The 144,179-nt window shown below is 42.4% G+C and overlaps 1 protein-coding gene across 6 annotated transcripts; it reads right to left on the bottom strand.

Annotated features, from left to right (window-relative positions):
* Positions 1-58,942: 58,942 nt before the first annotated feature.
* On the bottom strand, positions 58,943-137,130 carry lpin1 (lipin 1). 6 transcript variants are annotated; one of them, XM_031901801.1, is made up of 21 exons: positions 136,945-137,129; positions 92,925-93,125; positions 92,349-92,444; positions 90,528-90,844; positions 89,141-89,248; positions 87,330-87,437; positions 85,677-85,806; positions 84,521-84,830; positions 82,377-82,470; positions 82,018-82,208; positions 78,313-78,406; positions 77,234-77,303; positions 74,841-74,933; positions 73,832-73,911; positions 72,570-72,711; positions 69,886-70,034; positions 69,008-69,094; positions 68,036-68,188; positions 65,927-66,041; positions 64,113-64,216; positions 58,943-59,539 (listed from the first exon to the last, which is right to left on the bottom strand). In XM_031901801.1, exons 1-21 carry the CDS (start codon positions 137,086-137,088, stop codon positions 59,536-59,538), a joined length of 2,790 nt encoding a protein of 929 aa, XP_031757661.1. In that variant the 5' UTR covers positions 137,089-137,129; the 3' UTR covers positions 58,943-59,535. The 6 variants fall into 6 exon arrangements, with proteins under 6 accessions (XP_031757661.1, XP_012818603.2, XP_031757659.1 ...); XM_012963149.3 differs by having other exon boundaries at positions 58,945-62,545; XM_031901799.1 differs by lacking the exon at positions 136,945-137,129 and adding an exon at positions 109,839-109,935 and having other exon boundaries at positions 58,945-62,545.
* Positions 137,131-144,179: the final 7,049 nt, after the last annotated feature.

Here is a 144,179-nt window from a genome sequence, read left to right as displayed (position 1 = left end):
ATCATGTTTACTAGAGAGATACTTAGTAATGCTCTATTTATGCGGCCCCTAAGGGGAGAGGCAGGCGCGAGGCACCGCCGGTGAGTCATGCAAACTATCAAACGGCAAAAAGAACAATAACATGAAGCCTAAACATCCCATTGCTTATGCAGAGTGGCTGCACGTATGGCTTGCCTCACGTCTGCATGGAGCAGGATAAAACTAGCACAGAATATTCATTGGAATATAATGGGTTTTGTGCACAAGTGAGATACGTTCTGTGCCGGCAGGAAAGGATAAAGTAGAACAAGCTAGGAGCCTTTAGTGAGATGGGGGTAAATGCTAACGGCTGTAACTGCGCATTGGAAAATCTGTAAAAAATCTGTGCCCCATGGAAAAATAAACTCTCCTTCCAGTAAGTGCAACTGCAGCTCTCTGAATCCCGTCTCGGGTAAATTTGTCATTCCTAATGTTCTGCCTCCGGCCCACCCCAATTCTGCCCTAATTCTGCCCCCCATTCCCTCTCTATCCCAGCCATTACTTCTTCCACCCTGCAGCTTTCTCTGGTTTTTCCAATAGTTTAGAAGCTCTGCCCCCCTCCATGTAGTAGTCCTGCCCTCTCCGTGTCATGGCCCCCCCGCCTCACGTCACCGGCCTGTATAGGGGTCATGAAAAAGCTGGCGAACAGAAAGCAAAACACAAAGGGGGTTTTAATAATAGTAGCAAACTCCAGGTCTGGTATCTCAGAGCAACCAATTTGATGTTTGCTTTCCAGCAGGTGACCAATAAATGCTGTACAGTGATTGATAGAGGTTACAGACCTGGTTCAGACTTTTAATAAATTAGCTCCAAAGAGCAAGTCTGGATTTTGAGTAAGGCAGAAAGGGCATTTGTCCTGGGTTGCCAGTATCAGAGGGGTCTATGGTTGCCACCTTTCTAAATTATTTTACCACCTTGTGGGAAGGCGAGCACACAAGGGATGGGCAGTGATGTAAAAGGGGTGGGGCAGTGATGTAAATGGGGTGGGGCAGTGATGTAAAGGGGGTGGGGCAGTGATGTAAAGGGGGTGGGGCAGTGATGTAAAGGGGGTGGGGCAGTGATGTAAAGGGGGTGGGGCAGTGATGTAAAGGGGCAGTTCAGTGACTTAGAAGAAGGGTCGGAGCTATGACACATGGACCAATGGAGGATAAGTTATGCAGAAGATCAGGGAAAAGGTAAAATGGGGGGATTTTGGGTGTGCCAGGGGCTCATATTATGGGTATTATAAATTTACTGGCAAGTATATTGCTAGTAAATTTGTAATACCAGCCCTGGCCTTGGCAGCTGTTTTACTAGATAGGGCGGTAAAATACCGGCCAGGCGGCAACCCTAGAGGGGTCCCTTGGAGAAAATGCGTTGAATAGAATACAATGGATAGAATATTGTGCAACAGTGCATCAGGGTATTTCAGCCTGCAGTCCTTCTACCAAAGGCAAAGGAAAGCTTGGAGTGCAACAGAAGTTGGGGGGCTACTGGTAGCATATGCCTGATTTTTGTAATTGTTCCACCCCTTCAAAGGGTGCTCCAGTATTCCTTCATTAAGGGGTTGTTTACCTTTGAGTTAACGTTTAGTATGATGTAGAGAGGAACATTCTGAGAAAATTTGCAATTGGTCTTCATTTTTCATTATTTGTGTTTGCTTTAATTATTTTACTTTTAGTTTAGCAACTCCCCAATTTGGAATTTCTGTTTGCTGGGGTGCTAATTACCTTAGCAACCAAAGACTGGTTAACTGAGAGACTAAAATATACAGTAAATAGCAGAGGATGTGAATAGATAATTAAGAAAAAGTAACAATAACAATACATATGTAGTCTCAAAGAGCAATAGATTTTCGGTGCTGGGGTCAGCGACCCCCATTTGAAAGCTGGAAAAAGTCAGAAGAAGAAGGCAAATAATGTAAAAACTATAAAAAAATAAATAATAAAGATTAATTGAAAAGTTGCTTAGAATTATCCCTTCTATAACTTTGGGGAACAATAGAAAAGCTTATTCTAGCCCAAGAGATTCAACACGTTGCATGAACCTTTCTGCACAGACTGGAAAGGGGTTTTCTCTACACTGTAAATATAAAAAGAAAGAATTCCAATCACAGTGGGCTGTGCTGCTAGCATGAACACATGGGTTGTGCACTGCTGACCCTGAAACTGGGGAAAAAAAGAGAAAGAGCTTTGAGGATAAATACCGCGGCCTGAGCAGATGTTGAAGAATTAGATTGCAGTGTAACTGTTAGATGAATGAAACACTGACACTGTGAATGTAAATATTTATGTGCAAGTGATAGGAATGCTGTGGGCCTCCCAGGTAAGGCTCGTGGCGCACATCAGAAAGATCAGTTGCAACCCCAAGTGCGGTGAGCAAAGTGCAAATCTGAGTGCAATCGGCGTGGTTTTTTTCTCCCTCAATAAAGCGGACAATTTTCTTGACAAAATTGTGCTGCGCCTACTGCAACTTTGTCTAATTCGCCAAAATGGCTACTAACTGTACATACACTGTGGTGCAAATAAGGTGCAATTCTGGTGTCATTTCGGTGTTGAATGAGTGATGAGTGCATCCTATTTTTTTGGTGCAGGCCATAAAATAGCCAATCACAGCCCTTATTTGGCATTCCCAGAGGAACTTTTTCATGTTTGTATGTCTCCGCAACACTTTTTACATCTGAGTGTGGCTCGCAGATATAAAAAGGTTGGGGGTCATTGCCATAGGCCATAGGCCCACTCTCCACATGTTTTTCCCTTTTTTTTTTTTACAGAAAAGATGAATGACAAAGATATAGGCATACAAGGCAAAATAGTTGGGTGAAAAGGGAGCCCACTGACACCTGGGGCCACCAGGAGTTTTCCTGATACCAAGTGAATTACATACTAATGCTGTTGTTAAAGCCCCGTTGCTGAAGTGACTCCATCCGGAAAGTGATTCCATGGCCACAAATGCGCCACACACTACTTGGTGAGCAGCCGCAATGACTTGGATTCTAGGGAAAAAAGATGCTTCATTGTGGGAAAAAGAACAGCAAAACTTTCATGCATTATGGAGTGGAACAATGGCACGAACTGCTTCAGACCACACTAATACGTGGCACAGTGAAGGGGCCAAACATTGGAAAATAAAGGGAGACCTGAACCCAAAACTTCTAATTGTCAGTGGCCTGACGACCCTCACCACAAATCTTTTAAAAGATTCACAAATTTTTCCATGAAGCGAAACGGGACAGATTCACTCATCACTAGTATTTAGGAGATAGGTTGAGGCAGGCAGCAAACCTAGGAACTCATAGAGTAAGACCTATGTTCAGGCAATGACTCTGGGTCTTAGATTTTTGCTCCAAGTGTGACACAATGACATCATTGCATTCTGATGTCACCACACCAGCACAATGCCAAAAAAACAATTTAGACATGCCCAGGAACTCACAAGAGTAAGATCTATGTTTGGGCATTGACTCTGGGTCTTTGGCATCTATTTATTTTGATTTTCGCACCAGGTATGACACAATGACATCATGAACCTGCACTCTGATGTCACCATACAAGCACAACAACCCACGTGGCAGCCATGGGCACTGCCATTTTGGATGCAGAGCCAGAGGAGAAAGGAGTGCAATTGGGCTCTTTAATAATGTCTCTTTAAACCAGTTATGTATTTTAGGATGAAAGGTAAATTAATTCCAATTAAATTCATTTTTAATTTATAACGTTGCCCAGTTAGTATACTCCCCACCCTTTGTGCATCACCAAACATCTGTGTCCTTAACCTCACTTTGTCTTTTTGGGTAACAAACAATGGATTTACATAGTTACATAGTTACATAGTTACGTAGGGTTGAAAAAAGACCATTGTCCATCAAGTTCAACCCATCCGAGTAAACCCAGCACACAACCTATACTAACCAATCTATACACTCACATACATAAACTATATATATACAACCACTAGTACAAACTGTAGATATTAGTATCACAATAGCCTTGGATATTCTGCTTGTTCAAAAACTCATCCAGGCCCCTCTTAAAGGCATTAACAGAGTCTGCCATTACCACATCACTAGGAAGGGCATTCCACAACCTCACTGCCCTCACCGTGAGGAACCCCCTACGCTGCTTCAAATGGAAGCTCCGTTCCTCTAATCTATAGGGGGGACCTCTGGTGCGCTGATTGTTTTTATGGGAAAAAAGAACATCCCCCAACTGCCTATAATCCCCTCTAATGTACTTGTACAGAGTAATCATGTCCCCTCGCAAGCGCCTCTTTTCCAGAGAAAACAACCCCAACCTCAACAGTCTAACCTCATAGTTTAAATCTTCCATCCCCTTTACCAGTTTAGTTGCAGTCTCTGCACTCTCTCCAGCTCATTAATATCCTTCTTAAGGACTGGAGCCCAAAACTGCACTGCATACTCAAGGTGAGGCCTTACCAGGGACCTATAAAGGGGCAAAATTATGTTCTCATCCCTTGAGTCAATGCCCTTTTTTATACAAGACAGCACTTTATTTGCTGTAGTAGCCACAGAATGACACTGCCTGGAATTAGACAACTTGTGATCTACAAAAACCCCTAGATCCTTCTCCATTAAGGATACCCCCAACACACTGCCATTCAGTAGATAGTTTGCGTTTATATTATTTCTACCAAAGTGCATAACTTTGCACTTGTCAACATTGAACCTCATTTTCCAGTTTGCTGCCCAGTTTTCCAATTTTGTCAAATCGCTCTGCAAAGCGGCAGCATCCTGCATGGAACTTATAGTTTTGCACAATTTTGTGTCATCAGCAAAAATAGAAACAGTACTGTCTATGCCCACCTCCAGGTCATTAATAAACAAGTTAAAAAGCAAAGGACCAAGGACTGACCCCTGCGGTACTCCACTAACCACACTGGTCCAATTAGAAAATGTTCCATTTACCACCACTCTTTGTACTCTATCCTTCAGCCAGTTCTCTATCCAATTACAAATATTATGTTCTAGCCCAATATTCCTCAATTTGATCATTAACCTTCTGTGAGGTACTGTATCAAACGCTTTAGCAAAATCTAAGTAGATGACATCAACTGCCATTCCAGCATCAAGGTTCCTGCTCACCTCCTCATAAAAGGCGACTAAATTAGTCTGGCAAGATCTGTTACGCATAAAAACCATGCTGGCACAAACTAATAGTATTGTGAACTGCAATGTATTCAACTATCCTATCCCTTATTACCCCTTCCAGAAGCTTTCCTACTACTGATGTCAGACTAACAGGCCTATAGTTTTCAGGCTGAGAACGGGATCCCTTTTTAAATAACGGCACCACATTAGCAATCCGCCAGTCTCTCGGCACCATGCCAGACCTCAACGAATCCTGAAAAATTATGTGAAGAGGCTTGGCAATCACAGCGCTCAGCTCATTTAATACCCTGGGATGAATCCCATCCGGTCCTGGACCTTTGTTTACCTTTACATGTTCAAGTCTCTTTTGAATTTCCTCCCGAGTGACCCATGCGTCAGTAGCTAAATTACTAGCACTGGGCATATTACAAGGGAAGCCTTCATTATCTGGCTCCTCAGATGTATAGACAGATGAAAAATAAGAGTTAAAAATTTCTGCTTTTTCCCCGTTCTCATCAACCAACGTACCTCCCCGTGATAATAAAGTTCCCACCCCTTCTTGCTTCATTTTTTTACTATTCACATAATTAAAAAATAATTTTGGATTCTTTTTACTCCTAGGATTTATTTTTTTTTATTTTTTTTCAAAAAAAAAGGGAGGTTCCGTTTAAATATTTTTACTGTGAGAGCTGTGAAGTTGTGGAATTCCCTCCCCGAATCAGTAGTACTGGCTGATACATTATATAGCTTTAAAAAGGGGCGGATGGCTGGATGGGAGATAGCTCTTTGTACAGGTTGATCCAGGGACTGGTCCGATTGCCATCTTGGAGTCAGGAAGGAATTTTTTCCCCTCTGAGGCAAATTAGAGAGGCTTCAGATGGGGTTTTTGCCTTCCTCTGGATCAACTAGCAGTTAGGCAGGTTATATATAGGCATTATGGTTGAACGTGATGGACTTATGTCTTTTTTCAACCTAATTTACTATGTTACTATGTAAACGAGGATATCAGAAAAACATGTTTACACTATAAATTTATTGGCTCTGCTGCTATAAGTTCATAAAACTTTATGAAAGCGTTTCTTCTTGGCATCTCTCTCCATTAATCTCAATGCGGCTGTATTTTATAGCAGGAACAATACTGCATCTTGAGCTGACACACAGTGCAGGATTTGCTATTTATATTCTAGGATATATTAAAAAGAAAAGAAAACCTTCATCAACTTGAACATGTCAGCTATAAAAGAAGAAATATTTAGCAGAACTCATGGTTCATCATCATCATTTATTCCGATAGGGTTGGCTAGCTATGCAACACTTTACAATCATTTATAACAAACAGGGGCTTAGGTTGATGGCACGGGTGGCAATCTTTAGCTCTGAAATGGCTAGTGCCATATTTTATATATATAAAGACACTTGGTGATCAAGTCCAAGCCTTCATTGACCCTAAGGAGCTCCTACAGTCCTTGCTACCATGGTTCAAGAACTATTGAGGTTCTCCATGATCCTGGCACTAACTGAAGGTTCACTGAAGGACCCAAGCTTTGACTTTGACTTTCTGTCAAATATGATTGTATTTCTATAATATATAAGGAGTGTATATATTTTGTAGATATACTCTTAGCAAGACAAATCTTATAGAACCTGGAAGCAAAACAGTACCCATTTTCTTTTGCACTCAAAATGCTGTCCCATGTGTTGGTATCCATAGAAACAAAGAAAAAAATTATAGAGGGAATTGCAGGAGTAAGATCAATGATTCAACATCGTTGTGGAAGCCAATAAATGTAGTAATACATTTATACTTTAGGTTAGATGTGTTACCGCTGCAAACCACACGTAATCAACGGGATTGTTTCATAGGATCAATATTAAATGGAAAATATATAAATTAGCCAACAAAGGAATCCACAGATCAGTCTATGCAGGTATAGAGTCTATTGTATAGAATGTTTTGGACCTTTTGTAAGAGTTTTGCTAAGATACTAAGAATCTCGTTAAATCTCGTTGTTTACTATGTGACAATGACAATAAAGATATATTCTATTCTAAGAAGTTGTTGTAATTTGGATATACAGTATATGTATCTATGGAACCACATGGATATAGAGTTAGACAAAGACAAAAAGTCTTCTGCATTCACCCATTATTAATATACTGTATATTGGGCATTAACCATTGAAACCAAACATTTGTTTGTCCATATACTGCTATATATTTATATAGCCAACTAAGTCAAAGTCATCCCCAGTCTGGCCAGTCCTACTACACTCACTTACATATGATTCATTAAGAATTCTACTGCTTTTTCAGTGCGACTAAGTTTTACCTGCAACTTGGTGCATTTAAGCTTAAAACTCCCAAAACGGTTGCTTTTTGTATTGGCCACCACTGGGATTACCTGACTGAAGCTGGGCATGATGGGAGCTGCAACATGGTAGGGGCACCCCTGACAAGAGTAGTGCTGTGTAATTAACTAAAGTAAGGTTCTATTCTCTTATGGGTGTACATATTATATGAGATAACATACTGCTTTATCTAACTGGCAGGATGCCTGTTATAATATGATTAGTCCCAGGTTGTTTTCAGGGGTTCCACTTAATGCCAGCTGTAGGCATATGCTTCACTCAATGTGAGACAGTTTATATTTACCAACAACAACTTCATACTGGAACACTAACTCCATGGGTTTTCTGGGCACAATGAAGCCCTGCAATGCATGGTGTCAGTTTAGTTATGGGATGCCAACCAAGTGGATGTTTGTGTGTACATTTGCTTGTTGGATATGAACTATCCACCCTCAAACTAAGACATTCTCAAACATATTCCTGAAAGGGACCAAGATGTATTTTACTTTATGCATGTCCAGCTTACACTTCTATAATCCAAACCGGTGCCAATGCCGGGGTGGCACAAATATAAACACTGTGCTTTGTGGGTAAGTGTGTCTCATTGTCCTCTACCCTAAAAGAATGAGTATTATGTACAACCTTTCTACATGGTAATTCTTCTTAATGGCTGATGATGATATGATGATGATGATGATGATGATGATGATGGATACCACATGGCATGGGACAGTTATGCCTCCTCATCAAGTACCCAGTACCCAGCATAAAGATTTTTCTTCATGTGAATGAAAACCAACAGGTGTAAAATCTACAGTAGCCAGATGCTTAAACTCTACTGATCTCTAAACTCTCCTGATCTTCAGTTCTACCTGATATTCCACAGGGATCTTCCACCTTTTTACTCATGAGCCACACTCAGATGTAAAAATGGTTTGGGAGTCACACAAGCATAAAAAATTTCCCAAATAAGGGCTGTGATTGGCTATTTGGTAGCCCCATGTGTCTCCTGGCCTATAGGAGGCTCTGCTTGGGGTAAAACTGTGTCTCTGTTATTACAAAACTTGTCTCCAAGCCAGAAATATAAAAATGGCACCTACCTTGAGGCCACTGGGAGCAACACCCAAGGGGTTGGGGAGCAACATGTTGCCCCTGAGTCACTGGTTGGGGATCACTGTTCTAGAGAAATGCAAGTTTTCAATGCAAATGTTTTTTGTGGTACCTTAGTGACCCCTGGTTATACACACTGCAGAACATCCTCATCTTTGCTGTTTAAAATGGGCTTTTATATTCATACAGCTGAACAACCTCAATATTATTCAATTGAAAATTTACTTTAAGAAGAGGATTTCTAGCAAGAACCTCAACTGACTGCTGCTTCTTCGCTATCCTGTAGCTTCAGAACATTACACAAGGGTAAGTCTGACTCACAAACTGCAAATAACTTCCATACACAAACAGCATTGTTAATAATTCCAACATGAAGAATGCAGCACCAATCACACCTATTGTGGCAAGTTATGTCTTTTTAAGGAATGTTCTACACAAACCAGTTGTTTTTACAGTTATAAATATTTGATATTAATAGCAACATTTTTTTCACTTGATTCTTAAATATGCCCTCAGTAACAATGGGCCCTGTGCAAAACAGTCCTTGTACGTCCTTACTATATAAAGTAGGATTTAGTTGTACTGCAAGTCCCAGAACCACCCAGTAGGGCTGCAGCTCTAACTGATATGAAATGTGTAGGCGACCTAAAGGATTAACTCTCCCCCCTGCTCAGTCCCTGAGCCGCCTAAACGGGGCTGGGTGCCAGGGATATACTATCATGGTTTTCTTTTAAGATACCTGCTATCCCACAGCCACAGCCCCGTCCCAGAGGCTATTATCCCCCCACTGCTACTATAGGCACCATCTCTCCCTACTATACCTGCTATCCCACAGCCACAGTCCCTTCCCAGAAGCTATTATCCCCCACTGCTACTATAGGCACCATCTCTCCCTACTATACCTGCTATCCCACAGCCCCAGTCCCTTCCCAGAGGCTATTATCCCCCCACTGCTACTATAGGCACCATCTCTCCCTACTATACCTGCTATCCCACAACCCCAGTCCCTTCCCAGAGGCTATTATCCCCCCACTGCTACTATAGGCACCATCTCTCCCTACTATACCTGCTATCCCACAACCCCAGTCCCTTCCCAGAGGCTATTATCCCCCCACTGCTACTATAGGCACCATCTCTCCCTACTATACCTGCTATCCCACAGCCCCAGTCCCTTCCCAGAGGCTATTATCCCCCCACTGCTACTATAGGCACCATCTCTCCCTACTATACCTGCTATCCCACAGCCACAGTCCCTTCCCAGAGGCTATTATCCCACTGCTACTATAGGCACCATCTCTCCCTACTATACCTGCTATCCCACAGCCCCAGTCCCTTCCCAGAGGCTATTATCCCCCCACTGCTACTATAGGCACCATCTCTCCCTACTATACCTGCTATCCCACAGCCACAGTCCCTTCCCAGAGGCTATTATCCCACTGCTACTATAGGCACCATCTCTCCCTACTATACCTGCTATCCCACAGCCCCAGTCCCTTCCCAGAGGCTATTATCCCCCCACTGCTACTATAGGCACCATCTCTCCCTACTATACCTGCTATCCCACAGCCACAGTCCCTTCCCAGAGGCTATTATCCCACTGCTACTATAGGCACCATCTCTCCCTACTATACCTGCTATCCCACAGCCCCAGTCCCTTCCCAGAGGCTATTATCCCCCCACTGCTACTATAGGCACCATCTCTCCCTACTATACCTGCTATCCCACAGCCCAGTCCCTTCCCAGAGGCTATTATCCCCCCACTGCTACTATAGGCACCATCTCTCCCTACTATACCTGCTATCCCACAGCCCCAGTCCCTTCCCAGAGGCTATTATCCCCCCACTGCTACTATAGGCACCATCTCTCCCTACTATACCTGCTATCCCACAGCCACAGTCCCTTCCCAGAAGCTATTATCCCCCACTGCTACTATAGGCACCATCTCTCCCTACTATACCTGCTATCCCACAGCCCCAGTCCCTTCCCAGAGGCTATTATCCCACTGCTACTATAGGCACCATCTCTCCCTACTATACCTGCTATCCCACAGCCCCAGTCCCTTCCCAGAGGCTATTATCCCCCCACTGCTACTATAGGCACCATCTCTCCCTACTATACCTGCTATCCCACAGCCACAGTCCCTTCCCAGAGACTATTATCCCAACTGCTACTATAGGCACCATCTCTCCCTACTATACCTGCTATCCCACAGCCCCAGTCCCTTCCCAGAGACTATTATCCCCACTGCTACTATAGGCACCATCTCTCCCTACTATACCTGCTATCCCACAGCCACAATCCCTTCCCAGAGACTATTATCCCCACTGCTACTATAGGCACCATCTCTCCCTACTATACCTGCTATCGCACAGCCACAGTCCCTTCCCAGGGGCTATTATCCCCCCACTGCTACTATAGGCACCATCTCTCCCTACTATACCTGCTATCCCACAGCCACAATCCCTTCCCAGAGACTATTATCCCCACTGCTACTATAGGCACCATCTCTCCCTACTATACCTGCTATCCCACAGCCACAGTCCCTTCCCAGGGGCTATTATCCCCCCACTGCTACTATAGGCACCATCTCTCCCTACTATACCTGCTATCCCACAGCCACAGTCCCTTCCCAGGGGCTATTATCCCCCCACTGCTACTATAGGCACCATCTCTCCCTACTATACCTGCTATCCCACAGCCCCAGTCCCTTCCCAGGGGCTATTATCCCCCACTGCTACTATAGGCACCATCTCTCCCTACTATACCTGCTATCCCACAGCCACAGTCCCTTCCCAGAGGCTATTATCCCCCCACTGTTACTATAGGCACCATCTCTCCCTACTATACCTGCTATCCCACAGCCCCAGTCCCTTCCCAGAGACTATTATCCCCACTGCTAGTATAGGCACCATCTCTCCCTACTATACCTGCTATCCCACAGCCACAGTCCCTTCCCAGGGGCTATTATCCCCCCACTGCTACTATAGGCACCATCTCTCCCTACTATACCTGCTATCCCACAGCCCCAGTCCCTTCCCAGAGACTATTATCCCCACTGCTACTATAGGCACCATCTCTCCCTACTATACCTGCTATCCCACAGCCACAGTCCCTTCCCAGGGGCTATTATCCCCCCACTGCTACTATAGGCACCATCTCTCCCTACTATACCTGCTATGCCACAGTCCCTTCCCAGGGGCTATTATCCCCCCACTGCTACTATAGGCACCATCTCTCCCTACTATACCTGCTATCCCACAGCCCCAGTCCCTTCCCAGGGGCTATTATCCCCCACTGCTACTATAGGCACCATCTCTCCCTACTATACCTGCTATCCCACAGCCACAGTCCCTTCCCAGAGGCTATTATCCCCCCACTGTTACTATAGGCACCATCTCTCCCTACTATACCTGCTATCCCACAGCCCCAGTCCCTTCCCAGAGACTATTATCCCAACTGCTACTATAGGCACCATCTCTCCCTACTATACCTGCTATCCCACAGCCCCAGTCCCTTCCCAGAGACTATTATCCCCACTGCTACTATAGGCACCATCTTTCCCTACTATACCTGCTATCCCACAGCCACAATCCCTTCCCAGAGACTATTATCCCCACTGCTACTATAGGCACCATCTCTCCCTACTATACCTGCTATCCCACAGCCACAGTCCCTTCCCAGGGGCTATTATCCCCCCACTGCTACTATAGGCACCATCTCTCCCTACTATACCTGCTATCCCACAGCCCCAGTCCCTTCCCAGGGGCTATTATCCCCCCACTGCTACTATAGGCACCATCTCTCCCTACTATACCTGCTATCCCACAGCCACAGTCCCTTCCCAGAGGCTATTATCCCCCCACTGTTACTATAGGCACCATCTCTCCCTACTATACCTGCTATCCCACAGCCCCAGTCCCTTCCCAGAGGCTATTATCCCCCCACTGCTACTATAGGCACCATCTCTCCCTACTATACCTGCTATCCCACAGCCCCAGTCCCTTCCCAGAGACTATTATCCCCACTGCTACTATAGGCACCATCTCTCCCTACTACACCTGCTATCCCACAGCCACAATCCCTTCCCAGAGACTATTATCCCCACTGCTACTATAGGCACCATCTCTCCCTACTATACCTGCTATCCCACAGCCCCAGTCCCTTCCCAGAGGCTATTATCCCCCACTGCTACTATAGGCACCATCTCTCCCTACTATACCTGCTATCCCACAGCCCCAGTCCCTTCCCAGGGGCTATTATCCCCCCACTGCTACTATAGGCACCATCTCTCCCTACTATACCTGCTATCCCACAGCCCCAGTCCCTTCCCAGGGGCTATTATCCCCCCACTGCTACTATAGGCACCATCTCTCCCTACTATACCTGCTATCCCACAGCCACAGTCCCTTCCCAGAGGCTATTATCCCCCACTGCTACTATAGGAACCATCTCTCCCTACTATACCTGCTATCCCACAGCCCCAGTCCCTTCCCAGAGGCTATTATCCCCCCACTGCTACTATAGGCACCATCTCTCCCTACTATACCTGCTATCCCACAGCCCCAGTCCCTTCCCAGAGACTATTATCCCCACTGCTACTATAGGCACCATCTCTCCCTACTATACCTGCTATCCCACAGCCCCAGTCCCTTCCCAGAGACTATTATCCCCACTGCTACTATAGGCACCATCTTTCCCTACTATACCTGCTATCCCACAGCCACAATCCCTTCCCAGAGACTATTATCCCCACTGCTACTATAGGCACCATCTCTCCCTACTATATCTGCTATCCCACAGCCACAGTCCCTTCCCAGAGGCTATTATCCCCCCACTGCTACTATAGGCACCATCTCTCCCTACTATACCTGCTATCCCACAGCCACAGTCCCTTCCCAGAGGCTATTATCCCCCCACTGCTACTATAGGCACCATCTCTCCCTACTATACCTGCTATCCCACAGCCACAGTCCCTTCCCAGAGGCTATTATCCCCCCACTGCTACTATAGGCACCATCTCTCCCTACTATACCTGCTATCCCACAGCCCCAGTCCCTTCCCAGAGGCTATTATCCCCCCACTGTTACTATAGGCACCATCTCTCCCTACTATACCTGCTATCCCAAAGCCCCAGTCCCTTCCCAGAGGCTATTATCCCCCCACTGCTACTATAGGCACCATCTCTCCCTACTATACCTGCTATCCCACAGCCACAGTCCCTTCCCAGAGGCTATTATCCCACTGATACTAGGGACAAAAAAAGACGAAAATAAAACACCCTTTTACACCTTTTTTTCTGATACACAGCTACAGAATCACAGTACAGTATATTTTGCTTTTACATAGGAAGGACATAAAATAAGCAAAACATTGGATCCTTCAGCTGAAATCTACTCAGCGAAAGAAAATTTCACAGATGTGTTCTGATTTTCTCCGCTGTACCTATGGGATAGAATCAATGCAAGAAGTAATTGGTTGTCATTTAGAAAAGAACACAAACTATATAAGTAAGTAATATAATTTCCCTGGAAGGAAAGATATTGTTATGTAGTGGTGCAGCTGCTAGACACTGGTAAGCATCCCAGTTGGAAAGATAATGAGAGGAAAAAAACATGTTATAATGCAAAGTAGCGTTGGCTGCTCAGAAACCCAGATGTTGCTCTAAGGCCAGAGCTTGCAATGCATCTGGGTTCTGTTAGTGTTATCCAAAAAACTGACCTTTTTCTGATTGGCTGGAAAGAACGTCTTTCTCCCCATGGACAGAAGTAAGGTTTTAAAATCTTTTGGGATGTAACTGGAAACATTAAGCAAAAAAGGATGTCTTCTTCAAACAGAAATTGTTTAACTATTAGTTTAGAAGGGAAAAAAAATCATTTTTAGCCCCCAAAATGTTTTCCGGTCAATGTCAGGTCTTTCTGGAATCCAAAGGGTAAAGAGAGCCCGGCCCGTTATCCCATTTATTGCCTTTCATCTGACACATGTTTGTTATATTTGCAGCCGATATTGCACAGAACATAATGAAGAAATGGCATTAATCAGAGGCTTGTGCTCATTGCAAATGTAACGGATAATCAGTTTAATAGACCCATTTTTCATCTCAAATTAGTTCTGTCAGAATGACTCACACTTTGTACATAAATGAAGCCCTAATCGCATTTTAACGGAAATGTAGCTGTCAGCATTATTTAGCTGAAACAAGAGAGAGCAATCCCAGGTTGTTTCTCTATGCCAGGGTGCTGATCTAGAGACAGAAGCTTCATCAGATCTATACACTGCTATCAGCCACGTTACTAGGCAGGCTCTCCGTGGCACGGCTAACTCACTCCCCAAAAGGTTTACACTGACTCTGCAAAGCACATGAATAATCAGAGATTTGTTTTCTAAATTTTAACCCCCCTTTATTCATAACATGGTAACTGATATAGGAACACACTGATACATCATAGTTACAAGAATATCTAGGACAGCAAGTGGGTGCTATAAGGAACCTTCAAGGTGGACCGAGAATAGTAGATAGGCTTTCCACCCTAAAGGGATTCTGTCATAATATTTATGGTATAGTTTTTATTACTAAATCACACTGGGTACAGTGAAAATAAGTCTACTATTTAACATTTTTTTTCTTCAACTAATAGATGTATTTGTAGCTGTAATATTGGTGTGTAGGCGCCATCTCAGTGCATTGTGCCTGAGTCTGAGCTTTCAGAAGGAGCCAGCGCTACCCATTAGAACTGCTTTCAGCTAACCTATTGTTTCTCCTACTCCCATGTAACTGGAGGAGTCCCAAGCCAGACTTGGATTTCTTAAGGTGGCCATACACAGGCCGATTGTAGCTGCCGATAGAAGGCAGCTTATCAACCCGTGTAGGGGCAGGAACGAGGGGCATGCCCGACCGATATCTGGCCTGAAATTGGTTGATGCAGCCCCTGAACCGACTGCGCCCATTGCCGCTGTTATAATTCGATTGTTTGGCCCCATTTAGCCCCATTTGATCGTGTAGCCTACATTTGCCTGATATCACGAGAAGATTCCCTCGCTTGGCAACCTTGGCAGATCTCAACGTGTATGGCCGCCTTTACTATTGAGTGCTATTCTGATACCTACTGGGAGCTGCTATCTTGTTCCCTTCCCATTGTTCTGCTGATCGGCTGCTGGGGGGGGGGGGGGGGGGGATATCACTCCAACTTGTAGCGCAGCAGTAAAGTGTGACTGAAGTTTATCAGAGCACAGGTCACATGGCTGTGGCACCCTGGGAAATGAAGAATATGGCTAGCCCCATGTGAAATTTCAAAATTAAATATAAAACTATCTTTTTGCTCTTTTTAAAAACAGATTACAATGCAGGATTCTGCTAGAGAAACTCTATTATTTGATGGGTTTTGAAAAAAAACATGTTTTCCTTGACAGTATTCCTTTAATTATCAACCAAATTAGTGGCTGAGCCATACCCCTACCACTGTTCCAGCACAGTCATGCTCCCACTTTTCCCGGCAGTGACCAGACAGTAGCTCCAGGCTTCCCTTCATACCGGGCAGAAATATGTAAAGCTCACTTGCACCTAAAGGATTGTGCGCAGACGTCCCCTACATGTAGGGTTACTCATTTTTTGTAATGCCCTTCAGGCAGTGGCGTAGCGAGGGGGGTGCCGAGGGGGCCATGGCCCCGGGCGGCGTATCAGAAGGGGCGGCGGCAATCACCATGATATTTAAATTTAAAAAAATATAGGTATATTTTAGGGATGCACCGAATCCCGGATTCGGTTCGGGATTCGGGCCGAAACCAGCCTTTTTTCAAGGTATTCGTTTCGGCCGAATCCGTGCTCTGAGCCGAACCGAATCCGAACCCGGAAGTGCACCCAATTTACCCACAGCAAGTACCCCCCCCCCATAGAAAGAAACCCCAATAGACCCAACAATCCCATCCCCATCAACGTACCCCCAACAGACCATCGGCGGCGGTTCCTTCTCTCTTACAGGCAACAGGCGCTTTTATAAGGTTGCGCCCGTGCGTATGACGTCACACGTCAGCGACGAGGCGCAACCTTATAGAAGCGCCTGTTGCCTGTAAGAGAGAAGGAACCGCCGCCGATGGTCTGTTGGGGGTATGTACTATGGGGGAAATTGGGGGCACTGTGTGGGGGCTACTGTCTATGGGGAAATTGGGGCACTTTCCATTTTTAATCAATACAAAAATTTAATGCTGCTTTTTTTATTTTGTCTATTTTTTTTAAGAATAACTAAATAGAGGGGCGGCAAATTTCCGGTCGGCCCCAGGCGACGAAAGCCCACGCTACGCCACTGCCTTCAGGTTGGTGGGTAGCCCTACAAATTGTGGGGTGGGGAAATGGTGATTTACCAGCTGGGCCGGTCAGATGGCTGAATGTCAACTATTCGCACCGCAAATACCAGAAACGAGGCCGGGTGGATTTCTGAAAAACTGTGCAACAAAATGCGAATGCAGTTGTGTTCATTGTTGTGAATTATATGCAGTTGCATCAGGCACACCACAACTGCGACCTCCATGACGCTGGAAATTTGTGGGAAAAGCTGCATTATTGAGGCAAAGAACATGTCAATTACACTCAAAATTGCACTTTGCTTGATGCACTTGAGGAGCTACATGTGCCCTATGATCTACTAACATACACTGCACCAAGTCAGCTGCACATACCAACCAAAGAAACTGATGGAAAGAAAAGCAAGGCTCCTATTGGTTGCTAACGAGAACTGCATTGGTGCAATTTAGCTCCGATGTTAGCAAATTTGCCCCAATTTGACACATCTTTCCAAAGTTCCAACATATTACTATTTCATGTTTTTAACAATGTAATGTCGGACAGCGCTCACTAACTAACATATTTTCTCTTTCATTTAAAAAAACATATTGAGTGGTGTTGACCTGTTCAACCATAAACAGAGACCAAATGGAGGGTGTGACAGTAGCTGGGGATTTGATCTTCATTCGGTTCTTGTGTTTTCCATCAGTGGGAGGCAGATAAAAAAGATCATAAAAAATACAAAACACAAATTTGATCAGAAAATATGTGAAAAACATCTTTATATTGTAAATGGTGGGTGTGAAAGTGACTGGGGATTTGCTCATTTGAACATTAGTGGGAAGCACTTAAATAAAGGAAGCAAGTATATTATAAACAGATTTATCTAGAATTATGTCGGGTTTGCGCCAATGGTAACAAATTCAGGGATTTGTATGTTCTGTAGAATTTCTTTTTTTTTTTATTAAATTTTCATTTCTTAACCTTTAAAGCTACAGATGATTTTATAATTAATGGGGTTGTTCACTTTTGAATTAACTTTTAGTATGATGTAGAGAGTAATATTCTGAGACAATTTGCAACTGGTCTTCATTTTTTATTATTTGTAGTTTTTTAGTTGTTGAATTTTCCAGTTTGGAGTTTCAGCTGCTATTTGGTTGCTGGGTCCAAGTTGCCTTAGCAACCAGAGAGTGGTTCGGATGAGAGACTGGTATTTGAATAGGAGAGGTCATGAATAGTAAAGAGAGTTGCAAAAAGTAAAGATAACAGTAAATGGCACTGGTATTTCACATTCATTAAATTAGCAGTGTAAAAACTGCTTATATCTTGAAAAATATAAAGGGGTTGTTCACCTTTTAGTATGATGTAGAGAGTGCTATTCTGAGACAATTTGCAATTGGTCTCCATTTCATATTGTTTGTGATTTTTGAGTTATTTAGTTTTCTGTTCAGCAGCTATGCAATTTGGAATTTTAGTTGTTTTCTGGTTGTTAGGGTCCAATATAACCTAGCAACCAAGCAGTGGTTGAAAGAAAGACAGGGATATGAATAGAGGAGGGCCTAAATAGAAAGATCAGTAGTAAAAACGTAAAGATAAGACTGTAGCCTCACATTGCAGTAGTTTTTTGTTTGCTGGAATCAGTGATCCCAATTTGAAAGCTGGAAAGAGTCAGAAGAGGAAGGAAAATAATAATTCAAAAACTATAAAAAAAAAAAAAAAAGGGCTTATTTATGAATTTTCGAATTATTGAATTCGAGTTTTTCTAAATCGAATATAATTGCATGTCGAATGTTCACTTATTTATTAATGTGGTAAACTGGTTCGAATAAAAAACCTAGAAATTTAAGTTTTCTGCTTCTTCCACTTCATAAATACCAGACAATTCAAACTTGACCATTGATAAATCCCCTAAGGGTGAACCAGCCCTTTAATATGTCTCAAGTGTTTGCATTTCTTTTTAATGATATTGGTAAGTAAAGGCCCCCATACCCCATATCGACTATAGCTGCCGATATTGGTCCCTTGGACTGATTCGGCAGCTAATCGGCCCGTGTATGGGCAGAACAGAGCGGCCTGGCCGTACGATATCTGGCCTGAAATTGGCCAACTATCGATTGGCCAGGTTAGAAAATCCGGTTGGATCGGGGACCGCTTCGGCTCGTTGATGCGGTCCCTGAACCGACTGCCCCATTGCCGCGTGCAGAATTCGATTGTTTGGCCCCAGGGCCAAATGATCAGATTCTTTTTTTTTTAAGTCCCTTGCTACCTGATATCACCCACCCGTAGGTGGGGATATCGGGTGAAGATCCGCTCGCTTGGCAACATCGCCAAGCGAGCGGATCTTATAGTGTATATATAGTGTATAGTGTATATTTAGTGTATATATAGTGTATATCTGAATTTCACATATTCTACACATTTTAATAATTGATTGCATTTCTCACAGTGGGCGGCACATTTGCAAAGTGAAACTTGGGCTTTTTTTCTATTTTTTTCACATTTGTATTTATTCAGGTCCGCACTATAAGAATTCTGATGCAAAACTACTGGAGAAAATATTTCCAGTGATTGCAAATTTCCTTTAGGCAGCAATTGAGAGACTATGGTGTGGCCAAACTGGAATATATATATCAGTAAATATTGCCCTTTTACATCCTTTCCCTTGAGCCGCCATTTAGTGATGGGCTGTGTGTTCCCTCAGAGATCAGCTGACAGGAAATAATGCAGCTCTCACTGTAACAGGAAGTAGTGTGGGAGTAAAAGGCAGAACTCTGTCCATTCATTGGCTGATGGGGCCTAGCATGTATGTGTGCCTTGGCTTGTTTGTGTGCACTGTGAATCCTATGGGGGCGGCCCTTAATTCTTAAATTGGCAATTTTCTATTTAGGGTTACCCAATGGCACATACTACTAAAAAAGTATATTTTAATGAAAATGGTTTATTTAGATGAAGCAGGGTTTTACATATGAGCTGTTTATACAATATATTTTTGTAGAGACCTACATTGTTTGGGGGTATAGTTTTCTTTTTAAAAAATTGCTAAAAAACATGTTCAATGTGAAAAACATTTGACCTGTTGGAAAAACATTTGTGGTCAAAATCAAATAAAAAAAATTAAAAAAAACCATTGGTAAATATATCGCCGCGTGTGTCTATTAATCTTACACACGTGTACAGGGCCGGAATGATGGGAAAGGAAGCATTGCTCAATGTTGGCTGGGCTTCTGATCTGACTGTAGGCCCAGAGAAGTAAACAGGATGCGTGTCATGTGTTTTTACTTAACGCACAACATATTTGGCAGGAAAGGTCAATCAAATATTGTTTGATGTGTGTTTATTTTCCAAAAATACCATTGGACATTTCAAATAGCTGGGTTAGAGAGAGCCTGTAGGAAGCGCAGAGCCCAGCCAAACCCTTATGTTTTCCTCAGGATATTGTAGGGCTGTGCTAATATCATACTGAAGGGGAATGTGTTAGCCGACAGACAATGGCGTTTCATAACATTTCATGATCTGTATTTAGATTTAATCATATCTTACATCGACATTGTGCAGTGGCATAAACATTCCTGTGGCACTAACGCATCCTACATGGCAATTTCCTTCTACTGTACATTGCTTCTCAGAAACATAGACAGGGACATCTCAAATATTCTTACAAATTTCATCTCACATTTTGTACTGTTTGGGGGCATCCATTTTAATCATGGTGTCGCAGAAACATCGGCAGCTTTATTGGCACCTTTATTTCATGGCACGAGAAACATGTTTAAGACTAAATTATCTTAGTAAGTACTTTCCTCTGAATTCTTATGGCACAGCTGGAATCCCTGTCCTGTACAAATTGCAGGGCTTTGTTTATAAATGGGGCAAACTCATTGCAAAAATTGTCCACAATTTGCCATGTCCTGTATGCACTTTGAGAGTGTAATTACACAACCCAACAGTATGGGTGTTTAGCTGGGGGATATGGATGTAAAACAGGTGCACCTCGCACAATGAACAAAAGGAACCCTGTATGTATTGCCTTGGCCCACTTGTGCCTCTGCTTACACAAACACTATATGATAGTACTCTATGGGTGGTACACCCAGGACCCTAATTCTACTCAGTGGAGCTTCAGCTAACCTGCTAACCTGATCCCATCTCTCACTCCTGGGGGCTGATTTACTAACCCACGAATCCGACCCGAATTGGAAAAGTTCCGACTTGAAAACGAACATTTTGCGACTTTTTCGTATGTTTTGCGATTTTTTCGGATTCTTTACGAATTTTTCGTTACCAATACGATTTTTGCGTAAAAACGCGAGTTTTTCGTATCCATTACGAAAGTTGCGTAAAAAGTTGCGCATTTTTCGTAGCGTTAAAACTTACGCGAAAAGTTGCGCATTTTTCGCGTAAGTTTTAACGCTACGAAAAATGCGCAACTTTTTACGCAACTTTCGTAATGGATACGAAAACTCGCGTTTTTACGCAAAAATCGTATTGGTAACGAAAAATTCGTAAAGAATCCGAAAAAATCGCAAAACATACGAAAAAGTTGCAAAATACCGATCATTACGAAAAAAACGCAATCGGACTCCATTCGACCGGTTCGTGGGTAAGTAAATCAGCCCCCTGGAGTGAGCTATTACAGAACTATCCTTACAATGGCATCTCCTACTGGGCCTACCTTCACCCAGGCCCTAAGCTGCACCCATCTTTCAGGAAGGTGTTGGATTTCACACTGAATTGTCAGACAGGAGCCAACTTGCTGAGTAACTAAGAAAAGATTTAATATGAAATGTTGCAAAAGCAGCAACATACAGAGCGACACAAATCCAAAAACAGGTAAAAGGTCTGGGCAGGCAGCAATCAAATACAGTACAAGGAGGAAGAGAGTCAGGGGCGGGTGGCAGACAAACAACAATCCAGGTCCAGGCCAGTAGTCAGAACCAGAGGGTAAAGGATTGGGCAAGGAACAACTTATAGGACAGGAACAGGAACTTGAGATCAGGGCAGGAACCTTAGAACTCAATTTTTCACATAAGGCTTGGACAAGTCAGAATGACCAATAATCCAGGGTATGGGGGAGGCAAGCTAAAACAGCCCCTTAATTTGGGCTACTGCCTGCAGCTGAATCTTGGGTATGGTTAGGAGATACTGACAGGGGGAATATTCATCATGATACTTCGGCAGGCTACAGCCAGAGATTCTTGTTGCTCAACCAGGCAAAGCACTGGCCGCAATAGCTCAGGTCCCTGGTTCTAGCACAGGGGGTTCCTGACAGAAGGTGGAATCCAAAGAAAGAGGCAGGGCACATGTAGTCCTTCCCTTTTGCACAATAGAACAATAACATCTGCTGGCCTTTACTCAACTGCCAGTAGAACACTTTTAACCCAGGATAAGGAAACGGCTTCCCATCTATAACTTAGCACCACACTTAAGGGTACAAAACTGCCTGAATAAAGGGTAACTACCCTCAATCCCCTATACAATACAATGTTTGTACATAGATGCAAGCACTTAATGAATAACATTTTGGTGGGCACAGACATGCATGCTTACATCCTAGCACTGAGCCCACTAATAGTAAATGAAGTCACATAGAGTCCCTCTGTCTTTAAATGCCTTCCTTCAAAATGAAGGAATTCCTTTTCCCATTAAACCTCTGCTACTTTGCCAATAAATTTGTATTAGTGGCCCAAACCCTGGCTGGTATTTTACCCATTAGGCCGGTGAAATACCGGCTTGGTGGCAACCCTACTTGCCGGCCAGACTTTATAGATACACCACACCCAAGATTCAATTTGGCATTTAGCCCAATCCATTTATTTCCAAATTCATCTAAATGCTGAAAGTATGGCCGAACTGATTCCAAATCTTTCATGTCATGTGACTTCAAAGCACTAGAATTTTTTTTGTTACCATTTTTGAATATTAGGTTTAGAATTCCAATCTATATTTTTTGCGAAGCATTCAGTATTCAAGTTTTAAGTAAAGTTTGAATCCGAGCCACTCTTTCTCCTTTTGTTTGTTTATACAAGTAACATTTTTGTTTTAAGGTGGCCATACACGGGCTGATTGTAGCTGCTGATATTGGTCTCTTAGACCGATTCGGCAGCTTATTGGCCCGTGTAGGGGCACAAACAACGGGCCTGCCCGACCGACATCTGGGCTGAAATCAGGCAGAAATCAATGGGGCAGGTTAAAAAATTAAGTCAGATCGGGGACCACATGGGCTCGTTGATGCAGTCCCCGAACCAATTGCGCCTATTATCGGCGTTACAATTCGATCATTTGGCCCCAGGGCCAAATGAGCGAATTAGCCTGAATTCACCCAATATTGCCCACGCGTAGGTGGGGATATCGGGAGAAGATCTGCTCACTTGGCGACATCACCAGGCGAGCGAATCTTAACGTGTATGGCCACTTTTACTAAGGCCCCATCCAATAAAGAAACACACAAGCCATCAGCAGCTGGTACAAAATCTATATAAGCAGCTGTCAGTGGAGAGAGGATGATCTGAAAGCCGCCAGTCATTCCCTAATTTACAGTGGTGTGAAAAACTATTTGCCCCCTTCCTGATTTCTTATTCTTTTGCATGTTTGTCACACTTAAATGTTTCTGCTCATCAAAAACCGTTAACTATTAGTCAAAGATAACATAATTGAACACAAAATGCAGTTTTTAAATGAAGGTTTACGTTATTAAGGGAGAAAAAAAACTCCAAATCTACATGGCCCTGTGTGAAAAAGTAACTTAACTGTGGTTTATCAATTTCAATTTTCAATTTCAATATCAATTTCTGTAGTCACCCCCAGGCCTGATTACTGCCACACCTGTTTCAATCAAGAAATCACTTAAATAGGAGCTACCTGACACAGAGAAGTAGACCAAAAGCACCTCAAAAGCTAGACATCATGCCAAGATCCAAAGAAATTCAGGAACAAATGAGAACAAAAGTAATTGAGATCTATCAGTCTGGTAAAGGTTATAAAGCCATTTCTAAAGCTTTGGGACTCCAGCGAACCACAGTGAGAGCCATTATCCACAAATGGCAAAAACATGGAACAGTGGTGAACCTTCCCAGGAGTGGCCGGCCGACCAAAATTACTCCAAGAGCGCAGAGACAACTCATCGGAGAGGCCACAAAAGACCCCAGGACAACATCTAAAGAACTGCAGGCCTCACTTGCCTCAATTAAGGTCAGTGTTCACGACTCCACCATAAGAAAGAGACTGGGCAAAAACGGCCTGCATGGCAGATTTCCAAGGCGCAAACCACTTTTAAGCAAAAAGAACATTAAGGCTCGTCTCAATTTTGCTAAAAAACATCTCAATGATTGCCAAGACTTTTGGGAAAATACCTTGTGGACCGACGAGACAAAAGTTGAACTTTTTGGAAGGTGCGTGTCCCGTTACATCTGGTGTAAAAGTAACACAGCATTTCAGAAAAAGAACATCATACCAACAGTAAAATATGGTGGTGGTAGTGTGATGGTCTGGGGTTGTTTTGCTGCTTCAGGACCTGGAAGGCTTGCTGTGATAGATGGAACCATGAATTCTACTGTCTACCAAAAAATCCTGAAGGAGAATGTCCGGCCATCTGTTCGTCAACTCAAGCTGAAGCGATCTTGGGTGCTGCAGCAGGACAATGACCCAAAACAAACCAGCAAATCCACCTCTGAATGGCTGAAGAAAAACAAAATGAAGACTTTGGAGTGGCCTAGTCAAAGTCCTGACCTGAATCCTATTGAGATGTTGTGGCATGACCTTAAAAAGGCGGTTCATGCTAGAAAACCCTCAAATAAAGCTGAATTACAACAATTCTGCAAAGATGAGTGGGCCAAAATTCCTCCAGAGCGCTGTAAAAGACTCGTTGCAAGTTATCGCAAACGCTTGATTGCAGTTATTGCTGCTAAGGGTGGCCCAACCAGTTATTAGGTTCAGGGGGCAATTACTTTTTCACACAGGGCCATGTAGGTTTGGATTTTTTTTCTCCCTAAATAATAAAAACCCTCATTTAAAAACTGCATTTTGTGTTTACTTATGTTATCTTTGACTAATAGTTAAATGTGTTTGATGATCAGAAACATTTTGTGTGACAAACATGCAAAAGAATAAGAAACCAGGAAGGGGGCAAATAGTTTTTCACACCACTGTATGTCATTAAATAAACACCCTATAATAAAGGCAAGACAATATGACGACTTTAAAATGTTTCAGGTTCCATGTCCTTCCATGAATCCTTAGTCTTCCCACCATTTCCCATCCATTTTGCTAACACTGAGAATACTGGCATAAAGGGTCAGTAGCACCAAACACTGTATATCAACCACGTATTATATTTCTATTCCGTACAGGTAAGGGCTGTACTGTGTATCCTCAGTGGTAATTAATATGCTAAAGAGCTATTGGCAAAAATGATTGTGCTGTTATTTATCTCTGTAGGACATGTCCCTGCGCATAAGGGAATAGCTTCTCTGGAGCTCATCTTTATTGACTGCGTGTCCTTCCTCAGTGTCAGCGTCTGCATTAGCATCACTTTCCTTAACCCTTTCCACCCCCAGGTGCCTTTGGTATTGCCATGCGTTGTATGGACTGCAAGCTCTTAAACAGGTTTGTTGATCAAAGAACATTAAAAAGAATTGAAAATTTAATGAACTTAACTATTTAGACCTAAAAGGACCAGCTTATTGGACACTGGAAAGATAGAGCAGGTAGCTTAATGGAAAACTATTCCCCCAAACAATGTAGGTCCCTATAAAAATATATTGCATAAACAAGCTCATATGTAAAACTCTGCTTCATGTAAATAAACTATTTTCATAAAAATATAGTTTTTTAGTAGTATGTGCTATTGGGTAATCCTAAATAGAAAATTGCCATTTTAAGTACTAAGGGCCGCCCCCTGGGATCATAGGATTCACAGTGCACACAAACAAGCCAAGGCACACATACATGCTAGGCCCCATCAGCCAATGAATGGGCAGAGTTCTGCCTTTTGCTCCCACACTACTTCCTGTTACAGTTAGAGCTGCATTATTTCCTGTCAGCTGATCTCTGAGGGAACACCCAGCCCATCACTAAATGGCGGCTCAAGGGAAAGGATGTAAAAGGGCAATATTTACTGATATATATATTCCAGTTTGGCGAGATTCTTTAATAGGTCACTTATCATTATATAAACTGTTGGTTATAATCTGTTGGTTAGGTATTCATTCTGGGGGTATAGTTTTCCTTTAATAAGATATTCAGATGAAGAAAACTCTGATAGTGTTATACTGGAATGGGACCTGTTATGCACAATGCTCTGGACCTGAGGTTTCTGGATAAGGGGTCTTTCCATAATTTGGATCTTCATACCTTAAGTCTACTGAAAAATTATTTAAATAATAATTAAACCCAATAGGACTGTTTTACCTCCAATAAGAATGTATAATATCCCAGCCTCTGGGTGCTATAATTTGAAATCCGGCATTGTATGGGAGATAACCTTCCCGTAATTCTGAACTTTTTGGATAATGGGTTTCCGGATAACAGATCCCATATCTGACAAGGTGCTGTTAAGGCCAACTATTCACTATAATAATAAATGGTTTGAGGCTTCATGCCAGGAGTCCTACTTCCCGCAGGCCGGATACGGCCCCCCAAGGTCATTTACCCAGCCCCTGCCCCAGCTGTGTCCTCACCCCTGGCTACTACCTGTCTGCCTCAGCGTGGTCCTCGGGCCCAGCACATCCTGTCACCGCGTCCCACTGGCCAACACTAATGATGGGACAGGTAGTAGCTAGGGGTGAGGACATGGCAATGGCGAGGGCCTGTAGTTTGGGGACTAACTATCCAGACCCCCAACAGTCTGAGGGACAGTGAACTGGCCCCCTGTTTATAAAGTTTGAGGCCCCCTGCTTCATGGCCTATTAAACCCAGCCCTGTACAAGCAAATTTATATAGAGGTCACTTCCAATTTCTTCCAAGAGACCAGCATTAACTGAGTAATCATCTGGACAGATCATCTGAACCAAATCATAAAAATACAGTTACATTGCACTTGGACAAAAGTGGAGCATTTGATTGGATATGGAATAAGATCCATTCTATTAGTGTTCCCTTCAGAACAAAAATCTATGTTACACATAACAGAGCCACACCAAGTGAAGCATTACAGATACTTCATCAGAGCAATCAGTCACATCACTTATGCATCACAAGGTCCCACGCATATTTAATGTTAATCTTTTCTGTGATAAATCCTAACAGTGCCTTCTAGCTACAGACACTATTTTGTAGCAGTCAGACATATTAAAGCATTAAATATGATCATTAGTACAGAAGCAAAAATGTATTTGCTCCTCGGTTGTGTGAGCTTTAAGGCGGACCATGTTTCCGAGCCATCATTTGTTAAAGAGCCCCACACAACACAGAAACCCCTAATATACCTATCACTGTAATCTATTCCTTCAAAAAGTATAAATAAATACCATTTTATTTATATGCTGAAATCCAGCTGCAAAACAGTTCTTCTCTTTCTGCATCATTTGGAGTCCTGGCAGGGGAGGAGGGACTAAAACATTGATGTTACAGGAATAAACGAGACAGACTAAGACTTTTGCCTTGATAAATAGTGCAGATACTGTGGGACAGATTATATTGTGTTTTTTATGTAGTAACAGACAATGTTTTTACCCTTAGAAGGGCTACTTATACTGACGATAGCTTTTTCATCTCTTCCTAGCCTACACTTGACAGGAGATAGCATTCTCCACCTAGAGCTCCCCTCCCCTATAAAATGAACTCCAACTCCCTATACACTGACTCTTCACACATTCACTTCTGTAGGTTTAAGACTAAGGTTAAGTTTAGAGTAAAATTAATGTTATATCCTTATCATAATAAGGTGTTTCTCTACTGGTTTAATTCTGTATAATGTGCTCGTGAATGTGTAATTAATGCCAAAGAGAGAGTTGGAACCTTTGTTGAACACCAATAAAAATTTAAAAATCTTGTCAAGGGCGGGTGTAATAGAACAAGGCATTTGCTTACTGGAACATCATTGTTGCCAACCATTGACCAGAAGTGTTGGATCTAAGTAGGAGTAGTGATCCCTCGGCTACAGAAGCCCCAATTGGACACGTTTGACAAAGTGTTGACTGAAAGAGATTCAAATCCAGGGAATACTTTCCATCTTCTTCTTTATTTCCCACGTTTTTAGTCTTTATTTTCTATTTGAAGAACATTGTTTTGATCATATGCTGATGCGTGAGGTTTTGTGTTATTTTGCATTTAATTAGCACCTTCCCAGTCACACATACTATACTAACCCCCCTACTGCATGCTAACTGGAACTAAGCACAAAATATCCATCTAAAATTGACATTAATTGACCTTTCATGGTATCTACATTGTCTATTGTCTATTATAGTGATTTCTATTAAATAGAAAGTGATAAAGTGTGCACCACCTTAAGGTTGCATGATCCCACTGGATTCTATAATTTTACAATAATAATAGTAATAATAATAATTACAAAGAATAATATTATTACAAAGAGTAAAAAAGTTTTACAAATAAAGCTAGAAAAACGATATAGTAATTACTTTATATTAGCCAAATCTGTTGGCTCTTAGTGGGTGCTGACAGTTATATATCAACAATAGCTGAAGGCAGAGAAGTTGGACAATAGTGATATACAGTACAGTGTTACTATATCCACTATTGCCCTGCTGATGCCATCTCCTTCTGCTATCTCCATGCACTACTGATGCCATATTATCCTGCTGCTACAATCTTGTTCTACTAGCACCATATTCTCCTTCTATCAAGAGATTGATCTACTGGAACTATCTTTTCTGACTGTCACCATTTTGTTTAATTGAAACCATCTTGTCCTTGTTTCATCATCTTCCTCTAGTGGCACTATCTTCACCTACTATCACCATCTTGCTCCTCTAGCACCATCTTCTCCTTCTGTCAATATGCATGACACCATGTGCCAACATTTGCTCTTCATCTTGCCCCTACCTGCTGCTCTGTGCAGTCACTCCCAATTGCTCTACTGGTACCATCTTCTCCTATTTTCATGATCTTGCTCTACTGGTACCATTTTCTCCTACTTTCATGATCTTGCTCTACTGGTACCACCTTCTCCTATTTTCATGATCTTGCTCTACTGGTACCATCTTCTCCTACTTTCCAGATCTTGCTCTACTGGTACCACCTTCTCCTGCTTTCATGATCTTGCTGTACTGGAACCATCATCTCCATCTTTCACCATCTTGCTGTGCTATTATTCCCAAAATCTACCTTCCAACTGCCCTATGAAGCCCTATGATGCCATTATCCCCATCTGGACACCCTAAAAATTATTCTATATACACAATTAATATGTTTTGCGGTTTATTGCCTTTATACCATTGATGCTAACTTTCCGTACACATCGGGTCTTTCTGTTGTGGTTTTGTCTGCTTTCTGGTCCCTTCAGACACACAGAACAGCTGTATTAAAGTACAGGTACTGCATAGCTATTATAACTGTGGCAACCACCATATTAAAATCTAGTAAAGGCTTTGAGGACACAGCATGTGTCTTTCATTATGGAATTCAATGCTCAGTGGCTCAGTTCTTCAAAAGAAACTGTAATGTGTCATAAATAATATGCCCCATTATTTCATCTGTCAAGTTGTATCATATAATTCAGTAAATCTAATACTGGCAGTCTTGCTAAAATAAAATAAATTGTGTGTAATAATCGTTATTATTTTTAATATTTGGAAAAATGGCTGTAGGTAAAACAAGCCTATTTACATAAATAAAATAACCCCTGATCTTAACCTGTCATATCGCTGTGGGTTTTCTGAGTTCCTGAATCAAACAATGAATGCCTATGTGTGATCAAGCTGCAAGGTAGCAAAGTCATTGAAGTGACAGGGCGGCAAGATCTACTGTACCGTGAATGACAACATGAAGAGGGCAGAGAGAATAAAAGGGTTAGATAAAAGGAGCTATGGCCTTTACAAGCTGAATGGTGAAAGCCGAGGTCAGGGCAAATGATAGCGGTACAACCGGAGAAAAGCATTAAATAATTGATCGATGTGAAAGAAAGGAAATTGACTAAACAGAGGCAGCAAATACAAAGAGGGAATAGAAGCCAAAGAAACCGCAATCCAATGAATAGTGGGAAAGGGCAAGTAAAAAAATGATGGGCAACCTAGCATGGGAAATAGAAAGACAATAGACCACTAGGGTTTCAGTACTAGAAGTTCTATGGGGTATTTCAATCTTTTCAGCCTGAACATATTCGGGTTGGAAACCCTTGCAGTTTGTTTCCCAGAAACTTTTGGTTAGACCTTTATGAAAAGCTTCTTTGTTGTTCAAATTGTCTCTCATATGCAGAACAAGCCTTTATATATCATGCTTGGCTGAACATTACATAAGAATGCATTTTTCAGGGTGCAACCAACGTTAGGCCTCTCTCCCACTATATTAGCTTAAAGAGCATGTCCATTTAAAAAATACATTTTTGCTTAATAAAAGAAAACATAATTCTAAGCAATGTTCAGAGATGAATGAAGTGCTTTAAAAGTTATATGTAAATGTAATTACTATTGAAAGCAGCATTTGCTGAACTCCTGGTAATGACTTGTTCAACAATGTTGCAAAAGCCAGTCTCCTCCAGCAATACAGGTCTGTCAGTCTGCTCCTTGGGGTTACATCAACAGTCTGAGCCACCTGGGCAGAGAATAGAAAAGGTCTGGCAAACACTGCTTTTAATTACAATAATATATAAACGAACTTACATTACTTATATCTTCATTACAAAATTGTAATAAATGCATATTGCAAAGTTGCTTAGAGTTATTTTTTTTTTTTACTCTGCAAAAAATTATTTTTTGGGTTGACAGGTCCTTTAATGGTGCCCAGTAAAACATGAACTGGGATTCAAGACAGAGAGTGAGCTTTAAGACCTCAAACATTATAAAATGTCTTTATTATGTATAGTTTACTACACAGAATTTAATATTTCAAATTGTGTTTTTTGTTGTAGCCCAAGAGGCTACAAGAAAGAAAGAAAGAAAGGATCCTTATTTTCTAAGGACAGAAAATAAAAATGTACTTTTCCCTGGCATTCTAAGTGGTAGAGACCCTTAGGGAGCGCAGTGAATAGCAAAGAGCACACTTGGTGCCTGGCTGGTACTATGCTGGGTACAAAATCAATACTAGCATACAATATTAATACATTTCCTTGATGTTTATTTGGTGAATTTTGCCATTCTCAGCAGCAGTCTATGTGCTACTTCAAGGTATTTTGTACTCACATAGGAACCTATAATATTGCTCACAGACTGGTTGCCCCACCCCAGGGACCAATACTAATGCTCCTTAACAGAACTCAGGCTGCTCTTTCTCAATAAACAGTCCCTTTTGTTCCCTGCTCTAGTCAGATCCAATTAGTTCTCACTTCATCTCTATCGAATACAAACAAATATTGCATTTGGGGATCGTCCAATGCAACAAAGAGTGAAAAAAAGCTGTGATATGTACCAAGAACGAGACTCACTAATGAAAGCTAAATGTAGGGAGAAAAGATGTTTCTGATTCAGGGTCGGACTGGGGTGTGCAGGGTTCACCGGGGCTGCCATTCCAGGGACCTCCCCCAGCAGGGGCCCCAGCTGACCAACCCCCGTCAAAGTTTGAGTATATTATACTTATATTCGGGGAGACCAGTGGGGGAGCACAGGTGGGGATCGGATCTTGGTCGGTTATTTCCCGGTGCCCTGCCAGCCCAGTCCAACCCTGTTCTGAATCATACCATATAGTTTAAAGACTGCAACAGTTTAAAATAACACTTCCTCCACTATAATAAACATTAATTTTCAGGTAAACTGCTCCTTCTTCATTTTATAGTTTTTCCAAATGTGTCTTACTTTCAGTTAAGCGTTAGGCCTTGAGATATCTGCCTTTTCTATATGTTTTAGAAGCTCACTTGCCCCCCCTAGTGTTCTAGCACTTGCACCCCCTAGTGTTCTAGCACTTGCACCCCCTAGTGTTCTAGCACTTGTGCTCCCTAGTGTTCTAGCACTTGTGCCCCCTAGTGTTCTAGCACTTGTATTCCCTAGTGTTCTAGTACTTGTGCCCCCTAGTGTTCTAGCACTTGCACCCCCTAGTGTTCTAGCACTTGCACCCCCTAGTGTTCTAGCACTTGCACTCCCTAGTGTTCTAGCACTTGTGCCCCCTAGTGTTCTAGCACTTGTATTCCCTAGTGTTCTAGTACTTGTGCCCCCTAGTGTTCTAGCACTTTTACCCCCTAGTGTTCTAGCATTTGTACCCCCTAGTGTTTTAGCACTTGTACCCCAATGTGTTCTAGCACTTGTACCCCCTAGTGTTCTAGCACTTGTACCCCCTAGTGTTCTAGCACTTGTGCTCCCTAGTGTTCTAGCACTACTACCCCCTAGTTTTCTAGCACTTGTACCCCCTAGTGTACTAGCACTTGCGCCCCCCTAATGTTCTAGCACTTGTGCCCCCTAGTGTTCTAGCACTTGTGCCCCCTAGTGTTCTAGCACTTGCGCCCCTAATGTTCTAGCACTTGTGCCCCCTAATGTTCTAGCACTTGTGCCCCCTAGTGTTCTAGCACTTGCGCCCCTAATGTTCTAGCACTTGTGCCCCCTAATGTTCTAGCACTTGTGCCCCCTAATGTTCTAGCACATGTGCCCCCTAATGTTCTAGCACTTGTACCCCCTAGTGTTCTAGCACTTGTGCCCCCTAATGTTCTAGCACTTGTACCCCCTAGTGTTGTAGCACTTGTGCCCCCTAATGTTCTAGCACTTGTACCCCCTAATGTTCTAGCACTTGTGCCCCCTAATGTTCTAGCACTTGTGCCCCCTAATGTTCTAGCACTTGTACCCCCTAGTGTTCTAGCACTTGTACCCCCTAGTGTTCTAGCACTTGTGTCCCAGTGAATATTAATTGGAGCTGGGCAAGCTGATTATTCATCACTGGCTGGGAACAGGAAGAGCAATCATTGGATAATCACACATTAGAATTGGGCCATTTATGAGATATGAAAATGATATCTTTATATGTGCTCCTGTTGCTGCTTTCCAAACTTGGGGGGGGGGCATGGGAACATATTCTGAGAAACTTTAACCCCTCACAGGCAGGAGCATTATTATATTGCAACTTTCACTCTCAACTGAGCCCTCACCAGAAGTGTCTGGAAGAAAAGGTGTTGTTGCTGAACTATAAATGTATGTGCTGTGAAAGCAAAGAGAATGGCCATTGCAGAAAGGGCCCCAAAAGACAAAAGTACAATTTGAAGGCTGCAAAGGGGAAAGGGCTTGTGGCAAAGTGGGTGGGGTTTGGGTAGATTGTGGGGTTTTAGTATAACTGGTGTGACCGGGGTGGATCAGGGAGTAGCGATATGTTTGTAGGTCAGCTTCTATGCCTTTGGGGCCCATGGCCCAAATGACCAATGGGATAATAGTAGGGGCCCTTAGATGCTTATTTAAATGTATAGGGATTCCTGATGATGGCATGGGGGTGACAAAATCGGTACCTCATTAAGAGTATGTAAAATTAACCCTTTGGGACCCCTACAATGTACGTGCATGTTGGGTGGTACATGAGCGGCAGCTGGAATAATAGAAAACTGGGCCATTGGGCTGAGTGCTGATGAGTCCCAGACACTTTAATTCACAATCTCCTTGTTTTCCACCCAACTCCCAGAACTCCTGAGCAGCTTAAAGCTGTTGGGGAATGCTGGGAACCGTAGCGGTAGATCCATATTGTCCTCTCTAGAGAGAGCAAGACTTTCCCTATAGATGGGGGATATGTCATTGTGACAGTGCTTAAACATTCTGTTGTTCTGCTATATCTCCAGCATAACTAATAAAGGATCCGGCAGAATCCCAGTGGGGCCCAGCCTGTCAGTTGCCAGCGAAACCACTTTCCTAGGAGATCCCTAGAGATCTGCAGAACCTTTTCTTTCTGCAAGAAGTAAAATAAAAACAAACCCATTGCCTGTTAGCAATTCAGCAACACACGCAAAATCAGCTATTATTAATCCAAATATTGTTTCTGCCCTCTCATTTAGAGAATAGTTTCCCTTGGACTTTCAAAAGAAAAGAAAAAAAGGAGAAAAATCCAGAGAGAAAAGGTTGGGAATGGTAAATATGAGCCGTGGGTTCCCCCTCCCTGATCATCACGTGGCCATCAATACTCTCTGTGTGTTTCCTGAATGAAATGTAACCAAAAACCACAGGATATTTTAGTGGAACGTGTGCAGTTTCAGCATGGAAAGTAGTTTGGAAGGCTTCCAGCGTCTACAGGCCGGCCAGTCATAGATATCCTGCCTTGGCCACAAAGGGACTGGAGAGGAAGTAGGCGCACAACAATTGGGGAAGGTCTGGAACCACAGGAGTCAAATGATTGAAGCCAACAGCAGGCTGCCAAAGTGATGCAATCCATGAAAAAAAGGATCAGCTCCTACACAGGAGCATTCATCACTGGCTGTGACCTTCCAGGAATGTGCTGACAGGCCCAAAAGTGTTCTGTGTAACATTCTGCCAGTGGCCTGGAACAACTAGCACTTTGTATGGAGGCTGCTCGACGGAAGGGCGCCATCTGCTGGATATCCGGGCTCTGTTATGTAATAGATTGTGCCGCTGTGCCGGATAGGGAGCTGCACCTTCACTTCTATTCATCAACCTGCTCCATTCTAACACAGAGACACATCATGTAAAACATATTTTGCCACATCAATGTTTTTATTTAATTTAATGTATCTTACCAAAATAAATTTGCACCAGGGTTTATTTCTTTTCCAGTATGTTTAAAACATATGGGTGCTTCCATGAATCATTGGGGTAGCAAAAGTCTCTTCTATAGCCAACACTGCACATCCCACCTTGTCTTGCTATTTCTTTGCAGGTCTGTGAATCAACTGGTATCTGCTAGCCTTAGTCTGAGCCAACAGTGCAGACAATTAAAAATACAGGTATGGGACCCATTATCCAGAATGCTTGGGACCTGGGGTTTTTCTGATAAGGGGTCTTTTCGTAATTTGGATCTCCACGTCTTAAGTCTGCTAAAAGATTATTTAAACATTAAATAAACCCAATAGGATTGTTTTGCATCCAATAAAGATTAATTGAATCTTAGTTGGGATCAAGTACAGGTACTGTTTTATTATTACAGAGAAAAGGGAATCATTTAACCATTAAATAAACCCAATAGGGCTGTTCTGCCCCAATAAGGGGTAATTATATCTTAGTTGGGATCAAGTACAGGTACTGTTTTATTATTACAGAGAAAAGGGAATCATTTAACCATTAAATAAACCCAATAGGGCTGTTCTGCCCCAATAAGGGGTAATTATATCTTAGTTGGGATCAAGTACAGGTACTGTTTTATTATTACAGAGAAAAGGGAATCATTTAACCATTAAATAAACCCAATAGGGCTGTTCTGCCCCCAATAAGGGGTAATTATATCTTAGTTGGGATCAAGTACAGGTACTGTTTTATTATTACAGAGAAAAGGGAATCATTTAACCATGAAATAAACCCAATAGGGCTGTTCTGCCCCCAATAAGGGGTAATTATATCTTAGTTGGGATCAAGTACAGGTACTGTTTTATTATTACAGAGAAAAGGGAATCATTTAACCATTAAATAAACCCAATAGGGCTGTTCTGCCCCCAATAAGGGGTAATTATATCTTAGTTGGGATCAAGTACAGGTACTGTTTTATTATTACAGAGAAAAGGGAATCATTTAACCATGAAATAAACCCAATAGGGCTGTTCTGCCTCCAATAAGGGGTTATTATATTTCCAGTGCCAACAGCTTACATTTCCCACATTTTCTGGGAACTAATTCCATAAGACTCCTAAAAAAATCCCATTTACATGAGTTTATCCTATAGGCTAAAGCTCGCCCACTGGGTTTTTAAAGCAGAAGCCAGGATAATAACTGATCAGATTCCCAACTACAGACCAACCTTCTTTTAGAAACAAATAAGATTAAATTTGTTCTATAAGTGTATATGTATATTATATTATCAGTAGTAATAATAATAGTAAATGCTAGTGCACATATATATTTTAGGAAAGCTATGTCCATGTGCCACATTTACTATGTGTTGATCTGACTGTCTGGGCCAATGTAGGGTCTGACATTCTGCATGCATCTGTTGCTTTACTGTCTCCCCGCTCCTTTTGGACGATGACTTCATGTAGCCGAGATCTTTGCATCATATTCTGAGTTTGCAGGTTGCTTCTATTTAGATCCGGCTTCCCGTTACAGCAAGGCCCTTGTCTCCAGAGTGGCGAATAACTGCACGATTTGTATCAGTTGCGCGGAACAGAAACCCAGAACAGCCTCCAGAAGGGAATGTAATGCAGTAAAGAAAGAGTAGCCCCATGGTTATAGAGCTGCCCTATGAAACAAAGAACCGCAGGCTGCCGTCCAATGAAAGCTCAATATCACTAGCCAATTTAGCAAGTACTTGTTTGGAACTCTTTTATGTTTCCCTTGCAGGGCATGAAAGGCTCTCGGTGTCTCTATTATTACCATACTGACACCTTGATACAGCTATACCCCAGCTTCTATCAAAGCACAAATACATCAGAGGGTCACCGCCATTACAAGAAGAGGTTTCATTTGTGCGTGAAGACAAAGTTTAATGAGTTGGGAATTAGAGAAGCAATGGGGAAAAAAGGGGGTCACTTTAATTTGGTGAAAGATACAGGCACTTGTGATGATTGGCACAACAGAATCTCTGGCTGTAATTCCTTTGCACATCACAAAGAAGCAAGTAAATAAACTGTTTCATTCATTAGGGGCCTTAGCAATAAGAGAGCTTAACTGAGGCAGAAGAACCTAAACCCTGGCACTATAAATAGATATAAGGAGTCATTTTGAAGTGCAGGGTGCAAATGGTCCTGCATGTTTCTGAAGTGCTGCGGATCCATGTATTTACCGACTGGCCTACGGGTCTGGCACTTGCGCCCAGGGTCATAGGAAATGAACCCTATAATGTTACGAGAACTCCTTATCTTAAAAGAAAACTATACCCCCATAATGAATACTAAACCAATAGATCGTTTATTTCATATTAAGGGACCTATTAAAGAATCTTGCCAAACTGGAATATATATATTTATAAATATTGGCCTTTTACATCCTTTCCCTTGAGCCGCCATTTTGTGATGGGCTGTGTGCTCCCTCAGAGATCAGCTGACAGGAAATAATGCAGCTCTAACTGTAACAGGAAGTAGTGTGGGAGTAAAAGGCAGAACTCTGCCCATTCATTGGCTGATGGGGCCTAGCATGTATGTGTGCCTTGGCTTGTTAGTGTGCTCTGTGAATCCTATGATCCCAGGGGGTGGCCCTTAGTACTAAAATGGCAGTTTTCTATTTAGGATTACCCAATGGCACATACTACTAAAAATATATATTTTTATGAAAATGGTTTATTTAGATGAAGCAGGGCTTTACAAATGAGCTGTTTTATGTAATATATTCTCTATAGAGAAAACATTGTTTAGGGGAATAGTTTTTCTTTAAGGTTAATAATGATACCCAAATAGTTTTTATAGGAAAGCATCTACATCACCTTAAAAACTTGCTATTTACTTTATAACCCTTTATGTGCCACCAAACATAACAGTGGGCTGTGTAGTCAATTAACCCTACAGCTGCTAACGCAGCACATTACAAACACATCACAAATGAAATGGTGCATTTACTATACAAGGGGCTACGTGCAAAGTGCAAAAGGCAGAATGAAGGGCAAAGAGTAGGTGTGTGACGGACAGCGCAAGGTGATCCCCCGCCCCCGTAGCTTCACGCAGGCCAGGGAGCACTCTGAGTACGTTTATATTTTCTATACTCTTGAGGGTTACAGAAGGACTTGGCCAAGTTCATTTCAGTGTCTCGGAATCTCGGAATCTGACATTTCCAAACATGCCATTAAATATTACATTGCTGTGCTCACTGTGTTGTGATTTTCATTTTTCAAGGCAACTTAAAACCTGCAATCTGTTACCCAGTGAACATGTGCCCACGGAGAGAGATCTGTATCCCAGCCCTGGTTTTATGCTTTCATTCTTTTCCATCCGTCCCAGGGGATTAACACCTTAAGGGCTCTGGTACACGGGGAGATTAGTCGCCCGCGGCAAAACTCCCTGTTCGCGGGCGACTAATCTCCCCGAGTTGCCTTCCCCTGCCATCCCACCGGCAAACATGTAAGTCGCCGGCGGGATGGCAGACGCGCCGCCGCGTCTGCCATCCCACCGGCGACTTACATGTTTGCCGCGGGCGACTAATCTCCCCGTGTGCCAGAGCCCTAAAGCAACATTCACAATATCCAGTTCCTTAGCATACTTTGGTTTTTGGAGTAGAGCTGCTATAAGAGATATGTTTGATCAGTTTGGTTGGGACTGAATTGCATGTCATCTTCTTCTTCTTTCTAATTTTACCATTTCTTCATGTCCCCTCTTCCAGGTTTTACAATGCTAATTTAATGCTCATCATTTATAGAGCAGCAAGCTCTACTTTAGTGGTGGTGGTGTGGGACCTTATTATTTATGTAAAGCAGTACTGACCAACCAATGGCACTTTGGCTGTTGTTGAATAACATCTACCAAATCCCCAAGACCACCTTTAGTACAAGATTAAGAACACAATTATATAAAGTTTGGCATTCGCCATTTTGCCCTACAGTCCAGTCATTGTCATTGTATCCTGGTGGTTTAATTGTGCTCTACTATAGCCCCCACTCTTCCTACCTTCCCACCTAACTGCTGTGGCCCCCTATACACAGCTCTTGAAAAATATAATCCAACAAACTAATGAGCAGCATGGATGCTTTTCAGTCCATACTGCCTCAAGCGTATCCATCTGGGACAATTAGATGGATAAAGGAGTGAAACTGCAGAGTCATTCCTTAGCCCAAATTTTTGGGGCATGGTCAGTTGTGGTTCAATAATACAAGAAACTGATATGTCAAATTAGAAATGATTAATAGGTTTGGTCATTCGGCTACCAATGAGATATTTTTCATATAATTTCCTTATTATAGGCTGTTAGTGGTAATGTAAGTTCTATACTAAGTCCCAATCCTAAATTCTCACTACCTTGGACCATTGCAAATCTTGTTACATGTTGATATGACTAAAATTAGATACAGGCATCTAGAAATCAAAACAGAAGGAAAATTACCCCTGCCCTGTAGATCTAATTTGGCCCTGATGTGCCTCCTACACGTTCCCAAGCCCACAAGAGCCAGCAGAGAGTTCCCTTAGCTGGTGCCCAGTATTAACTTCTCCAGTATTAACTTCCAACTTCTCTCTACTTTGGAGACTTTCAAGCCTTGACATAGATTGATCGATATAGCTAAAATTAGGTACAGACATCTGGAAATCAAAACATAATTAAGCAGTCTCTCAGATGAAACGTTGCCAAGTTCTAAATCAAAGCCTGATGAACATGTTCTCCATTTTAAGACATATTGTAGATATTCACTTAACAGAACACAGCCTGCAATATTCGGAACTTTGGAACTTCACACATGCTAGGAGCTCTAGTGGAATTTTTGTCTATATATACAAAGTTTAAGTTACATGTAACATCTCAACTTTATGGTGGTCTTCTCATGAGTAATTCCCAGCACATACAAAGAATATGGATTCAGGAGCTCCCTTAGGAAAACATCTGCATTGTGGAAGAATCTTGGGGAGGGCTCAACCTGGGGTATTGTGTGGGGATTATATTGGGCCCATAGATGCACCAATAATAAGAAGAGTTGGACAAGAGTAGCCAAGACAACAAGGGGTATCTTCTTCTCCTTCCATTGAAAAGATGTATATGAGAGACTCCTGGGTAATCTGCAGCCTTAAGAACAAGCTGGCCTGGAAGGGATATATAAATGTATATGGGACCCATTATCCAGAATGCCTGGGACCTGGGGTTTTCAGGATAAGACATATTGCCATAATTTGGATCTCCATACTTTAAATCTCCTAAAAAATAGTATAAGTATTAAATAAGCCCAATAGGATTGTTTTGCCTCCAGTAAGGGGTAATTATATCTTAGTTGGGATCAAGTACAGGTACTGTTTTATTATTACAGAGAAAGGGGAATCATTTAACCATTAAATAAACCCAATAGGGCTGTTCTGCCCCCAATAAGGGGTAATTATATCTTAGTTGGGATCAAGTACAGGTACTGGTTTATTATTACAGAGAAAAGGGAATCATTTAACCATGAAATAAACCCAATAGGGCTGTTCTGCCCCCAATAAGGGGTAATTATATCTTAGTTGGGATCAAGTACAGGTACTGTTTTATTATTACAGAGAAAAGGGAATCATTTAACCATTAAATAAACCCAATAGGGCTGTTCTGCCCCAATAAGGGGTAATTATATCTTAGTTGGGATCAAGTACAGGTACTGTTTTATTATTACAGAGAAAAGGGAATCATTTAACCATTAAATAAACCCAATAGGACTGTTCTGCCCCCCAATAAGGGGTAATTATATCTTAGTTGGGATCAAGTACAGGTACTGTTTTATTATTACAGAGAAAAGGGAATCATTCTTATAAATTAGAATTATTTGCTTAAAATGGAGTCTATTAAGATGGGCTTTCCGTAATCCAGAGCTTTCTGGATAATGGGTTTTCAGATAACGGTTCCCATACCTGTGTATGTGTGTGTTTCGGCAACCTAAATACAAATCCATTGAGCCTCATCCTACTGTCAGGGAACGTTATGTGATTAAATGTTATAACATGTTTTTCACCCTTTGGAATAAGCACCATGGAACATATGGCAGCCCTGTGAGTCACTAGCCAGGCGGGAATGAGTCAGTCACTCGGTACATTGTTTACATTAAAACCAGTTGCCTTAACGGCTTTAGAATATGAACAAGTCGTTCTGGAGAGTTTGAAATTAATATTTCCTCTTTGCTTATATAATGTACATTATGGCTGAACAAATGTACATATAGTGACACCTAGATATATATATGATAATATATGTGAGTTTTTATAGATTCCAGATCCAGCTATTATTATTCTAACTGTAATCCTCACTGGTATAGCGCCATCTCCTATTAACCCATTGTCTCTCTGTCTCAATCTATCTACCTCCTCCAATGCTGTCTTTTGGCTCATTGTCTGAATCTCTAGGGGGGCTATTTATTAACCATGGTATTTTTTTTTCCAATTCGGATTTTTAGCACAATAAGTCAAGATTTACTATGTATCAAAATAGTTAAAAATTCCAAATCTGACAATTCAATAGCTAAAACTTGGTGAGTAGTGATGAGCGAATCTGTCCCGTTTTGCTTTGCCATAAAATTTGCGAAAAGGCGAAAAATTCACAAAGTGCATTTGTCGCCTGCGTCTATTTTTTTGTCGCCTGCGTCTATTTTGTCACCCGGGTCTATTTTTTTGCCGACCGCGCCTTTTTTTTTACAGGGCCGTGCCCGATTTGACGCGGCTGCATCCTTTTTTTGATGCGACCACCCCCAGTTTGACGCACTACAAAAAAAATTACATGCGACAAATTTTCCTGCTGTGAATTTTCACGGATGTTTCAAAAACACTTGTTTTGTGCGACAATTTGAAAGAGTCGCCGTTTTCATGCAACAAGTCAAAAAATTCAGTATTTTCCCGACTTTTCTGTGACTTTTTCAGTTCAGATGTTTTAGTAAAAGTAAGATATTCGTGGAAATGAGTTTATTTGGCTTTTTTTACATTTTTAAAAATGAGAAATGTTACTACATTTTTACTAAATCTGCCCCTAGAACACAAGTTAAGGTTTCTTAATGTTATTTAGTTTCTATATATAAATTAGCAATACCCTGTAGTGATAAATAAAATACACCATAAGCCAGAGCCATAAGGATGTGTGCAAGCTCAGCCTATAATGGATCAAACTGCTTTATATGCCAAAAGGTTTGTTGCACTACAGTTGTACCGGCCTGAAACTTTTACTCTGATTCAATCATAAAGGCGCGCAGGCCTGGCGCTGAGATCAATTCCCCGTAGCCACTTGTTTTGTTTGCTGGTGTTGGGCTTTGTGTGTCCCAAGTTCTGCTCAGTCTCTGGAACAGCAATGCTTGTAGTAATTATAGAACAGGGTCTGTATTGTTTGTATCAGTTTACATTACTTTATTGTTTCAAATTGATTTTATTCTTAGACCTGAAGGAAAACAAATGATATAGCGCATTGTTTGCATGTAGTTATTTACCCCACTGTGTGTATCTGCTTTCTGATTGTCTTCAGCTACTTCCTCACTACAGACAGCTGCTCTTCAAACCAGTCTCACTACGTTCCAATTCATCTACAACTGCGCCCCCCACTGTGTAGCATGTGCAGTGCAGCTATTCCTATTGGTTTATACATCTACTCCCTTACATGGCACCCCAAATGCCCATGCCACTGGCATCACTACAGGGGGAGGAGGAGACCAGGTGGCTGCAGACCTTCCAAGGGGGAAGATGGGGGTTTAGTAATGTGCCGCTCTTTACCCTTGTGAGCATCCAACACCTCACATGTTTCCAGCAATACCCCTGTGGGGAGACGACTGGTTAAGTAAGAGCAGGCACTATATGTGCATTGTGTTGATGTGGCCCAAAAAATACACATTGCTGGCAGCCTGTTGAGGTTGTGCTTCTACACAACATATATGCCAGTTTCTTGTTCCCACCCAGTCTATCTTCTCAACCTCTGCTCACAGGATTGTGCATTGGCCATTAGTGTCCCAGTGATTACGTGCCATGGCAGCCAACCAATCCATCTCCTAGGAGCAGCACTATCCGATATTATTCGTATCCAGTTCATCATCTTTCTCTGCCTCAATCTGCCCCAGATACCTTCACAGAACAAAAGACTAAACCATTGATTACCAAAACAACAGGTTCCAATGGTGGATCTAAGAACTTTTTTTTTTAATTTGTAAAGCTATTCACAAGCAGTGCCAGATTGGACCCAACCTTATATATATATTTATATATAGCCTTATATATTTACATATGTAATCATGGATTATTATGGTCCCATGCGAGACAAAGGTTACTCCCTCTACAATCTGTCATAAAACATGAGAAATGCTCTATCAGGCTCATTAGGTTGCCAAAGGTTTTTGGACAGATTCATTTTGTTCAGAAAAACATATTTCATGGTTTATCATGTGAAAACTTAATGGAAGCCTATGGGGAAAATTTAGAATGTAACTAGGCTATAGGTTCTTCTCGTCTAAATTAATATGTCCCTTTACTGGAACTGCTTCACTGCCCCATCACCTTCACTGCTTCACTGCCCCATCGCCTTCACTGCCCCATCGCCTTCACTGTCCCATCGCCTTCACTGCCCCATCGCCTTCACTGCCCCATCGCCTTCACTGCTCCATCGCCTTCACTGCCCCATCGCCTTCACTGCGCCTTCACTGCCCCATCGCCTTCACTGCCCCATCGCCTTCACTGCCCCATCGCCTTCACTGCTCCATCGCCTTCACTGCCCCATCGCCTTCACTGCTCCATCGCCGTCACTGCCCCATCGCCTTCACTGCCCCATCGCCTTCACTGCTCCATCGCCTTCACTGCTCCATCGCCTTCACTGCCCCATCGTCTTCACTGCCCCATCGCCTTCACTGCTCCATCGCCGTCACTGCTCCATCGCCGTCACTGCCCCATCGCCTTCACTGCCCCATCGCCGTCACTGCCCCATCGCCTTCACTGCCCCATCGCCTTCACTGCCCCATCGCCGTCACTGCCCCATCGCCTTCACTGCCCCATCGCCTTCACTGCCCCATCGCCTTCACTGCCCCATCGCCTTCACTGCTCCATCGCCTTCACTGCCCCATCGTCTTCACTGCCCCATCGCCTTCACTGCTCCATCGCCTTCACTGCTCCATTGCTGTCACTGCCCCATCGCCTTCACTGCTCCACCGCCGTCACTGCCCCATCGCCTTCACTGCTCCATCGCTGTCACTGCCCCATCGCCTTCACTGCTCCATCGCCGTCACTGCCCCATCGCCTTCACTGCCCCATCGCCTTCACTGCCCCATCGCCTTCACTGCTCCATCGCCGTCACTGCTCCATCGCCGTCACTGCCCCATCGCCTTCACTGCCCCATCGCCTTCACTGCCCCATCGCCTTCACTGCTCCATCGCCTTCACTGCCCCATCGCCTTCACTGCCCCATCGCCTTCACTGCTCTATCGCCTTCACTGCCCCATCGCCTTCACTGCCCCATCGCCTTCACTGCTCCACTGCCCCATCAAAAAATGCTGTCCAACAAAATAGAAACATTTCTACTGATAACTAGAGAGATAGCCAGCTGTATGGCAAAAGTTTCCATTAATGTTTAAGGAGAGAATATTACATGCACAAAATAAACTTTGTCCTCATATGATACCAACTATTTATGCTAAAGATGGAAGACATAGACTTCGTATAATTAGGGCATATTTTCTCTTAAACATCTGAGAGGGAATGCAGGGAACGTGGCTAATTATAGACACCACCAAGTAGCATTTCTTCCCTAGATGTGTACAATGCCTCTGCAGTGAGACAATCCTAAGCAGCATGAGATCTAAGGAACATTTGTTAAGATGTAATGTAATTCCCAGGCAGACTTCTAATCCTGCACGCTATGATCATATCGAGGCTCATTTCAACCTTTCTATTAGTGGTGGTAAACCTTTAGTATGTTAGTATGTCAATTCATCTGTATTATTTATTTTTTATAGTTTTTGAATAATTTCTTCTTCTGACTTTTTCCAGCTTTCACAGAGGGGTCACTCACCCCATCACCCCCATTTCTCTGTGAGGCTATAGTTTTACTGTTATTGTTACTTGTATTACTTATATTTCTATTCAGGCTCACTACTAGTCATATACTAGCCTTTAAGGTCCCTCTCCCTCATTTTGACCTGATTTAGATCACATACTCCATATGTAATAAAAGGCATTGTTTGCCCAGGAGCAGTATCATAGCAACCAATAAAATGTTTGTTTTGAAACAGGTGACCAGGAAATGCTTTAGGAGATTGCATTAAAGGAGAAGGAGATTTTGGCAGCAGATTAGCCACAATAGTGTCACCTAGAACGTTATATTCTCTAGAAAGCCATAGCCTTGAGTGAACAGCCATAGAAGCTCCCTCTGTTTGATTAAGATAGCAGCTGCCATTTCAGCTTGGTCTCAGTAGCTTCCCTGCTGCAGCTCTAGCTGCTGGTAGCTAAGATTATACAGCACAGTTGGGAGGGGGAGCAAATTGTTATGGGAGGGGGAGCAAATTCTGATGGGAGGTGGAGTGAATTCTGATGGGAGGGGGAGAAGGAAACTTGAGGGAGAGAGGAGCAAACTGAGCAGACTCGTGCCCATGCCCTGAAGGATTTTTCTGAGAGCAGGAAGTCTGATACAGAAGAGCATGTGTACAAATAGAAGACAAGAAATCCTGTGTTTCTTTTGATAGAGGACTCAGTGCAGCGTTTCTGTAAGTGCTTATGGCTGTATTTACATCTTTCTGATAAATCTTCCTTAGTTTTTACCTTTCCTTCTCCATTAATCAAAAGATTGAAGGAATATACAGAAATACATTTTACCAACCCTGGACTTGTCCTTAGTTACAGCTCCTTGTAGATCTCATCTCAGATTCTAATCACGGTCTGTATAAAGATAATTTTAATTGTTCAGCCTTACATCGGTGTGGCGTTAATTTGCTGCAGATCTAATCACTAAACAACAGCGAGCGAGCACGTGCAACCCGGGACTAAACCTATACGTTCTGATGCACATGAGATACCCCATACATACGAGCACTCAGTAAATTGCCAATATACAAATACAAGATAAGAATGCAAAACGGAATTTTTTTGGCAAGCGCTGCTCGGCGTGACTCATTCCTGCCTTAAATACTAAACATCTGTTCCCGATATGAAGGCAAATTGGTAGACACAGTCTCGCATTCCTCTGGCTGGAGTTTATAATTAGATTTATTTATCCTATAGACATATTAAATCAAACAAACGTAATTACATTTGAAGTCATTCTTTATCGAACTTTATTTAAAGGGGCAACGCGTTTTGCAAACTATAGGGATGATGTACGGTTCTCTCGCTCAGCAAATCTACAATATTCCCGGCAGGATGTAACATTCAGCCATTGTTGCCTGACAATTCACTGTGTTTATTACCTAAAATGTAACATTCTTTCCCAGTAATTTTGGTGTAATTGCTGCTGCTGCTGCTAGGGGAAGGCAAGTTTGCTGGATGCACCACAGTTGTGGTTTGACAGGAATTAGGTACAATTTCTCTCAGAATTGTTGGGATGTGATAGTATGCAATTCCCTGTGTCAAAGTAACATCTGTGTGTGATTCTTCAGGCAAAGATACAGGATCAGACTCCCACTCCTGTCTCTTTGCCCACTCCATCATGCTCCTGTCTCTTTGCCCACTCTACCCTGCTCCTGTCTCTATGCCCACTCTGTCCTGCTCCTGTCTCTTTGCCCACTCTACCCTGCTCCTGTCTCTATGCCCACTCTACCCTGCTCCTGTCTCTTTGCCCACTCCACCCTCCTCCTGTCTCTATGCCCACTCTACCCTGCTCCTGTCTCTATGCCCACTCTACCCTGCTCCTGTCTCTATGCCCACTCTACCCTGCTCCTGTCTCTATGCCCACTCTACCCTGCTCCTGTCTCTATGCCCACTCTACCCTGCTCCTGTCTCTATGCCCACTCTGTCCTGCTCCTGTCTCTTTGCCCACTCGGCCCTCCTCCTGTCTCTTTGCCCACTCCACCCTCCTCCTGTCTCTTTGCCCACTCCACCCTGCTCCTGTCTCTATGCCCACTCCACCCTCCTCCTGTCTCTATGCCCACTCCGTTCTGCTTCTGTCTCTATGCCCACTCCTTCCTACCCCTGTCGCTATGCCCACTCCTTCCTACCCCTGTCTCTATGACCACTCCTTCCTACCCCTGTCTCTATGCCCACTCCTTCCTACCCCTGTCTTTATGCCCACTCCTTCCTACCCCTGTCTCTATGCCCACTCCTTCCTACCCCTGTCTCTATGACCACTCCTTCCTACCCCTGTCTTTATGCCCACTCCTTCCTACCCCTGTCTCTATGCCCACTCCTTCCTACCCCTGTCTCTATGCCTACTCTGTCCAACTCCTGATCATGGGCCTCTCTTTCCCGCTCCTGTCTCTACGCTGCTCTGTCCCACTCCTTTCTCTACACCTGCTCCATCTAGTTCCTTTGTCTATGCTCACTCAGGCTCTTTCCTGGTTGGTCAAGACCATTCCTTGCCTGAAGAACACAACACCCACCACAATATCTGATCCTGGGCTTGTCAGGTTTCCATTCTGAAGCCATATTTTTCCCTGACAAAAGCATATCCTGTGATTAAGTGTCCAACAGGGCCATGAAATGTGTCTATGCTTTTTGTTTTTTCTGACCATTTATTTTTACAATTGATGTGGTCACAAGTCTGACCCTCTGGAAAATAAGTCTGACTTTAGTCTGAAGAGTTCAGGAGGTGGGAATAAGCTGAAGATGAATCTGTATGTCATCTATAGCTAAATACACAAATGTGCTACCTTTGAACTTAAAATATAATGACACATTTTGAAGCCTAATTCTATTATATTCTAGTATATAATTATATTATAGTACATCAGGGGGCTCAAACTCAATTTACCTGGGGGCCGCAGGAGGCAAAGTCAGGATGAGGCTGGGCCGCATAAGGGATTTCACAAAAAATTGGCTTTCAAGGGATAATGCAAGGCACGGCGGGCGGGAGCTGCTGATTGCGGAAATGACGTTATGCCATCATAACAGTTATTATGGGAAGACGTTTTAGCTTGGTCTCAGTAGCTTCCCTGCTGTAGCTATAGCTACTGGTAACTCAGATCACACATTCTGATCGGAGGGGGAGTGAATTGTTATGAATTCTTATGGGAGGGGGGAGCAGGGGAAGGGAGAGAGGAGAGAGCTGTGCAGACTACAGCCCAGGGAATGAAGTTTTTTCTGAGAGAAGAAGTTTGATACAGAACAACATGTTTACTCAAAAGAAGACAAGAAATCATGTGTTTCTTTTGATAGAGTGCTGCGTTTCTGTGAGTGCTTATGGCTGTATTTACATAGACCTTTCTGATAAAGCTTACTTAGTTTTTACCTTTCCTTCTCCTTTAATCCTGTAGCATGTAAATGTAAAGCATGTGTTCCTTAAGTCATGTTTACGACCAATTTCCAACACGTATACTCTATATAAAATATCCGTGCATATAAAGCAGGTTTGAAACAGAAGTGGAACACTGTTCCCCCACACTAATGGCCATGCCACTGCTCACAATAAAAGCACTTGGGCCAATAGGATGGCTGCCCAGCACCGGATTTCTAATCCGGGCACCCAAGTCCGTCCCCATTCTGCGCCCCCCATGCATATGTGTGAACCGCGTTCCCCGTCAGCATGAAACATTAACAATCCTTCTGTCCGTTCGGGGATCTCTGAGCATGGCCGCCTTGCAGTCAGAGTATTTTGCCAATTAGAAGCTGTCTGCTTTTAGTGCTCACAAATTATTTAGAATGTTTTACCATTGTGTTCAGTGGAGCACATGCAAGCGCACACAGCGGAAAATTCTTCCGGAGGAAAAGAGGCTTTTATCTGGGTCCCGGCTTTGTGCTGAGTTATTGTGTTATTTTAGGCCAATGTCAATGTTCTTTCAAACCTCTGTTCTACTTGTTTATCTACAACAACTTAGTGCTAGAGATGCTTACGGAATATTTAGAGCTTGTGTAAGCATACAGTTTATTCAAGTTTTCTATATATATATATATATATATATATATATATATATATATATATATATATATATATATACTATATATACAGATATGGGACCTGTTATTCAGAATGCTCGGGACCATTGGTTTCCGGATAAGGGATCTTTCCGTAATTTGGATCACTGTAATTTAAGTCTACTAAAGAATAATATAAACATTAAATAAACCCAAAAGGACTGTTCTGCCCCCAATAAGGGGTAATTATATCTTAGTTGGGATCAAGTACAGGTACTGTTTTATTATTACAGAGAAAAGGGAATCATTTAACCATGAAATAAACCCAATAGGGCTGTTCTGCCCCCAATAAGGGGTAATTATATCTTAGTTGGGATCAAGTACAGGTACTGTTTTATTATTACAGAGAAAGGGAATCATTTAACCATGAAATAAACCCAATAGGGCTGTTCTGCCCCCAATAAGGGGTAATTATATCTTAGTTGGGATCAAGTACAGGTACTGTTTTATTATTACAGAGAAAAGGGAATCATTTAACCATGAAATAAACCCAATAGGGCTGTTCTGCCCCCAATAAGGGGTAATTATATCTTAGTTGGGATCAAGTACAGGTACTGTTTTATTATTACAGAGAAAAGGGAATCATTTAACCATGAAATAAACCCAATAGGGCTGTTCTGCCCCCAATAAGGGGTAATTATATCTTAGTTGGGATCAAGTACAGGTACTGTTTTATTATTACAGAGAAAAGGGAATCATTTAACCATGAAATAAACCCAATAGGGCTGTTCTGCCCCCAATAAGGATTAATTATATCTTAGTTGGGATCAAGTACAGGTACTGTTTTATTATTACAGAGAAAAGGGAATCATTTAACCATGAAATAAACCCAATAGGGCTGTTCTGCCCCCAATAAGGGGTAATTATATCTTAGTTGGGATCAAGTACAGGTACTGTTTTATTATTACAGAGAAAAGGGAATCATTTAACCATTAAATAAACAAAATAGGGCTGTTCTGCCCCAATAAGGGGTAATTATATCTTAGTTGGGATCAAGTACAGGTACTGTTTTATTATTACAGAGAAAAGGGAATCATTTTTAAAAATGGGAATTATTTGATTAAAATGGACTCTATGGGGGATGGAGCTTTCTGGATAATGGGTTTTATGGATAACTGGTCTAATACATGTATAAACAGTATGTATATATAAGCCCTGACCACTTGGCTGGTTTGATGATGTCCTTAAGTCCTGTATGAGGGTACCTGATGGCTCAACATCTATATACCTGACCGCTAAGTTTAACCCTTCAGTTTATTAACCAGAATCATTAACCCACAGGAGGCAAAGAAATCCCTATTGTTCTAGCTGACTTGGAAACACAACGATACCTACATATTTCTTTGCATACAGTATATATATATATATACACACACACATATATATTTGTAAAATACACAAGAGCCATGAATATTTTGTAAATTATATCCTTATAAAAGGAGATTTGTGATGTCTTCGATTATAATTGGTGCTTAGTGATGTCATTTCTGTCACATGACTAATTGAAACTTTAATTAAACCGATTTTATTCCTATTTTCAGGAATTCTTACAAAGATGATAAGTTGAGTAGATAACATTGAGTGGAGCTTCTTGAGTTTCCCGTTATGCACTAATTCCATCATTTCTCTAATTAGGGGACTTTCTGTGCTGGGCTGGAAGGAAGCTGGGAGTGTAGCTACAGGATCAGAGCAGCTGGCCTGTGTATATAACATGGGGGGGTTAGGAAAGTAATGTTTCCCGTTTGCTTATAGCAGAGTTACCAGCAGAGACAGACCACCAAGGAGCCCACCCCCAGTTTCAGTAATATCACAACCGCCAGTTTCAGTAATATCACAACCGCCAGTTTCAGATTCAAAATAATCACCATTGCCACATCGTTGTGCAGTGTACAGGGCTGAAACAATCATCTTATACAGCAAAAGCTCTTGTGATATAACCCATACTGTTAAAAATTGGATTTGAATCCCATAACTACCATTAAAACAAAACTTTGGAAACTGAAATAGGCACACGTTTCATGTATCGACACCATTCATTACAGGTACTTAGTGGCCATTCACGCAAGTGCAGGGTGCTTATACTCAATTCCCCATGTGTTTTACCCACAATGCAGCATTTTGCCCATTCTGTCCGTGTAATTTCAGCCATGAAGGGGAGATGCCCCTGACACAATTATGGGCGATGCAGTAAAATACCCGAAACTGAGCTTGCACTTCAAAGTGAATTGGATGCAGTTGCACATATAAAGGTGGAATTGGGTCACTCCTCCCATTTGGTTTCAAAATGATGTATGCACCTAAAGTTGGCCATACACGGGCCAATTGTAGCTGCCGATATGGGTCCCTTAGACCGATTCGGCAGCTTATCGGCCCGTGTAGGGGCAGGAATCAGGGGCCTGCCCGACCGATATCTGGCCTGGAATTGGGGCAGGTTAAAAGATTTAGTCGGATCAGGGACCGCAACGGCTCGTTGATGCGGTCTCCTAACCGACTGCCCATTGCTGCCAATATAATTCGATCGTTTGGCCCTGGGGCCCTTAGCTTACATTTTCCCCGATATCGCCCACCCGTAGGTGGGGATATTGGGAGAAGATCAGCTCACTTGGCGACCTCGCCAAGCGAGCGGATCATCACGTATTTGGCCACCTTAATTCTTTAGGCATACATACAGTGTGTCTGTTTAGGCAGGTACCCTGGTACAAACTTATTAAGGTAAAAACTTTACATTTTTTATAGTTTTCATGATATTGGCAGTTTTATACTGCTAATATCATAAATTTCCAAAAGGAAACCCCCCCAGCTAGTTTGTCTGGTTATGTCTTGGGAGTCTCTTGGAGGTAAGCTCCTCTCCCCTTGTCTCCCCTAGTAACAGTTCTGTCTCCCTTTGCACCCAAAACCTAAATTACCTTCTCCATTGAAATGCCTAGAATCATCCCCTAATGTGCTCTGATACTGACAGAAGCAGTGAATCAGGCAGCACCGCAGGGGGTAGGGCCTGGGCACAATAGGGGTGTGGTCTGGACATGACAGACACAGTCAAGATTCCCCAGATGGTTTGGGCATCTCTTCTATAATTAAATCTCTTTGTGAGTCCACCAATGCAAAATGATGGTTCTTTTATTTGCAGCAGTTAGAAAATAAACAATACAAAAAAAACCCCATATATTTACCCTCCGTGTTGTATCCTGTTAATCAATCATCACAATAAAAATGCAAATCCCTTGCTATAGCTACACACAAAGCAGGTCATAACATTTTATAGACTGAAAAGAGTTATTGCTCCAAATATGTAGCGTGGATAGAAACGTATATTCCTCGCGCTAGGAATTTCTAACGGTATAAAATGAGCAGAAGATAAAGAAGAGACCTGTGGGGGTTTGTTGGGCAGAGATGGGCAGATTAGCTCCGAGTGCAATTTATTAACGGCCTTGCATTTAGCCATAATTCAATGAAATTAAATGAGTGGGTTCTGGTGCCTCTAAACCATTTCGGCAAAATGGACTGTGAATATATTATGGAATGGAAAGTGGAAAGCGAGAGAATGCGATTTTATTTGCAAGTCATAAGCAGTCTCCCCATATAGGAGCAGGGTTCATCCTATCTCCTTTAGATGTTCTTCAGAACCTTGTACTTTGTATCTTGCTAAGAAGGCATCCCGCCCCTTATTGAAACTTTTATTGCATTACTCACCTTGAAAGTGGCCATACACATACGCACTGTATGGCCAAACGTAAGAGGACACAGCCAACGTTTCATTCCGAGACCAAGAGAATTCACGTGAAGTTGGCCCTCTCTTTGCTGCTAAAATAGCCTTTACCCTTATGGAAAGGCTTTCTACTTGTTGTTGGGATTTTGATTCCATTCATACATAACAGGTTTGGCAGTGCTGATGGGGCTCAGGCCTGGTTTACAGTTGGAATATCAGTTCATGCCATTGGGGCTCAGTTGAGCTCAGGGCTCTGAGCAGGGCAAGTTCTTCCACTTCCACCCCTGTACATCAGTTCTGTATGGACCTCACTTTTTACATGGGGTTATTATCCTGCTACAACAGCAAAGCATGAATGTCATGGTATGATATAGTGATGCCAGCATTGGCAACGATGGGTCTGGCAATTAAAAGGGGGTGGGCTCATACTTTTAGGCTCAGAGTGTACAATACTATGGTTGGGCAGTTTAGCCAATTGTCACCTTGCTGCCTTATGTCCATCCCAGGGGGCACATAATATCAGACTGTGAGCTAAGTTGCCAGTGTCCATTCTCAGCTCTCTTTCACTTCCATTCTGGTCAGCTCATTGCTACTCAGAAGGCCAAACTAGCCAATACCTGACCATTTAGTAACTAGTTGATTGACTACGTAACCAACAAGGTTGGCCCATGCGGTGCCTCCAAAAGCCTTTGCACCTTGTGTCCTTCATCCTTCCCTCTAATGTTGTTGTACCTCTTCCTTAGTTCCAAATCATATAGATTGTAAGCTCTACGGGGCAGGGACCTCCATCCTCTTGTGTCTTTGTCTTATTGCAACTGTATCTTTTATTTATTGTTATACTTTGTATTTATCTATTATTATCTTAATAACCCCCTGTTTGTATTAATCTATTCTACTGTACAGCGCTGCGTACATAAGTAGCACTTTATAAATAAAGATATACATACACACATACATACAAGTGGAAGTTCACCTTTAAATTAACTTTTAGTATGTTGTAGAGTGGAAAATTCCACTCAACATTTCCACTTGTCTTCATTATTATTTGTTTATACTTTTTTTAATTATTTGCCTTCTTCGTCCAAGCATTTTCAGCTTTCCAATGCTTTTCAAAAATCTGTGGCTCTCATTCAAACCACTTCCTGGTTGCTAAGGTCATTTAAACCCTAGCAACCAGATAGCTGCAAAAATTCCTGAAACATGGCTGAATGAAACGTGAAATAATTAAAAAAATGCAAACAATAAAAAAATGAAGACAAATTGCAAATTACTCATGATGAGCGAATCTGTCCCATTTCGCTTCGCCGAAAAATTCGCAAATCTTTCAAAATATTGTCGCAAGTATTCTTTTGACGCCACAACTATTTATTTTGATGCCGCGACAATTTATTTTGATGCCCGTGACTATTTATTTTGCCACCGCGACTATTTTTTGACGCCCACGACTATTCTTTCTTTTTCTATTTTTTTTTTTGACGCGTGACTATTTATTTTGCCGTGACGACTATTCTTTTGACTATTCTATTTTACTGCCGCGACTATTCTTTGACGCACCCGACTATTTTTTTGATGCCTGCGACTTTTTTTTGGACGTGCGACTATTTATTTCGACGCCGCAACTATTCTTTTGACATGCGACAATTTTTGGACGCTCTGCAACTTTTTCTGTGGCGAATTTTTTCATCCATTTCGCGAAACAATCTGCCAATGGCGAAATGTGGAAATTCGCTGGGAATCCATGCCCATTGCTACAAATTACTCTCAACTTAACGGTGAACAACCCCTTTAAGTAAGTATTAATTCATGTTAACTGGTGAGATAACCAAGGCAATGGGTTAAATTGTGTGAAACTGTCACACACACACACGTGGCAATGGCCGTGGCTCATCCTCTTGTGTGAGATCCGGTTGGAAACTGCATTCAGCTAATAATAATATTCTGCTTATTTTCCAGCTTGCAGACTCGGAGATATTCTTCTATTTGCTTCCCTCCGGCTGAATAACCACGGAGGCAGCATCTCGTAGGGACGTTGGTTGCTTTCCAGCGTGAAGCCTACAAACCGCAATCTCCGGTTGAGAATACACAGAGTGAGTCACAGGAAGCGGCCACTTGCTTGCAAAACTCATTAAAGGCAATGCGAGGCAAAAATGGATTTCCTGTATCAATAAATAGATTTCTGGCATCCTCGCCTTTCCGCATTTCAGAGCTCAGTGAAACCATAGAATATGTATTGAATGATGACAACCTTTGTGGCTTATTAGTCGAAAACGACTTGCGCCTGTGACAGCTGAAGGCAGGGGATACGAGTGTGTTATAATGAATGTATCTGCTTTCCATGACACTGCAATCCAGTAGGAGAATAAACGCCACGCTGCAGTATTTATACCGGGCTATGCACAGGAAAGAGACTTTAATTTCTCCTTTATAAATTATTTATGGACATTTCCATGTCAGTATATTAAGTCATTTGTCAGGGACAAAGAGTGAGAGTGGTGGAAGCGGAGAAGCGGCGGATGAAAAATATATTGTTTTTATTCATACATAATGGAGCAACTTGGTTAATTCAACGTCAGCTTGGTGATGGGGAATAAGAAAAAAGATGGATTTTTGGACAGCAATTCAAAGGGAAACATTTTAAATTGATTTCAAATGAACTAAATTAAAATTAGCTTTTTTAATACGGGAATAAACCCTACGGACAAAAATGCAACAGTTTATAGCGAACATTTTAATAATTCTATTTCAGTCTACTCGTTATAGTAAACATGAGACACGTTATAGCCGTGCCCATTCAGTGTACTGCCCACTTAATCATTGGCTACACAAACAGCAATACAACCTGACCCCACCAATCAGTGACAAACATAGGTCAGCCAATCAGAGACAAGGGGGAGATAAGGTGAGGGAGAAGAGCTGTAGGCCTTTGGCATTTGTACCGTGACCCATGAGCTGTTTCACTCCTTTTACATACTAAATACCCCCTTTTGGGTTTTTTGTGTTATATATCAGTATCATTATAGTCCTGCTGTATCAGCCCATAACTGCTACAGCCCAACAGCATGAATAGTTGAGCCCCATACTATGTGGGTCCGGCCAATGTTGGACATGAACATGAAGGGGAAGCCATTTCTATTTTTTTATGTCACAATAGGGGTCATTTACTTTAGGAAAGACGTGGCCATCCTTTGAGTTGCCTAGGGCTCTGTGATTTGGGGCAGCCACCCCATAAATACAAGCAAGTTAGGGAGCAGCAGAGGCAGAAGGTACAACAAGGCCCTGTGCTTACCGCCCGTGCCCCCTAATGCAGCTCTGTGACCTTCCCATGAGGAGCACAACCATTACCCTGGGCAGAAGTCACAGTTGCCACCTTTTGGCTTCTATAATACTGGCCAAGGCAAGTCTGTAAAAGGACCGGTTTGGATGCTGCAGGTGGGGTGGAGTTGTGATGCAAATTGGGCAGACATCATTGACAGAAAGGAAATTAGGGTGGGTGTTTGTGGGATAGAGGAGGAGCCAGGTGAGGGGATTGGAGGTGTGCAACAGAAGACTAGTTGTTACAAATTTACCAGTAAGTACATTGCAGGAAATCTGTAATACTGGCTCAGTCCTTGGCTGGGCAACCATAGCATCTATCCGTAGCTGTGACTAAAGGTGGTAATTCACAGGCAAATTTATGCTGCCAGTTCGGCACCGTTAAACCAATTTGGCAGCTTATGTGTCCTGTACGGGGCCCTCCGATGGTCCTACCGAACCAAAATCTGGCCGAACATCGCATGGGCTTGTGTATAATGGTAGCATTGCAATATAGCCATCTGCCTTACAGACCCCAGCCATGTAGGAGCACTGTTTCAGAGTGCAATCTCTAGGTTAGAAGCACAATACCTTGCCCACACGTGGATCTGGGGCTGCAGGGTTGTTTGCCCGACACTGACCAAATAGTGACCGCGTAGGCTGTGAAGTCATCTGAAATCTCCCTTTTTTTCCCCAAAATACTTACTTTTCCAGAAACTTTTTTTTTTTTTGAAACATAAATTCTCTGGTTTAAGTGTTTGCAAAATATTTATGACATTGAGGACACAGCTATGCAGGCTTAGCGTTGACTTAACATGAAATACACAGCGTTCCCGATTTTAATTTATTACAAATATGCAGGAGAGGCCTAGTGCAAACCTGGCAGGGAAACTGATGGCACTTGCAAGTGACAGTTTGTCTGTTTGTAGCAAACATTTGCTCGGAGGCCCTGTCTGAATGTTGGCTTTTTTTTATCAACGGAATGGAAATGGTATGAATAATGTCACTGCTGCTAACACTTGCCAAAGATGGATGATTCATCCCCTGCATTCAGACTGCCTTTCAGTCGAAATTAAATGCACAACCGCAAAATTTAACCCATAACACCAAATTAAAGGGGAACTGTCACTGCTATATTATATCCATCCCACTGTACCAATTGCTCCACAAATGTATATTTGTGAAAGAATGTTTCACTTGTTTTTTGCTATTTTTTTCCCTGCTGCAAGCAATGAACTAATGGTGTTAGGCTGAGCATCAATCAGTTGCTTTCCCTTGTCTAATAAACGTATTCCAGAAACTTATTACACATATTGTATCCGAGTGATCAGCCTGCAGGCAAAATAGATGGATATTTTCCCTGTCCCACCCCATGTCATACTTAGTGGTTATTGCCCCGCCCCACCGATCCCATCAGGACTCTCCCCAAAGCCAAACCCCTCCCTCAGTCCAGTGCAATTTTATGTTCTTTCCCTGTCCAACCCCATGTCATACTTACTGGTTATTGCCCCGCCCCACCGATCCCATCAGGACTATCCCCAAAGCCAAACCCCTCCCTCAGTCCAGTGCCCTTTTATGTTTTTTCCCTGTCCAACCCCATGTCATACTTACTGGTTATTGCCCCGCCCCGCCCCACCTATCCCATCAGGACTCTCCCCAAAGCCAAACCCCTCCCTCAGTCCAGTGCCCTTTTATGTTTTTTCCCTGTCCAACCCCATGTCATACTTACTGGTTATTGCCCCGCCCCGCCCCACCTATCCCATCAGGACTCTCCCCAAAGCCAAACCCCTCCCTCAGTCCAGTGCCCTTTTATGTTCTTTCCCTGTCCAACCCCATGTCATACTTACTGGTTATTGCCCCGCCCCACCGATCCCATCAGGACTCTCCCCAAAGCCAAACCCCTCCCTCAGTCCAGTGCACTTTTATGTTCTTTCCCTGTCCAACCCCATGTCATACTTACTGGGTATAGTCCCACCCTACTGCTCCAATCAGGACCCTGCTCAAAGCTTTAAAAGCCAAACCCCACCCTCAATCCAGTGCAATTTAATGTTTCTTTTCCCTCATTTAGCCCCTGTTTTCTTGGGATGTATCTGGAATGGGGTTACAACCTGTGATCCAGATTTCCTTTCTAGGAACCATTACCCTCCCATTAAGCCACGTAAGCTTGCTATGTCCCAGTAAGTATGACATGGGGTTGGACAGGAAAGGAAAATCACGGCACGTATGATACAATATTCCTTTGCAGAGGGGACCAACTTTCTATTGTTCCGTTCTGTATCACAACAACAAAAAATTGAAACCTGGCTGATCGTTGAACCGATAATCATGGTACCAAATATCATACAAAACTGTAACTGGCACTATGGTCCCTCTAGCAGTATGGGGTCCTTAAGAGGTCCTACCTAATTAATATCAGCCTTACAGGCCGTTTAAAGGAGACATATCCTATAAAAATTAAGAATGTACCAGTGAATTATACTCCTCTAGATATAGAAGGATTGTGTTTAAAAAAAGTTGTATTTCAGACTGATTTATTGAGAAATTCCACCAAAACTCCACTAGCCCCGCCCATCTGTTCCACTTCCTGCTGGCTGAATTCTCTGGATGTGCAGGGGGGGGCGGCTCTGAATACCCTGCACTGTAGGATAGGAACCAATCAGCAGCTAGGCTGACCTGATAGGGAACTGAAGCCTGTCTTTGCTTGTGTGAGAACAGGGCTGTGATTGGCTCGCCCCCTCCTACTGTGATTCTGGCAGGGACCGTTAGGACACGCCCACTCATTTCAAACACGGACAGAGAACTGATAGGATCTATAGGGAGCTCCAATAAAGGAGTAATTTTTACAGATAGGATTAATTTTTAGCACAAAGTGAAACCAGCACCGTATATTATTCATAATTGCCTACAAAATTATGTTTTTTCCCCATTTATCCAATATGTCTCCTTTAAAAAACTCGAGTGTGGACCACATTGATGTGTTTATACCTGTTCTCTCCCGATGGGTCTCTGTAGTCCCCCATTAAGATCCTACCATTTGTATAGAGGACGGACGATCAAGTGTTAGTGTCCAAATCAGGTAGAGGTCAAGGTCCCCAAATGAGTGGATCTTGCTATGTATGGCCAGCTTAATTCAAAAATGTCCTGCTGCTCTGTGCACCTCCCACAAGGGGACAGCACAGAGCACAGAAATTATTTAAACCCATATCAAGCAAATATTAAATAAATAAATCACAACCACAGGCATTGAGAAAAGAATGCGCAAGGATATTTGCAACCTGTTGTTCTTTATTGTAGCATGTAGTTATTATTACATATCTGACACACCGATACCTTGCCCTCAGTTGTTTCTTTCATAAAATACAATTGCAAATAACAACAGGGCACGTGTGGGAACAGTGAGGCGGAATAAGTGCCAATTGTTTGACTTGGATCTGCCCCAGAGCTTATTAGCTGCGGCTAGGTGTGTGCTTAATACAGTAACCCGTAGTGTATCCAGCTTGCAACCACTGCGGATACGACTTAATGCATCAAACGGTTATTCTTAAGCGCTAGATTGGAAACAGGATATAAATACTGATGTTTTAATACAGTGATAGCAACCAATATAGAGTATAGCTAATCCTAAAGATATTGTGGGCAGGGTTTGTTCCAACTGAAATGAGAAGCTTAATAAGTGCATGGAAAGCTTAAGAAAAAAGAACAAAAACCAATATCTGTTATGGAACTTGTTTAATCTATGGGATCTGTTAGTGGGATGAGCCACTGGTTAGCCCACCGCCAGGTTATAGATGCATTACCTTCACCCAGAGCCTACAGGGAGATCAGCCAGTAGCTGCCGAGGTTGCTTTCTGCTGGGCTACCTATAAAAATAATGACTAATAAATATACTGAATAATCATCCTATAATCATCTGTAATAATTCTATAATTGCTATATTCACTTTTGTATTAGCTTCCAGTATCAGTCAAATATAATATGTGCATATATTTGATTTAGTACCTACAACACACATTCACACAGCCTGAATACATCTACAGAATCATTTGTGACTCTGGTGCCCAAGCGAAGCTCTTGAGATCTACCACTTGGCAAGCTCAGTGCATTAAGGGTACAAAATAGGGAGAAAATAGGTGCTTCCTAATAGGATATCAATTAACAAGATGTTTAATGCTCCAGAACAAATGGTCATTGAAATTATAATTCTGACAGCTACCAATTACCTGCCCTTATTAGAGTCCTGCATGGGGTTGGGCACCCATAGGTACATGCAACGTGGTCAGGTTATGGGCAGAACGTTCCTACCCGTGGGCATCCTGCCTGGATACCTGCATCAAGAGCAGGCTTGAGATTCTCCCCGAGTGAAATAGTATTTTTCCCCATGACCTGGTAGATCCACCACCAAAATGACATCACTTACAGGTTTGTGGATCTCCAGGTTGGGTAAGGGCGCCGGTAGAGTAGGGTAGCAGGCATGGGTATACCGAACCAGACCCGCATAGGACTCTGGCCTTTACAGTGTTTTAGTTTGGTTCACAGCTAAATCTCTGCCTTACAGGAAAAGGACAGGCAGAATAACTGGGGGGGGGTTCTAGATGCTTACTTCCCACCGTGGGTCAGCTATTCTCTTCTATAAAGAAAAAAAATGCACCAGCTCGGTACTTTTCCTATGTTGTGTCCCAGTTCTGTTCCTCGTCTCAGACACCCCCTTCGTCTACTGAAGCTGAGCGCCTATGAAGTACACAGGGGTGGAAGATCAGTTAGATGCGGAGAAAAGTAAGAATGGCGCTCAAAAACGTTTCTACCTCCTGATGACGTAAGAGTTCGGAGCCAAAGTGGAAAAACTGAGGGGTAGAGAACAATCCTGGCACCACCAGTGCCACTGTATATAGACGTACATCAGTAAATCAGCAAATATGGAAAAAAACACTTTCCTAAACCACTAGAACATAATGGCAGCAAGGTGGTCACAGAAAGAGTAGCCTGGGCCAGTGCATTTTTGAAGAGGAGGAGCCTGGGCTATAAAAGTGAGCACTGCGAGTGCTTAACATATTGACATCCCAACAGTAGATGTAGCCACAGCAGCAGTGCATAAGGAAGGTTTCCTCCAAAAAATACAGCACCAAAAACTTACATTCAATTAGGGAGCAGAATCCTATACATTTATGAACTGTTATCCACAAAATTAGCCAATCCGCCTATTTATTTTTTTTTGTAGAAAAACTGAATTTTGCGGTAGACTCCATGGGCTCCACTTGGGCACCATTTCATTACAGTATGTGACTCTGTACAGTGCGCACAATAAACACTATTGGACTTAATTGAATTTTACAGTAATAGCATAATTCTCACATTAACTCAGTGTTAATTAATAACTCAGTGTAATCAAGGAAAAGACACAAATGCAAAAAAAAATACTGTTTGCACCTCAATACATATTCTTCAACTATTGCTTAATAAAAAAATATTCGTCTATAGGTGTAAGAGAAACCAGCATTACTATGTAAGCGTCCTATCAGTTTTCTTTCACAGAAAGAGTAAATAGTCCATTCGAGATCCCATTCTTTTCACCCGGAATGAGGCAGGTCAGTTCCAATAGGCGGACATTTCAGTATCCCTGTTATACTCGCGCCAACCGCAGTGATGGAACCAAAGAAACCAAGGCCATGTCTGCCATGATGGTGTCACTTAAAGGTCCAGATGTTGTTGCTAAGGCAGAAATGGAAAGCTGCCGTGTCTTTGGTATGCTGCTGCCTTTAGCCTGCCGTCTATACATTCTACTGGAGTGAATAATAATAATAACGCACCACTTGATGCCAAAGCCTAAAATCATGCAAAAACCATTCATGAACCGATATACTTCTACATATCCAATGCTTTTGTACTTCCGCAGCAAAAATGCAGATATTGAGTTCCAGTCATCCCTTATACAGTTAGATGTCACAGTTTGCCTATACAGTGCAATTTCATATTGGTTTGGCCAATTAAGTACAGCAAGAATTCTATTCCAATGTACACATGTAAACCCAATTATTTTATCTGCACCTTTAGAAATACTCCTATCATTCCATATCTAGTTTATTCGGCTGGTTTTTGGGGGTGAAACTGGAGGCATTTGCCATGGAGCCTGTACAGGGTCCTACAGAGCAGCAGAGGGTGAGATACCAGGTATAGTAAGGCAAGATGGCAACAGTAGGACAAGATGGCGGCAGTTGGACAAGATAGTGCAGAACTATCAGCAGCCAACAAAAGATGAGGTTCATAGGATGTATAGTGTTACTCTATAATAATCAGGCCCTGTATAGCCTATTTTGCCTTCAAACATGCCACAACTAATGTTGGCTCTGAAGGTTGGCATGGATATCTCCTGGCTCATTCCTGGTTATGGCTTCCTGCAATATTAGGCTATGCTTAATACATTTCAATACGGAAAAACATTTCTTCCTAATGAACTGAACTGAACCAAAGAGCCCTCCAGAGAAAGGTTGCAGTCTCCATTTCACGGGTATGGCTCCTCTACCATACTTATCTAGTACCTTCAAAACTCTTTGCAAAATGTCTGGAAAAAAAAGCACAATATCCTCATGTTACTCATTATCTTGGAAGGACGCAGTTTCACTGAAAGTCCAGGAAAAGTCAAAGAAGTAGGAGAACTCAGCATCAAATATATTGGTTTAGGTTCTTCTATAAAGTTGGAGACTGTGCATATTTAAGATTCGGGCGGATGAATGTCTTGATTTTCAACTGGCGGTAACGGCTCCCTCCAGAATGTGAAATGACTGTATATATCGGAGCAGGGAAAATCTGAGGAGTTGCTCCGTTTTAGTAAAGGGAAGATGTGATCCACCACTTCGCAGAGTCTAACATACCTGGAACAATGGGCAAAATAGTCATTGCTAACAACTTGAGAAATGAGAATTATTTGGGCATTAATAGACACTTAGTAGTCCGGTCATCCATTTAACATTAACCTAAGTTTACAAAAAATAATCCTATTGGCTCAGGTTGGGAAGTGACTTAATTGTTGGAGCTACAGCAGTACAGGTCTGACTGCAACGGACATGGAAGTCAGGTTGCTGCTACCTAATTCACTTTGCTGGGTATTTGTTGATCTTGCAGCAGATGCAGTGGACACTCTATAAGAACAAGGAAAGGTGGACTGACTGTGGGAGTGGCAATATATTACCTCCCAGTGAAACCAATCCCAGAGTTTTTAACCCAGCCCAGTGCAGCTTTTAGAAAAAAACTACAAAAAATCTGTCACTATCTGAGCCACCAGGTAGCCAGCCAGCGCTGACTGATACACCTTGTGTTCAACCCTTTCTCCTTGTAGAGTGTAAGCTCTTTTGGGCAGGGTTCTCTTCACCTCTTGTATCGGTTATTGGTTGCTTTATATGTTACTCTGTATGTCTCCTTGTAGATTGTAAGCTCTTTTGGGCAGGGTTCTCTTCACCTCTTGTATCGGTTATTGATTGCTTTATATGTTACACTGTATGTCCAATGTATGTAACCCACTTATTGTACAGCACTGCGGGATATGTTGGCGCTTCATAAATAAATGTTAATAATAATAATACACACAAATGCACAATGGGAACAGTTTCCTCTATTGCACATACCCAATCCCAACCCAGGGACACCTGGAATAAGGTAAGATGGTGATGTGGCACTGTTATTTAGCTAGGCCAGTGAAGCCTGAGAGGAAAAAGCCTTGCACTGATGGCAGGTAGTGGGTGGCCTACCGGAGCAGCAATAGTGCAGCAGCGACGGAGTAAATATGCTTTCAGTGCCGGGCTGGGGCACCTGGGGCCCACAAGAGAACCTAATCTCAAGGGCCCCCCATTTACTCACAAAGGCCCACAAGGGAAAATAAAGGAAATGGATACCCATAGAGATACTATATGGGATTTAACTTGATTTGAGTATTAGGGGGTTAGCAATTTTATATTCATAAACCTCAGCATAAGACCCTACTTTGTTTTTGACAATGCATGTAGTTGAGGGGGGCCGGCGTGAACAGTCCCCCCTCCTGGCCTGCTCACACTGCACCGGTATTTTAAAGGTAAGAGAGGGGCCGGGGGAGAGAGCATTCTGTATCTGCAGATACAATGTATATACATAAATCAGGATTCTCACCTTGGACACAATATAATGTATACAAAGTGGTTTTAATATTGTGGTTTCAGATTATTCAGTTATTTTATGACCCCATTAAGGTTAAACTGGAAGATGCCTTCCTCAGGACCAGTTGTTTCCCAAAGCTTGCCATGTAATGGGACAGTCAGCCAATATATCATGTTTGTGGGTCACATTATAATAAATATATCACATTTAGTAGGGCAGTGTGGGGGGGGGGTAAAAGGCTGTTAACACTTTTTCCAAAAGGCAATCTTGCTATTAATCAAATATAATAATAATAAAAAAGCCATTACTTACGATGATATGTTGGTCTTTGCGTGCTCCTGAATCAGCTCCCCTTTGGGATTGACAGTAAATATTCTGTTTAGCGAAACGCCGACTTCTTTGTATGAATACACGTCCTGCGAGAATCAGAATAGGGGGGTTTGTTATGGCGGGGACAGATTAACGGGGCAATAACAATGTCACACGCTGCAAATCCACACTGCGCAGGAAAGATTGATGGCGCAATGAAGCCGAGTTCCACGCGTAACCAGATAAATAGAAGATACAGATATGTAAAGTATAAATTCCCTGTTATGACACCATAAATATACTTCGAGTATGTCCAAGTGATCTGATTTCAGTTTGATGCTCTCCTCAATTTACAGACTTGGGTTACTAGATGTGGCATTTTATATTCAGTGTACGGCTGCTGAGGAAGAACTATAACCCCCAGAATCCCCTAACAGCCAAGGTCTGCAGAGCACAGCAGTGTTTTATCCATAGATATCTATATCCATCATGTACCATAGAAAGCTTGGGCACAATGGACACTACCAACATACTGGCAGAGGCAATACAGTGTTAGCAAATTTGATTGGTTGCAATTGGTTAGTGTCCACTGTTTAAACATGAACCCAAAAAATGGTTGTGGTTTTGCTGAATCCAAAAATAGTAGATTTGGTGCATCCCTAAAAATATATACAGTATTTACTGACATTATCACTTCTAATCATTGCTTTGTAATGTCAGTTGTATGACATCCCTCACTGAAACCTGTGTAAGATACTGAGTACTAGTCCCTTTCTTATAATATAGATAATGTAGATTGTAAGCTCTATGGGGCAGGGACCTCTATCCTCTTGTCTCTTTGACTCTTAACTTACTGCAACTGTACCTTGTATTTATTTGTATTTATTGTTAAACTTTGTATTTATCTATTATTATCTTAATAACCCTGTTTGTATTAATCTATTCTACTGTACAGCAATGCGTACATAAGTAGCACTTTATAAATAAAGATATACATACAATATTAGGATATTAGAAGCAATATCCTAATATTGGTTTTGTGCCTTCCTTTGATCGGTGACTCCTCCTTTTATATCTAGAATCTGGGATTATTTTATGCCCTACACCAGTGATCCCCAACCAGTGGCTCGGGGGCAACATGCTGCTCACCAACCCCTTGGATGTTGCTCTCAGTGCCCCCAAACCAGGTAGTTATTTTTGAATTCCTGACTTGGGGGCAAGTTTTGGTTGAATAAAAACAAGATTTCCTACCAAATAAAGCCCCTGTAAGCCGATAGGGTGCATAGAGGCTGCCTAATAGCCAATCTTAGCCCTTATTTGGCTCCTCCATGAACTTTTATGGTGCTTGTGTTGCTCTCCAAGTCTTTTTATATTTGACTGTGGCCCACGAGTAAGAAAGGTTGGGGATCCCTGCACTACACAAAACTACATACATGGAATGTAAGGGAAAATAAAAGCAAAGAAGGGAAAATTCTCATGAAATACTTTTTTTATTATTATTTTTTAATGTAGGGGACCATGCCCTTTAATACAAAACATTCACCTCTGTTTGGGCAGTTATCAAAGGTGCTTTATTTATGGACATTTCAGCAGAATCACTGATAAAAGCAAAGAAGGGAAAATTTTCATGAAATACTTTTTTATCAGTGATTCTGCTGAAATGTCCATAAATAAAGCACCTTTGATAACTGCCCAAACAGAGGTGAATGTTTTGTATTAAAGGGCATGGTCCCCTATTTTTTATCACTTGCTCACATCAATTGAATGGTTGCATTTAACCTGCTTTTGGGGGGTGAGATCGCTGCTTCTTTACTTACTGTGGCTCGGTTTCCAAAAGCAGCGTAAAATGGCTCCTCGTTAGGCTGAAATAAATTTTTGATGTCCGTCAGACACTCAATCTTGAATTTTTCAGGCTTTTTTTCAATCACTTCCCTATTTTAAAACAGAAAGTGAGAACTTTTTAGTTGTCAGGCAAATTATTCATCGTATGAACGTAACTAAAAAATAAGAAAACATTTGGCCAGTAGATGGCACTTCACCAGGAATCTGCCACTGCATTAACTTATATATTTACCAACTGAATGAGCATCAGAGAACAAGGAAAGGGGAAATCACTGGCAACTGCCTGTTTGTCAGCCCCCCAAGTGATTATAATGGCAGCCAATCCCATACAGCTATACTTCTCATGTGCAATCCCAGACAAAAATGCCAGCACAGCGCTTTCACTTTTAGTATGACAAAGACAGAGATATTCTTACGCAATTTGCAATTGGTCTTCATTTCTTAAAATTTGTTTTTAAAAAGTTTTGGCTTTTTTGTTCAGAAGCTATTTGGTTGCTAGGGTCCAAATTACCCTAGAAATGAAGCAGTGGTTCGAATAAAAGACTGGAAGGGGAGTAGGAGTGGGACTGGATAGAAAGATAAGGAATAAAAAGAACATAAATAAAATTGCAGCCTCACAAAGCATTTGCTTTTGATGGTTTCGTGGCTGCTTGGGTCAGTGACCAAATATAATTCAAAAACTATAAAAAAAACAAAAATGAAGACCAATTGAAAAGTTAGTAAGAATATGGAATTCTACAACATATTTAGAGTCAACTTAAAATTGTGAAATATTATTTTAACTTCAGTCCGTGAGTAACAAAATGAGAGTGGAAATCTGTGGGTTAAACCAAACACCCCTTTATATTTGCTCCTGTGGCCATGTTCCATACCATCCATTGCCACAAACATAAACAAGGGCAGGGGGAATGATTTCATTTTCATAGTAATCGCACATAAAATCATTTTCTTTCCAAGCAGGCCCCTAATTCCCTTTATCTGGCAGTGCGGCATCCTATCAGCTTGGAATAACTCCCTAATAATCATTCCGGTTGGCTATGGAAGTGTGAGAGTTGCAGAATGACCCAGAGGAAGAAGCATGAATGCCTTAGTAGGATTGCTCGGCGGAACTCCATTCACACTCACAATGGAAATATTATTACAGACGGGAGCTGATAGCTGGAAGTGCGGCCAAGCCATTGTTGCTCCACGAGCAGAAAGGTGGGTGATGCTCGGGCTCCGGGAGGCTAAACAGCTTTTTGTCTGTTTGTTCCATGCACAGAGCATTAGAAAAAGATTTGATTTATTTTTGCAATTACCTGCAAACCTGCTATTTATAAGCACAGGAACGGTGTATGTAACTGCTATAATGCTGGCTATTGTGCAATCCAAATGCTTTCCCACAGTCACTAACCAACCAGGAAGGAGAGAAGCCCCCACTCCAGCAAGAGATGTATCCTATAAAGCAGATATTTAGCTATAGCTATATGTCCGTAAAGGGAAGCTTCATCTTTAAGTTAACTTTTAGTATATATAGATTGGACAATTCTTAGTAACTTTTCAATTGGTCTTTTTATAATTTTTATAGTCTTTTTAATTATTTGCCTTCCTCTTTTGCCTCTTTCCAGCTTTCTAATGGGGGTCACTGACCCCAGCAGTCAAAACAATACTGCAATTTTATGAATATTTTTTATTACTTATCTTTTATATTGAGTCCCTTAGCTATTCTTATTGTAACCATTGCCTGGTTGCTGGTGTAATTTGGACCCTAGTAACAACAAAAAGCTGAACAAAATGTGAAATAATTGAAAACCCACAAATAAAAAACAAAAGGCCGATTGCATTTTGTGTCAGAATAGCCCTCTCTAAAATATACTAAAAGTTAATTTAAAGGTAAACAACCCCTTTAATATCATAATAACTCGTGTGTAGTGTTCCCTCCCATGGTGAGCTCCTGTGGCGCACATGAATTGTGACACTAGCACACACAGACAGCCTATAATAAATCAGAATGAACTACATGATTACTGTGTATGTCCTTGTTTGTGGGTCATTGTAGAAAATGTGTGAAAGTGAGTGAATGAAGAAGTAGTGGTTGGCTATACCTGTGTAAGGCAGAGAACAAACTGCTAGGACTTAGGAGAACAGGTCCCTGAGGTAGTACTGTCCCGCGCTCGTTTACCCAGTGAAGGTAGCCTCTGGTCATATCAGCCATTCCAATGGCCCGGGCTGAGCAGTACAGAAACTTATAGCCGTTCCTATAATGCAAAGGGAATCAAAATCACGTTTAATTATTCCAGAGAGTGATACTAGGCAGTCCAACCCTGAACTATTTATGTAGAGTAACCAGCAGGACGTATTATACCATCATCTGAATTGTTTTAATACATAGATTATCCAGAAACCTGTTATCCAGAAAGTTTTGAATTACAGGAAGGCCATCTCCCATAGACTCCATTATAAGAAAATCATTTTAATTTTAAAAATGATTTCCTCTTTCGCTGTAATAATAAAAACAGTACCTTGTACTTGATCCCAACTAAGATATAATTACCCCTTATTGGGGGCAGAACAGCCCTATTGGGTTTATTTAATGGTTAAATGATTCCCTTTTCTCTGTAATAATAAAACAGTACCTGTACTTGATCCCAACTAAGATATAATTACCCCTTATTGGGGCAGAACAGCCCTATTGGGTTTATTTCATGGTTAAATGATTCCCTTTTCTCTGTAATAATAAAACAGTACCTGTACTTGATCCCAACTAAGATATAATTACCCCTTATTGGGGGCAAAACAATCCTATTGGATGTATTTAATGTTTCAATGATTTTTCAGTTGACCTAAGGTATGGAGATTCAAACTGCACTCCACTTATCTGGAAAACCCCAGGTCCCAAGTGTTCTGGATAACAGGTCCCAAACCTGTAGCAGTTTTTCAACAGCACATGAATATCCCATGTTGCAATGGAAAATACAGATTCCAAATAAAGGCACTCTCTAATAAAACGGCAAGAAATGCCTGGTTACAGCACTGATCCCTCTCTCCCAGCTAAAACATCATTTGGCGATACTTACTGGCTCACTTTGTGGTACAGCTTTGCTATCCCTTGGTGAGTCCAGTCTTTCCCCAGGGTTGGCAGAATATGACCCAGTGTGTCCGACCTAAAAAACATAAAGCCGTCGTTTTCGGGCAATATGTCACAGCAACGAATTACAAAAATATTTTGGAAAGTCTACTGTCTTCAGCATTCATTGACATATTTTAAAGTGTAACGGAAAGAGAAAATAAAGACATATAAATAGAACCCAACAGGCCCATAACTGAGGGCTATATAGACTCATCCCATATATTATTAGTAACGTATTATAAAGCACCGACATATTCCACAGTGCTGTACAATTAGTGGGTTTATACACTGGGCAGCCTTCATTCTCTCTTCATTTCTAGACAACAGTCTAGACCAACAGACCAGCAATTTTTTCATTGTTAAATTACAAGTACTTCCCCTTAATCTTCCTTTATTCCCCTCTAGACATTTAGGGGCAGATTTATTAAAATGTGAGTCTAGAACTCAATACTTAAAAACTCACAGACGTTCTATTCATCCCTATAGGATTTTAATAAACATATTTATCAATTGACGAACTCTAACTTTTGCCCACTGATAAATACGCTTCTAAAAACTCTCATGGGAATGAATAGAATGTGGGTTTTTATGTATTAAGCTCTAAACTCACATTTTGATAACAGCAGTTTATTATCCTTCAATGGACTTTTTCTGTTTGTAAATTTGTGCCTGAATGATACCCATAATGACACAAAAGTAACATCTGAGAGGATTTACAGGATAACAAGCTGGAAACGGAGACGGTTGGGATCTTGTTCAAAAGCAGAACACACTCGCCATCTGTCAGAAGTAATGAGCTATGGTTCTGGGCTGCAACAAACTCACCGAGTGATGGTTCCATCAATATCCGAAATGATGATTTTATCGTCCCAGTTCCAGAGGTAAATGGTACCTTCGCATCGGCACGTGCCCTGATATTGAGTGGTGACGCTAAATACAACATCATTGGGACCATTTTTCAGCTTGAGGCTTTTCTACAAGGGCAAAATAATTGCATCAGCCCATGGAGGACGAAATAAAAGGATATAATAATTTAAAAAAAACAGAAAGCCCTGAATAGATGTTTCCCTGGGAACACGTTGCAATTGAACACCTCTGCTAGTATCTCTTGGCAAAGTGCTTGCAGGCTGTTTATTAAAAATGTATTTGTTACATGGAACCCTCCAGCTCTTACACCTGTACCCCTTGGGGGATGATAGGGACTGTGGCAATTTCATACTATTCTACTGCTGTATCCAAAAAAGGCCAACAACATAAGGCAATTATTATTTAACAGATTATAGTCCAATCTGAATTACCAGCGGCCCATGCAGTACATGATCCTTAAAAAAGGCTTAGTTCACCTTTAAAATTAACTTTTAGTTTTTAATTGTTTGTGGTATTTCAGTTATTCAGTTTTTTTGCAGCTATCTGGTTGCTAGGGTCTTGTTTACCTTAGCAACCAGGTAGTGGTTTGAATGAGAAAATGGAATATGAACAGGAGAGGCATGAATAGAAAGATAAGGAATAAAAAGTAAATAATAATATAATTGTAGCCTCACAGAGCAATAGGGTTTTATAGCTGCCGGGGTCAGTAACCCCCAACTGAAAGCCGGTAAGATGTAGAAGAAAGAGGCAAATAATTCAAAAACTAAAAAAAAAAAAAAAAAATGAAGACCAATTGCAAAGTTGCTAGGAATACACCATTCTATGACACATTAAAAGGTTAATTTAAAGGTGAACCACCTCTTTAAAACTACATTTTATCCATCAAAATCCAATGTTTTCCTTATTGTTCTTTCATTATTACATCTCAGCCAATAATTTACATGGACGCCTATTAGTGGATTCGCTACCCAGACCCGTCTCTTAAACCTTCCTCTGTTACAGAGCCCACGGTATTTCATTCGATTTGGAATCATTACTGACTTCAGCTTCCTTTCTCCAGACACACTCATTTACTATCCCTCCCGCGCTGTGATATGTCTAATGGCTTTACCCTTCTGAATTTCCATTTCAAATGACACCAATTAAATTTAGATTTCACAAGCCCTTTAAAGCTGAGATCACTGTCTCCCACTGTTAACATGTATGTGCTGCACCAGAACCAAATAGCCCGAGAACTTTGTGTTTTCTGTGGATTAAAGGGCTTAGGATAACATACATATATTAATGGAACTGCAAATAGAATTACATTTGCCTAATGGTTATTTACCCGCAGTCGGATTTAATGCTAATGTAGGGCCATAGAAATAGCACTGTGTCAAACCAAATAACAGAACAAATTATTCTTTACCCACCAGGGAAAACTGAAATGCATTCTATGTGCCTACATATATACTTTTCCCATATACTTACACTACAAAATAATTTGTTTTATTCATTGTCACTTTACCCTGGCTTTCCTGAAATGGTGGTAGATGCACGGAATAGTGCACAGGGCGAGGCGGTGGGGGCAAAGGCAGGACAGATCCATATAGATAGTTCCCAGGCAGATAGGGTAGGCGCTAGGGCATAGTCCAGCTGGGCAGATGGTATAGCCCAGGCAAACGTTTTACACATAGAGGGCAAATTATTTCTCATACCATATGTTCAAGGATTATATATTAATTAAGGATGTTACGCAAATAGGTTTATGGAACCTTTGACAAACTGGGGGCCATTATAATCCCCTGGGCCACATCCAGCCTGCAGGCTTTCAGTTGGACAGCCCTGGTATAGCCCATAAGAAGACGCCTATACACTTGGTGAGGAGAGATTTATAGGTTAACCCATATACACAGATACCAGGTGCTGATACAGGAAGGATAGTCTCTTTTCTTTACATACTATACATTTATCCTTCCATGTATTTCTCCTCTTTGTTCTTATACAATAATAGGGATTGACCATGAAATAGGCCAAACAGTTAGGAGCAAGAGGGCCCAATGGCAGTATACTGGGGGGCCAGCTCGACACTGAATACCAGCAACACAAGCAGACAAGGTAGGTGCCAAGGTAGGGGCTAATGGAGAAGGAATGGGGGGTGTAAGGCAAGCAGACAAGGTAAGTGCTAAGGTAGGGGCTAATGAAGAAGGAATGGAGGATGTAAGGCAGGTAGACAAGGTAAGTGCTAAGGTAGGGGCTAATAAGAAGGAATGGAGGATGTAAGGCAGGTAGACAAGGTAAGTGCTAAGGTAGGGGCTAATGGAGAAGGAATGGGGGGTGTAAGGCAGGTAGACAAGGTAAGTGCTAAGGTAGAGGCTAATGGAGAAGGAATGTGGGATGTAAGGCAGGCAGACAAGGTAGGTGCTAACGTAGGGACTTATGGAGAAGGAATGGTGGGTGTATGGCAGGAAGACAAAGTAGGTGGCTAATGGTAGGGGCTAATGGAGAACGTTGTTAGGGGCAAACAGTAAAAGAAACCACTGAATAGCACCCAAGCAGATACAACAGGGTAATTCAAGTCATGTCAAACACATACAGTATTATCTATGGGCTTAATGAGCTTGACCCTATTATTTAATAACATTATATGTGTTGGAACTCACAAGCTGGTCAGAGGTCAGCCTCAATGTCTTTTTATACGTGATGCCGGGTGATGAATTGTGAGTCTGGTTCGACTGCAGGGAGCCGATGCTCTGCTTGGCACCCCGAGGGTCTTCATCGCTCGACGATGATTCATCTTTGATTCTGAAACAACAGCGGGGAGACCATGTGATCGTCAGGAAGACGCATTTAGCTGCATGCATTAAAAATACATTTCCATTGAATCACTCAGTTGCAATTGATTGTATCTGGAAAGCCTCATCTCACGGGAGGACACCAGAAGCTATCAATGAGCTGTCTGTGCCTAATGTTTCATTCATGCCGGGGTCCCTCCATTGAGATTATTATTTACAGCCATAGGGTACCGCCATTTGATACAGCCCTGGCTGGAAACACTTAGGAGTGTTGTTGCTTTATAAATAACAGATGAGAAGAGGGAGAAAGAAGCGCTATTTAGAGGCGGCTCTGAGATGGGAAATGTCTCGGGCAGCTTTGCAACGCTATGGAGCAACGGGACGCACTTCGCTTTCTTCACACATGACTTCTAGCAGGTAATGAACTGCAGGAGGTTCACCTCGTAATTCCTATTTAAAATGCAGGCAATCTTGATACTGTAATTCAATTAATGGGTAATTGCAAGAGCAGTCATTGTCTCACTGGTGGCACCACTGATGCTTGTTATATAAAGCAAGGAGAGGAGAGGCAACACCACCCATTGCTTTCTGTCAAACACAAAAAAATAAAAATACAGATGCCCGTTTCAGGTTGTACAGCCATCCTTGTGTTAGAGTGTGAGAGTGTGAGTGTGTGTATACACATGGCAATGCCGACTAGTGAGATGACATAGGTTGCTGAAAGATGTGCTCTCCCCAGACTGATACAGATTGGGCAAGTTGTACTGCAGCGCTGCACTGCAGGTAAAAATCATTGGAAACAGCCAATAGCATGACTCCACATCTCCGCTGTGATTGGATTGTAGCATTATAGTAATGAAACATAATGGAGCCTAGGCAGTATACAGTATATTCTATACCAGGGATCCCCAACCAGTGCAACATGTTGCTCACCAATTCCTTGGATGTTGCTCCCAGTGACCTTAAAGCAGGGGCTTATTTTTACCATAGTGTACCAAATAGAAAAGCAGAATTCAGAGGTAGACATTAGGGACCCAGGGTAACTCAGCAAGCTTTAGTCCCCCCAGGTTGGAAAAATACTAAAAATATCTACCACTGAAGACTAGAAAAAAAATTATTTGCACGCTTACCTATTTTCCAAGCTGCTCCCAACTGGCTGCCCCCCACTGTAGGGCCCATTTCCATTCAAGCCTTGATCTGGCTTGGCTTCCTAGTAAAAAGAGATGTTACACAGCTGAATGTATGAACATAAAAGATTTTTTTTAGACTGCAGTAGACCTGCATATGTTGCCATGGGTTACTAGAACTAGAGAAGCTTTCCGCTGTTATCACATTACCCTTTGATGTGAAGAGAATTAAATAAATGTGCTTGTCCACCCCAGCTGAGCAAGCAACATGGCAGTTGACTTTTTAAGGTGAAAATTCCAATATTCTCATTGGCTTCAGGGGGGGAAATAATCAACACTTGGCAAATTTGCCCATGGGCAGTAAACCATAGCAACCAATCAAAGTGTTTCATTCATTGCTTCTCCTACAGCTGTCTGAAAAAAGCCAATCACTGATTGAGTGTTGTGGTTCTGTGATAACTCAACAGTCTGGTTGGCCACAACTTGGTCTCTCAGATTCTCAGTGGTTAGAGTCTACTTTCATCCTATAGATATTCTAACGGCCTAAATTGCCCACTTCTTAAGGTGGCCATACACATAGCAATTTCGACCTTTCATGCAACCAATGGTCTCCACTGACGTTCAGGGCTGAATTGTTATATTTGGAGGTAGAAACAATAGGCATTCTACCTCCTTCTGCTGATTTAGCCCTGAATGTAGATTTCACTCGGGCGCCTCCAATGGCACCCAATCAAAATCTTTTGACTTGGCCTATCGACGAGTCGACCGATATCCGCAGCCTTTTGCAATATTGGTCCCCTTGTCGAGCCTCCACCGAATATCGTATATATACACATATTATCGGTGCGTGTATGGCTGCTTTAGCTGGTAACAAAGACAAACAGTGGGTACATCAAGCGAACTTGGGGGGCAAAAAGAGCAAACCCTGACCCAGCCCACTTACTCATAGCAACTGCATAAGGGCCTGCCTTATAGACAGGTTATTGAGGGACATGGGGGTACCTGAACTTACCGATTTTATGTTTGTGTTTCTGCCCCTCCAGGAAAACCACCAGCGCCCCCCTTTTTTGGGCATCTTGTCTCTCATCAGAGTATCGATCGTTACCTGTGACAGAGGGACAGTGACGACAACAACGAAAAGAAGCAAAAAAAGAAAGATCTAAATGAATCGAAAAACAGGAAAATGAAAACTCAAAGCGAGGAGGAAATGAACAGATGAAAAGGAAAAGAAGAGGTAAAACAGAACAATGGCAAGCAAGCACGAGAATGAGAAACATACATACTGTCTGTTGGCCACAGAGACTAGAAAAACAAAATCTAATGGAATCTACCACTGCACACAAGTAATCAAAGCAAGAACACTTGAGACGTTCATAGAGAGAGAGAGAGAGAGAGAGAGAGAACAAAGGAGAGAAAACGTTTTTGAGTGTTAGTACATTGGGTCACAGACAGGGTTACATGGAAATGGCGAGACATACATCCTACGGCTCCTATAGTCAGAGAGAGGGAACCTGCAGCCAATGCTGTCTAGCTTCAGAACTACAATTCCCAACACCGGACCCCCCTAGGACCCAAACAGCATGTAGATGTAGGCAGTGGTAAATAGAATAGGTGTCATACAGACCTATGGTAAAAAAAATTTTAAAAAAAACTTATTTACTGAAACTGTCCATGGCTGTGGCCCACTGGGAAAACCTCTGGTACTAGGCCAGTCCGACACTGTCCCAGCATCCCCTGTGGAGAGCTAGAGACTTTTTTTTTACTACTGGAAATAAGGATTTTGCTGCTGTACTAAAGTTCAACAGTGCTATGTAGCTGCACCCCCCTCTCCTGGCCAGATAAGGAACTGCACATTGGCCACTCTTGCTTTAGAGCTTTAGGTGCATTTGTATAAATTATGGTGACCTTCCTGTACCACATACACAGGTAGAAGAAATAGCTGATAATGGAAAAGGCTTTTCTGCCATAGGACAAGGGGAGCACCTTACTTCGGGCAACACTCCTGCCTCTCAGAAGCAAGCATTGCGACCTGAAAGCAAAATGCCCCTGAATAGTGGGTATAGAAGAGCAAGATAGCAATGGGGTGGCGCTCACTCCTCAGCTGGGCATCCCACCCTCACACTTATCTTTGCCTGCGGCACTAAGCTATTTATTAAACAATATTTACGGATGAAATTATGTCCTCAATAATAATGCTTAATCCCCCTTTGTGCTTATAGAAATAAGAGCCTCATCTCTCGCTGAATTCCCTTCCATCCCACCCCCGGAGCAGGGCAGAGCAATAATGGGGTAATTACATGATTCACACGCTGTTATTCTCGGAAATAAAACAAAACATGTTCCGATGGAAAACGCTGCTGCGTGACCAACGAGTCCCTATGAAAAGGAGTGTGACAATGGGAGCCCTCACTTATGTTTATAGAGGAACAATACGTAGCCCCTGGCAACTAACTGGTACATGCAGCAAAATGCGCTCCTTTTCTTCTTGACATTAGAAACTGATCTCTTTTACCCTGAGCATTAAATCGCTGGCACATTAACATAAGCAGGAGAAAGCAGGCCTGCCATTCACACTCCAACCCATATAAAGTTTCACTGCGGAGTAGATCTTTGAATGTTGGGGATTCTGGGAGATGTAGTTTAACAACAACTGGGAGGCGTCAAATGTGTTGCCTCACTCTATAAAGTAAACCAAGCAGTTTCACCACTTTTCCCTGATACCCTCTTGCCCTATATACTCTACCCCACAGTTATAACTTATACCCCTGACTCCATCTTGTATCCCATAATGATAACTCTGGTTACTGTATGGCTGTGGGAGCTGTAGTTCAGCCTTAGCTGTAGGGTCACCAGTTGGATACCCCTGACACACGTGCACACAAAGAGGAGCAAAAGGCATTGTGTTTGCTGGGGTTAAAGGCATATGCCCTCTTTGCTGTGCCCCTTATGCTGCAGCCCTTGAAGAAACTTGGGGCCCTTGAGGGCCTAATCCAGCCTGCAGGCCCCCAGCTGCACAGGGAAAGGAACACATGCTTTCATGGAAGCACTCCTTTCAGGTTTAATATGATTACACCACAAAGCAGCTTCCAACCTATAGTGATGGTTTCAGTTTGCCATAATAAGATGCTATGGTTTCCCTGTGGGAATATGGGGGCACCCCATTTACTGGCAAGGGCACAACAGACCAATTTAAGTGCAACAGACCCATTCCTGTCGAGCAGAGTAAGCAAACTGAAGGCCCTATGTTGGGTCGGTGCAGCAGTAAATACAAATTACACTGTGATGCAACTAAGAGAAATGCTCATAGGGGCAGGCTGACAGGGCTGTAGTTACATCATTATCACAAACAAGAAGCGGTGCTATAAAAAGGTATCCTGGCACAATCACTGTGGCACTGTGGCCTACCTTAGGCAGCGGCTTCTGGAAAGCCTGCATGGCCAGGAGAAGCGGGGCTGCCGTTGGCCAGTTGTAATACCTAAAGGAAGATAAAGGGCAAATACACACTTACTTTCCATTCTTGTTGCCAAGCTTTCTGTTAATATAATAACTTTAACCTGACACAAACATCCCTTTATATTAGGATTCCTCATGTGTAATCCTCCGGCCCTATAGAGCCCAGGCAGCTTTATAGTGGCAGGAAAATAAGTGCTGCACTAACATACTATTAGCAATAATTCACCATAAAGAAAATGTGGATCTGGGGTGAAGGGCGGTATGAAATGAAAAAGTATTTGGATATATAATCTAGCACCGCGTTGGCCAGTGTACGTTGAGACTTGCCGATGAAGGAATAAGGAGCTCCTGTGCTGCCATACTGTATATGCCACTTTAAAAGGGGTTGTTTACCTTTAAATTAACTTTTAGTATGATGTAGACAGTGATATTCTGAGAGTTTGCAACTGGTCTTCATTTTTTTTATGGTTTTTCAGTTACTTAACTTTTTGTTCAGCAGTATGGTATTTAACAATTATCTGGTTGCTAGGGTCTTACTTTCCCTAGCAACCAGGCAGTGGTGTAAATAAGAGACTGGAATAAGTATTGCAGGGGGACTGAATAGGTAGATAAGTGATAAAAAGTAACAATAAAAATTGTAGCCTCACAGAGCAATGGGTTTTGGCTGTTGGGGTCAGTGACCCCCATTTGAAAGCTGGAAAAAGGCAGAAGATTAAGGCAAGTAACTCAAAAACTATAAAAGAATAAATATTAAAGACCAATTGCAACATTGCTAGGAATAGGCCATTCTATAAGCTTTGGACTAATACAAAAGGGAAAGCAGAAAAAGGGGTGTTTTGGCAAAATAAGGGTTCTCCTAACTATAGGCTCGAAATAATATACAAATGATACTGCTATAGACATACTAGTACAATATGTATTAATCAGATAATTCTACGTGAGATATTCCATCTCAAGCCCACTAGATTCACCATCATTTGCATATATATCATAAAATATGAATAAGCTGTGAAAGATTTATGAAGACCTACTTGTTGCCAATTTTAATGACAAGATTGGGGTCGTCGATGATGGCAGGATTGTCCACAAACTGCTGATAAGTCACCGCTTGCTCTATAAACTGCTCTGGAACAGAAGATAATTGAACAAATCAGATGTGGCCAAAAACTTCCCTTTATCCGGCACCAGAGGAAGTCCCACCCCTGACACCAGAATAGCACTGTCAGCCTGGGCAGTATCTGCTAGGAGTTCTTACATTTGCCCTGTGTGGTCTTCTCCAAGTTCTCCAGTTTCCTCTACACTAACTGGCCACAGTGGGGGTCATTTGTACAAAAGCCAACCACTGACTGGTTGCTATGGGTTACTGCCCACATGCAAATTTGCCCAGTATTGATACATGAGCCCCAACTGTATCTGTTGCAGGGGAATTACATTCTGAAGATTCTAGTAGTAATGCAACATAAGAAAATAATGGTCAAAATGGATGACCCTTTTAGACAGTTCTAGATTAGACAGTTCTAGATTGGTCTAAGAGGAATGACTTATCTAAGGGAGGCAATAGTGATGCCCCGACTCCCATATGGCTTGTTTAATTAGGAGTATGACCCTACTTATAAAGGTTTATCTTCTCTTTTAGCTTGTGCCTTTCCTTTATGTCCCACCATTTATCGCTTGTAGGAAACATCATCCTCTAAAGAGGCTTAAACTCCTGTACAAATATCCATCATTTTAAGAACAACATAAATATCCTTCAAAAGGCTGCACCAAAGCACCGCCGTCCTGATGAGCCTATAAATCAGCTCTGGTAGCTGCATCGTCCCTGGGTCATGCCCCATTTGCTGCCATTTGATGGTGAACTTTAAAGTTCAGGAGAATTTGCAGCCGCTTGTTCCACCGGTGGGTTCCAGGTTAGAATAATAAATCACTTCCACTGAAATGGATTCTGGTAATGGTGATGACAATATTAGGCATCCAAAGTAGGTGCAAGAAGTCAAGTCATTGAGCTGCATATTCAGAACCTCGGTTTATATTAAATCACACTAATTTCACCTACAGTTATATCCCCCTACGCAAATGGAAAGGGCCACTGTAACTTCATTTTGATTTCCACCTTTGTTTTTGTCAAATGGAAATATAAAGAGTTGACTTGCTTTGTTTTCTATGGGTTCTGCATAAATATATATTATAGTGACAGTCATCAAAAACAACCAATTACATTTCCTGCTGTGCTGCAGGAAAAAGAGAAGGTATGAACCTTGAGTTACCGACAACAACAATCTTTAGAAGGAATGAGTAAGAATAAACATGGCGTACAGCCTTCAATATAATACAATAATCACCATATATGGTATATGTAATGCAAACCTCTTCTTATTGGCAACCCTAAAGGGCATATTTATTACAGTGTGTAAGCCAACATCACCAGTGATGTTGCCCATACCAACCAATCAGTAATTAGAATTGAACAGTCACTTACAGGTTCAAAAACATTAGCAAAGATCGGATTGGTTGCTATGGGCAACATCACCGGTGATGTTGGCTTAAGGTGGACATACACCTTCACCTACGGGTGGGCGATATCGGGAGAATCCAGGCTAATTCGATTGTTTGGCCCTGGGGCCAAACTATCGAATTATAACGACGGGTATAGGAAAACTCGGCCCGGGGACCACATCAACGAACCAATGTGTTCCCCGATCAGACTAGATTTGGTCAATTTCAGGCCAGATATTGGTCGGGCAGGCCCGTCGGTAGTGCCAATACACGGGCTGATTAGCTGCCGAATCGGTCTAAGGGACCCATATCGGCAGCTAGAATCAGCCCGTGTATGGGGACCTTAACACTATAATAAATATGCCCTTCAGTGTACAGGCCTATATTATGTACGTCGGTCCATCAGGTTCCCAAACTGTGGAACTGCCCAATAGGGGGGACCAAGCCTATGGGAAACCTACTGTGATGGATAGACCTACAGAAGGGCTACCGTTCTAATGTTTAAATAATGTTAGACGTATATTCTGGCTATCAGCTAACAGGGGACTTTGGTGCAATCCCTGGTGTTGTTTGCCAACCTTTTAATGGCTCTGCAGGCCGACAGAGACAGGAATCTGACCTCATTGATTTCAATGGCAATTGTCTAGACATGTAAGTGCATTTGTAGGTCAGGCAGTTATTGCTCAGAAATGTGGGTCAAGCCATTCAGATACACTGACTGCCATAAGTACATACACAATTGCCAGTAAAAGTCTAGAAGGACCGTTTCCTCATGTTTGATGTGCCTATCGGTATGGATGAAACTATTAAAAAACTGAAAAGAGACAAGATGACGGGACAGACAAAAGCTGCAAACACTATTAAAAGCTGGTCTAGCTAAACAGGGGTAGAGATGCAACATAGGGTCTCTTTATAGATGAGTGGTTCTGACTGGGGCCAGAACAGTGACTAGTAGTAATGCAACATAAGAAACTAGGGGACACAGCCTGAAGGTGAGATTTGTGGAGAATGCTTATTGGCTCTCCTAGACTCCTAAATGTTGGATTTTAAAGTGTGGTTGGGACCAAATCTAAAAACTCAATCTCAGCTAGACAGTGGGGTCTGGTTTATGCACGGTATATATGATAGAAGAATATTTGGGTAAAAAAAAAAAAAAAGGCAGATGTAAGCTTATGGTAAATTGGGGCCACTTGATTTACCCCAAAACCACCACCTTACACAAAATTTCGCCAGATGAGACTATTTCTCTCAGCTGTGAGCCCTTGCATATGGTGAAGGCCAGGGTGTAGTGTGACTGTTACTCTCAGCATATACAAGGTAAGGGCACCAATGGTTCTTGAACTTAAACATGAACTGATTTATTTAACTAAGCCCACAGAGGAGTAAATATCCACAATAATGCAGGAATGAATTATAGCACAGATCAGGTATATACTGGGAGCACTGAGACAATAAGACTCTATCCCCACAGGGTCAATCAGGCACAATATTCAGCAACACAAGCACAAAGGGTTACCCACAGCTTTCAGGAATCTCCCTCCAAGTAGAACCCACACAATTTCTATTTAGCCCTGAGTCTATACACTTGTTCCCTACTTCTGGGCAATAGTAAACCCGGGATCTTAATCCCACTGACACTCCCCGGCAGAGCCAAAAGCTGCTCACTAACTTATCTTAACTATCTGCACTAGCTATACCTGCATCTCCTAGGTTCCACCGTCTCTCCAAAAATGGCTCCAGAACCCATAAGGTGCTATTATGTTAAAATATATAAGTGAAACCACTTATATATTTTAACTTAATACAATCTTGTGGCAAAACTAGTGAACAACACTGGCCATACTTTGACCCAGGAAAAAGGTACTTACTTACCTTTCAGAAAAAGGACCCTTTAGGTGTCTAAGTACAAGGGGACTACCAAGGAAAGCGGCAACCATTTTACCAGTCCCCTACGCAAACAATGACATTATCCAGCATGTTTTTTAGAGCAGAATTTTCCCAAACTTTCAGTACAGCTACAGCCACAAACAGATGCAAAATGTTTTGTTTGTTTATGCACAAGCGACACAGTGGGTTTGTGTTTGATTGCTGGAAAACATGTGATCGGTACTGACCCACAGATAAACATTCTATGGGACCAGCTTCTGAGACCAACAGTGCTTGAAACTTTTCAGTCTCTAAAATATGACAAAGAATGTGCACCTTAAGCAGTTATATGGGCTACGGACTGCCTATGGTCTTACCTTTTGTTATCTCTTTGTTGTCCGTAAGGCCCCCGCATAGTGATATTGAAATGGAAGGCAGATCCCTTATGCCATCTGAGATGCTTTCTACTCCACTGTCAACCCCTGAGCTTCCCACCGACTGTGGAGATTGGTTGGCAGAGCGGCCCCCATTCTCATTCACACTCTTGCCTGGGGCTGCTGTATCTCCACTAAAAATAAACATTAAAAAGGAGTTAGGCACTCACTCTGCACAACGGGCTTTTAAAGTTCAGCTGAAAGTGCTGAAACCTGAAGAGCTGCTGAACAGAAAAAAAATGACCACTTTAAGCAGTAAAAGGAGACATGGCCATAGCAATGTAACGAATAAACGTGGGTACCTTTTTGGAAAATACAAAGCGGCAACCTCAGGATCCATGCACGTGATATCATCCAAATAAACACCATCAGCCCCAAGGTGTCGGCTCCGCTTATCTGTAGTTTAAGAGAGAAAAAAAGCAGGTTAGGAGTTTATAGTAAATTCAAACTTTCCGCATTCTCCACCACCTACTGGCTGGGAAGATATGGATATGGTTATACAGACTAGAGTATACTGTAAATTATAATGGCCTACACCAGTCATTTGTATCCTCCTAGAAGTTTTTCCCAACTACTTTCCCTCTACGCTGCTATTTTCGGACACAAGCACAAAAGGTTTCTGATTATAATGCCTCTTAAAGGGGTGGTTCACCTTCAGGTTAACTTTTAGTATGTTACAGAATGCCCAGTTCTCAGCAACTTTTTAACTGGTCTTCATTTTTTTCTTAGTAACTTTAGAATTATTTGCCTTCCTCTCCAGACTCTTTCAAACGGGGGGTCACTGACCCCGACAACCAAAAACCTATTTTTCTTTGAGGCACAATTTCACGATTATTGTTACTTTTCATTACATCTTTCTTTTCAGACCCACTTCTATTCATATTACTGTTTCTCATTCCAATCACTGTGTGGTTGCTAAGATAACATGGACCCTAGCAACCATAATCGCTGCTAAAATTCCACAATGAGGAGCTGCTGAATATTAAGTTAAATAATTTAAAAGCCACAAATGAAAAATGAAGACCAAGACCAACTGCAAATTGTTTCAGAATAGAACTTATTATTATTTTATTAGTTTTTTTTTTTTATTATTTTATAGTTATTTTAAAGGTGAACAACCCCTTTAAATATATTTTATATATATCTTTTTTTTTTTTTTTTTTTTTTAATTCCTGAGATACAATAATTCTCCCATTCTATTTTTTTCTATCCAAGTATCATTAGGATCACATATATGCATGTATATACCCGTTTTATGCCATCAGAATCATTTCTGTGTTGCAAGTTTGATGCGCATTCAGTAGCGGATTCAGAGCGCTGAAATGTTCCGAGCCCTAATATGGATTTAATTGAAATGAGCAGATGGATTAAATATTCTTCTTCTCCAGCCTTCGGGGCTTTTAAGGACTAATTAAGGATGGCAATGCTGTGCGCTGGCCTGAGAGTATGTTATTTCCGCTCAGAGAGCACAACATGTTTGCTTCTTATTTCTATGTACATAAAAATAAAGGAGAAAAGCTAGCAGCTAAGCCGACTCTGCCACAGCCAATCCATGGGCTTAAACTGCACTAAAAATCCAGTTTGCCTAAGTGTCAGGTCTGCTTATCTGTAGTTTGAAAAAAAAAAAAAACCCTCAGTAATGGGTTTATTGAGAATTCAAACTTTCCGCATTCTCCACCAGCTTCTGATTGGGATGATATTGTTATGGTTATACAGATTGACTGACTGGACTTGGGCAGGGACTGAGTATACTATAAAATAAATTGAGTCTGCAACAGCCAGACCTTGGGCTCAAACTGGACTACAAGTCCCTGCGGAACTCTGAAAATCAGACAGTCCTCCCATTATCAAGAGATGCAAATAATGCTGAAGGGAAATACTTAAGCCATTGCATTAGAGAAGGGGTAGAAGGTGGATGCATGGTCAAACTCGCCTGGTAGGAGAAAAATACCCAGAGGAGCCCAGCCTTCATGGGCCCCGCCGACCCATGCCAACTCCCTTGCAGATACTCCCCCATCACAGCCGCAAGTAAAGGAGGTAAAATGTATGTAACACGCCGGTGGCTTCAGGCAAAGTAGGGGGGTGTACGTTAAGAGGGGGCCTTAGTTCTAGGGGTTGGAGCACCGGTCAGACGCTGGGTGGCACAGGGCCAAGAGGGCAGATAGTATTTTTTAGTGCTAAAGGTGCTCCAGGTATGGGTCCTACACCCATGTTTGCCTACTACAGATGCACTAAATCATGAATTAAGTTCAAAATTCAGCCAAATCTGAACCTTTTTGGCAGGATTCAGATTTGGTTGAATCCAAGTGCTGGCTGAAAATTACCCCCCACAAATTGCTCTTTCGTGCTCTTTACCCATTGGTCAGTTAACCCCACTGCCTCAGTTCCTTAATATTAGCAACCCATTGACATACACTGAGCTGGACAGACCATTCAACTAACTTGCCTTTCTTTTTAGAAGGAGAATCAGTCTTGCCGGCTGGTGAAACCAAACCTGGGGATCTGGGACTGGGTTCCTCATCATAAGGAAGAGGAGGTGCAGCAGCTCCTAGAGACTCAATATCAGGCTCAGTAATGAGTGGCGGAGGAGGATTGAGTCTGGCATCATCTAGAACCAAAGAAATGGTCTGACTCTCTCCAAGTTCTGGGGATGAACCTGCCCCCACATTAGTAGTGCTTGGGATGATCCTAAAATGTGTGCTCTCTGTCATGTTTATGCTCACAGTGCTCGATTCCTTGGCTTTGTGCAGATGTGACTGGAAAAGATTGAAGGACAGATATTAGAGCGTTTCTGCAGAACAAAGTGAGACCTTTAGCTGCGGCACATTAGGTTGGACACTTATGACCATTAGCATCATTTGTCATGGTGCCAAATGTCCTCCATCTGTAGCATTTCAGCATTTCTGCATGTTGGTGATCCTAGAAGGAAAGTTCTCCGATGACTTGCATTCCAACATAGAAAGTTAGATAAGCAACCTGCAGCCCTCCAGATGGCATCAAACTACTATAACCCCCATTCCAAACCAAAATGTTTGCCAATCCTGCTCTAGTCATTAAGGACCCACAGCTGTAATGTACATATTCAATACGTAACTCCCACAGCCCAAGGGCAGAACAAGAACAGTCGGAAGAAACCCAGGCCAAAGTGGTCCTCACCCAGTGGCATTTTAAAACCTGCCCAATAGATCTGTGGATGATATCAAGCCAAATATTGGGTCAGTAAGTTGCTAACTAAGCCTGTAGGGGCAGAGTCTACCCTTATAGTGGCTCTTATGGCCAGCTTAAATACTCCTAGCATCCTTGGCTACTGGTTGGATATCTCTTTGTGGGGTGCTAACCACATCTCATAGTATATGGATTCTCAAGCAATGAGGCTGGCTCACCAGCTTTAGTGGTGCAGAGAATAGAAGCTTTTATAAATCAGCAATGTTTGGCACTATATATGTAATACCAGTGGTGATATTTAAATGGTTTAGGCCTGGGTACCACCTATGCGAAGACTGTATAGTCTTGGTGAATAGAGGGAGAGACCCCCTGCTACAGAGTAACACCCATGGAATGCACTTGGTTATATAGAAAAGCCACACAAATAGTCATATTACCTTTGTTGCCTGCGGCAGCTCCCCCCAGGCCCAGTGCATTGGAAGCTCGCTAGTGGATAACCCTCGCTCCAACGGTTTGCTCACCAACTCAGAATCACTTTTAGGGGTTGCCGGTCGGGAACCTGGAGGACTGAGCAATGGAAACATCATGAGCACAAGTACATGGGGCAGTGGGCATGCTCTACCATGTGACCGCTGATTTTAAAATGTCTTCACTACATTGTTTGAATAGTTAGAACCAGCAATGCAGAGAATAGTGAGGGACACGCTGATAATGCTCTCAGTAACATCAGTAGCAGATACACTCCGTACATGTAAGCACTCCTTGCTGTTGATCATATTATCAGTCCGGAACATTATGACATAGGAACATGGAGACATGAACAGCACAGGGATAAATAGAATTAATGGCAAAACACACAGAGAATCCTTGCCCATGGGAAACACTGTATCGCTCAGGCTGTGTAGCAGCCCTGCGGGTACAATGAACATTAAAGTGCAAGGTTTTTTGCTTATTAAGTTGGCACAATTGTCTTCACTGGGGCAGAATGATAAAAGATAATGTCAGCAACAGCTGAAGGGCCACTGAATTTGATTTTTACATCTGGCAGGAAATGAATACTGCATATTTTGGCACCCAAACTCTGTAGGAAATGAGCTTTGTTCTGTCTAGTCAGACAACTGGTGCAAACTGATACAGGTTAACGGGCTTTGCCCGTGTCATTCTCAGCCCTAATCTGGGCACTGGGCAGGCACTGCATACAGCTAGGGCAGAGAAAGTTTCTCTTACTGTTCCAAGCCTGAGGCACAAAGCTGCTCTTCACATATCAAACACTAGATGGCACTATATACACACAGACTATAAATGAGCAATACCAAAGAGCTCCTGTGTTATAAATGTTTCAATTGCCCCAGCCACTGAAACAGGCAACTGTTGGTCTCCTTAGCCAATCATTGATGGCACTCCGAGAACCCAGGATAATGGGCCAGCAGAAAATCGCCTTGTGTGAGCGAGACTATGCATCAGCATCTTATACACTCCATAGTTCCTTACTAAATTATAGTCCCGGAATACTCTATCAATGTTCTCACCAGGTGCTTTTACCCTTGTGCGTTGCCAGGCAGGGGTCCCAAATCACCCTCAAAACCCTACGGAAGGTTCCATGATGTTGTCAGCTTCGGGCAATGTGCTACAACATTGTTTAGCTAAGGTGTCACCATGACAGAGGGGTCAGCAAGTGATGTCATGTGATTGCCCCATACATAAATTTCACCCCCATCTGGCTGGAAACACTTTCTAACACTGGTCAAAGATCTCTGGACTCACAAGTTTCAAACCACCAGTGGTGGCCTAAATGACCAGCAGGTGGTGCCGTTTCCCTTTCATTATATGAGCTTTTTAGACACTTCTGATATCTTGAAAACTGGTCATTAAAGGGTTGTAATCAAGTGTTTTAGCAAAATAACAACACAGGGTAGCAGTAAAAATAAAGACATTGGGTTTGTCCATATTGTGGCCCTTCAGCTACTGTAAGGTACAACTCCCAGCATCCTCAGCCAGAAGGAAGCAGTCACTTAGAATGCTTGGATATGCCATGGGTTAGGTACTGAATGGGTTAGTTGAATCTCAGAGGGGGAAATAAAGTGGGCTACCTGTCAGAAGCACGCGGAAAGCAGCGCTGCGGGGGGCAGGAGCTAGACAGACCTCCTTCTGGCGGAACATGTAGAGGAGCCGACGTCACTTTGCGCCCTAATGATTTACTGAATATGATGCAAATGTGGAAACAAGAATAAAAAGGGGTAACATAGGTTAGACTGAGGCTCACATGCAGTGGGAAATTGCACGGTTCATGCACCCTGGCACCCTGCCTTCTGATTGGGTAACAACTGAACACATTTGGGTCCATAAGTCTAAAGGTAACTCCCAGCGATCCCCTGTTTCTTTATGAGCAACTACAATTGTTCTGCTTGGACATCAGATCAGATGTGAGCACAGAGACCTGGATCCATTGATCTGTCATCTAATCACATTAAAATTGGGCCCATTCAGGTGGATCCAATCATTCAGCTCATAACAAGATCCAATGCGGCAGAGTACCACACCAATAAACTTTGTCATCATGCTTTTCAGACATGCTCAATAGAACTGCATGCAGATACTGGTGGGGCAGACTGTTGGTTTAGCCACATACACAGGCCAGTAAGCTGCTGACTGACTCCAGAGTAGCCCAGCTGATAGCTAACGCCAGTCTGTGTATGGCCACATGAGGGCTGTAACTGACTGACAGGGAGAGATTCCACTCCCACCAATCACACCACAGTGGCACAATTAGAATATATCATGTGACTATGGCACATCAGTGGGTGTAACTGCTCTATCACCTACTACATCCAATCTGACATGAACAGCAACTGCATTGAGATCACTAATGTGCCTTACAGAGTCTAGTATTCTTGTTCTGCACCAATCACTCAGCTCCAGCTCTATACCGTCATCTATCATTCTGTGCTCCACTTGCTCAACCATCACCTATCATTCTGTGCTCCACTTGCTCAACCATCACCTATCATCCTGCTCTACTTCTCTGCCATCACCTACTATCCTGATACTACTGCCTTGAACCAGATGAAAGTGAGTGTAGGACTGGCCAGACCGGGGGTGAGTGAGTGTAGGACTGGCCAGACCGGGGGTGAGTGAGTGTAGGACTGGCCAGACCGGGGGTGAGTGAGTGTAGGACAGGCCAGACCGGGAGTGAGTGAGTGTAGGACTGGCCAGACCGGGGGTGAGTGAGCGTAGGCCTGGCCAGACCGGGGGTGAGTGAGCGTAGGACTGGCCAGACCGGGGGTGAGTGAGCGTAGGACTGGCCAGACCGGGGGTGAGCGAGTGTAGGACTGGCCAGACCGGGGGTGAGTGAGTGTAGGACTGGCCAGACCGGGGGTGAGTGAGTGTAGGACTGGCCAGACCGGGGGTGAGTGAGTGTAGGACAGGCCAGACCGGGGTGAGTGTAGGACTGGCCAGACCGGGGGTGAGTGAGTGTAGGACAGGCCAGACCGGGGGTGAGTGAGTGTAGGACTGGCCAGACCGGGGGTGAGCGAGTGTAGGACTGGCCAGACCGGGGGTGAGCGAGTGTAGGACTGGCCAGACCGGGGGTGAGCGAGTGTAGGACTGGCCAGACCGGGGGTGAGCGAGTGTAGGACTGGCCAGACCGGGGGTGAGTGAGTGTAGGACTGGCCAGACCGGGGGTGAGTGAGTGTAGGACTGGCCAGACCGGGGGTGAGTGAGTGTAGGACAGGCCAGACCGGGGGTGCCTGTGACGTAGTTGGCCAGCTTGAATATACTGAAATATATGGACAAACAATCCCTGTTTTGCCTGTTTGCTATTGGGTCATTTCCAACTACTGTAAACACACCATGCTCTATAAACACCAAACTAAGTACCGGTGGGTCAGAGTTGGGCACTTACCTTTTCAAAGGTGACCACTCGCCATCAGAGTGAGGATGTGCTTCTGCTTTGCCAAATGGGCTCTTCCCCCCTTGGTTCATATCAATGTAGCTGCTTGGAGCCATGGACCTATAAACAAAACCATGTCTATCACTGATGTTTCCCACATTACTGGGCACATGTTTAATGCACATTCAGCATTACTAGTAGGCCATTCATCTATAATGCAGACTACACTATCTGTGGGCAGCCCTGTAGAATGGATGTAAAGTACATATGAGGGGAAGGCAGAGGTAAGAGGGGCTGCCCTACTTATTTAGGTCTTCCCTAGTCTTCATATTGAATACAGAACTGATGGCCCAAATAGTTTGTGGTATATATAAATAAAAACCAGAATACTAGGTAGACCCCTATATTATTTATTGGTGGGCATGGCTTTAAGAGAAGAAATATATCCTGATATTATTCTCTCTTTGACATCACTGACTTGTAATCGTAATAAAATATTTATTTATGTATTACTAATTTTCAGTCTTTTGTACAATCAAGAAACTGTAAGTAAATAAAAAAACAAAGCCTATGTACGCCGGTAGAAACTACTAAGCCACAGATACTCAACTATGTGGTACTGACTTTGCAATATGAGTTCTCACCACTAGATGTCACTCTAATACTACACAAGTTTTGTAAAAGGGCTATGTGCTCAGATCTATCTAAAAAAAAAGAAATAAAGAAGAAAACAGCCAGGCAGTGTTTCTATGAGAGACTGGAATAAATATAGTAGAGGGACTGAATAAGTACATAAGTAATAAAAACTAACAATAAAATTGTAGCCTCATAAAGAATAGTGTTTTGCCTGCCCAGGTCAGTGACCCCCACTTGAAAACTGTAAAGAGGTAGAAGAGGAAGAAATTACTCAAAAAATAATGAAGACCAATTGCAAAATTGCTAGAAATTGGCCATTCCATAACATGCTAACTTAAAGGTGACCCACCCCTTTAAAAATTCAATTTTGGCTGCAATGTAATCAAGCTAATAGGGTTTGAAATGTTTTGCAGACCTGCCAATAGTAAAATAAAACTTTAGGCCAGAATTGCTCCATTCCTGAGCCTCCAGTTGCTACCATTCTATGAGCTGTAATTGTCAACAGCTGGGAAGACACGAATTGGCATATCACTTTATATTGGCTTCAGGCGAGTGGAATGCATTATCTGCAGTGCCTCAGGCCCAGAATGCAGCATTCGGCCAATTATAACCTCAGTGATAACAAGAGAATCTCAGCTTCCTCCAGCCTCAGTCTGGGAGGGATTATATTTACTGATTGGTACCAATTAGCACTGTACATTAGAATTAAATCTGAATATGCCCTATAACTATAAATGAGATTTATAAATATATATACACGCACTTAGATGTATCCAGCGGATCACATTCCTCATCAGAACTCATGTCTATGGTAAACATATCTTCATCTTCACTGGTATCACAGTTGTCCTCTCTCTTCAGATTGTCCACCTTCGACTTTCTCCTCCGTTTCCTTCTCTTCTTCACCGACAGGTTCTCTGCTCCTGATGCGGCCAAGTGCATACTGCTAGAGGGCTGAGAGGGGTCAGAAGAGTCGAGAGACCTTGGCCAGTCCATAGAGTTCCTCCTCAGCTGAGACTCCATCAGAGCAGCTCCTTCAAGCAAGATAGGTGAGGTGGCCAGGTGAGATGGGATGGCCTCCTAGCAAATAAAAGCAAACTGGTTAAAGAAGAAAGTGGCCTCCTCTCAATATTGAGCTACTACTCCCAGTATCCTTCAGGAGCACTGTAGATTGGATATGACTGCAGATTGGGGGGGGGGGGGTGCATGTAGAAGAGAATTAACATTGCCGGCCAAGGCATTGTCTTGAGATATATTTAGTCATAGGGTCAGGCTGCTTCTGTTATTGGTACTAAATAAATCCATATTTATTTTACATCTCTGCCTTGATGGACTGCTCATTGAGTGCCTGGTTAGATGTATACAGATATCCTTCTGAGCCATCTCCTGGCTCCTCTCGTTGGCTGTCCTCATTGATTACTCATCAGCAGACGCTGTGCCAAAGTTCAGAATGGGTGGACAATGCCAAGTCAACTAAGAAAATATGGTTTATCTGGCATTAAAGTATATGGCTGGAGTACCCAGTGGCTACTACTTTATGTATTAAACCATGTTGCTCCTGAGCCACTGGTTGGGGATCACTAGAGTCTAGACATTGTGGTCTTTGTACGACAGATACAACTAATTCAGATGTGATGGAAAACTGAGCATATTGGCATTTGTACAAACACCGCTCCCACCCAATGGCACTGCTAGTAACTGTGCCCATCATGAGACCACCCCCGGCTTTTCTACCAGACCTGCTCTCTGTCCTCTACACATTATCTGTCAGCTGAGATGGAGCAATCTCTCTGTTCCAATCCTTTCTTGGCACTACATGTATGCTGCCCGCCCATGCTCTGGCCAATGTCACAAACAACAAACACTGGACAGATAGCTCAGGACGGAGTAAATACAGTTATATAGTTCCAGTTTTAACACAGTGTATCAAAAATCTTCCTGAATCTTTGGAGATCCCTAATTTTTTCTGGGGTCCACTAACCTATAGATACGCCATCATGTTGTTTCTTCAGCCCTGACAAATTAAATATTCTTAGAAATGTTCCTATCAACCAAGACATTTAATTTCAACCCAGAAATAACATGGGTGTAACTACCGTATTTGTTTCCATTCATACCAGTACAATTCTAGCTTAGTCTTACCTAAGTCCAAGTAGGTCAGTTGCCCTGTAGGACGCTGGGACCTGTGGAAATTCCAAGAATATTCTTCTCTACAGTAAATTAATTTGCTCCCCTTTACCTTGTATGGCAATAGCTGCAAGCACTGGACCCTCGCTCATTAGGTCACCCCCCCCCCCCCAAAACATGGCAGTCAGCATTTCCCAGCAACATACCACCTTAAAGGCAACCAGGCAATTTGCAAACAAATTAATAGGGGGCAATTACTTTTCCCACCTAAGGAAAATCCAGCAGAAGGGCAGCATCAGGGGGCAAAGGTGAGGCCTGTCCTCACCACTTGCCATAGGGCAGGGAATGGGCTCCATTGCAGCCTAAATTACCCAGTAGTCCAGATAAATAATTTGTTAATTATTCTTGCCTATAGATGAGGTAGGAGATGATGTAAAGAGCTCCTCTGTCACATTACCTCATTTTCCTCTTGTTCTGTAACAAAAAACGCTTCCCCGTTGTCTCCCAATTTCATGTGTAAATCCACAGGTTCTCCATTTATTTCAATATCCACCTGGAAAAAGAATATGCAGCTTCATTAATGGGGCAAAAAGTTAAAAAAAACATTTTTTACAGTCTGCCACTGTCTTACGTCTTTAAAAAAGTAAAGTTTTATCCAAGGATTTCGGTGTTGTTGCACCAATGCAATTCTACTAGACAGGCTAGGCTGCAAAGGGTGCACCCATTTTTCCATTAAGCACGGGTTATTATGGGCATTCACTTTGCACATTGCTCCCCTTTGAAGAGAAAGAATGCATGAGTTTAATGTGCAGAGGGAATATGTAACATACAGGGCTGCCCCCTGCACCTAAGAATGGCCCCAGTTGCACCTTGTACCCAAGTCACACTAATAGCCTCAACGGGTGCACTGCTGCAAGGCATGATCACTTTATGTATGGATGGTGTATGCACATTTGCACTAATAGAAAATGAGTGCCATTTGCTATATACCCTAAGCCACAAACCATAAGCGCCCTGAAATTCAGTTTCTTACCACTTTCTCCCGAGACCGCAGTACCCCCATTTTCCCAAAGCGCACATGGAAGGGGGAGCACTGCATGTTGCCATTGGGCTGCCGTACGACTATCACGTCTATACATCCGGACAGCGTGGCAGGATTGAGCCCTCTGTACAGCTCTTTCACAGTGACAAACACTTGGCCGGCTAACTGCCCCACGTAGTTCATGGTTTGTGCCTGAAAAATAAAGCAGGAATTATATCCAGTGATTTCACATTTTTGTAGCCCCCACACTCTAATCATATGTTTCCTTATATTAACATCCCCACTTTCTTAACCCCAAATTTGACTGGCCTACATATGCCATCATCTCTCAATATGGAAACAAAGGTTACAGCATTGTGGGATATGTAGTCCAGCAAGACCTTGGGACCCAAGCTTAAAGGGGTTGTTCACCTTTAAACTAACTTTTATTACGACATAGACAATTTGCAGTTGGTTTTCATTTTACATTTTTTTATGGTTTTCCAGTTAGTCATGTTTCAGTTCAGCAGTTATCTGGTTGCTAGGGTTTTATTTTTTTCCATAGGAAACAGGCAGTGGTTTGAATAAGAGACTACATTAGTACAGGATACCGAATAGGAAGATAAGTATTTTAAAAGTAACAATAACTATAAAGTTGTGGCATTAGAGAACAATAGTTTTTTGCTTGCCGGGTCCCCCCCATTTGAAAGCTGGAAAAAGGTAGAGGAAGGCAATTAATTCAAAAACTATTAGGGTGAAGACACACAGAGCTACTTAGTAGCAGTTACTTGTCACGGCTACTAAACTCCAAAAAATACCCTGCCATAGACAATACTGAGAATTGCCCCTACTTGAACACATGTAGAGACAATTATCAGTAAATGATCAGCATTGTCTATTTTAGTAGCCATGACAAGTAGCTGCTACTAGTAGCTCTGTGTGTCTTCACCCTTAATCATAAATAGTGAAGACCAATTGCAAAGTTGCTAGGAATAGGACATTTCATAACATACTAAAGGTGAACCCCACTTTAAGAGGCTCCCTGACATTCCCCTCTATTGCTGCCTGCCCTTTAAAGCCACTAATGCAGTATTTCAGTATCGAGACCCACGTGGTGCAGCGACAGACACATCGCCCCCCCTCACTCGTGTTATTCCCACGCCGCACACAATCAACTTGTTTACCGCAGGCTATGAATTGGAGCACTTGTTTATCTGCTTTGACTTCAGAGCATGTGAGAGTGGGGGGTTTATAAAGGCCACTATTCAGCAAGTCACAAATATAAATAACTAGCAGGGCAGGTTTAAAGGGTCCCACCCCTTAGTACGGGGGGGCATTTATTTCTATTGCAGTTTAGTAACTCAGCATATAACATATGGATGGATTTACTAAGCTCATTTACTTGCTTTCAAGATAGAATTCAAGCTATAATTAGTCATACACCTTATATTACAGTTTGCTTTTTTTTTAAGCTGCACAGCTATGGCCGTGACGTACAGCGAGGTATTTACAGGAGACTGACAAGCACTGCTGTTATATAACCAGGGGACTCGTGCCGCTCTCATTGCTCTTCATTTCCAATCTTAGTGACGTCACACAGCAGCGAATGTGAGGAATGGCCAACTCCAAGGATACAGCCCTGCTGCAGTGGTTTATTATTATTATTATTATTATTACCCATTAACTAGAAATTGGCGGTGGGCATAAAATGACATTTCAGTAAGTCTGGGCCTTTTAAAAAATCCGCCGCTTAAGAGTTTATTATGGACGTCAGTCTGGAAGGAACTGCCTTCCTCGGGGAGAGGGGACCTTGCAAGATGATCTGCACCCCCCAAGGGACTTCATTATTGACAGGGAGGTATAAAAGGCTGAAACCAAGGTTCTGGACGGCCGGCAGAGGTGGCAGGTTTATATTACCGGCAACATCTAAAAATAAACGGGTTGAGAGTCTATTGATTATTGGAAAAGTGTCAGAACGCATAACAGGCCTAGTAATGTCCTCTGGGTCCACTCGTTTCATATATATTTGTTATTAAACTGCTGCACGGAATAATGCCCTGAAATGCCCTGAAGCTGCCAAAAAATGTAAAGAGGTAATGTTAAAGGAGACATATCCTATAAAAATGATAAATGTACCAGTGAATTATACTCCTCTAGATATAGAACGATTGTGCTTGAAAAAAAAAAAAAAAGTTGTTTCAGATTTATTTATTGAGATTTCACCAAAACCCCACTAGTCCTGTCTACATGTTCCACTTCCTGTCGGCTGAATTCTCTCAATGTGCAGGGGGGCCAGCAGCTCTCAATACACTGCATTGTAAGATAGGAACCAATCAGCAGCTAGACTGACCTGATAGGGAACTGAAGCCTGTCTTTGCTTGTGTGAGTGCAGGGCTGTGATTGGCTAGCTCCCTCCTACTGTGCTTCTGGCAGGGACTGTTAGGACACGCTCACCCTTAATATCAAACAGGGACAGAGAACTGAGAGGATCTATAGGGAGCTCCAATAAAGGGGCCATTTTTACAGATAGGATTCATTTTCAGCACAAAGTGAAACCAGCACCATATTTTATTCACAATTGCCTACAAAATGAGGGTTTTTCACATTTATCCAATATGTTTTACTTTAAAAGGTGATGAGCCCAACCTTACCTATTTCTAACAAGAACCCCCATTGAACAAGTGCCTCTGCCCCCTTCACTGTATCAGTAAGGCTGCCAGAATCTACATAGTAACATACATAGTAGGTTAGGTTGAAAAAAAAAAAAAAAAAAAAAAAAAAAAAAAACACACTCCCATCATGTTCAACCATAATGCCTATATATAACCTGCCTAACTTCTAGTTGATCCAGAGGAAGGCAAAAAACCCCATCTGAAGCCTCTCTAATTTGCCACAGAGGGGAAAATTTCCTTCCTGACGCCAAGATGGCAATCGGACCAGTCCCTGGATCAACTTATACTAAGAGCCATTTTCAATAACCCTGTATTTCTTCACATGCCTTCCAACCCCTTCTTAAGGCAATCTAATGCATTAGCCCTACTCCTCTGTACCACTTGACAACCCTGGCTCTGCATTAGGCAGCAAGTGCCATTTTGGCGGCACTCCTGGGCCCATGCCCCAGTGGCCACCTTGATCAAAGCAGTGGGGTTGGCACCCTCAATGGCTGTCCATGTTACATCTGGTGCCTAAGTTCCCTGGTGGCAAGAACTGACAATGAGGACTGGAAGCCAACCTGGTTCTGGATTTCACGTTGACCAAATGTTTTTCAATGACCTTGTACCTTGCCAGAAAGGACATGCACCACTTTACAGGCCCCAGCTCAAAATGCATCAAGAGCCAAGACAAGAACACAGGCCTTCATAGATCAATGGCTACAATAAAGGTTGAGAGATCAATGTGGCTACAATAAAGGTCGAGAGATTGCCTTCAGCCTATTAGCATAGATTTCTATTGCAAAATAAAGGACATTTTGGCTCTAGCAAAGATTCTCCTCCAAATACACTTTTAAACTAATTATAATCATATGAACAGAAGCATCGGGCCTAAGGGGCTGCAGTCAGTCGCCTTGGAACGATCCAATTAACTTCTAATATATTATATATAAAAGGTAAGAGAGCACAGTATGTGTGAGCACAAGCCGGATCAATAAACTCATTCTAACGGCGACTTTACTCAGGTTGCACGAAGGGTTTGCAGGGGGTAGGCCAAACGTAATGGGAAAGCAAACGCCAATGTATTCAGGCCCTCGCAGTTGACGTATTTTTCCACTATTTCTGTTGAACCTATGATCCCTAGTCACAGCCCTGGAAAGTCAGCTGATGGCCTGGAGCAAGAGTAGATTATTGGTAAATAGGAAAAAGTGTCAAGCAGGTGTTGTTGTACTGCAACTCTCAGCATCTGTAGCCAAACATTTTGCCTATGAAACTCTCTATGGCAACAGCTTGCTAGGATATAAATATAACAAAAGTCAAAGATAAAGATGTTTGCTCCACCAGGTATTGACTGACATTTCCTTCCTACAAAATGTCTTTAGTGATGTCATCAGCTATAATGTTTCCTTAATGACATCACTTGAGTCCAATGGCTCATTATAATAAGTGGCGGATAATACCTTACATTTGCAACTGGGGGTACATTATTCCCTACATGACTGTGTCTCAAATAAATACAGAGAAACTGTGAAGACCTCCAATAGGTGCTTCCAGGGACTGCAGAGGAAATAACTGCTCTGGCACCACCTAGAACACATCAGCCAATGAATGGGCAGAGTTCTGTCTTTTACTCCCAAAAGGGCAATATTTACTGATATATATACCAAACAAATGTTGGTTAAGTATTTATTCTGGAGGTATAGTTTATCTTTAAAAGGAAGGTTACAATAGATCTGAGAGACAATAAAGGGACTCTCAAGCAAATTGGGTGTAAGTCTGTCAGTCTGGCAACAGCATTGTGTCATTTGGCAGTTTTATATGGGGAACAAATACTTTCTCCACTTGTGAACCTAAAACTGCCCATATACACTGGGGGTCATTCATAAAGACTGGGCAAACTTGCACTTGGGCAGAAACTCATGGCAACCAATCGAATGATTGCTTTTAGTGTTCAACCTGCAGCTGGCTGGAAAAATCTAACCACTGATTGGTTGCTATGGGTTACTGTCCAGGTGCAAATTTGCCCAATCTTTATAAATGAGCCCCTCCGAGATCCTCTTGTTTAGCGAGGTCCCCAAATGAGCAGTTCTCAGCCCCATTGGGTCACCTACACGCTGGGCCAGCGATGGCTGCTCCAAACATAGCTAAGGGGGTCATACAGAGGGGACTACATAGACCTGTCAGATGAGAACTGTATCAAATCGCCAATGTGGTTTAGGCTGATTCTTGGGTCCCATACACAGGCCAATAAGCTGCTGGCACTTTTTTTCAGCCTGTATATGGCCAACTTTAGTTCTCCCTAATAGGCAAGTGAGCCTTAATTACAGATGTGAAAGGATTATCCAATGAGATTCACACTTCCAGGTGTTTTTTTTTTTTTTTATTTTGGGTTTTTTTTTGCCATTTTGCAACTATTGTTGAATTGCTGAACATTTTAGCTTACTATTATTCTGTTATTAAACACTGCACTGATGCTGTCTTGGTGTTCGAAACTACAAAATAAATGTTAAAACAAAACACTAGGTTACATAAAGCAGGGATGATTCTCATTGGAAGATCCTTTTGAATTAAGTGGGACCCTGGTTCTGGAAACCTTCAACATTTTATAGGGCAGAGCTGCTTTAAGCCTTGTCCTGGCTTTGTACGCTTCATCCCTTTGACATATGAGCCTCAGTATATTCAGCTAAAGGGCAAATTCTATTGAGCTGGGGAAAGCTACGTACATCGAGACTCACATAATGTCTTATGTTGAAGGCCAGATAATTCAGATCCTTAATCATGTTCCCCAGAAAAGAGATCTGCAAGCGTTTCTCATACAGCAACTCTCCAAAGTCCGTTTAAGCTTCTGGGAGCAGGAGGCTGCTGGGAATAATCTGTTCCTGGGGCCCACATGTAAAAGCAGCAACCAAGCAAAAGTGATGTCGATTTAAAGGGGTTTAAATGGCTGGAATATACAGAGCGCTTTGTGCCATTGCCGGGTATGAGCATAACATACTGTACATGTAAAGGGTCTCACTGCTCCTTACGTAGATTTATTGCCCTTGGATGGGTTCCAGGCTACTGAAGGGGAGAGTCTGGCACTGGAGCAGGAATCTACAGACCCTAAACAAAAGTGCAATACATCCAGCTCCTGTCAGTCTGGCTAACTCTTTCACAGACGGCTAGTGGCGTGCAGTAATATTGCTTTCAGGCGTGCAAGAGATTTCTAAACTTTCTACCCAGGCTTTAGCTAATGAAAAAGGGCCACTAACCAGTGAGGCAACGGATTTAATGGGTCAGACTATGCGGTAAAGAGCCAGAACTTTTGACTGTCACCTTAATCAATGGATCACTCACAGTAGAGCCCTGCTCCGAGTCAGGTACCCGCAAGAAAAGAGGTACCATGAGGGCTATGGGTAGGATTTCAGGATGCGGGTATAGATGTGGGTCTATGGGTCTTATCTGTGTTTCTTGTTTTATATTATATTATGTATATTTTACTCCTTCAAACACTTTTTTAAACGTTTTGTCTACCCCCACCCACTACTAATTATAGCACTTCCGGTTTAATGGTGGTCAGTGGGTCATGGATTGGGTTGCAAATAAGGCGGTTGCGAGTCGTGTCAGGTAGCAAGTCCAAGCGGGTAGAAATGCGGCTGAGGGTTCCGGTTCGGGATTCAAAAATTGGTTGCGTGCAGGACTCTAAAGGCTGCCATACATGGGCCGAATCAGTCTAAGGGACCGATATCGGCAGCTTATCGGCCTGTGTATGGGCACTAAAGATGGGCCTGCCCGACCGACATCTGGCCTGAAATTGGGCAGATATCGATTGGGCAGGTTTAAAAATCGGATAGTTAATGCGGTCCCCGAACCAACAGACGCCTATACCCGTCATTCTAATTTGGCCCTGGGCCCAAACGCCCGTCATCACAGCCCCTTTCCTGCTTGCCACCTTCCCCACTGCCACCACCATTAGAAGTCTGCTGAACACATTTACACAATCCACCACAGAAACCCTGGAATTACCGCCACGTTCAAGGCAGTGTGCCCTTTTGCTATCCACGATTTACCCAGGGCCCCTTAGCTTATAAAAAAAGTTACAGGCAGATGCAATTATTGTATGCGCCATCCTGTATAGTTCCAAAGAACCCATACCCAATCTCACCCAACGTGACCTTATGGCCAATGGCACACCGTACATGTGAACACACATTCTTCATCAGAAGATTCCTTTGCATTGGGGTAAATGCTAATCACTGCTGGTAAAACATCCGAGTAACAGTGGCCCAAGGCTGGGGTTTTCGGGAGATAAATAGGAGAGTAACTGGGCATTCTCCCCAAATGGCACTCAGAGCTGCAGAAAAGGGAACAAGCCCTTTAAAAAAAACTTTATTGTGGAGGTGCAATAAAGTTTTTTAAAGGGCTTGTTCCCTTTTCTGCAGCTCTGAGTGCCATTTGCATTGGTTGTTACTTTGGTTTTGGGAGGGTGCCGATCCCTCTAGCAGTGTGCACCGGGCGCTTAATTATTTTGGAGAGCCAAGGGTGTGCGGAAAGGGTCTCTGTTTTGCATTCTCCCCAAATGTCAGGCTAAGCCTCTGGCTCATTGGGGACCCCAGGGGTACAGTGAGGCAGTTTGAGAAGTAACAGCCACAGCTATTAAATCTTATGTAACAATATATTCAATGTATATACCCCCCAATGTATGTAGCTCAGTGACACAGAGGTTTATGAGTTTGGCATCATCTGTGTAAATGATAAATCCACACGGGGTAATCTGCTCACCAGTTTCTATTTAGGGCTGTGGATAGTCATGAAGCATAAAAACACTGACAGATGGCGGCTGCTACATTGTATAACCTAAGACAGAGCCAGGCTAATGGGAAGGAGGCACCGTTCTGCCACAGAGCGACAGAGTCTCCCTAACTTATACATGTGGCACCCCACAACTGAATGAACCCACACCTCTACTATAGACAGACCTGGCCGGATGCTGTGTGAGCTGATCAGTCAGATAAGCACAATTTGGCCACTTACATGCACGGACTGGGCCACACATCCAAGCTTAATATCCATAGACACAGATATTTTTTTAGGTTTACATCCCCTTTACCCAGGAAGCCTTAGAAGCAAGACTGCCCTGGTTAAACTGTATCACTCCACTTACTATACATGGATCTGGGTTTATTTCTGAATGGCGCTGCAGATGCAGTAAATGGATAAGGAGGCAGGGAGTTGCCCCAGAGGCTGTTACATTCTTTTCCTTTCACCTCTGTTCCCCTTTGTTCCCAGCAGTGAAGCAGAGTCACCTGCCTGTGTGTGAGAAGCCAAACGCCTCCCTGTCCTTCACCTTCCCCATTCAGGGCTCCGACGCAATCACGCTCACAGCACGTACCGTGCCTTTAAAAGAAAACACTCAAGCGTAAGAAAGAAGCTGCAGCGCCCCCTCCTCCTCCTCCTCTGAAGGAAATAGTAACAGATCCGCCAGTTCCCTCTCACTGTGCCAGCATAGCTATTTAAAGGGAAAGGCTTATGGGAAATAGAATACCTGCAATCAGAGAGTTTCTCAGCGGCATTCCCCCCCCCCCCCCCCCCCACAGTGCCTACTTAGCATTTGCCAGTCACCTACCTGCCCACCTATCTACACTGCAGTCTAAGCGTTGCTCAGTCATCTACCCAACTACAGTGCACCCTTAGCATTGCCCATCCACCTACACACCACGAAGCCTTAGCATTGGCCAGCCACCTACTATCATGATGCATTTTAGCATTGGCCAGCCACCTACATACCATGAAGCCTTAGCATTGGCCAGCCACCTACTATCATGATGCATTTTAGCATTGGCAAGCCACCTACATACCATGAAGCCTTAGCATTGGCCAGCAACCTACTATCATGATGCATTTTAGCATTGGCCAGCCACCTACATACCATGAAGCCTTAGCATTGGCCAGCCACCTACTATCATGATGCATTTTAGCATTGGCCATCCACTACATGCCATGAAGCCTTAGCATTGGCCAGCCACCTACTATCATGATGCATTTTAGCGTTGGCCAGCCACCTACTATCATGATGCATTTTAGCTTTGGCCAGCCACCTACATTCCATGAAGCTTTAGCATTGGCCAGCCACCAATGTATAATGATGCATTTTAGTGTTGGCCAGCCAGCTAATTACCTCCAGTTTAGCCTAGCATTGCCTAGCCAATTATGTACCTACAGTGCAGTCTTAGCACTGCCTGGGTATCCACCCACCTACTGTGCTAAAATGCTGACTTAGCATTGGCCAGCTGCCTACCTAACCACAATCTACAGTTCAGTAATGGCCAGCCAGCTACCTACTTAATGTTTAGACTTAGCATTGCCTATCCAACTCTCTGCCTACAGTGCAGCTTTAGCACTGCCCAGCCATATACCCACCAACAGGGCACTGGCCAGCGACCTACCTATTTGCAGTGTAGTCTTAGATCTATCCTACCACCCACCCAGGTCTGGACTGGGATTTGAATAGCCCCCAGAATCCAATCTTAAAGCAGCCCCCCGGGCATTGGCCTGAACCCACAGATTGCCAGTCCGGGCCTGTAATCTGGGCCTGGTTTTTGATGCCCAATTTTGAAAGGGAACAAAAATCACAACTAGCAGAGCTCCCATATGCCATTTAGGCATTGGATTTCAAGGAGGGCTTCACTGCAACTCATCAACTGTTACTGGACTACGAATCCCAGAGTCCTCCAACAGCATCTGGCTGTTCCTGCATAGTTTGTAATGAAACAGGTAGAGGGTCTCCCCACTCTGTATGTACTACTCATTGTTCTGTTTGCCCTGACTGCATGTAAATAACATACTCCATTTGTTTGCTGTTTGTGCCAAGCCAGTCAGCTTATTTCCATAAAGACACATGAATGAAAAAGGCAGTATATACACACACATAAACATGTCATAACCCAACCAACGGCTGCTGTTTGTTAAACTACAACTCCCAGGATCCCCTGAAAGCTTTTATAGCTCAACAGCAGTCATAAGAGCACAGATTTGACAGCCATGTACCCTAAACATTAATATATGCTGTACCTACCTACATACAGCTGCCTATTCCATTAGTATTATTTATGCTACTGATGTTAATGGCCCTGTCTGCTGTTTCACTACAATTCCCAGCATCCCCCAATAGCATATGTCCTCCAACAGCAGGGGGGCTACAAAAACCTCTGAGCTAAAACCATTTAGATAGGGACAGACAATGATGATAGATAGATGATATAGATAGATGATAGATAGATAGATAGATAGATAGATGATAGATAGAGCTGCCAATCCTACATGATAGTCATTGATAGCCAATGGCCATATCGTTTAACTACAAATCCCAGAATCCCCTGACAGCACAACAGCTGGAGGGGTACACACATTTCTCTGCTAAACAAACACAAAACATGAGCTAAATACATTTATCTGACAGCGGTCAGGGTATTAGGGTGGCCAATGGATTGCCCATTGGATTTTGTACTAATATTGCATTTAAAGGCATATTAACATTAGACAGGTAATGCAGACAAGGGCCCTGTTACTTACTGACAGTGTCGGTGGGTAGGGAGCCCCTAGCAGTCCCTCAGCAGATGCCCGGAGTGTAAGTGAGAGCGGTGCCGCTCAGTTGCAGAGAGTGGGCTGGGGGGGGGGCAGTGACACGCACAGTGACAGACAGCAGCCGACACATCAGCAGCAGCAGCTCCCATAGCCCGGGCTGAGCGCCGCTAAGCACATCCCACTCTGCCCGGCTGCTGCAGGGATCATTCAGTCCCTATGCACCCCCTACCCGCCAGCCTTACTCCCACATAGCGCCTTCCCCCGGCAGTGCCCCTTTTTGCGTAAGGAAGTGGTTTGTCCCTCCCGCAACCATGCTGGATCTTATTTGTGATTGAGTCTTAGGGAGGAGGCTGAGGTGATCAGGCCAGCCAATCAAGAAGCTGCATTTTCTCAGCCCAATGCTGGTTATGACTGGTGTGATTAATGAGTGTGCTTCTAGGGAAATAGTGCAGAGCAGTGGTGGGGTTAGGGGGAAAGGGTGCCTATGGGGACATAGTGCAGAGCAGTGGTGGGGTTAGGGGGAAAGGGCGCCTATGGGGACATAGTGCAGAGCAGTGGTGGGGATAGGGGGAAAGGGCGCCTATGGGGACATAGTGCAGAGCAGTGGTGGGGTTAGGGGGAAAGGGCGCCTATGGGGAGATAGTGCAGAGCAGTGGTGGGGTTAGGGGGAAAGGGCGCCTATGGGGACATAGTGCAGAGCAGTGGTGGGGTTAGGGGGAGAGGGCGCCTATGGGGAGATAGTGCAGAGCAGTGGTGGGGTTAGGGGGAAAGGGCGCCTATGGGGACATAGTGCAGAGCAGTGGTGGGGTTAGGGGGAGAGGGTGCCTATGGGGACATAGTGCAGAGCAGTGGTGGGGATAGGGGGAAAGGGCGCCTATGGGGACATAGTGCAGAGCAGTGGTGGGGTTAGGGGGAGAGGGCGCCTATGGGGACATAGTGCAGAGCAGTGGTGGGGATAGGGGGAAAGGGCGCCTATGGGGACATAGTGCAGAGCAGTGGTGGGGATAGGGGGAAAGGGCGCCTATGGGGACATAGTGCAGAGCAGTGGTGGGGTTAGGGGGAAAGGGCGCCTATGGGGACATAGTGCAGAGCAGTGGTGGGGTTAGGGGGAGAGGGCGCCTATGGGGAGATAGTGCAGAGCAGTGGTGGGGTTAGGGGGAAAGGGCGCCTATGGGGAGATAGTGCAGAGCAGTGGTGGGGTTAGGGGGAAAGGGCGCCTATGGGGAGATAGTGCAGAGCAGTGGTGGGGTTAGGGGGAGAGGGCGCCTATGGGGAGATAGTGCAGAGCAGTGGTGGGGTTAGGGGGAAAGGGCGCCTATGGGGAGATAGTGCAGAGCAGTGGTGGGGTTAGGGGGAAAGGGCGCCTATGGGGAGATAGTGCAGAGCAGTGGTGGGGTTAGGGGGAGAGGACGCCTATGGGGACATAGTGCAGAGCAGTGGTGGGGTTAGGGGGAGAGGGCGCCTATGGGGAGATAGTGCAGAGCAGTGGTGGGGTTAGGGGGAAAGGGCGCCTATGGGGACATAGTGCAGAGCAGTGGTGGGGTTAGGGGGAAAGGGCGCCTATGGGGACATAGTGCAAAGCAGTGGTGGGGTTAGGGGGAAAGGGCGCCTATGGGGACATAGTGCAGAGCAGTGGTGGGGTTAGGGGGAGAGGGTGCCTATGGGGACATAGTGCAGAGCAGTGGTGGGGTTAGGGGGAAAGGGTGCCTATGGGGACATAGTGCAGAGCAGTGGTGGGGTTAGGGGAAAAGGGTGCCTATGGGGACATAGTGCAGAGCAGTGGTGGGGTTAGGGGGAAAGGGCGCCTATGGGGACATAGTGCAGAGCAGTGGTGGGGTTAGGGGGAAAGGGCGCCTATGGGGACATAGTGCACAATAGTAGTAGGATTTGGGGATTTGCTATAGTAATAGTGCCCAATACTGGTAGGTTGGGGGGCAGAGTATGTGCTACTGTAATAGTGCCCAATACTGGTAGGTTGGGGGGCAGGGTATGTGCTACTGTAATATTGCCCAATACTGGTAAGTTGGGGGGCAGGGTATGTGCTACTGTAATAGTGCCCAATACTGGTAGGTTGGGGGGCAGAGTATGTGCTACTGTAATAGTGCCCAATACTGGTAGGTTGGGGGCAGGGTATGTGCTACTGTAATAGTGCCCAATACTGGTAGGTTGGGGGGCAGAGTATGTGCTACTGTAATATTGCCCAATACTGGTAGGTTGGGGGGCAGGGTATGTGCTACTGTAATAGTGCCCAATACTGGTAGGTTGGGGGGCAGGGTATGTGCTACTGTAATAGTGCCCAATACTGGTAGGATGGGGGGGTATGTGCTACTGTAATAGTGCCCAATACTGGTAGGATGGGGGGGTATGTGCTACTGTAATAGTGCCCAATACTGGTAGGTTGGGGGCAGGGTATGTGCTACTGTAATAGTGCCCAATACTGGTAGGATGGGGGGGTATGTGCTACTGTAATAGTGCCCAATACTGGTAGGATGGGGGGGTATGTGCTACTGTAATAGTGCCCAATACTGGTAGGTTGGGGGGCAGAGTATGTGCTACTGTAATAGTGCCCAATACTGGTAGGTTGGGGGCAGGGTATGTGCTACTGTAATAGTGCCCAGTACTGGTAGGTTGGGGGGCAGGGTATGTGCTACTGTAATAGTGCTGAATACTGGTGGGAATACTGGTGGGATGGGGGGATATGTGCTACTAAAATAGCGCCCAATACTGGGGGGATGTGGGGTATGTGTTACTGTATTAGGATACAATACTGGTAGGATGAAGGGGTTATGTGTACTGGTAGGATGGGCTGCTGAAAATGAGTTAGTGCACAATACTGAAAGGATGGGGGATATGGGCTACTGAAATAGTGGCCAATATTTGTAGGATGGGAGGATATGTAATACTAAAATAGTGCCCAATGCTGATAGGATGTATGTGCTACTGTTATAGGCACACCACTGGTAGACTGTGGTTTTTGCGCAAGGAATTGAGTTTCACAACTTTTCTGCAACTTTTTTCTGCAGAAACTTTTTCAGTTCAGACTTATTAGTAAGTGTAAGACATTTGTGGAAGTGAGTTTATTCAAATTTTTAAAAAATAAAAAAATTAGGAATGTTAGTGTTTTAGTAAATTATTTATACTAAGTACAGGTTTGGGATCTGTTAATCGGAAACCCAATATCCAGAAAGCTCCAAATTACGGGAAGCCTGTCTCCTACAGACTCCATTTTAATCAAATATTCTGTATAAATAAACATAAATAAGGCTAAAAGCAACCCTAACTGTACCTGCACTTCCTATATTCAGTTACCCTTAGCATTTCTGACTCTCAGCCGAGCCAGAAGTAGTAACAGTCTAAACATGTAAATATCTCAGAAATGGCTGAAAAGAAAATGACTGTAAATTGCAAAAGTACTTGCTGAAGTACCGTGGGTAAATTTATATCAATCGGTTTTTGGGTTTCGTTTCCCTTTATGACACTTGTGGGGTGATATAGTAAATGGTTGAAAGTTTGCTACCAGTCTAGTAAGTGACCAATCAGCAGGTAGCGTTTACTGGTCAACTTTTTATTACATTACCCCAAAAGGCTGCCTTTACCTTTTTTACGGTGTCATACTATATTAATTTGTCTTTTAATCATTTTTTTTTTACACCTATTTATTACACGTTCAGTTTTCAGTCTTCCGACAAATGTTTGGATATCGGTCGTACGTTTAAAACTAGCATTCAGGAGGAAATTGTAAGATAAAGCCCTTAAAATACAAATCTCAGGACGTTCTGAACATGAAATAGTTGGCAGTCACCAATTATATGACGGTATTACTTGGGGTTAAGCTGGCCATACACGCACCAATAATATCGTATGAAACCTCGTTTCGTACGATATTTGGTGCGTGTATGGCAAGTCGGCGAGTCGACCGATATCGCAGGAGGCTGCTGATATCGGTCGACTAGCCGACCGGCCAGGTTAAAAGATTTTGATTGGGCTCCATAGAAGGCGCCTGAGCAAAATCTGCCGTCAGGGCTGAATCGGCAGGTAGAGATCCTATTGTTTCTACCTCCTTATCTGCCGTTTCAGCCATGAACATTAGTGGCGGATTTAACGATCTTTTCACGTGTGTGGCCACCTTTAGTCTAGATGTTTATCTAGCTAGATCTGCTTATTAGGGCCTTTTGCCTGTACATTATGGCTTGTTTTCATCTGTGGGACAGGAAGTAACCAGACTTACATAAGGCCATTAGCAATTGACATAAGAAGAATGAGTATATAAGAGGTCACACCAGTGCTCCATGCCACAGAGTTCAGGCTTGTTACTCCATCACCTGATCCGTCAGACTTGTATAATAGGATTAGTGGAGGGAAGTGGGTGGATGCCATGCTCATCTTTGTTTATGTCTCAGGCGACACACCCATACAGGCTGAGAGACACAGAAGCTAATGAGACATCTGTCCTGTAAGTTACACATCGGCAGAACTACTTGAGACCAGAGACAGTCACATAACAAACATCTCTACTAGTCAGGATTACCAGATATGGCAGTCATCCACCAATGAAAAGGCATTACAGGGCGCCGCTGTTGTCATCATATCCAGTATTTTCCAATTTCCCACCAAAATAATAAATTGCAGATTTATTTTGGGGTTAACAGGGAATTGTAAGTTTTGCTTCATTATACATTGTATGCCATATGTATAACCCATACCCTCTCACACTCAGTATTACCTGACTCCATCTTGCCTCACTATACCATCCTGTCCTGCTGTATACACTCACAGCACCTTCTCCTGACACAATATTAATCATTGTACGCACTGTCCTACTGTTACAGCCCCTTTTCTATAACATTTCTTTACTTAGTTGGGCCCTGTATAAGAATGAGGTCCCAGGAAGCCATCCATATTGACCCCTACTTCCCAAACACTGCTCTTCAAGCCTATAGAATGTAAGAACTGGGAATGATTATGTCGCTAGTCCATCAGACATCATGGAGTAATGTAAGACTCCAGGAGACCTGACAATGAACTTGCATTCTCATTAGATCAGCGTTATCTTTAGGAAACATCCACACGGAGACCTTTAAACGCACTGCATTGCAATGGGATCTGTTAAAAGCCCCAGGTCCAGCAAGTGTATTTACACAGAGGAAAAGGAGAGATAAACATGGATCTCTTACCAAGGTGCCCTCAGTACTATACTTTCATTTACTCTTCATCTTCTAATGCTGTTGTGGGCAGCACCTTTTTCTCTTCATCCTTTAGACACTGAATAAAAGGGACACTGATACACAATATATGGACCACGTCATCCTCTTGAATGATAATAAAAGGTTTACATTTTTGGTTGCTAGGATCCCATTAACCCTATCAACAAGGAAGTGGTTTGAATGACAGACTAAACGATGTATAGGAGAGGCCTGAACAGAAATGTAAGTAATAAAAGGTAACAATAATAAAATGATAGCCTTACAAACCAATCATTTTTTGTGTGCAGCCTTGCACCCTCAGGTTGGGTCTTTAGTGTCGTACCATCTGCAATATGTTAACCCACAACTCCAGTATCATCAATCTCTATTGATTGTCTTGAGTTTACTGAGATGGACAAGTACAGATATAGGATCTATTATCTGGAATGTTTGGGACATGGGGTTTTTCATATAATGGGTTTTATGCAACCAGGTCAACGTGAAGTTTACAAAAAACCTTTTTAACCTTAAATAAACCCAATAGATTTGTCTTGCCACCAATATGGAGCCATGCAGCTTAGGATCAAGTAGATGGTACTATTGTTTATTACATAGAAAAAGGGAATCATTTTTAAAAATAATAATTAATTAGTCTACTGGCGATGGTTTTTCCTGGAATTATGAGCTTTCTGGATAATATTACAGTGTACAGCAATGTACAAAATGTATACATCCAATACACGGATTACATGCCTGCTCAATGAGCTTGCAATCTAAAAGGAGATGGGGGGGTATAAGACTCTAATTAGAAACCTGCTGTTCCTTAAGGGTGAAGACACACAGAGCTACTAGTAGCAGCTACTTGTCACTGATACAAAAATAGACAATTATCATCATCAACTGATAATTGTCTCTATGTGTGTTTAACCAGAGGCAATTCTCAATATTGTCTATGGCAGGGTATTTTCTGGCATTTAGTAGCAGTGACAAGTAGCTGCTACTAAGTATCTCAGTGTGTCTTCACCCTTAAGGGCTCTGGCACACGGGGAGATTAGTCGCCCGTGACAAATCTCCCTGCCTTTCCTCTCAAGGCAACTTCTACAGGGAAATCGCAGCGCCGCGTATTCCATCCCACCGGGGATTTAGATTTTCGCCGGTGGGATGGCATTTCGGGGAGATTAGTCACCTGCAAACTAATCTCCTCATGTGCCAGAGCCCTTAATGCTGTGAGAATAAATTGACATCCCAACACAAAATGGCTAAACATCTCACAATGACCAGTGCTGCATCTTATCTTTCTTTTACAATGAATGAAAACAAATCAGATTGAAGTTTATGGTACCAATTATACAAAAAACAACCAGTCCTGGCAGTAAATAAGTTACTACACAAGACTCTGATTCTATCCAGAGAGAAGCTATAAAGGTGTCTAACATATTGCAGGGTACACCCCCAGCCACCCCCCAAAGGGTTAAATTCTACACTGTAAACAGAAAAACAAAAATGTGCAAAAGTAACAAGCTACAGACCGTTGTCTTCTTAACCTGTGAGTCGGGCACAAAGATGTTGTACTTCAAGGAGTGTAGAATTTGCTTGACTCTGCCCATGCTGCCAGCCTTCCTTGCCCAGGTCCCCCCATCTGGCTCACTGGAACATTTCCCTATTCATCCCATGGCTGCAGGAGCTGTATGCAGTGAGTCTGCTATAGTCAAGCTGCCAGCATAGTCACACACATAGGGGGTTCATTGTCATGTAGCCGAGTGGTACTTTCCAGTTATGTGTGGTGCTTGTTAATGATGCTGCACGCTAATCGTTTTCACAGCAGTTCAATAGCAGCTCAGTGGTCAGAGAAAGGAGAGGGCATTGGGGCTGCTTAGGAACTAGGGTTGTTCAGCCCATAGGCTGCTACCTTATGTAGTGCTACAAATCCCATAAGCCTCTAGTGAGTCTGAGATAACACTTGCAGACCAAATAAAAAAATTCCACCTTTTTTTTAGAATAACATTAACTACCACAGAATGTGAAGGGGAGGTGACAGGGGACCTGGGCTGCAGGGCCTGCTTCCTCTATAGCTGTAGAGACATCCCCCCTTCCCCAGCTGTTCTCCTACCTGAGGGAAAGAGCAGTAGAGGACAGGGGGATATGAACAGGTGGGGGGATGCAACTGGGCAGGAGGGGGTTGTTGCAGTGCACACCGTACCCCCTTGGAGGATTTATTTTTGCTGGGGGACCCGGCACCATATTGTTACACCACTAACTGTGCTGCTTAGTATTGTTCTCCATTTACCTATTATAATGTAATTTTTCCTCACATTAAAGGGAGACTGTCATGAAAATATAAGATATGGGGATTAGAAACAAATGGCATCAAATCCAGGAAAATGTAAAATCGGGGGAAATTAATTACCGTATTTTCCGGCGTATAAGACGACTTTTTAACCCCGAAAAATCTGTGCCAAAGTCAGGAGTCGTCTTATACGCCGGGTACTCACCTGCACTTTGCTTCCTGGTCTTCCTAGTGCGGCCTGCACGATCGCATTTTCGTTGCCACAGCAACGGGAGACGCGCTACGCCGGGAGACGCGCCATTTAGCCTGCACTCACCCGGAGACTACTTTACCACTGAGGATTTCCGCAGGCATTCTGGCTAATGTCGTGCTGCTCCGGACCCACGCAAATTTCACCCACAAAGCTCCGATGATGCGGGACGGTAGCCCAGTGCGTACAAGTGCAGCCCGCTGCTCCCTCACCCTCGTGGTGCAAAGTTTCACGCAACTTCCTGAAAGCATGCGCAACCTCCAGGGGGCGGTTCCTCAGGGCTGAGTGGCGGAGCCTCATGTTGCTAGCCACGCCACATCGGGGATGTGTGACAAGCCTGCATAGGTACACTGTTTTAAAGATGTTGCGTATTGCCTTATTGGCAGGGGCAATTCTGGACATATCGCCGCCTGAGGCGGCTCCTGGATGCCGCCCCGCTCCCCAGCGCTTACCTTCTGAGCGCAGGAGCGGGTCCGGGGGCGGTGAGATCGCTAGTGCAGAGAGCGCAATTGCGCTCTCTGCACTAGAAGAGCCGAATTTCCAGTTTAAAAACCGGAAATTCGGCTCTTAAAGTTACCAGGAGCGGCTTTTTGCCGCCCCTGGTAACTGGGGCGCTTCTGCCGCCTGAGGCGAGTTTCTCAACTCGCCTAATGGCAGAAGCGCCCCTGCTTATTGGTGCAACTTTTGGTAACACCCAGTCATACCTTATAATCATACAAGTCAGTGTCGCATCTCCCTAGCCTGGGCTGTATGTGTAAGTCGTTCGGACTGAGCCGCATCTAATTCGGTGAAAGTCGTAGCTTGGAGACATGCCGTTGGATAAATGAGCTTCCCCTTTGGGATCAGAAAGTATTTGTCCGGCGTATAGTCAGGGGTCGTCTTATACGCCCAGTCGTCTTATACACCGGAAAATACGGTATGTATTATTTGTTGGTGGGACCACAAAAAATGGTGTAAAATGCAAGAAAACTTCAAATCGGGGTATGTAAAGTTGAGGTTTCACTGTACTTTATCTCATGGAATTAAAAACTTTATACACAATAAATGAACAATTCTGTACCATTTTTTAAATAAATGATCAGCAATCTGTCTTTCTACACACAGCTCTGTATTGGAGTCGGTTATTTGGCTCCAATACATTGTCTGAGAAAAGGGAGCACACACCAATGTATAGACCTAACTATCAGAGCCTGACTCCAACTGCTGCACGAGGAGAGACAGATTGGTAAAGAAAAATGTGATTATTTCATAAACAGTATATCATTTTTCATTGATTTTATTTAGAAAGTTTCTTATTTCCATGATTTACAATTTTACATTTTCATTTTCACAATAGTTAATAAATCAAGGTGCATAACTAGTTCTAAAAATCTTTTGGGTCACAGAGCTAATTCTGCAATTTAATTTGGGTCCCAGGACAAAAATATCAAGAAACTGTGATCTATTTCTCTATGGCAATGGGACATTTATATAATAGGCATCACCAGGAATGAGTCCTCAGTCCCGCACTTCCGTGCCCACAGGTATCTGTTATCCAGAAAGCTCCCATAGAATCCATTTTAATTAAATAATTCACAATTTTAAAATGTATTTCCTTTTTTTCTCTAATAATAAGACACTACCTTGTACTTGATCTCAATTAAGACATAATTAATCTTTATTGGAGGCAAATCCTTTTGAGTTTATTTAATGTTTCGATGATTTATTAGTAGACATTAGATATGGAGATCCACATTACGGAAAAACTCCTTATCCGGGAAAACCCCAGGTTCCATACCTGTATTGCACTTTAGCCTGATTGGACAATATACAATAAGCCAGGGTCAGACTAGGGTGTGCGAGACCCACTGGGGCTGCTACCCTAGGGCCCCACACCCCCTTTGGGGCCCCCACTCGCTCGCCCACCGTCAGCCTCTTCCTCCCCCCCCCCCCCCCGTGTGCAACTTTTGCCATAATTGGGGGTGGGGGGGCAGTGACGGGGGAAGGCAGACGATCAGGTTCCTGGTGACCCACTGACCCAGTCTGACCCTGCTATAAGCAGGCCCCTATTTAAATAACCATAGTTTCCTCTTCGGGACAACTGCTTCCTAGCCCAAGGCCATTTGGTAGACAAGTCACTTCCTGCCGAGAGGTACCATAGTCACATAAACACATTTTATATACCAGAGGAAAAGAAAATGACACATACAATACATAAGGCTCCAGCTGAGACTCATGTTTTGCCAAGTAGCTGTAGGTTTATACACGTGGAGCTACTTCTTTTACTAAGTGTAACAAATGCTGTATTCTGAGAACATAATGTATATTGCAACTCTACCAACAGGACCGTCCGGTTGACTCTATTCTGTGTAGTCATGTACTTGCGCAACCATCTTTCCTTTGACTGACAGTTTTGAGTACATGTGGTCAGGCCATCTCAAACTGAAAACACCAGGCCCAATCCCAGAATAAACAAGATTAGTGAATATGACTTGAAAAATATGGAACAATTTAAAAAGAAGAAAAATACTAATGATCATTTGCAGTTGTTGGTAATTAATGTGACCCAGTGACACACTGTCTGTGTGAATCATAATTGGTTTCATGTTAAGCAGGTTTGGCCAAGCACCAGTGCAAAAAGGAGAGGATTTATACTGTAATTAAGGAAATGAGATCAGCATTAAATAGTGCAGGAGTGACTGCTGATTCCTGGCACCTACCCTTCCCCAAAGCACTTTATGTAACTTTATGTAACTTCATTTTGCAAAACACATAGAATAGAGTAACAAATTAAGTGATGAATACATGTTTGCCGTGTTCAATTGCTTCCATTGTTTCAGCATATTTAACTTTCTGTAAGTTATCCTCACAGTTCTGTAGGCATGCATTTATCTGTAGTATACAAGGATAAAGGTGAAGGATACATTTATGTTACCATAACGAACCATAACGATGGTACATTTAAATGCGATCTAGAACTAACATTCAGATTGAACTTGTAAAATTAAAATCCTAAAAATAACAAATCGGAGGATGTCCTGACTATAATAATTGCCAGACACCAAACAAGGTCACCCAAGGATACCGTCAGATACACAATACATGCACAAATATTAACATTCCCCAACCGAAATTTTCTAACCTGTCTGATCAAATAAACAACTGATCTCCTTTGTATGAAAATTATCAGGACAATAATTTGAAGGCAGCATCTAGTCTGAAAATCATATGAAACAACATTTTGTACAATTATATTGTTGCATATATGGCCAGCTTAAAGCAGGTGAGGGATTGGTTTCAAGGGTTGCTTTTTTAGCCACTGAAGCAGTGTGAATTTTAAAAGCCCAGCTCAGGGCAGGCATCTTAAGCAGCCGAAGTCCAACTTAGGAGCAGGGATGGAGTGAGTTTCCCGTATGAAGGTTAGTCAAATATGAAACATCCAGTTTCCATTCTTAATTGTAGGTTCTCAGCAATGAATTACCCTTGTTCTTTAAGGCTGAAACTCATCATATATCAAGTCATTGGCAGATGCAAATGTCCCTAGGCATCTATACAGAGTAGAACCAAATAATATGGGTCTTTGGCTCAACCAGGGCACTATATGTGGAACTTTATGATGTTTCCATGTTTGCATGGGTTTTCCTCTCTTCTGTGCTTGGGTTTAATTCCTAGAAACATACTAGTGTATAAATAAATGAATAACCTAGAAAAGATCTTCAAAAGTAAAGAAAGATCAGAGTTGTCCAGGCTCTTATATGTTCTGTGACTTGTTTTGCATGTGAAGTGAAGAAACAGAACACGGAAAACATCCTTTCAACATTGGACTTGGCAAAGACCTTTGGAATATTGTGGACAGCAAAGTAAACAAACAAAGGATCCTTGACCAAATGAAGTCTCCCTATCAACTTAAACATCCCAAGTTATTGGAATATTTGAAGGGAAAAGATATAGAGGACAACCACCTAGACTCATAATAATTATGGGCATGCCACCGAGAAGCCTGAACAGGACATGGAGAAACACTTTCAGTACTGAGCTGAGATAGTCTTGAAGACACTTGAATAATAATAAAGATGAAATGGCTTCTAGCATAACTCGTGTGTACCTGTCTGTGTTAGGGATCCTACACACAGCATTTTTCAGTGTGCATTTGAAATGCAGGTTTAAGCACATCAGCTTATTTATCCCATTATATTCTGCCTATGTCTACTCATGCGAGTTCAATTTGCATTTGATGGCAGCTTTTCTTTGTGCTTTTTAAACAATAAGAGACACGTGTTGAACTCACATATAATATCAGATATAAACCCAGTACAGGTATGGGATCTGTTTTCTGGAAACCCATTATCCATTTCCTTTGTAATAATAAGACAGTACCTTTTACTTGATCGTAACTAAGATTTAATAAATCTTTATTACAGGCACAACAATCCTATTGGGTTTATTTAATGTTTAAATGATTTTTTTTTTGTAGACTTAAGGTGTGGAGATTCAAATTACAGAAAGGCTTATCTGGTCCCGAGCCTTCTGAATAATAGGTCCCACACTCAGCATGTATTTGCCAAAGCCCGTAAGATCCCTTAGTGAAATTAGACTGTAGGCTGTGACTGTAGGAATGCAGAATATATTGGTGCTGTATACATGTCTACCCCCCAGTGAAAATAATCATGGATATTATACAATGCCTCTTTGGCAGTGGCCTAACTATCATGCAGCAGACCCTGCAACCAGGGACGAGGGGTGGCTGTGTGGTCATGTGGTCACAAAAATCTCTCACAAATGGTAGTAAATTTTTTTGATTCAACAAGACACATTTTATTAATTTTTTAAAGCCATAACTGATGAGACCAATGTCCCTTTAACAAAGCAGTGTATCTCTGGGTTGTGTAACTGAAATGTTGCTGATGCTGTCAGTGGTGACTTTACACTCACATGCTAATCTTGGGACACTGCCAGTCTCTTCAATACTCACTCAGGCATTTGACATTAATTAACAAAGAAAACAAGGTTTAAACCACTGATACCAATTACTGCAGGAATGAACTTGCAGCCAAAGTCATTCTGACAGTGTCATAAAGGATCACCCCCCCCCCCCCCCACACAGATATAAACAGCCTAATGTTATATGCAGATGTAATTGCACATAATTAAAACTGCAAAAAAAATGCAAAATTCTATTTTCTTTAACAGAAAATTCTCCATAATAAAACCCCTTATGGCTTTTCTTTATGATTTGGATGTAAAAGTGACATCCTATTTTCCTGCTGGGAAGTTAAATAGGCTTTTTTGCTCTCTTGCAGTTCAGTTCCAGAAGAGTCGGTTGAGTGAAAGGTTTGCATTTAAAACAGCAAATTCATCACAGTTGGCTGTAGGGCTAAACCTGCCCATTATTAAAAGCGAATAGGACTTTGGAAATTAACAAGGGGGACAACAATGCACATTTAACTGGTTCCAATGATTTGTGTTTCAATTATATCTACACATCAGTTAATTAAAACTGGTGAATAATCAGACTAATCTGTGGGCCAATACCAGGGCGGACATTAAGTTGCCATACACATGCAGATGTCTGCCTGTGTATGGGGACCACTGAAGGGCCTACCCAACTGATATCTGCCATAGAATTGGACAGATGTCAATAGGGCGGGTTTGATTTTCCCATCAGATCGGGAACTGTGTGGGCTCATTGATGAGATCTTCATTTGGACAGGTCCTATTCCTGTCTATGCTATTCCATTGTATGGCCAAAGTGCCAAACGATCAGATTCCTCCATATGCCCAGGGCTTGTACATCGTTTCCTCCTATGTTCCCCTACAGTGACATTCTGCTGTGTTCCACCACAGGGGAGCTCAAGATGAAACGCATACCTTTCTTTCTGATGTGCCGGTACTGACACAAGCACATGTAAGTGCTGAATGCAGGCTGCAGCATGCATCTAAATGAATTGCTAACTTCATGCAGGATGTGGATTCAATATACGCCCTGTATTAAAGGGGTGAGGTAGCAACACTAACTACCCTGTACCATTTAACAGAGCAGACTGCAACCTTCTGCCTCAATGCTTCACCGATGGTCATTCACTAGGTACAATTAATTGACAGTATTATACCATCGGTTATACACACTTGTAAGAGCCATGATCCTGGCTGTTCTCATCCTCTGAATTGCCTGGCATATTTTTTTTTTTTTTAACTCTGTACAAGTCCTGCTCAAAACAAAATTGTACAGAAAAAGAATCACTTTTAGTAACAAAAAGTGCAGCGAGTTTCCTAGAAAAACCCTCTGTTTGTCCTTAGGATATTGTTCTTGAAAAGAGGAGTTGGCCCTCACTGTCCAATCACAAGCCTTTCACGCCACTTCATGAGCCTAACCCTCCAGTGATTGGATGACCCCTGGCCCTGTGTAACAAATGACTTGTGCCGAGCATTGCAGCAGCTGTGGGAATTCTCTATGCGGCCAGGGAGCAACTGGAATTTTCCTTACAAATACAAAATGAACAAAGAACTCAGAAAGTGTTTTGCTCTGAGCAGCAAGTTGTCTCAGCCCGGCTCATTGGGTTGGAATGATAGCCCCTAGTGTTCATGGCTGGCTAAATAAACATGTTTGGCATCAGCACTGGGGCTCATTGTGTTAACCCTTAGTGCTACTGCATTTACAACTAACTTTAAAATCATTAAGAAATCAAAATGAATGTATAGGTATGGGACCTGTTGGATGCTTGGGACCTGAAGTTTTCCGCATAAGGGGTCTTTTCTTAATTTGGATCTCAATACCACCTTAAAGGTCCCCATACACGAGGCGATTTCACTTGTTGTGCGACGAACGATTATATCGACTGTCGTTTGACAGTAAAAAATCGGCCCGTGTAATGCCCCACAAAGAGATTAGTTAGCCGCTATAAATCTCAGCTACCGCGGGTGACTAATCCCCCCAAAATGCCTTTTCACCAGCAACAAAGTTAGTCTGAAGTTACGTGAAGTTGCCTGCAGAAGGTGTATCCCTTTCCACCGGCGATTCGATTTGTTGCTGGTGGAAAGGTATTTCGGAGAGATTAGTTGCCCACAGCTACAATTTATAGCCAGCCACTAATCTCTCCGTGGGGCATTAGCCTACATCTACTAAAAAATCTTTAAAACATGAAATAAATCCAGCTCAATTGTTCTGCCTCCAAAAAGGATTCATTATGTAATACAGGTACAGGGACCTGTGTTTTCCGTATAAGGGGGTCTTTCCACAGTTTTAAGTCTACTATAAAATCATTTAAACATTAAATAAACCCAATAGGGCTGTTCTGCCCCCAATAAGGGGTAATTATATCTTAGTTGGGATCAAGTACAGGTACTGTTTTATTATTACAGAGAAAAGGGAATCATTTAACCATTAAATAAACCCAATAGGGCTGTTCTGCCCCAATAAGGGGTAATTATATCTTAGTTGGGATCAAGTACAGATACTGTTTTATTATTACAGAGAAAAGGGAATCATTTAACCATGAAATAAACCCAATAGGGCTGTTCTGCCCCCAATAAGGGGTAATTATATCTTAGTTGGGATCAAGTACAGATACTGTTTTATTATTACAGAGAAAAGGGAATCATTTAACCATGAAATAAACCCAATAGGGCTGTTCTGCCCCCAATAAGGGGTAATTATATCTTAGTTGGGATCAAGTACAGGTACTGTTTTATTATTACAGAGAAAAGGGAATCATTTAACCATGAAATAAACCCAATAGGGCTGTTCTGCCCCCAATAAGGGGTAATTATATCTTAGTTGGGATTAAGTACAGGTACTGTTTTATTATTACAGATAAAAAGGAAATAATTAAAAAAAAATCTGAACAATTTCCAGTAATAGACTTTATGGGAGATGGCCTTCCCATAATTCAGAATAGGTTTTCAAATAATGGATCCCATACCTGTATATTGGAAAATTGCTTAAATTATATTTTCGTTCATTATATAATAGTTGTACATTATTGTCAATTAAGGTAACATTGGAGGGGTGCCCAGTTGTTCAGTTATTTGTGATTTTACTTGTTTAGCTGCAACTCTGCCCTGGCACTCCTCAAACAGTAAAGCCAAATACCTGGGTCAGATCAGGTGAAACGTCAGTAAAACAAACAGTTACCAAGTCACAGATTCACCTTCAGACATAATGCTTTATGCCCAGCAACTGTACTGTGTTTTCAGGATGGGGGATCTTCCTGTAATTTGCTAAAACTCATTTAAACCATTAAAACCATTTAAACATGAAATAAAAACCTGATAGGATTGTTTTGCAATCACTATGGATTCATGCAGCTTTGTTACCATCAAATACAAGGTACAGGTATAGGATCCCTTATCCGGAAACCCATTATCCAGAAAGTTCCGAATTATGGAAAGGCCATCTCCCATAGACTCCATTTTAATAAAAAAAATGGTTTTGTTTGTCACTGTAATAATAAAACAGTGCCTTATCCCAACTAAGTTATAATTAATCCTTATTGGTGGCAAAACAATCCCTTTGGGTTTAATCACTGTTTAAATATTTTCTTTAGTAGACTTTAGGTAGGAGATCCGGAAAGACCCCTTATCCGGAAAACCCCAGGTCCCAAGCATTCTGGATAACGGGTCCCATACCTGTACTGTTTTTTATTACAGAGAAAAAGGAAATTATTTTTAAAAAAATTAAATATTCCCTTATAATGAAGTCTGTGCAACATATCCTTTCTGTAATTTGTAGCCTACTAGGTTTCTGGGTAAGGGATCCTATACCTGTACCAGGCTGTAAAGTCATTTTACTGAGAAAGATGCTCAATATAGAACTAGAAAGTTGCCAAACTCTGATAAATTGGGAGTTAGAAAGTTGCCAAACATTGTTGTGACATTTAGATGCTCTCTTACACACATACACACGCACACACATACACGCACGCACACACATACACGCACACACACACACACATACACACACACACACACACAAACATACACACACATACACACACACACACACACACACATACACACACACACAAACATACACACACAAACATACACACACACAAACATACACTCACACACACTCACACACATACATACACACACACAAACATACACACACACACAAACATACACACACACAAACATACACACTCACACACACTCACACACATACATACACGCACACACACATACACACGCTCACATACACACACACACACATACATACACGCACACACACACATACACACGCACTGGGCAGTTTGCCAACAAAATGTACTGTTTACTAAAGCTCCAGGCTAACCCATTACATTAGTATTTCCTTCTATTTATCCTCCTCCTACTTATAGTGGAAACTAGAAGTTGTGTACAGGACCATATTTAAGCACACATGGGCCTAAGGCAGGGGGCAGTTTTGGGGATGGGCAACAAGTGCCTTTGTATTTAAAAAAATTCTTTAAAAAGTTCCCCTCTCCGAACACTCGCTGCTCAGGTCACGGGGCAGGGAGGACAGCAGAAGGGCTCAGGCTACACATCACTAGAACAGTGCTGTCCAACTGGCCAATCTGGCCCAAGGCCCCCCTCTGTGTGGCCCCCACCTGTCTACCATAGGGCAGGCAGGGTATGGCACACACAGGCAGCATAGGGCAGGCAGGGTATGACACACACAGGCAGGGTAAGACAGGCAGAATATGGCACACACAGGCAGCATAGGGCAGGCAGAGTATGGCACACACAGGCAGCATAGGGCAGGCAGAGTATGGAACACACAGGCAGCATAGGGCAGGCAGAGTATGGCACAAATAGGGAGCTTAGGGCAGGCAGAGTATGGCACACACAGGCAGCATAGGGCAGGCAGAGTATGGCACACACAGTCAGCATAGGGCAGGCAGAGTATGGCATACCCAGGCAGCATAGGGCAGGCAGAGTATGGCACACACAGGCAGCATAGGGCAGGCATGGTATTGCACACACAGGCAACATAGGGCAGGCAGAGTATGGCACACACAGGCAGGGTAGGACAGGCAGAGTATGGCACACACAGGCAGGTTAGGACAGGCAGAGTATGGCACACACAGGCAACATAGGGCAGGCAGAGTATGACACACACAGGCAGGGTAGGGCAGGCAGAGTATGGCACACACAGGCAACATAGGGCAGGCAGAGTATGGTACACACAGGCAGCATAGGGCAGGGAGAGTATGGTACACACAGGCAACGTAGGGCAGGGAGAGTATGGCACACACAGGCAGCATAGGGCAGGCAGAGTTTGGCACACACAGGCAGGGTAAGGCAGGGAGAGTATGGCACACACAGGCAGCATAGGGCAGGCAGAGTATGGCACACACAGGCAGCATAGGGCAGGCAGAGTATGGCACACACAGGCAGCATAGGGCAGGGAGAGTATGGCACACACAGGCAGCATAGGGCAGGGAGAGTATGGCACACACAGGCAGCATACGGCAGATGAGAACCCTAGAACTACTGCCTGCTTGGTAGTAGATCCGCTTCATCAATAGGCACAACTAAGTCTATTGATTCGCAGTGCACAAATATACAGAAGTGCAAGGAGCTTAATGAATGGGATTTTTCATGCAACTGGGGCCAAATGCAACTGTGTTTGCGGTCATAAATATCCCCTGACATCACATGCAATTCTATTGGACTTGACGTGTTGAACTTTGGAAGATTTTGGGAATGTCCCCATAATTCTAATGAAGGTACCAGATATTAACTGGAAAGTCCCTATTGCAGCCTTGGCTGGGGCATCTCTTGTTACTTCCATGGGACATTTTCTAAACAACTGGTCAGAACACAAGGCTGTCATTTGAGATGTTATATGTGCAATTAGCAGCTACGTATCATGTAATAGTAGGAGGCCCACTGGTTTCCAATGGCAATCTCTACGTTCTTGTATGAAGCCAGACAATACCTGTTATATTTATTTCAGAAGATTATATATTTTGATTGACACAATTCTCATATAACATATTCTTTAGCATAGTTTAGTATCATGGCATTTAAATCCACTAAGAACAAAATTAAGAATGAGGAGTTTTTATAAGGAAGCTTTGGGGATTTTGCAATTACAAAGATTATTTTTGTGCCCTGGTTTATAATCCAAAGCAGGATTTGTGTATATTTCATCCTCTTCTTCTATAATACTGTGACTTTAGTGACACAGCCTTCCTATACTGGCTTAATGCCACGCAGGAAAGTAACTAAGGATACATGCAAACCAACCCCGTAGGGTGGCCACCTCACCCTTATAATACTGGCCACTTACTTAATCCATATCCTGCAATTAATTTAGATGCATGCTTCATGACGGCACATAAATCAGTTCAGTCTGCACAACTGCTATGAGCTACGCCTATAGAGAATGTAGTACAGGTATGGGATCTGTTATCCATAAACCCATTATATAGAAAGTTCTGAATTATGGAAAGGCCATCTCCCATAGACTCCATTATAAGCAAATAATTCAGATTGTTTTTTAAATGATTTACTTTTTTTCTCTGTAATATTAAACAGTACCTTGCATTTTATCCCAACAAAGATATAATGGATCCTTCTTGAAAGCAACACAATTCTATTGGGTTTAATTAATGGCTAAATGATTATTTAATAGATTTAAGGTACGGACATCTAAATAACGGCAAGACCTCTTATTCAGAAGACCCCAGGTCCTAAGCATTCTGGATAACAGGCTCCATAACTGTAGTAGTAGTAGGAACTTAATGTAATGATGTTTTGTATGAATTTTCCTATAAAATGACTGTGAGAAAGAAATCGGAATACTTGCTACAAACAGAGTTTGGCCACTAGGGGGCCCAGATTGAGTTTATGTAATGGATGGGATTTCATATTTCCCCATCAGAAAATAAAGCGGTTTAGTGACTTCAACGTATTTCTGCACATAAATAAGGCAGCCGGGGCATAAACATCACTGACGAATAAAGAGGATTTAAATCATATTTTGGTCACGAGTAACATATTTGCCTTAGGTCACAAAACCATTTGAGATCCATTCCTGCAGGGGGCAAATCTGTTCCAGACCTGGGGGTGTAAATACAGCATTTATCACACAGAATACTCGCAGACTGTTGATCCCTAGAAACTGGCTGTTATCTCATTATTTTATCCATAGAACCTGTTTAGAAAGTTATAATATATGTTTCTGTCTAAACAGGTTCTTGCCAGCCTGACTGGTTACTGGGCCCCACAGCAAGATCATTGGGCCCCTACACACAGGCAATTTATTCAACGTGTGCAAAAATATACGTAACTTCCACATCAAGCAATGAGATGGCAAAGCAGAGTAACAGGGGCAGTTAGGTGGGTAGGATTAATTTAGGGCAGACTCCGCTGGCCCCCAATGAATTAAAAAACTTGAGGTCAATGCCACTGACCCCCAGTAAACTGGCTGATTTATCAGCACATGTATTACAATGTATCAAATATTTTTGCCATTTTTATGAATTAGTACTGGCTAGGTATTGGGCCCCACAGCAAGACAATTGGGCCCTCAATTTACGTAACTTGTGCAAAAACCTACATTACTAAGGGTTTAAACTTAACTCCACTGCCCCCAATGTACTGACTATTAATTAGCAAATTAATTAATGGAATTATTTATATAAGCTGCCTATTATAGAGTAAAACCAACCTTATATTGGGATCTATTTACTGAATTATATGAGCTAAATTTTTTTAAAATTTTTTTGCAGCAGCGTGACTTCATGGGGTAAACAATACAGGGGCTTTAAGGTGTGAACAATAGAGGGAATTACAGGTGTGAAAAATACAGGGGATTACAACCTGAATCTGAGGTGTGAACAATGCAGGGGGGCAGTTAATCTCAGTATTGATACCATTTAAATCTTACACAAAGGTAAGCAGTCACAGCAGCCAGACAAATGGGGGGCACACGGGGGGAGGGGGCCACCAGTTGGACAGCCCTGCTCTATAGTTACATCACTGATGAAATGAATGGTTACTGGGCCCCATAGCAACATCACTGGGCCCCTAAACTTTGGGGACAAGACATTTTCCATAAACATATACTGCAACTGCTTATCAGTCCCATGGGGCCCCTATAGTTACTGTCCTGAGTGCCAAGTGGGCATACACTCCAGGGGCTACATTTCCCTTACCCAGGGCCTGAACTAGGGACAGACAGACAGACAGAAGGGGTGTGGGCCCTACCCCTAGTTCTGGCTAAAACACAACCACTGACCTAGGCTGATAGAAATGACCAATCCAGCTCTGCATTTCTGAAGGAAAGATTTCATGCACAGACAGGCCACGGATAACAGGAAACGTGGCAACAGGTTCGACATGCCAGCGTAACCCACATGATGCTCAAATATGTCCTGTAACTCTGATCTCCGTTACTGCACAAGTGGAGTCACTTTACCTCCTCGCCGGGCAAGCGGAATAGCACAGTACATAGTTATGGAAATATAAAACCTTACCCCGCGGTACACACAGAACTTTAGGCATATGATACCCAGGGTCCAGTTCACTGCCAGGGCTCGAGGTGCTGGCAGCACTGTGGGAGGCTGAAACCTAAGTAAATGAGAACTGTTACACTCTCTTAAAGTTTCTCTTAAAGGGACAGTAGTTGAAAATACTTTACAGAGAGAACTACAGATGGAACAGATGGAATAGTGCCCCAGCACCCAGGTATTAGAACTAAGCAATGCAGAAATGCATGGGATAAATAATAATAATAATAATAAATAATAATAAAGCATTTGTAAAGGCTTAAAAAAGAAACATTAAACATGTGTTAACCCTTTATGTGTTTGTAAAATTTACATAAACAAAGCTGAAGTTACAGACATGCCATCTGGGTAATGGCTAATCAATGCAAGAAAGCAAGACTGGAGACTCATCATCCAATTTGTAGAAAATATTACCAGCAAGGTATTGGTTAATGAACAGAGTTAATCGAGATACTGGTATCGGACCTCTTATCCAGAAAGCTCCAAATTAAGGAAAGCCCGTCTCCCATAGACTCCATTTTAATCAAATAATTCAGAATTTTAAAAGTGCTTTCCCTTTTCTCTGTAATAATAAAACAGTACCTGTACTTGATCCCAAATAAGATATAATTACCCCTTATTGGGGGCAGAACAGCCCTATTGGGTTTATTCGTGTTTAAATGATTCCCTTTTCTCTGTAATAATAAAACAGTACCTGTACTTGATCCCAACTAAGATATAATTACCCCTTATTGGGGCAGAACAGCCCTATTGGGTTTATTTAATGGTTAAATGATTCCCTTTTCTCTGTAATAATAAAACAGTACCTGTACTTGATCCCAATTAAGATACAATTACCCCTTATTGGGGGCAGAACAGCCCTATTGGGTTTATTTAATGGTTAAATGATTCCCTTTTCTCTGTAATAATAAAACAGTACCTGTACTTGATCCCAATTAAGATATAATTACCCCTTATTGGGGGCAGAACAGCCCTATTGGGTTTATTTAATGGTTAAATGATTCCCTTTTCTCTGTAATAATAAAACAGTACCTGTACTTGATCCCAACTAAGATATAATTACCCCTTATTGGGGCAGAACAGCCCTATTGGGTTTATTTCATGGTTAAATGATTCCCTTTTCTCTGTAATAATAAAACAGTACCTGTACTTGATCCCAACTAAGATATAATTACCCCTTATTGGGGGCAGAACAGCCCTATTGGGTTTATTTAATGGTTAAATGATTCCCTTTTCTCTGTAATAATAAAACAGTACCTGTACTTGATCCCAACTAAGATATAATTACCCCTTATTGGGGGCAGAACAGCCCTATTGGGTTTATTTAATGGTTAAATGATTCCCTTTTCTCTGTAATAATAAAACAGTACCTGTACTTGATCCCAACTAAGATATAAATAATCCTTATTGGATGCAAAACAATCCTATTGGGTTTAATTAATGTTTTATTGATTTTTTAGTAGAATTAGGGTATGGAGATCCAAATTACGGAATGACCCCTTATCCGGAATACCCTTGGTCCCGAGCATTCTGGATAATGGGTCCTATACCTGTAACACAAATGTGTAACATACAGATGATAAATATTTGTTCCACTCATGAATATAAAAGAAGCTGTGATGTATGAATTATTTTCATGTACAACTTCATATGGATCTCTTGACACCTGACCAGGCTCGGACTGGCAATCTATAGATTCTGGCAAATGCCAGAGGGGCTGCTGTAACATGCCATAGACCAGTGATCCCCAACCATAGACCAGTGATCCGACTCAAGAGCAACATGTTGCTCACCAACCCCATTGATGTTGCTCCCAGTGGCCTCAATGTAGGTGCCATTTTTATATTTCTGGCTTGGAAACAAGTTTTGGAAGCCCAGAGACACAGTTTTACCCCAAGAGGAGACTCCTGCAGGCCGGAAGTCACATGGGTGCTTATTTGGCATCCCCAAAGAACGATTTTTCATGCTTGTGTGGCTCACCAACACTTTTTACATCTGAGTGTGACTCAAGAGTAAAAAAGGTTGGAATTCCTGCCACAGACACTCACTATTTATTTAGCCCGTAGGGGGCTGTTTGGGCCTCCGTGTGCTTGAAATGCCAGGGCCTATTTTGAATCCCTGACCAGACCTGTGCCTACCTGCAGTCCTTTCTTAAAATATGTGGACAGGCTCTGTGCCCAATAACTCTCATTGCATACAAAGTCTTATATCCAGGGGGCACTAATAATTATACTGCATCATATTCTGTTTGTTACATATCCAACTCCAGTAGGAGTCAGAATGTTCTCGGTGCAGACTCACTGGAGTTAAGGACTGTACAAGGACAGTGTAGAATCGGATGCAGTTTCTTGCCAAAAATAGACAAACTGTCATTTAGGATTAAAAGGGATTAAAGGGGAACTATAAGAAAAATACAGAATTTGTTATTGCTTATATTTAAAAAGTTATTTATTTCCATGAGATGAAGCTCATTTAAAATGTGTATGTGTATATATATATATATATATATATATATATATATATATATATATACGACCACAAGAGGTCAGTCTTGCTTCAAAGTATTCAAAGTAGAGAGGCAATTCAAGCAATATCATTTTAGTATTTTCTGGTCAGGTCTGATCGGTATGAAAATAAATTAAGTCTATTGTTTAAAGGAGAACTAAAGCTGAACTAAATAAGTAGGGCAGGAATGTTGTACAGTCCTACAGCACGGAAGATCTGTGCCTTATGTCACTATATAAGGCTGATTAGTAATTTATCCAGATTTACACTACATGGCAGCCCTGAAACCAGTGTAATTGTCATCAGAATGTAATACAGGTCAGTATGATTTTCTGCTTGATACTTTGTGACGGCCCCTAAGCTTAGCTCAGAGCACACTGAGCATATTCATTTTTAGGGTTTAGCTCTCCCTTAAGAAAATGTTATATTTTATAATTTTCCATAAACAGCACAGCACTTTATTCTGTTACGTAGATGACTTTATACCTTCCTTAGTAGGTAATGTCAGGGGACCCTACTTTTCCATTGGCTTTCCTCTGAAACAAGTGTTTAAAAAGCTGATTTGTATTTTATTTCAGTGAGATAGCCCTATACTCAAATTTCCCATTCTTTGACCCAGAAAGGTTTGAAAGTTAGCAAAATTAATATTGGAGGTGGATCATATAGGCGGCTACCTGTCAAATCTCACCAACGCTTTGTTTTTATTTTGATAATTATTCATAGGAATAATAGTACAAGGGGTAAAGAAGAGTGACTAACAGTCTGGATTTCTGTCCACCACAAAGATAAATATAATAGACTAGGGTTGGGGCAATAGTAGGAAAACTGTGGACAATCGGGGTGCTGATGTCCCCTATCTTGTACCTCCTCTGCATGGGTGTAGGTTTCCCTTTGTTGGTCACACTATGCTTTATTAGGGATACATTTTAGCTTCACTTGGGGTTGATTGTTAAAAGTCTAAATATTCATCAAGTTACAGAAAACTATCTGTCAGGTGTATGTAAAATGATGTCCCGGCCGTAACTGAACAGTGGAACCTTCCTGCAGGCTGGCTGTTTCCCTGAGAAAGAAGTAGTGGGATAGTATAGGACAGACCCACTTTTGATGTAATATCTGTCCGGGACTATGCCATGGGCACCTCGTGCCCTTTAATAAATAGTTGAGTGTTTGGTAACCATTGGCACCCAGTATATCTGTGTTCCACTGACCCTATACCAGGACAATATCTGGGTATAAGGGGGTCTTGGAAAAACCCATGCGGTGCCCATAGCAGGTCCTTATGTGAAACAGAGGTGAGCTCAGAGGTGACTGTGTTTTTGAGTCTTCCCTACATGTTTTTTCTTCACTTACAGAAATTATTAGTACAGGTATGGAATCTGTTATCCAAAAACCCATTATCCAGAAAACTCAGAATTACGGGAAGGCCATCTCCCATAGACTCCATTTAATCAAATAATTTTTAAAAATTTTCAACGATTTCCTTTCTCTCTGTAATAATAAAACAGTACCTTGTACTTGATCCCAACTAAGATATAATTACCCCTTATTGGGGGCAGAACAGCCCTATTGGGTTAATTTAATGGTTAAATGATTCCCTTTTCTCTGTAATAATAAAACAGTACCTGTACTTGATCCCAACTAAGATATAATTACCCCTTATTGGGGGCAGAACAGCCCTATTGGGTTAATTTAATGGTTAAATGATTCCCTTTTCTCTGTAATAATAAAACAGTACCTGTACTTGATCCCAACTAAGATATAATTACCCCTTATTGGGGCAGAACAGCCCTATTGGGTTTATTTAATGGTTAAATGATTCCCTTTTCTCTGTAATAAAACAGTACCTGTACTTGATCCCAACTAAGATATAATTACCCCTTATTGGGGCAGAACAATCCTTTTGGGTTTATTTAATGGTTAAATGATTCCCTTTTCTCTGTAATAATAAAACAGTACCTGTACTTGATCCCAACTACGATTAACCTATAATTAACCTATACTGGAGGCAAAACAATCCTGTTTTATTAAATGTTTAAATTATTTTTCATTAGACTTAAAGCATGGAGATCCAAATTATAGCAAGACCCCTTATCCGGAAAATCCCAGGTCCCGAGCATTCTGTATAACAGGTCCCATACCAGTATTTAATTTCTATCGCTCCCTTCATTGTGGGGGTTTGTGTGCACCCATTGTTCCCATTTTTATTTCCAATACTAATCATTTGTACCCATGTTGCCCTGTATGCCCTCGCAGTGGCACATTCTCTTTGTTTTATCCCTTCCCTGAGTATTTGTAAGCCTGTTTAGGGCACAAGTTATTTTCAGCCCATAATACCAATGCTGAACTCTTGTCAGCTCAGTCACATTGATTTTTGTCAGCTTGTCCCTGGCAACAGAAAATGTGAATATTTTAGGACGCACGCTGTTTCCATGTCTCGGTGCCCAGACACTGCCCACAGACTTTAATTAAGGGACGTTTTTCCGCTCTCAAACGTCAGACTCAGAATCAATATTAATCGGATGCAACAAACTACAGCAGTGTTTTTAGCAGATGGACGTGGGAGAAGAGCGTTGCCTTTACATGGGGCATTGGATCCTGGGACAGTGTAGGAACAAGCTGTCCAGCAGCCAGAAAAATGCTAACTCACCTAAGCCTGATATACACTGCCAATAATATCACTTCTGCTGTTCCTCTTACAAGACAAAAAGAGAAGAATGAGTAGAATACTATTGCCACAATTGTAAACCTAACTATTCCGAGACAATCTGCAATTGGATTTGTTTTTTTATTTTCTGTGGTTTTTCAGTTATTTAGCTTTTTGTTCAGCAGCTATCCAGTTGCTGGGGTTGTCTACCTTAGCAACCAGGCAGTGGTTTGAATAACAGAGTATAGGAGAGGGGCTGAATAGAAAGATGAGGAATAAAAAGTAACAATAGTTATAAAATTGTAAGCTCTCAGAGCAATCGTTTTTGGCTGCAGGGGTTAGGGGTCCCCACTTGAATATATGCATAGGATTGGGACTAAATAGAAAAGATAAAGAATAAACCACAAAGAATACAAAATGCAAACCAATTGCAGATTGTTTCAGAAGATCAATGTCTTCGTCATAGTAAAAGTTAATTAAAATGTGAACATCCCTTTTAATACTCTTAAGCAGATATTTGTACCTGTTTAGTTCAGCATTAAAGCTTCTCGGATCTCTAACTTGGAAAAACCCATCTGCTCTCAAAGTCATCTTCTGTCTGATGATGATAGAATAGAGTCATCTATACTGTATTTCATACTGCAATTGTCCTCTCTGGCGGAAAATGACATTTTTTCTGATGGCAGCCTCTTAGCCTCTTCTTATTCCCCATCTTACTGCACCTGTCATTGGCTACATGTACCCCAGGCAAACATATGAGTGATAATAATAGCATTTAATGGGAAGCTTTAACTGTATCCAGGGGTTTTATTGATCTGTCCTTAGCAGAGTCCAATGAATCCATAGCTACTATAAACAAGCACATTCTGTTGTATCTAATATTCCTATTGTTGGTTTTGCTCACTGGAAACTTTACCCCTGAACAATGTAGGTCTTTATAAAAATATATTGTATAAACAGCTCATATGTAAAACCCTGCTTCACAGTAGTAAACCATTTTCATAAAAATATACTTTTAGTAGTATGTGCCACTGGGTAATCCTAAAGAAAATTGCCATTTTAAGTACTAAGGGCCACCCCCTTGGGATCATAGGATTCACTGAGCACTGCCCTATAAACTTTAGGGAACTGCCTGCAGACATAAAGGGTAAATAATTTATCACTCCCCTATAGATATACTGTATAATCTCTGTAGATGATCCTTCAGCCAGTTCTCTACCCATGTACAATTAGCACCACAAAGACCAAAAGACCTGTACTTGGAATGCAGAAGTTTATGTGGGACAGTAATACAATCCTTGGCAAAATCTAAGACAACCTAAAAGGTTCTATTGCATTAAAACCAGGTCAATTCCAATAGCTACTTGTAATGCCATTCTCCAGCCCATAATCTTGAACGTGGTCTTTTAAGAAACCAAAATTCCTAATACAATTATCAGACTTTACAGGAGGTCTCATGAGAATGTGAAATGGCTTTTAAAATGGAGAGAAACCAAAGACCAACCAAGAAGCAGTGTTGGAATGGCCTATTGGTATACCAGGAAGACTTCCTGTGGGCCTTGGTGTCAGTGGGCTCTCCTGCACCATTTGGCCTAATTCATGATTATCCCCTATTTCTGTTTGGGAACAAAGAGGCATTGTAGATAGAAGGATAGATTACAGCATGTAAAGAAAAGAGACTAGAAGAATAAAATAATTTAGCAAGTTTGGAGAGTGGGTCTATGGTCACTCTAGGGTTTAATGTTGGGCCCCTGGCATCCCAGTCCACCCCTTGTTACCTCTTATCTACACAACAGGCACCAACAGCACAATGACACAAATTTGACTTGTGTTACAGACAAATTAGTATTATGTAATATTTGATATTAATATTAATATAAGTAAAATGTTTGAAGCAAAACAGCTTCTAGATGAGCCATGTTATTGAAATTGCCTTGTAGCCCTGTACCAGTAATGGACTTCTTTTGTTCCTTCAGCTGTCTGTGGTTTGCTAGGCCTTGTAGCCCAACAATACCTGGAGTGCTACCAAACCTATCCGGTTACATGCTATTTTTTTTGAACAATCCATTTAAGTAACAATAAATGATCTGCTGCCCTCCAACTGTTGAACTTCCAGCAACAATATAATTATTGGCTGCTTATGATGTTTCATACTATAAAGATACCGTTGTTTACTTTACTCTGTAAACAAGGTGTAATACTGTGTAATACTCTATAATATAGGTTGTGATTCAGCTCATGGATGCCTCTCAAATCCCTGTGATACAGTCAGGCTCAGCATGACGGCCCATCCAAAAGCACGCTGTAAAAGTCATTGGCGTTGGTTCTATAAATACATCTAATGTTGGATCTCTGACCAAAATATGACTGGATGGATCACAAGCATAAAAACTGTTTATCTAAGGGGAGCAGGTGGAAGGCTTTATTAGGAAATTCCACGCTCCCATATCAAATCATTTATTCTGGGACTTGTGTGTCAGAAGCAATATGTGCCAGTAATGGTAAAAGGTGAATAAAAACGTGGTTTGAAAAAAATAAAAATACCTGTGCAGCTTGAAAATGGATCATTCAGGGGCATGAAAGCATGAAAATAGCTAGATAATTTGATATACCAACACACAGCAAATAATGTGATTTCATTACTGGCCACAGGCACCACTGCATTCTGAAGCCCAATGTGCAAAATGGATATGATAATGAGCCGTGGCTTGTATAGATGATGTCATTAGGGGTACCACGTGCTCGCGGTTGAGGGGCTCTTGGCTCCAAGCTTCAGTGACTGCATACAGTTCTGGCAGTTCTGAGATTCGACCCGAATATGATAATCACCAGCAGGGCAGGCTGTAGGGTAGTGTACAGAGGGCAACTGCTTCCCAGCACCTTGGTGGGACTATTATAGCTAATATACAGAAGACATATGATATTGTGTAATACAGGTATCAGATCCGTTATCCAGAAACCCATTATCCAGACAGTTCCGAATTACGAAAAGGCTGTCCCCCATAGACTCCATTATAAGCAAATAATTCAAATTTTTAAAAATGATTCCCTTTTCTCTGTAATAATAAAACAGTACCTGTACTTGATCCCAACTAAGATATAATTACCCCTTATTGGGGCAGAACAGCCCTATTGGGTTTATTTCATGGTTAAATGATTCCCTTTTCTCTGTAATAATAAAACAGTACCTGTACTTGATCCCAACTAAGATATAATTACCCCTTATTGGGGGCAGAACAGTCCTATTGGGTTTATTTAATGGTTAAATGATTCCCTTTTCTCTGTAATAATAAAACAGTACCTGTACTTGATCCCAACTAAGATATAATTACCCCTTATTGGGGGCAGAACAGCCCTATTGGGTTTATTTAATGGTTAAATGATTCCCTTTTCGCTGTAATAATAAAACAGTACCTGTACTTGATCCCAACTAAGATATAATTGCCCCTTATTGGGGGCAGAACAGCCCTATTGGGTTTATTTAATGGTTAAATGATTCCCTTTTCTCTGTAATAATAAAACAGTACCTGTACTTGATCCCAACTAAGATATAATTACCCCTTATTGGGGGCAGAACAGCCCTATTGGGTTTATTTAATGGTTAAATGATTCCCTTTTCTCTGTAATAATAAAACAGTACCTGTACTTGATCCCAACTAAGATATAATTACCCCTTATTGGGGGCAGAACAGCCCTATTGGGTTTATTTAATGGTTAAATGATTCCCTTTTCTCTGTAATAATAAAACAGTACCTGTACTTGATCCCAACTAAGATATAATTACCCCTTATTGGGGGCAGAACAATCCTATTGGGTTTAATTCATGTTTAAATGATTCCCTTTAATGCTTATTGGAGGCAAAACAGTCCTATTTGGTTTATTTAATGTTCTAATAATATTTTAGTAGACTTAAGTTAGGAGATCCTAATTACGGAAAGATCCCTTATCCGGAAAACCCCAGGTCCCGAGCATTCAGGATAATGGGTCCTATACCTTTACCGGTAGATATTTTTAGCGTATACATTATGGGTGTCTGACCTGCACCCCCAGGTATTGCTGAGCTACAGCCACCACCTACCACTGAAATTGAGGTCATTAAGGTATTGTATAAATAACCTCATTAGATTTAGGGAGGGCCCTTATTATACAACATCTGAGGTGTCTTTCTAGTCCTTCTAATATAATGGCAAAAATGTAACTTCTTTCCAGCTTTTTGCAGAGGACTTCAGGTTTGCCCTAACTATTTTAATTTTGCCCATAACATTTTACTTCCTGCCCTGACAAGAGTATAAGAGACAAGTGTAACATGGTTTTTAGATACACATCACTAAATTACATTATTTTGTTTATTTAGATATTTATTGTGTTAGTTTTAGGCTTCGGGTTGGGTTTCTTGAGTAATGGTTTCTAGTCACGTGTGTATTTCTTGCAGTATTCTGGTTAATGTGCTTTTGGTCATAAACATGGGGCCTCACTGGCCTCTGTGTAGCCCCTGGAACTGGTCTCCATCTTGGTCAGTCATCATGTCTGAGGAATTATTTCAAATGAGCAGTCTCTTCATACTATAATATGTATAAGGATTTATTAACAAAGCTCAAAGAAATATTGAAGTCATTTTTCTATAGATCTGTGCCTTTTCACATCTTTTACTTACATAGTTGCATAGGGTTGAAAAAAGACCAGTGTCCATCAAGTTCAACCCTTCCAAGTAAACCCAGCACCCACAACCTATACTTACCAATCTATACACTCACATACATAAACTATAAATACAACCAGTAATACTAACTGTAGATATTAGTATCACAATAGCCTTGGATACTATGCTTGTTCAAGAACTCATCCTTTCTTGAGTTAGTAAGGGCTCTGGCACACAGGGAGATTAGTCGCCCGCGACAAATCTCCCTGTTCGCGGGCGACTTATCTCCTCGAGTTGCCATCAGTTGCCATCCCACCGGCGAAAATTTAAGTCGCCGGTGGGATGGCACACGCGGCGGCGCGATTTTGGCAAATCGCCGAAAATGTGATGGCCAAGACAATAATAAATCTCTATTCTTGTAATGAGCTAAGAGCTTGTAAACAAATGCTGGAGTACATGTGTGGGAGTGAGTCTTGAACCCAAAAATTCCCTAGAGGCTCATGATTCATGAGTATTGCCATTCAGATGCGCTGAGGGAGGTTACACTGCATAATTGATCAGTTTAGCTATTTACAATTTAGATTTTTTTTTTCTCAATTTATTTTAATTTCCAAGATGTAGAAGAGTATGTGAATGAAGGGTGTGTAGATGACGTGTGTCAGTATGTGCTATATACATTATACTCCATGTGCTATTTTCATGAAGGTGTGACTTCCCTACATCCTCCCTCTCTATCCATCTCTAATGTGCAGAGCCAGGCTCAGTGGTGTCACTGAGAGCGGTGTGTGTGGCCCCTGCGCTGTCAGTCTGGGCACCTCCTGTACAGTGATGGCTGACAAGCACGGACAGAGTGGTTAGATAGAATGGAACAGGCTACAGCGTTCCCAGAGCTCACTGACATGGACAGCTGGTATAGAAGAGACTGGTAGTATAAAGCTCCGTGCTACAACTGAATTATTTGCCCTCTTCTTCTAACTCTTTGCAGCTTTTAAATGGTCACTGACCCCGGCAGCCAAAAATACTATTGCTCTGTGAGGCTACAATTTTATTGCTATTGTTACTTTTTATTATGCATGTTGCTATTCAGGTCCTCTTCTATTTATATAACAGTTTCTAATTCAAACCACTTTCTAGTTGCTAAGGTAATTTGGACCCTAGCAACCAGATAGCTGCTGAAACATCAAATTTAAGAGCTTCTGAACAAAAATTGAAATAATTAAAAAAAACTACAAATAATAAATAATGAGGACCAATTGCAAATTGTCTCAGAATATTACTCTCTACATCATACTAAAAGTATACTCAAAGGTGAACAACCCCTTTGACTCTTAGCAACTTTTCAGTTGGTCTTTCCAGCATGCAAATGGGGGTCACTGACCCCAGCAGCCAAAAACTGATTGTTCTGTGAGGCTTAAATGTTATTGTTGTATCTAAACTTAGGGGGTCACTCTGGGCTTCATTTTAGATCCCTCTCCTTTATTATCAAGGGGTGCTGCCACCTACTAAAGAACACTACAGGGGAAAGGCTGGGTGCAAAACAAATAGGTTCAGTTGGCAATTTTGTGTCGCACTTTCCACACTGCTTTCCTTGTTGCTTGAATTGCCGCAGGTCTCTACTCTGTTTCCTGCTTTCGTTAGGGTTGTATTCATGAGTCTGTATTCTGAACCTGGATTCCTAAACACTCTTAATAAAGTACAGTCCAGTGTTTATCCATCACAAATGTACAGGGTATATGGAATCTTAAGTGCAGTAAAGCGAGGCTGATTTGCTGAAGCCTGGACATGAATGGTGGGTGCCTGCACCCCAATCTGAGCAATGATCTATAATGCAGATTCACTCTGAAGATGAGACGGAGCAAGATACAGAGAAGAGGGATACCTGGGTGCAGAGAATCATGCACGGTGCTGTGTTACATGATCAGGTAAATAGAAGAGGGGATAATATAATGCAGTGGTGTTGACGTGTGTCATGGTAAACATGGTAGTAAATAAGAAGATATTGATCTCCCTGTCTTTGCCTTTTTCTCTCTCTCATGGTATCATATGTACTGTATCAAAGGGCTCCACGCAGGGAAAGTTTACAGCTCTCCATTCACTTGTATAGGAAGTTTAGGGGCATATTTACTGTGGCCTGCCTGAAATGAACCTCTCTTTTCCTTTCTTCTCCCCTTTGGGAGGCTGCTTTGGATCAAGCTAGCCGGGTTGCCTTGTTTGTCTGTTTGTACTCTGGCTTGGCAGTGTTTGATTCTCCCTTTCTGATTCTGACTCTTGAAGCGGTGAATCACAAGCAGTTCTCTATATCTGCTGGCTTCTGCTACATTGTTTCAGGAATCAGAACCAGCAGTGCAGAGAAAATAAACAATAAGAGAGATACTGCTTTCAGCAATTACATTTACAAACAACTTTAGGGTTTCTTGAATGTTCATGGCACATTTCTTAGAATTATATTTTCATTTTTTAAGCAAAAAGCAGTGTTGGAGCATAGATCCCATTTAGCTGCCTTATTACCTGCTCGAGGGGCATTAACCAGTATTTCCCTGTTATAGGGAATCCCATCACGTGAAACAAGGTCAGGAATACCATTGTGGTGTAAGGAGATGTGCAGCTGTGGGTGCCACTTGCTGGCAGCTGGGAACACTGTGCATTAGGTTTATGGTTTAGCCCAGGGGTGCAGAAACTCTTATTAATGACTGTTTAATGGGGGAAAGATTTAGGAAATTTTGGTAAAAAGCAGCTCAAACATGCATAGAATTATTCTGTAACACAGGAATGGTTCCTTGGCCAGCAAGCTAATACCCTAAGTTGATTAAGAGAAAAATGAAAAGCATTTACCCACGACCAGTTGGATTCCAGACCCAGGGAGATTCCTGCAACTGTCAGCCGCCGATCTTCCAAAGGCTCCTCTCCCAGATGGCCCGGGTTGGCTCCCTGTAAGAAGTCCCCAGATAGATTTGCTGCAGCAGAAGTTACATCCATTGCTGTAAGATGCCTACAAGCCCCCCAGACGGTCACCGTCAGCTGCCATTCTGCCCCGAAGAGAGCAATTTTGGACAATGAAGATCCATGGAAAACCTATTTACACTGATCATGTTTGCTTGCTAATTTTACCTGCACAAGTTCTTGGAATGGAAGCCGGTGAGGAAACTTGAGACAAACAAGTACACTCTTCCCTCACAGTGACTTCTCAAGTATTCCAGCAGCAGCAGCAGCCTCCCCATACACTGCACTCTGCCATCCTCCTTACATGTACTCACTGTCCGGGGGGGCTCCAGGCCTTGTTTTCTCATAGAAAATAGTCAGTCCTGGAGCAAAAAAAACCTAATTAGAGACAATAGAGATTTAACACAGATATGAAGCCTGACGCTGTGGCCATTCTGATGTTTCTTGCTTTCAATCCTATTTTTTATGGTGCATAGAATGGTGAATTCTTGAACCTTCTTTTTTAAATAAATTATTTACGGCTTAAGAACCTCTGCAAGCAGCCATGACAGGGTTCTTGACCCACCCACTATATAAATCCCACAAATCCCATGATCATGCCATCAGAGATCAACCACGGCCAAATCAAATATATTTTCAGGGTAGTTTACCTTTAAATTAACTCTTAGTATGGTGTAGACCAGTGCTGTCCAACTGGCGGCCCGCGGGCCCCCCTCTGTGTGGCCCCCCACCTGTCTGGCTGCTTTGATGGCTTACTCCTGTGTAAGCTTTAAATGGTATCAGTACTGTGATTAACTGCCCCCCCCTGCATGGTTCTCACCTCAGATTCAGGCTGTAATCCCTCTGTATTGTTTAAATATGTAATCCCCTGTGTTGTTCACACCTTTTAATACCTGCATTGTTCTACCCCTGCAGTGTTCACACCTCAGTCTCAGGCTGTAATCACCCCCATTGTTCCCCTGTTCACACCTCAGGAGCAGTAGAAACCCACATATAATCCCTACACACTACAAAAAGAACATATACTGAGGTGGTACTTCAATTAAAAAGTTTTTTAATATATAGTTATTGTGCAGACTGTAGGAGCAGTGCCAGCATTGTGTCACTGTAGGCTGCCTGCGTGTGCCATACTCTGCTTGCCCTATGATGCCTGTGTGTATGGCACACACAGGCAGCCTACAGTGACACAATGCTGGCACTGCTCCTACAGTCTGCACAATAACTATATATTAAAAAACTTTTTAATATGTTCTTTTTGTAGTGTGTACAGACAGGCAGGGTAGGGAAGGCAGAGTATGGCACACACAGGCCAAGTATGGCACAAACCAGCCAAGAATGGCAAACACAGTGAAAGTATGGCACACGCAGGCAGGGTGGGGAAGGCAGAGTATGGCACACACAGGCAGGGTAGGGCAGGCAGAGTATGGCACACACAGGCCAAGTATGGCACAAACCAGCCAAGAATGGCACACACAGTGAAAGTATGGCACACACAGACAGGGTAGGGCAGGCAGAGTATGGCACACACAGGCAGGGTAGGGCAGGCAGAGTATGGCACACACAGGCAGGGTAGGGCAGGCAGAGTATGGCACACACAGGCAGGGTAGGGAAGGCAGAGTATGGCACACACAGGCAGGGTAGGGCAGGCAGAGTATGGCAGGTTTTTGCTGTACTACAACCATTAATATGGGTATGGTCATGTGATAACATGGGTGTGTTTTCAAGTGGGTGCGGTTTCAAAAAGGGGAGTGGTCAAAACTGGCTTCCATTATCGGCCCTCCACCACGTAGGTCGGAAAAATTCCGGCCCTCGGTACAACAGAAGTTGGACAGCACTGGTGTAGACAGTGCTATTCTGAGACAATCTGCAATGGCCTTCATTTTTTTATATTTAGTGGTTTTGGAATTATTTTGGGGTTTTATTTCAGTGGGTCTCCATTATGGCATTTCAGCAGCTCTGCTAGGGGACAGTTTATGCTAGCAAATAGGCAGCGGTTTAAATATGAGATTGGAATATGAATAGGAGATGGCCTTGTAGAAAAATAAGTAATAAAAAGTAACAATAACAATAAAATTGTATCCTCGTAGAGAAATCGTTTTTTGGCTGTGAGCTCCATTTGAAAGCTGGAAAGATTTAATTTAAAAACTATGAAAAAAATGAAGACTAATTAAAAAGTTGGTAAGAAAAGGACAGATTACAATAGTAAAGTGTGGATTGACCCACAGGTTTAGTGTTAGGTCAGACGGGTTAGGGTTCAAGTTTGGGCGACCATTGCAGGTTGGACTGGGGAAGTGCACTCCCAATCTGCTCCCCAAATGTCCCTGTCTTGGAACCTAAGGCACCCACAACTGTAGCTTACAGAGCAGAAAGACAAGGGTACGGATTGGGTGCGGGTCCTACAATGGCAACATTTTGCGGATTTGGGTCGGGTGTGGGTTAAGGTTTTGCAGGTTGAGTTTTTCCTGACCCGCACATCACTAGTCTACAGCATATAAATTTAACTTAAAGATTAACTACTCCTTCAGTAATCAGGAGGGATGATATAACAAAAGTTTCAATGTCTTTAACGGAACAGTAACACCAGAAAATGAAAATGTTTTCAAGTAATTAAAATATAATGTACTGTTGCCCTGCATTAGTAAGTTCCATGCTTGCTTCAGAAAGACTATAAATAAGCTGCTGTGTAGCCACGGGGGCAGCCATTCAAGCTGGAAAAAAGAGAAAAGGCACAGGTTACATAGCAGATACACTCAGCAGAATACAATGTCAATCTACACAGTGTATCTGTTATCTATGTAACCTGTCCCTTTTCTCTTTTTTCCTGCTTGAATGGCTGCCCCCGGGGCTACACAGTAGCTTTGATTATATAAACTATAGTAGGGATTTAAACTAGATGTTACCACTGCACGGCAGTAGAACATAATATATTATGTTTATACTCTTCATTTTTTGGTGCTACTGTTCCTTTAAGGATGCAATTTTGCACCTGCTACTGTAAATGGGTTAGTAAATGGAATCTTACCTGCAAACGTCAGTACATGTGTATAGAATTTAATAAATGAGGTTACTATCAATGAGTGGTGACTCAGCTTACTAGCTTAACTAGCTCTGGGATGTTTAGGGGCCTCCAGATGCCAGAGAGGCTCCCATCATGGTGAGGATGCTTGTGGTTAGGCAGGGGTCCCCAAACTTTCTTACTTGTGAGTCACAGTAAAATATAAAAAGACTTGGGGAGCAACACAAGCACCATAAAAGTTCATGGAGGAGCCAAATAAGGGTTGTGATTGGCTATTAGGCAGCCTCTATGCACCCTATCAGCTTACAGGGGCTTTATTTGGTAGGAAATCTTGTTTTTATTCAACCAAAACTTGCCCCCAAGTCAGGAATTCAAAAATAACTCCCTGGTTTGGGGGCACTGAGAGCAACATCCAAGGGGTTGGGGAGCAACATGTTGCCCCTGAGCCACTGGTTGGGGATCACTAGGTGAGAGAATAGCAGGTTGGACAATCATGCAACACGGGGGGCCCATTCTTCTCTAACTCCAGCTCTAAACAGGCTTCATGCATTTTTTAAAATATAAATAAGTGCAATTCTCAGTGTATGCTCCTCACTTCAGATACCTCGTGTCCCAGGTCAAATAAAATTCAATAAATAACTCCAAAGTGCCCTCTTCTGCTTTAGACTAAGCGATGAGGTCTTATGAGGAAAAGAAGAAAAAAAAAAAAAAAAATATAGGTGTAATACTGTTATTACTTCACAATGTGCACTCTCATGTGCTTTTTAACACCACTGATGACTTTTACTTATATCACTTATATCACCTTTTGTGCCCAGTTGTGATATCCCTTTCCGATTGCCAATCTACTTACAGACCCCCTTGGGTTTATATGGCATCCAATTGGTTCACTTGTAGCTCACGACTCTCTGCTTTCCCACCTCTTAATTTCAGGCAGTGTTAGGAACCACTTCACACAGGTAAATTTCCAACTTTAGCAACTTTAGGTTAATTCCACGACCTTTCCGCTTCCCTTCCCCTTCTGTGCACTTACTGTGGGATAAATGCATACGCCATATGTGTAAAAACTTAAATACTTTAATATAAATAAAACTTCCCAATACACTCACAAACAGAGTATAGGATGCGCATGTCAAGAGTCACTGGTATGGATCAGGTGGCTGCTCCTTTTTCTTTCCCTGTTCCCGACCTGCAGTGTCGTTTCTGGGTTCAGCAGTCCTGCCCTGTATAGTGCTTCTCCTCTGCGTCCTCTCTCACCGCTGACGCGTTTCGCCACTTCCGGCTTCCTCCTGAGCGATGACCTCACTACATCCTGGCTATGTTTAAATATCCCACAGTTCAAAATGTCCAAACTTTATTGTACCATTTGTTTGCACAATGTCTCTAAGTCCATGTGTTCACTTTGTGCTTAGAGAATTCAATCAATTCCAACTTTATAAGTATTAAAACAGCATAAAAAACCAATAGATTTTTATATCAGCATAAAACAGCATAGAATAGCCAAAAAAAATATTTTTAACCCTTTCATGTAAAAACACTTTTTTAACCCATTCATAAAAAAATTATTTTACATTTTTTAAAAAAAAAACTTTTTAGGAATCACAAAAATGCCCTCAGATTGTAATCAATATTTAGGCCTAGCGGGTTTAATGTTTTTAATTTGTATATCCACCAGCTTTCTCTACGCAATGTATGTCTCACTATATCTCCACCTCTCCAATTTGGTTCTATTATCTCTATACCGTAGCATATTAGCCCCTTTGGGTTTTGGTTATGTGCCAGTTTAAAATGTTTTGAGACACTGTGTGTCTCCAGACCTTTCTTAATATTACCAATGTGTTCTCCTAGTCTCTGTCTTATGCTTCGATTTGTCTTTCCTACATACTGTAGGCCGCAAGGGCATTCTAGCACATAGATAACATTCTTAGTTGTACATCTTATTATTGTATCAATTTGAAACTCCTCATTTGTTACTTTTGATGTAAATTTTTTTGTTTTCTTGCCATATTTACACGCTTTGCAGGTGACACATGGATAATACCCCACTAAGCTTTTATCCTTTGATTTTGCTCCTGGTGGTATACAGCTCCTTGTCACCCTTTGTTTCAAGTTGGTTGCCCTTTTAAATATTATTCCCGGTTCGCTTGGTAATTGTTGATATAAATCTGCATCTAATTTCAAGACTTCCCAATGTTTTTTGATTATTTTTTTTATTTCCTTACTTTGAGGATTGTATTGTGTTATAAAGTCAAACCTCTCATTTCCTTCTATTTGATCATGGTCCTTATATACCAGCAGTTGTTGTCTCTCTAGTCTCTTAGTTTTTTCTCTTGCCTCTTTTATTTCCTTAGGTTTATACCCTCTCTTTTGAAACAAAAGGGTGATATAAGTAAAAGTCATCACTGGTGTTAAAAAGCACATGAGAGTGCACTTTGTGAAGTAATAACAGTATTACACTATATTTTTTTTTTTTTTTTTTTTCTTCTTTTCCTCATAAGACCTCATCGCTAAGTCTAAAGCAGAAGAGGGCACTTTGGAGTTATTTATTGAATTTTTTAAAATGTAATTTAAACAAATTAAAAACTACCTGCCTTTTCATTGCACTTCAGGACGGCACAGACATAAGCAAAGTCTCCTTTGTACCCTCATGCGGAGATAAAACTCTGCCCTCTAGTGTCTGTGCGGGTTCCCTGTTGCACTTGGCAGTCAGAGACAGTTCGTTTTAGCTGAATATTAGATTATATTATTGTAATCTAATAAACCCCACTTTTTCAATGCTGAACATCCCTTGTTGCTATTACTTCTTAAAGGGCAACTAAGCTGTTTTTTTTTTTTTTAATTTTCCCCTTTAATGTGACTGAATGTGATATAATTATACCCTGCACAGGAGAAACAGTGGACTGAATCCAGAAGGAGAAACCTTTCTTAGCTCCTTGGTAGCCAGGCCTGACATTCCGACTCTGTTATTTCTCTGTTAATATAATCATTTATTTCCAAGCAACCATGGGTGTTATTATGGACTGTGCAACCCTACCATTTCTTATTAATTAAAGGGCACAGAGAATATGTTAAAGGCACTGCTTCCCATGAGGTTAATATGTGTTTGCAGTTGATATTTAGATGTCGGGCACCAGGCCAGCAAAGCAATTGCTATTCCCGTGTTTAATCCCACCAGTTCCTTGTCAGAGTGCTACCAGTACAGCTGCTTGGGGCTTTAGCGGTAACATTCCCACGTCACGGCGGCACAGCAGCCTCATTATGTCAGCCTATAAGCTCTCATTGATTATGTTTCTACACTGTTTTTTTGAATGAAAAAATGCAAAAACCACGGTGATAGAATGCCTACGGTCGCAAAAAGTTGCTGCAAAAAAAAGTTGCAGTGGTAATAGTGTCTGCAAAATAAAACACCTATAGACTCCAATGTATTTTGCTTGGAAAAAGTCACCACAATAAGCAGCCACGATAAAAACCATCTATTGACTTTTTGTGAATTTTCGCTCGTTCATACATCTCTAATGCCATTATCCTGCGCTGAAATATTCATCAGTGCTCTGTAGAGATGTATCAGTTCCATGGGTCCCTGTCTCAGTTACAATCTCACCATTATATGCAATAAAAGACACTAAGTTTGCCCAGGAGCAATAACCCATAGCAACCAATACGATTTGTTTATCAACAGGTGATCAGTAAATGCTACCTGCTGGTGGGTTGCTATAGGTTACTGCACCTGGGCAAACTTAGTGGCTTTTTTTACATCACCCCTTAGTCTCTATTACATTTACACGCAATTGCTGCACCTCCGTGCTGGATCTCTTTACCCTAATATTGCTAAATATCATTTAAACGTTAATTAAACCCAATAGGATTAGTTCCTCTCCAATATGAATTAATTCTAGATTAGTTGGGATCAACTACAAGTTACTGTTTCATTATTACTGAGAAAAATGAAATAATATTTAATCTATTTTAAAAATGTGAATTATTTGATGAAAATGAAGTCTATGGCAGATTGCCTTCCCATAATTCAGAGCTTTTTCAGATATTGGATCCCATACCTGTACTTATTTTTAAATTCCTGGCTTGGAGGCAAGTTTTGGTATACTGAGAACCT

Source organism: Xenopus tropicalis, chromosome 5, assembly GCF_000004195.4.
Source record: "Xenopus tropicalis strain Nigerian chromosome 5, UCB_Xtro_10.0, whole genome shotgun sequence".
In the NCBI taxonomy this organism is placed as follows: Eukaryota; Metazoa; Chordata; class Amphibia; order Anura; family Pipidae; genus Xenopus; species Xenopus tropicalis.
The sequence above is the reverse complement of the archived record's forward strand: the minus strand, read 5'-3'. Positions and strand labels throughout refer to the sequence as shown.

What these genes read in the sequence shown, in the direction of transcription:
- lpin1 (XM_012963149.3), bottom strand. Translation starts at nt 137,088, where the DNA reads ATGGATGTAACTTCTGCTGCAGCAAATCTATCTGGGGACTTCTTACAG. An exon ending in TCCAGAAGCCGCTGCCTAAG is followed by an intron (nt 74,934 to 77,233) that starts GTAGGCCACAGT and finishes CCTCTGTCACAG; the next exon opens with GTAACGATCGATACTCTGAT. An exon ending in CTGTACCACAAAGTGAGCCA is followed by an intron (nt 68,189 to 69,007) that starts GTAAGTATCGCC and finishes TTTGCATTATAG; the next exon opens with GAACGGCTATAAGTTTCTGT.